Genomic DNA, 144,179 nt, shown 5'->3' with positions numbered 1-144,179 from the left:
CAGATATTTTACAGTGTGCTCAGCTGGTTTGTCCATTCACGCACACTTTTATCATCACATGATCTCTTATAACAAAAATCACAATTTTAATGCGCATACTGAAATTTGTTTGGTAAAAGTGTTTCCGTTGTAGTTTTTGCACATCTTTTATCATCAAATAAAAAGTTTCCTACTCAGTTATGCGCATATGTTTTTTTTATGTGCATTTTCAATAGATGCACATCTTGGCATTTCCATCAGCCAGTTTTTTTTGCGCATATCCAAAATGCACATAAAAATAGGTGGATCGAAACATGGGTACTGATTTGCAAATACCTCTTGAAACTATAATAATAATAATAATAATAATAATAATAATAATAATAAAGTTAGGAAAAGATTTGAGCCATCTGCTGTTAAACTCCAAGCTCAGAAATGATGAATTAAAAATCGCGATGCTCTAGGAAAAAACAAAAAATCTGTATTAGTCCAGAATCATTTCTTTATCCAATTTATCCTAGTAATCAGGGGCAGCACGGTGGCTCAGTGGTTAGCATTGTGGCCCCACAGCAAGGTTTGAGTCCCGGCTGGGTCAGATGGCATTTGCATGTTCTCCTCGTGTTGGCGTGGGTTTCCTCCGGGTGCTCCTGTTTCCCCCACAGTCCAAACCTATGTGCTATAAATGAATTGAACAAACTAAATTGGCCGTAGTGTACTAGTGTGTGTGAATGAGTGTGTATGGGTGTTTCCCAGTACTGGGGTGCGGCTGGAAGGGCATTTGCTGCGTAAAACATATGCTGGAATAGTTAGTGAATCATTCCACTGCAGTGACCCTTGATCGATAAGGGACTAAGCCTGAGAATCACTGCCGGATGTCTATGAAAAGCATTGGCTATGATGGATATAGAAGGTAACAGTGGCGCAGTGGGTAGTGCTGTCGCATCACAGCAAGAAGGTCGATGGTTCGAGTCCTGGATAGCATTTCTGTGTGGAGTTTGCATGTTTTCCCACAAGCCCAAACACATGCGCTATAGGTGAATTGGGTAAGCTACATTGTCCATAGTGTATGCGCGTATGTCCTGGTCCTCCAGGTTGGGGGTTGAGCATTGCGCTAACGACCCACCGGGTAGAAATATGATGTTATGAAACACCAATATGGTGCAGTTAAATATCAACTTCGATATGAACCACCCTGGGAGTAAGAAATCAAGTTATTGTTGCTGAATTATTAAAACAACAGATGAGATCGGTTCACTGGTTCCAATCACATCTTCGGTTGAGGCTTTTTAGACGGCCATGCTAAAATTTACCCTGTAAATGTGTTTTAATGATGGTTTATGCACATTTTTTAATCTTACTCCAATGTGTATTTTCTGAAATATATCTAGTGTTTTATAGCAGCACACCAAACAGGTGGATGGAGACACAGCTAATGGCGATGAAGCGCATAAGTCACTGATTGACTGTTACATGCACAATGTCAAGGACCAAATTTCTGCCACTGTTTGCGACAGGCACATCAAAATGGTTGTGTGCGTGTTTTCTTGTGCTTTTTGTACGGTTTAGTTGTCTGAATAGCAGAAATGATGACACACACACACACACAGGTTGCTACTCACAATGTGAATGAAATCCATGGGTGTTGCCATGTACAGCTCCCAGTGCAGCTTGTGTAAGATGACTCGCTCCATGCGCAGGATCTCAGCGGTAGAGAATTTGCATCTGCTTTGCTCCAGCAAGTCTTTAACCGATGCGATCACCTGTTACACCAACAAAACAGAACAATAAACATGCTGGAATGGTTCAAAGTAGGTGTGCGTTTGTGTATGTGTGTGTGTCAATTTTTTTTAAAAATGCAGCGCTACATCATATATTTTTATTTAATACCATGTCAGCAACAACAGCAATTTTCCTGGCAAAAAAACATGTCACTAATAAATATACAATAAAAAAAATAATAATAATAAAACAAAACAAATGCATAAATTAGATACAACTTTTAATCTTAATACACTTTATTGAACATACACATAGACATCACCTATACACTATATAACTGCAGGATAACTATGTTTATATATAATAACTTTAACTGTTAAAAGCTATTATTTAGTTAGTTAATAAGTGAAAGTTATTAGGAAGTTATATAATTAGTAAGACATCATTCCAGCCCAAGCGATTCCTGTGAACCGTTGCGTCGTTACAAAATCACCACGTTTAATGTCTGATTTCTTTAAAAATCAGCTATCTTCACTACCTGATAGTTATACGATATGAAGTGAGTCTCAGACCAGACAAGAAGCACTGCATTAAATTTCATTTTTCCACACCATCTTTAAAATATGAACATTAATTTCACCCCAGTATTTTCAATGGAATTTCCGCGCTCACCTGCTGCTACTGATGGTGCTTTCAACAACTCCATGAATGCTTGCGTTTATTTAACTGAATGGATTTTAATTACATTACAATGTGGATGCTGTAAAAGCAACCTTATAAAATTAAAAATAGTCACATTAACCTTTCACCAGAAGCTTATCATTGGCTGAAAAACACTAGCTATGCATATAGTCAATTGGAAGCTGAAGAAAATAAATAAATAAAAAATAAATAAATAAAACTTGCCTCATCCTCCTCGTTGATTTTTGCAGCAAGGATCAGAGAAGTGATGGCCATGCATTTGAGGTATTTCAACTGAGTCTGGTAAAAAAATAAAAAATAAATTGATATAAATTAAGCACTTTTAGTTAGAGCATGTACAAAATACTGTATTAACATTGAATAGCAATGCATCTTGAAATGACAAATTGGAATTAAAAGTGACCAGGAAGTCTAATCTATTAGCAACTCTAACCTAGTAAACTGAATACATACAATACTGTCAGACAACAAATAAATAAAAATATACAAACATAAATAAAAAGTAAATATAAATAGATGTATTGTTTATTATATAAATATATTTGTTAATTTATTTGGATGCATTAAGGCCAATGACTAAGATTTCATTAAAACCATTTAAGCACAAGAAATGATCAAGTTTGCTGCTTAATTGCGTTTATTTATACATTGAAGACTATATAGTGTTATTTCACATTTGATTATTGAATTTCTATACCTCAGTATGGTTATCAAATCAAATCACTTTTATTGTCACATACTTCACCAAAAACCTTAAAACACAGATGATTTAATTTTTATATTATTTCTATGGTTTACATCTGTGCTTTAATTTATTTTATTTAGTATAATTTTATCCAGATGCACTCCCTTATGAAGTCCATCACAATTAATGTGAAATTGTGAATTCTTTCAAAGGCCTCCAAAAGATATTTCTCTGTTCAGGGGGTTTTAAACAAACAAACAAATTAAAATAAATAAATTAATATATATATATAAAAATAAAAATAATAAATAATAATAATAATAATAATAATAATAATAAATAAAAAATATATAAAATAAACAAAAATAAAAAATAATAAATGAAATTGTACAAAAAAATGAATTCATTTATCATAAACAAATAAATAATCTTAAATAAATACAAACAACTAAAATAAAAATAGATATTAAATATATAAGATAATAAATAAACATACATAAAAAAAGAGATAATAAATAATAATTTATAAAAAAAGAAACCACAAAAATACATATAAATAAATAATTTTAAATAAAAATAAATAGATAGCTAAAATAAAAATAATGAAAGATAATAAATATAACAAATATTAAATAAAAATAATAAATAAAATTATTTTTTAAAAAAAAGTATATAATAAATAAATTTAAACAAAATAGATAACTAAAGTGTATTTATTTCACCTACTTTGACTGTTGCGAGCAGGCTGTTAAGAACACAGACTCCCAATGCAAACGTCTCTGTGGAAAACTGGAAAATGACGTTCATTTCACGCAACCACAGGATCATCTCATGATACTGAGAGGGGCTGATGTCCGAACCCTGAAAACACAAAAAAAGACATCAAATGCGGAGCTCAATGACAGATGCACTGAACAATTGGGATGCAACTGAAATCCCAAAAATACTTCTTTCACACTTGTTTTGCTTGTGCTGCACAATAATGGAAAAACTGACATGGTGATATTTTGTTTGTCTGCGATATACATTGCGATATGAACAGAATTTATTTCCCAATATCATGCACAGCCCTAGTATGCAGTTTCAGATACAGCTCCTGGTTAATTTGGCTAACCACACAAGTCCTGTGTCTATTTAAAGTAGTTCAGCAAATTAACAAGAAGCTTCTACCTGAATGCAACCGTTCTTGAGCACCGGAGCTCTCCAAAGCCGCATTTCTCGGTCCAGGGTGTTGAGCAACAGAGCTCCCAGACGCTGATTTTCCTTGTCACCTGGCAGTTTCATGGCTGTTTTGAAAGCTAGCCTTTTCCAATGAAAGTAATGCCTGAGAAAGAAAGCACACACGTGATAGGATTTATAGGAAACACTGTAGTGTTTTTGAACCATACTATAGTTTGTTTATTTTGCCACATCTGCTACATAGGGAAAGATAAACCATGCTGTGGTAATTTAATTAATCCTACAGTTGCTATGGTTCACAACTATAGTAAATAGGCCGCAGATGTAAGAGTAGGCCGGTCACGACATCTATATTTTGTTCGATATATTGCACCAAAATACATTGCAAAAAACGATATTATTGTGATTTTAAGACCATTTTATGACACTCATTATATAATCTCAGATTGACAATATAATATTATCATAATGCAAGTACACTCTTCCAAAGACACATAATATTTCATTCAAATATAGTCAGTTTAACAATTTAATAAGGTTAAATTTGGCTGTAATATCTGCTACCAGATCTATTTTCAATCGTCAGACACTCGCATGAAACTATACTATAGTAATTTACATGACATACTCTAGTGTTTTTCTAGCCATACTGACACCTCCAGTAAGACATCGAGATGTTGCACAATAAGCTAAAATTTAGCTTGAATTTGTGATGTCTGAGCGATATATTCCACAAATGATTGAGGTCATGCCTAAGTGTTGTGCGATAAGTACATATAATGATTGTCACAGGCCTATGTAAGAGTCCATTGTTGATTTAGTTTTTTCCTTAAGTAACCGTGTGAAAATATAAATTAATTTAAGTTTTAATATTAATCAGCAATATTATAAAATTATTGTGCAAATGTTTATATGATTTATTCACAATACAGTTTGTAAAAGGACTATATTTTTCTGACTTTTGGTAGAAATATTATATATGAGAGACTTGCTTTGTTGACCAAACAAGTGGATTTTAATTAGATTTGCATTGTAAACTTCAAATAATTTTTTTTTTTATTACAGAATATTTTTTTGTTGTTGCTATACTCAGTGTACAAATTATACATTGACGATCGAGGGGGTCAACTTTTTCTGTAGTAGTTTGGCAATACATGCTTAAGTGAATCAAATTTATGAATGTACTTAAATCTAATTATTAATAATATATATACAAATAACAAATAAATAATTTAAAATAAAAACAAACAACTAAAATAAAAATAGAGATAATAAATATATAAGATAATAAATAAACATTTATAAAAAAGAGATAAAAAATAATAATTTATAAAAAAAAGAAACAAAAAAATACATAAAAATAAATAATTTTAAATAAAAATAAATAGATAGCTAAAATAAAAATAATGAAAGATAATAAATATAACAAATATTAAATAAAATAATAAATAAAATTAAAAATAAAAAAAAAGTAGTAATAATATATATACATTTTCAGTGATATTGAGGGATATTTAGGCACTATTTTAGAGGGTCAAACTATTCAAATTATGCATCTAATTTTTTCTTTTTTTTTTGGCTACATGCAGATATAAACCAATATTTTACAAGAAATGTGTTTTGTGAATACTTAAGATGTCTATCGGTGCTCTAAACTGCCAGTATCAAACTGTTGAATGATATTTTTTCAAGCATTGATTGGCGCAACTGCATTCACAATTGTATAAACCGTTATAGTGTGTGGGGAATGGGAGGTAGGCATGGGACGATAACCGTTTTCAAGGTATACCACAGTTTGGAAAGGTCAAGGTTTTAAACCGCCAACATTTTCTGCAAAACCGTTCCTAAGGTATGTGTAAGATTTTTTTATTTCGTTTTTTTTTTGTTTGTGTTTAGGACAACAGTATCTCCTGCAGAAAAGATCTCCAAAGATGGCATTTTAAATTGTAAAGAAATCCATGTTTTTAAAACTAATGAAGACAGCAAAAGTCAATAATTCATTTGAATTATTTAGCCCGGCATGTTTACTATTCCAAAATATTATAAATCTTTGAAAAAATAAAATATATTGTGGGAAAAAAGTTTTAGTTTTTTTATCCAGACATTTAAAAAGATTATATTTTAGAGCAGCAATCACAATATTACGATACTGTGAAATTGTGATATTTTTATCCAAGGTTATCATACCATCAGAATCTTATTGCCGATGGGGGTATTATATTTATATTAAACATTTACATTATATACCCCCTCCACACATCTTGTTTGGATGTCCATCAGAGGAGATCAAGCGTTATTAATTAGGGGCTCAATACCCCCCATATTTTTTGCACCCTGAATATACTCCCAAAAAATTGAGCATATATCCGCAGAGATATATATATATATATATATATATATATATATATATATATATATATATATATATATATATATATATATATATATATATATATATATATATATATATATATATATATATATATATATTTATTTATTTATTTATTTTATTTTTTTTTTTTTAAGTGCAGAAATATCTAAAAATTCCATTTATATTAATATAGGGTATATTAATATAGGGTATATTAATATTATACTACACTACCTGACAGTTTACTGTAGTAAAAACGAAAGAAGGCCTAAATTACACTATTGTCAATACTTCAGTATGCTGTAGCATTCATTAACAAGAAGTTGTAAATACTGTAATATACATTACAATAGTATGGTTTTAAAACACACCAAACTTTTGTATTTTTTTTCTGTGGGCAGTGATTTTGCAGATACTATTACCCCAAGTGGTTTATTAAAAAAAGAAATAGTCATTCTAGCCATGTAATTGTAATTAAGGTCAAGTTGGTTTTCATATTCGCTCATTCATTCAATGACAACTTGTGACGCGGTCCTTAAATTGTTTACCATGGTACTTTCAATATTCGGTATGAAACCATATGCAAGTATGATCTGAAAACAACAACACTATTTAACTGACTGTGAACGATGTTGTACTTTGATAGTCATTGATATTGCTAATATGGTTTATGATGATAGAACACTTTTCTGAAATTACATTATTAAGGTGAAAGTCAGAATATGTGAATATAAAACCAACTTTACCTTAACATCATTGTTTCACTGAGGTAAAGTTAGTTTTATATTCACATTCAGACTTTAACGATCAATAAAACACTATAGCAGAATTTTACAAAGTCTAATAGAGACTGATTGTAATGATGTACTGATAGGAGCACAACTTGTGACACGATATCTATGTTGTTTACCACGATACATCAAATATTGATAGAGGTCAAGTTGGTTGTAGATTCGGATATTCAGACATTCTGCTTCATAATATAATTTCAGAAAAGTATTCTTTGGAAATTCTAAATTGGGAAATCATATTAGCAGCCACTGACTACCAAAATACAACCATGTTTACAGTCAATTAGATAGTGTTGAGGTTGTTTTGAAGTCATAATTGCATGCTAATTCTGATTGATTATTCAAATTAGCGTGGTAGGCAATAGAGACAGTCAAATGAACGAATGTGCGAATATAAAACCAACTTTACCTCAATAAATATTGTGTGTAAAATCGCAAATAAGAAGACTTAAAAACAACATTAGCACTATTTAATTGACCTGTCAACAATGTTGTACTTTGACAGTCATTGACTAATAATATGATTTCACTATTTAGAATACTTTAATGAAATTATATTAAGGTGAAAGTCTGAATGTGTGAAAATAAAACAAACTTTACCTCAATCATTGTTTCGATCTCCAAATCCATTTAAAAAAAACATACACATTTTCGCTTTGTCTGAAATCTTGATTTTGGGGTCCCAACAAATCCCCCAAATGGTGGACCCAACAACAGGCCTACAGCATAGTGTTTGTCAATAATGTCCACATCTGATGAATTTGTTTAGAATTTTGCTAATAAAGTAAAAGTGCACATTTAAACTGGAATCAAGCACTTCAGAAAAAAACAATCTTAAAACAGAAAGTGAGCGCGCGCACAAACGGTTTACCAATGGGCGGGACGAGCTGCATCAACTTGTAAACAAAGACATGGAAAGTTTTGACAGAAATTACCTTGGAGAACAGAAACCCAGCCAGTGTCATTGAAGTCTGCTGAATATATGTGCAAAAAAACGTTCATCCATGTCTGCAAAACAAGCGAAATCCTTATAACGACAACAAAAAGCACTTTTAGGAAATGTTTCAGCAACGAAAACTGAACAATGCGATAAAACACTGTTGTACACGTTCCTTAGCACCACTGTTGTACTGAATGTCGAGATATAATCACCTTTGAATGATGTAGGGAAAAACAATTCGACAAATTGACTCGCTCTGTTCTTGATACAGTTTCTCCGCTCGCATATTTGAGTCTACGCTGACTGGGAGCACCGCCCATTTATGTGACATTACTGGCTGCTAGCCCCGCCCACCCCCTCGTCACCCAAGTACTGATCTGTGTCAGTGGGTCGAACATACGGGTTCTGTTCTGTAAAATGGATGAATTTTATGGGTTGATTTGAGGCGGTTGTTTTACGTTAAGATATTTATTACTAATCTTAAAAAATCTTAGAGACATGGAATCTCCATGCTCATTTTGTGAATTAGAGGAGAAATCGATAAAACACTTGTTTTTGGAATGCACATATACCCAAATGTTTTGGTATATTGTTGAATATATTATATTTCAGCTTACAAAATTTGAAAAATCAGTTTTCCTGTAAAGATATATTTTTAATTCTTATTAATTAAATTAAGTAAAGATATATTTTTAAATTCTTATTAATTTATTGATTATAAATGGGAAATACACAAACATATATTGTCCAGTGATAAAACCTTACATTTATTTACCTAAAATTTATGTTAAACAGTATATTGACAACATAAAAAATCATAAAAATAAAAAAACTATAAGGATTTCTTGGAATTTATACCTGTATCCCCTGTAATTAATTAATGTATTTATTTATTTATTTATTTATTTATTTATTTATTTATTTATTTCTCTTGTGACTGGTTCCTTTAATACTAATGTAAGAACTGTAAGTACTGTATTTCTCTATTTTTGTTTGTTATTGTTATGCAATAAAAATACAAATAATAAAAATAAAACAATATGTGGGTTGTATCATAAGGCACAAAACAGAAATTCAGTATTTTACTAGCAATCCATAGGCAATGGTGTCCAATTACCCTCTTATTCAACCTGTTATTCTAGCTGTTGAAATAATTACTATTTTGATTAAAAAGAATACTAGTTTAATAAACTTTGGATTCTCGATAGAGTCGATACACAAAATTTCCATTATTCAACTGACCGATGATTTGACAATTCTTTTACGGACAATATTTGGGTTATTTAAGAAACCTGACTTGAACTTGGAATTGGAATTAATATGCACTTGATTAACAATAATATTACATTATTCGACAAATATATATATATATATATATATATATATATATATATATATATATATATATATATATATATATATATATATATATATATATATATATATATATATATACATATACATATATATAGGTAGTAACAATTTATTTTTAAGAATTATTTTTTAAATATATTTATGTAGTTTGGGTCACTATAGTAACTTGATCAATTCTTGATAAACGTTTGCAAATTTTATTTAATTGGCTTTGGATTTGCTTCTTTGTCTGATTGTCCTTGTCTTTGTTGTTTGTACTATTTGAAAATCCTTAATAAATGTATAAAAATATATATAGTATAAAATACCTACTGTGACGTAAATTAACAAAAAACACCTCTTAATAATATACAAATAGCGTAAGAGCAATTTATCTTCACTAATCTTTACATACTGCTATTTATTTAATATGAAATTATGGTATATATTGGTTTTCTCCAAGACATTTAATTAATAGGAGTGTCACACCAAAACTTAACAATTTTCTAGTGGTTCCAAAAAAAGCTACATAAGCGATAAAGTCTGAGACAATCACGGCGAGCTTAAGTCAAATTAGCATATTTAGCCTAAATGTATCATTTGCATATAGTACCACACCAGAGGACATTGTTTTCAGTGATAAAGTATATCAGGTTTCCAGCTAGGTCAATTGTCCTTTTTCAACAATTCTCTAAATGACAATATTTTGGGGGTTTTAAATGAGAAATCAATGTTATTAAACACTTTTTTAGAATAAAACAAATATTAACTGTTCACAACTGTATTTCAAACTGAAATAATTTAGCTTACTTTGTCTGGGGAGTCCATTTATTTAGGTATTTGCAGTGAAAGCACGCTTCACATGATTAATCATGTGTCTGCTGACATCTACTGGACATTTACACTTATTTGAGTTCATCTCTTGAGTTTGTAAATAATCGTAAATGTCTTCTGAATATTAAAACAAGACATTAAATGATAAACAAAACAGCGCATGCGCATATCAATCCTTTAAAAACTATTAACATTTATTAAAGTTTTTGGCAGCGAATAATTAAGCATTTAGGCTCAAGTCAAATAAATAAAGTAACCTACTAAGTATAGTTCATCTTTGATTAAACTAAAGGTTTGTATGGAGTTCAACAGAAGAAAGAAACTCGTAAAAGTTTAGAACCACTCGAGTGTAAATGTTCATTTTGGAGTGCGCTGTCCCTTTAACTGGTACGAATGAATCCTCGTCTTCTATTGGCTGATGGACACAGAGCTGCAGTTTGACATCCTTCATTTGACAGGAGAGGATAAACCTGACACAAACTCATACCATGGCATCAGAAAAACGTAAGTAGACTTTAAATATTTATATATATGTGTTTGTTTGCTTTGTCTGAGGATTTAGTGTCGCACTAGCGATGTCAAATATCTCTAATACTTTATATTTAAAAAGATATTAAGACTTAACACATTCAAACGGTCGTCTGTGTCTTAATAAACACCGAATAACATGTCTGACTTTCCATTTAACAATAAAACCCTGATTAACTTAATCACACAGTGACGACTAATGCAATATATATGCAAATAAAGCCTGTGACAAGTTCATCTTTGTATTCATTAACTTATAGAATATAATGTCATATATACATTACCACCAGTCAAAAGTTTGAAAACATTTGTTGTTGACGTTTTAAAAGAAGCTTGATGTAGTTTAAATTAAATTAAATTAAATATATGTGATTCAGAGCTGAATTTTCACCGTCATCAATGATAATAAATCATCATTACTCCATCATTACTCCAGTCTTACTCCAATTAATTGCTTACTCCAACACTCCATCATTACTCTCCAATCATTATATTATGAAGATTTGCTGTTTTATGATCAGTTGTTGTTGGTATATAATCACTAATATCGAGTTTTACAATGATCAGTGCTAAAAAAAGATGCTTTCATGCTTTATACGATCGTGGAAACTGTGGTAGATTTGACTTTTAGAATTTTTTTATTTAAAAAATGGAAATGACAAATAATAGCTTTTATTTTATATTTTTTGCATTATAAATGTATTTGTTTCGTTAATGTATTTACTTAAAGTGGTTCTCTAATGATTACTATTTAAAAATAACAATAAATTAATAAATAAAAAATACATAGTAGCTACACAAAATATTTTTGTTGTTTATTCGAACTACTTATGTAAAATGAGCTGAATATATATATATATGTATATTATAGAGTTTTTATTTTTTTATTTTTTTAGTGTATGATTAATGACACATACGTAATTTCAATAGGTATTTTATACATGCAACTAATCTGTAACTTATAAATAAATATAATATAAATAAAATAAAGTTTTATTTAAAAAAATTTAAGTAAAATTAAAAATAAATAAAAAAACAAAATAAAGTAAAAAAATATTAATTAAATAAAATTTAATTAATTGAAAATAAAATTAATACAAATTAAAAAACACAAAATAAAAATAAAAATATAATTAAATAAAAATAAAACATTTATTAGTTAATTAAATAAAATTAAATTACAAAATTTAAATAAAATTAAAAATGTAATTAAAAATAAATAATTAAAAACACAAAATTAAAATGTTATTAAATAAAAGAATAAACATTTTATTAAAATTTAAAATTAAAATTCATTCATTAATTTTCCTTCGGCTTAGTCCCTTTATTAATCAGGGGTCACCACAGCAGAATGAACCACAAACTTATCCAAGATATGTTTTACGAAGCGGATGCCCTTCCAGCTGCACCCATCACTGGGAAACACCCATACACACTCATTTACACACAATTTAGCTCACCTAATTCAACTATAACACATCTTTGGACTGTGGGGGAAACCAGAGCACCCGGATGAAACCCACGCCAACACAAGGAGAACATGCAAACTCCACACAGAAATGCCAACTGACCCAGCCGGGGCTTGAACCAGCAACCTTGCTTGTGAGGCGATTGTGCTCTACCCCCACTGCACCACCGTGATGCCCCTAAAAATTTTAATTGAATAAAAAATATTTTATTAAAAAATATATATATAAATATATATATATTTAAAAACACAAAATTAAAAAAATTATTAAATAAAAAATAATTAAATAAAAAAATTGTAATTAATAAAAAATCTTTAAATAAATTTAAAAAGTTAAATTGTAAAACTGTAAATCTATTTGTGCTTTGTAACAACGGTCCACTTTCAACGTATATGTGACAGTGTAGATTGTGAGATCTGTGTGCTGGTTTTGCAGTTTGTGTGTTCACGAGGGCGACATGAGCGTGAGCGACAGAAGAAAACACTTCAAAACACCTGAAAACACACGAAAGGACAGTTTGTTCTCTCTTCGGGTCATCTTTCTGGACGACAGCGAGCATGTTTTTCAGATGGAGGTGAGACAATTCTCCCTTTATAAATATACTCTTTCACAGTCAACATGTTTTAAAATAGCACGCACGATATAGCTTCTTATTTTAAGCCATTTATGCTGAGGGGCATTTATTGCATTTTTTAAGAGGTACACGGGACAATGAGTCTGTTGAGTGGTCCGGATAGTCTGGCTTAAGGGTTTGTGAAAGAAAATGCATGTCAGCATCCCAATTTTTCTGTGCACGCTTGAGTGTCTGACCAAAAGGCCCTGCATATTGTGCTGTATTATAAACATAAAAGAGGAAATCTTCTAAGCAGAACTCTGCAAGATGGTTGTTAACACTTTTATTTTACTACACTGTAAATACTGGGTTCTACACAATCGATTTGTATTGGGACAACATGAAGAAAGTACATTAGCTTATTAGCTTTTATAAATTTAAGGTGATTGAACATGAAACAATTAAGGTGTCCCCCAAAAAACTCAAGAATTGTGTTGTTTCAGCTCATTTTAAATAAGTAGTTTGAACAAACAGCAAAGATTATTATTTTTTGGTGCAAATTAAAGGGATAGTTCACCCAAAAATGTAAATTCTAGCAAACCTTTATGGATTTTCTTTCTTTATTTGAACACTAAAATTACATTTTAAAGTAGGGCTGTGTCTATGTATAGAATATACATTCTATACATAGACACACATATGTCAGGGTCTGGGATAGAACCCGGGTCGCCGGCGTGATAGTTGAGTGACGCATCCTCTGAGCTACTTGGAGTTTATGCATACATACATAAACACACACTCACTATACATACAGTTGATGATACACAGACACACTATGCATATGTATATAGTGTGTCTATGTATAGAGCGTATATGTATAGAATGTATCATGTGTGCATATGTATAGAGTGTGTCTATGTATAGAGTGTATCATGTGCATACGTATAGACTGTGTCATGTGTGCATATGTATAGAGTGTGTCAGCGTATCATGTGTGCATATGTTTATAGAGTGTGTGTATATGTATAGAGTGCATCGTGTGTATATGTATAGAGTGTCTATATATAGAGTGTATCATTAACTATATGTATGGTGAGTGTGTGTATATGTATGGAAGCAAGTTGTATGTGTTTATCACCTCCAAGTAGCTCAGAGGATGTATCACTCAACTACCACGCCGAAGACCCGGGTTCTATCCCAGACCTTGACATATGTGTGTCTATGTATTGTGTGTCATCAAATGTATGTGTAGAGTGTATCATGTGTGCATATGTATATAGTATGTCTATATATAGATTGTATCATGTGTGCATATGTATATAGTGTGTCTATGTAAAGAATGTATCATGTGTGCATATGTTTATAATGTGTGTATGTATAGTGTGTCTATATATACAGTGTATCATGTGTGCACTATGTATAGATTGTATCATGTATGCACTATGAGTTTATCATCAACTGTGTATGTATAGAATGTATCATGTGTGCATATGTTTATAGTGTGTATATGTATAGAGTGTATAGTGTGTCTATATATAGAGTGTATGTGTGTCTATGTATAGAATGTATCATGTGTGCATATGTATAGAGTATGTATATAGAATGTATCGTGTCCATATGTATAGAGTGTAATACAGTTGATGATACACTCTATACATATGCAGACATCATACATCTTATATATAGACAGACATACACACACAGTTGATGATACACTCTATGCATATGCACACATGATACACTCTATACATACACAGTTGATGATACACTCTATACATATGCATACATGATTCACTCTATCATGACATCACTCTATATGCACACTATACATATACACACATGATACATAGACACACTATATACATAAAGTTGATGATACACTCTATACATATACACACACATGATACATTCTATACATAGACACACTATATATATATATATGTATATACACACACACGATACACTAAACATACACAGTTGATGATACACTCTATACATAGACACACTATATATGCACACATGATACACTCTATATATAGACACACACGATACACTCTATATATAGACACACACGATACACTCTATATATAGACACACACGATACACTCTATATATAGACACACATGATACACTCTATACATATGCATACATGATTCACTCTATATGCACACATGATACATAGACACACTATATACATACAGTTGATGATACACTCTATACATATACACACATGATACATTCTATACATAGACACACTATATACAGTTGATGATACACTCTATACATAGACACACTATATATACACACATGATACATTAAACATACACAGATGATACACTCTATACATATACACACATGATACAATCTATACATAGACACACTATATACATTCTATACATAGACACTATATACATAGTGCACACATGATACAATCTATACATAGACACGCTATACATATGCACACATGATACAATCTATACATAGACACACTATATATATGCACACATGATACAATCTATACATAGACACACTATATACATAGTGCACACATGATACAATCTATACATAGACACACTATATACATACTCTATACATATGATACATTGATGATAACCTCTATACATAGACACACTATACACTCTATACATATACACACATGATACACTCTACATAGACACATATGTCAAGGTCTGGGATAGAACCCGGGTCTCTGGCGTGGTAGTTGAGTTACGCATCCTCTGAGCTACTTGGAGGTGATGAACACATACAACTTGCTTCCATACATATGTATGTCTGTGTATCATGTGTGCATATGTATAGAGTGTGTCAGCGTATCATGTGTGCATATGTTTATAGAGTGTGTATATGTATAGAGTGCATCGTGTGTATATGTATAGAGTGTCTATATATAGAGTGTATCATTAACTATATGTATGGTGAGTGTGTGTATATGTATGGAAGCAAGTTGTATGTGTTTATCACCTCCAAGTAGCTCAGAGGATGTATCACTCAACTACCACGCCGAAGACCCGGGTTCTATCCCAGACCTTGACATATGTGTGTCTATGTATTGTGTGTCATCAAATGTATGTGTAGAGTGTATCATGTGTGCATATGTATATAGTGTGTCTATATATAGATTGTATCATGTGTGCATATGTATATAGTGTGTCTATGTAAAGAATGTATCATGTGTGCATATGTTTATAATGTGTCTATGTATGTATAGTGTGTCTATATATACAGTGTATCATGTGTGCACTATGTATAGATTGTATCATGTATGCACTATGAGTTTATCATCAACTGTGTATGTATAGAATGTATCATGTGTGCATATGTTTATAGTGTGTATATGTATAGAGTGTATAGTGTGTCTATATATAGAGTGTATGTGTGTCTATGTATAGAATGTATCATGTGTGCATATGTATAGAGTATGTATATAGAATGTATCGTGTCCATATGTATAGAGTGTAATACAGTTGATGATACACTCTATACATATGCAGACATCTTATATATAGACAGACATACACACACAGTTGATGATACACTCTATGCATATGCACACATGATACACTCTATGCATATGCACACATGATACACTCTATACATACACAGTTGATGATACACTCTATACATATGCATACATGATTCACTCTATCATGACATCACTCTATATGCACACTATACATATACACACATGATACATAGACACACTATATACATAAAGTTGATGATACACTCTATACATATACACACACATGATACATTCTATACATAGACACACTATATATATATATGTATATACACACACACGATACACTAAACATACACAGTTGATGATACACTCTATACATAGACACACTATATATGCACACATGATACACTCTATATATAGACACACACGATACACTCTATATAGACACACATGATACACTCTATATAGACACACATGATACACTCTATACATATGCATACATGATTCACTCTATATATAGACACACACGATACACTCTATACATATGCATACATGATTCACTCTATATGCACACATGATACACTCTATATATAGACACACACGATACACTCTATATATAGACACACACGATACACTCTATATATAGACACACACGATACACTCTATATATAGACACACATGATACACGATTCACTCTATATGCACACATGATACATAGACACTCTATATACATACAGTTGATGATACACTCTATACATATACACACATGATACATTCTATACATAGACACACTATATATATATATATATATATATATATATATACACACATGATACATTAAACATACACAGATGATACACTCTATACATATGCACACATGATACAATCTATACATAGACACACTATATACATAGTGCACACATGATACAATCTATACATAGACACACTATATATATGCACACATGATACAATCTATACATAGACACACTATATACATACGATACATTGATGATACACTCTATACATAGACACACTATACACTCTATACATATACACACATGATACACTCTACATAGACACATATGTCAAGGTCTGGGATAGAACCCGGGTCTCTGGCGTGGTAGTTGAGTTACGCATCCTCTGAGCTACTTGGAGGTGATGAACACATACAACTTGCTTCCATACATATGTATGTCTGTGTATCATGTGTGCATATGTATAGAGTGTGTCAGTGTATCATGTGTGCATATGTTTATAGAGTGTGTATATATGTATAGAGTGCATCGTGTGTATATGTATAGAGTGTCTATATATAGAGTGTATCATTAACTGTATGTATAGTGAGTGTGTGTATATGTATGGAAGCAAGTTGATTGTGTTTATCACCTCCAAGTAGCTCAGAGGATGTGTCACTCAACTACCACGCCGAAGACCCGGGTTCTATCCCAGACCTTGACATATGTGTGTCTATGTATTGTGTGTCATCAAATGTATGTGTAGAGTGTATCATGTGTGCATATGTATATAGTATGTCTATATATAGATTGTATCATGTGTGCATATGTATATAGTGTGTCTATGTAAAGAATGTATCATGTGTGCATATGTTTATAATGTGTCTATGTATGTATAGTGTGTCTATATATACAGTGTATCATGTGTGCACTATGTATAGATTGTATCATGTATGCACTATGAGTTTATCATCAACTGTGTATGTATAGAATGTATCATGTGTGCATATGTTTATAGTGTGTATATGTATAGAGTGTATAGTGTGTCTATATATAGAGTGTATGTGTGTCTATGTATAGAATGTATCATGTGTGCATATGTATAGAGTATGTATATAGAATGTATCGTGTCCAACAGCGTGCACGATTGTCCGGCGAATATCAAACCTAGAACCAACTTTACTGAGGTGATTGGGTTTCTAAAGTATTTCCCAGTTCACGCTCGAGGGCGTGTGCAGCAGCTGAGGAACAGACTTCACCATGTTTATGCTGCCAAATGTCCCAGCCTTGCAGCCTTGATGACATAATGTAATACCTGTCTTGCAGCATGTGGGCGTGGCCAGGCCAGAATGCATTTTCAATTTCACATCTGCTTTCATTCGTGGCAATGTATGAAATGAAAATGGATTCTCTTTTTTCATTTTCATTCTGCACCAAACATTGCACATATGTCTTGGAAAGTGCTAACTGAAATACATAATTGCTATTAACATATTGCATTGCCATTTTGCATATTACATTTCCAAATGAATTATGCTACTCAAATGCTTCCATATGAGATTAAAGTTGATCAGAAACCCAATTCCCTGCAGAGTTTAACGAGTGAAAGTTTATCATCTGTATTTTTAAGCCTTTTGACTGTGTGAGAAGGACAGACACACAAAAAAGTAACGTTTGTAAAATGATTTTTCAATGATGATTTATACATTGAATAACATGCAATTTTACAGAATATTTTTACTTTCTGTTACTGAACACTGTTAGAACCATAATGCAGTTTATAATTACTCTGTTCAATTTTGTTTTGGGGTTTTTAGAACATCCCAATCAATCTAAATAAATGAATTTACTTAAGTCATCTAGTAATATTCACAATAGCAATATATATATCTCAGAAAAACATAATCTCACAATGTCAGAATTTTCTCATATCATGCAGCCCTATTTTGAAGAATGCTGGAAAAAAGCGGCCGTTGATGTTATTATGGTAGTAATAAAATATATATACAGTTGAAGTCAGGATTATAATACACTTTTGTTTTTAAGCCAAATGTGTTAAGCCAACGCCTACTTAAACAAAGCTACGTTTTTAATGTTTGTTGGAAAGGTGGGAAGAAATGTAAATAGCAAAAATAAAGAAAATAGCACTGAAAAATAGCCCAAACATAACAACAGGCAAAACGCATGAAAAAAATATGGGACGATTTAATGAATAAGTGAAATTTAAAATGACAAAAATAATTCAAGGAATATTAGCCCTTGTGTCCTGTTGGGGATGTTTTCATCCACTCCAAGATGATTTTGAGTCTTAATTTGGCAACAACTTTCTCTGTGTTTCAGCAAATTGAATGATTTTTAGTGAATAATCTTATTTTGACACATATTTTGCGAAAATATTTGGCCATTTTTCAACAATACACTCAACAGTACACTCTACGAAAAAAATGGACTTTCCAGCCTGATCTCACGAGAAAACGTAAGTATTTTACGTTTTGACAGTTTAGTGGCTAATTCGTACGAATTCATACGAGTTCAGTTGTACGAAATTGTACGATTTTAAAAAGGAGGCGTGGCACCTAACCCCACCCCTAAACCCAACCGTCATTGGCGGATGAGCAAATCATACTAAATTGTACGAATTAGATCGTACGAATTCATACGAATTAGCCACTAAATCAAAAAGTTACGAATTGCCGTGAGATTGTGTTGGACTTTCGTTATGTTGGGGGCTGTTTTTGCCCCATTGACTCCCATTATAATCCATTTTTGATTGCAAAGCCATGACAGCATATAATCACAGGTTCTTGATCGTTGCTGTTTTTTTCTGTTGAGAAGAGTAAATGTTTCATTTTTACTGCTGATCATCAGTTGCAGTACAAAAAAAGCTTAGTTTCTTAGTTTTATATAGAGTATAGTGTGTGTGTGTGTGTGTGTGTGTGAGAGAGAGAGAGACCTTTGCACACTTATCGTGATGTGTCTGTCAAAATCAAAATAAGCAGCTCAGCTCTCAGAACATAGTAAACATGGTAAGTGTATTTTTTGCACACACACTATAATCTGTTTTACTCCACAGAACTCCATTTAAAGCCAGAGACTCTTTTGCATTGGAGTATCTAAAGGGTTAATGCAGCCAACTGATGATCAACAGTACAAATGACACATTTGACCTCTTCCCAACAGGAAAACCACCAACAATAAAGAATCCATGATTATTTTGCTGTCATGGCTTTGCAATCAAAAAATGTGATTATAATGGAAGTCAATAGGGTCAAAACAGCCCCCAACATAACGAATGGGTAGCAAATTTGTAGTACACAAGGGTTAAAAACTCACTGACTTTCGGTGTCTGGAAAAAAGCTCGTAAAATTCCAGATATTCTGGTTTTTTTTGCATAATATGAAACCATTGCTGATCTTAATGACTTGATTTATTTTAAGCAAAGGGTGCTGGGAAAGGATTTCTTCAACTCAGTTTGTGGACACCTTAAACTGGTGGAAAAGGAATACTTCGGCCTTGAGTTTCGACATCACTGTGGGAGTTATGTGAGTGCTCGCTTTCATTAAGGATGCGTTTGCTTTGTTATTATCGTCTGACCTGATGATGTCATTTGTGTTCCTCATTTTCATAGGTTTGGCTGGAACTGCTTAAGCCTCTTGCCAAACAAATCAAACGTAAGTCTGCAATCATGAAAGTTCAATTCAATTCCCCTTTATTTGTATAGCGCTTATACAATGTAGATTGTGTCAAAGCAGCTTCACATAGAAGGTCACAGTAAATAGGAACAGCGTAGTTCAGTTTGTAGTGTTTAAGTTCAGTTCAGTTTAGCTTCAGAAAACTTCACTAATGGCGGAAGTGAAGAAAAAAAACCTTGAGAGAAACCAGGCTCAGTTGGGCACGATCATTTTAATTTCTCCACTGGCCAAACGTCTTGTGCAGAGCTGCAGTCTCAGCGGTGGAGGCTGGAAGCTGGCCTCAGCGAAGATTCGTCTGTCTCTGGAGCGTCACAGGAATCAGTCTCATGTTCTCCACTCCTCCATGACCATCGCAGTAGTTGTTCAGGATTCGGCCAGGTCCAGGATATGGAAACCTTGGGATCATCTCGTCGTTGGTCTTGGATCGAATCAGTGACTCTGCATAGTCTGAGGGCCTCGGGAAGAGTATCCCCAGGTGGAAATGGAGAATAAAGAAAATAATTAGCGTAGCTGATGTTCACAGTGTATATAAACAAGATGCAGATCCTGTGTGGAAGCCCCCTAAGTGGTGCACTAAGTGTATGCTTTACTGAACAGATAGGTCTTTAATCTAGTTTTGAATTGGGAGAGTGTGTCTGAGCCTCGGACGTTATCAGGAAGGCTATTCCAGAGTTTAGGAGCTATAAATGAGAAGGCTCGACCTCCTTTACTCGACTTTGCTATTCTAGGTACTACCAGAAGCCCTGAGTTTTGAGATCTTAAAGAGCGTGTCACAGATACAAGTCTTATTCCTTTTAGTTTGGCTGGTATTAAGAATAAATAACATTTAGTGTTCAGCGTAAACAAGTTTACCCCTCGCAGATCTCTTTTAAAAATGGATTTTTTCTCTAGGATGCTTTATGATAATATATTTGTGCATTTACAGTGGTGTGAAAAAGTGTTTGCCCCCCTCACTGACTACTTTTTTTTTCATGTTTGTCAAGCTTCAATGATTCAAATTATCAAACAAATTCAAATTTTAGTCAAAGATAAACACAAACGAACACATCACGCAAGGTTTTTATTATTAAAGGGCTTATATTTGACCCCATTTTACAAGATGTAAGATCAGTTTTGGTGTCTCCAGAATGTGTCTAATGTTTCAGCTCAAAATACCAACCCAGGCTCATTCTGAGATCGTAGTCCCGGGGACGTTTCTGGAGGCCGCGAAATACGTAGCCGGGGGTACGTATTTTTGCAGTTTTTGTTTTCGCGAGTCCGCGAGAGGCCGCTGTGCGCGCTTTTTCCCGCGTCGTTCTCGCGTGAACCCACTAGAGGCCGCTGTCGAACGACCTTCCGCCTGTCTGCCTGGATGACAGGATGATTGACCGTGCGACCGGCCAATCGACGGGCTGACCCACCCTCCTCCGTCCCTAAACCCAACCAACGACGATTCACAAAAGCCGTCCAGAAAAAGAAAAGCCCTCGTCTGATTTTTACCACGTTTTCAGACTTTGACCACATTCTCACCCTGTGACGAACTTGTTCGCTTCATTTTTTGGATTTTGTTTTCTTACCTGATTTCTGGAACCGCTCTTCCCCGGACTCGAACCCGGTCGTCGTCGTAGTCAGCCCCTCTCTGCGCCTCAAGTCCGCCAGAGTACACGAAGAGCTAACTGGACAAACTGGTTGTAATGGGAAACACAGCTGGCCGGCAAACACCAAAGGGGACGGCGTCACACCGCCCCGCAGTGTTCGCTTAAAAAAGGGAAATGCAGCCGTACGTACCCCCGGCTACGTATTTCGCTGTCTCCAGAAACGTCCCCGGGACTACGTTCTCAGAGTGAGCCTGGGTTGGTCTTTTGAGCTGAAACATTAGACACATTCTGGAGACACCAAAACTGATTTTACATCTTGTAAAAGGGGTCAAATATGAGATCATTTATTTATTTACAATGCAGAATATGCCCATTTTGGAGTCAGAGGACAGTGTTTTTGTAGCCTGTGCCTTTACATGCAAATGAGCTGGTTTTGGAGCTGGTATTTGATGTATTTGTGGTGGAGTTTATTCAAGCCTTTCTGAAAGGATGAGTCACACACATGCTGTTACAAAGTTTGCAGCACACACACACACGATTACTGACACCCTGTGGCTGTGGTGATTCTAGCTATGAATTTCCATAGCAATTTAACATTCTTTATTACAGACATGCTCTGTTTTTAAAAACGTTTGAAGCTTGTAAAGCTCATTCTCGAGGTGCAGCTGATCACAGAGAGTTGGAACAGATCTTTTAATCCCAGTTTCTTTGCAAATCCTGTTCTGTGGACATGTTTCTTTGCTTTATTACGGAGACATGTTAATACGTGCCTGTCAATCAATTTGATTTCCTACATTCACAATGCGGTGGGCCTCAAAATAACTGGGATTTAGATCCTATTTTAACGTCAGGAAACTTTAATAAAGAGACTTATTGTGTTTCTATCACTCCAATATGACTGTGAACACACTATACCTGCACACAAATCTGTCCAAACAGCGCACAGATGTTGATTTTGCATCATAGGTGCCCTTTAAGGGAAAACATTGTTTAATTTAGCTTGTAGGGTCAGTAAAATCAAATATTGTGAAAGCGATGGCTTCAAGCTTTCTTTTTGGCACTGCTTTTATTGGGCAAGATTATAAAAGATGCTTGTGAACGACAAATCTGATCTTCTCTCCTCAAAAACAGGAAGAAATGATCTGACCTTCCGCTTCATAGTGAAGTTTTTTCCTCCAGATCCAGGAGAACTGCAGAGAGAAGTGACCAGGTGCACACACAAACTGCAGCAGCACACATGTTGAAATGGAATCTTGAGTAGGGGGCGGGGCGTCCTTTTTGTGCATAATTCCCTTATAGCAAACTAAAAGTAAATGGGGCGTGGCTATGAATATTGTGGTCTCCAATATCCAATATACACTCACGTCACAGGCCACTTTATTAGGTACACCTTACTAGTACCTGGTTGGACCCCCTTCTGCCTTCAAAACTGCCTTAATCCTCCGTGGTGCAGGTAGGCTGTGGTGTTGACACGATGCTCAATGGGTACTAAGAAAGCCAAGAAATTATCCCCCACACCATTACACCACCACCACCAGCCTGAACCGCTGATAAAAGGCAGGATGAATCCATGCTTTCATGTTGTTGATGTCAATTTCTGACCCGACCATCTGAATGTGGCAGCAGAAATGGAGGCTCATCAGACCAGGCAACATTTCTCCAATCTTCTATTGTCCAGTTTTGGTGAGCCTGTGTGAATTGTAGCCTCAGTTTCCTGTTCTTAGCTGACAGGAGTGGCACCCGGTGTGGTCTTCTGCTGCTGTAGCCCATCTGCCTCAAGGTTGGACGTGTTGTGTGTTCAGAGATGCTCTTCTGCAGACCTCGGTTGTAACGAGTGTTTATTTGAGTTACTGTTGCCTTTTCTATCAGCTGGAACCAGTCTGGCCATTCTCCTCTGACATCAACAATGCATTTGCGCCCACAGAACTGCCGCTCACTGGATATTTCCTCTTTTTCAGACCATTCTCTGTAAACCCTAGAGATGGTTGTGCGTGAATATCCCAGTAGATCAGCAGTTTCTGAAATACTCAGAGCAGCCCGTCTGGCACCAACAACCATGCCACATTCAAAGTCACTTAAATCCCCTTTCTTCCCCATTCTGATGCTCGGTTTGAACTGCAGCAGATCGTCTTGACCAGGTCTGTTTCTCAATATATATTCTTCAGCGGTCTTGCATCCTCATGTTCTCATGTAACGTCACCATCAACTGCCAAAGTTCAGTTCCAATACTCAAGAACGGAGGATGCGTGAAAGTTCCCGGATGTGTTCTTGATATCGAGGATGCGCCGATGCAGACTTGAGCACCGATCTCGCTCTAGAAGTCCCAGAAATCATTGCGACTGAAGTTGGGAAGTGCAGCATCATATATAGAATTATTATCAAAGTTCAGAGAGATAACTTATTTATCTCAGGAGTTTCCCTAAATGAAACAGTGAATATAGACATTACCATGAAAGTCTTAATAAAGGCATAAACACATTAAGGGTGTTTATTTGCTGAAATTCGTATTAAAATCTGTTTTATTTATATTGTGCAATGTATATTTGTTAAGTCTTTATGCAGGGTATATATATTGAAAAGGTGAAAGACAATAAATTGTTGTATCAATGCTGTAATGTTTAAATCATTTTCCATTAAAACGCGTGAAGGTCACGTGACCATCAGGAAGAATGCAGCATCTCATTTCTCACAGGACGCGTTCTGTGTTCTCACGACCTGCCGAGTTCGTTCTTCCGTGTTCCGAGGACATCTGGCAAGACCGGTCTTCACAAGAACACAAATCCGTTCTCTGCATTCTTGGAATTGAGAAACAGCCCATGTCTACATGCCTAAAAGCAATGAGTTGCTGCCATGTGATTGGCTGATTAGAAATTTGCGTTAATGAACAGTTGGATAAGTGTACCTAATAAAGTGGCCGGTGAGTGTATTTTATAATATATTTTTAATTGGGTGTTCTGTAGTGCCATCACTCATATAATGTATAATCATCAGTATACATTGTCATTATATATATATATATATATATATATATATATATATATATATATATATATATATATATAAATAAATAAATGTATATATATATATTAGGAAGAAATGTTTAGAAATGTGTAGAGAAATCTGCTCACAAATCTGCTAACAAAAATTAGGTGATGTGAAAAAGTCTTCCTGACTCATTTCTTATTTTATTGCTTGTTTGTCACACTTTCACAGATTTTAAAGACAGAATTATTCATTATATAAGATCTCAGTGTTGGTCTGTGTTCTCCGTCTCCCGCAGGTATCTGTTTGCACTGCAGATTAAACAGGATCTGTCCATCGGCAGTCTGACCTGTAATGATAACAGTGCTGCTCTTCTGGTTTCCTATCTTCTTCAGGGTATGTGCAGTTTCTCCAGTCTCTGTGTGTGTTTGTGTGTGATTATGCAGCACAGAAAGTGTAACCATGGAACGTCCGCACAATTCACAAAAACAACCGTGTGTGTGTGTGTGTTTCTGCAGCAGAGATTGGGGACTTTATAGAAGAGCTGGACAAGCAGCATTTGGAGAACAAGCGGTACATCCCAAACCAGGATGTCCTCCACAAAAAGATCCTCCGTTTCCATAAGAGGCACAGGTAAGGATAGTTGTGCAGTTATCAGCTGGTTTAAGATTATACACACACATAGAGGATCGCTCTAGCAGTCTAGATAAAAATCATCTTCATGTTCATCATGTAAATTTCTCCTCAGGTGTGTTTTTATTTTATTTTTATAGCTTGTACTGACAATAAGAGAACATCATAAAGTCCAAGCGATCACAGACAGATCTTTAAAAGGTCAATAATGTACGTAGTCATAAGAAGAACAATATAAAATCACACATAAATACAAATAATACCATTCGACAGAAACGGGGGGAAAATAATAATAGAATTATAGTGATAATAATAATAAAAATACTCAAAATATTAAACAAAAATTAATCAAATGAATGAAATTACAATGACACTTAATCAAATAACCATAGGGAAAGCAACTAAAATCAAGAATCTTTAAATACATCGGCATAATATTTCAGAAATCTTAGATTTTTTTTATTCTTAATAAGATGAACTGATTTTAGGATCACTTCATCTTGTTCAATTCTATTCTAAAGTGAGCAAGAGACTGGTTATTATTTGCAAATTTCTGTTTGTGAATGAAAAATTTGCCATATAAGATAAAAAAAATGTACGAAGTGTTCCAGGGATTTAGCTTTTGGGTTATTCTTATAAAAAATGATGTCTTTTAGATGTCCTCAGGTGTGTGACCCGCTTTACACGCGTCATATGACATCACAACACACACATTCAGCCTAAGTGAACAAGGCTGCGTTCGTTGTATCGATTGCTAAAATGTGAAATTTTAAATATAATTATTTTTTAAGGGGTTTCACCTTTATTGACATGACAGTGGAGATTTTTTAAAGACAGGAAAGTGTGAGGAGCAAAGATAGGGGAAGGATTGGCAAAGGACCTCTAGCTGGGAATCGAACTCAGGTCGCCGCGAGCACCTGCGTGCTATATGTCAACGCACTAACCACTAGGCTATTGGCGCTGACTGACAAAATGTGAAAATTTAACGTGATTTTTCTAGTGTTATTATGATTTGTTGACTTTTGATGTTGAAAATTTAACTCAGTTTAATAAAGTGACTTTTGTTTACATTTTATCATCATAATAATATAATGTATAAGGAATAGAAGAAAGTATATAGAGAAATAAGTCTGTAAAATAAGAGAAACTGTACTGGCAGTCTATTACAAGGATTTTGTAGTGTAAAATAAAACACCGACCCAGACAATATAACACTTTAAACTATTAAAAATGTAAACAAAAGTAATGTTTTCGAACTTTTCAAGGTTAAAAGAAAGATTAAGGTCCCATAATGCAAGTCAAAAGCATTAATAAATGGGGGAAATGTATTATATTTTGGGGCAGCATGGTGGCGCAGTGGGTAGCACGATTGCCTCACAAGAAGGTTGCTAGTTTGAGCCTCGGCTGGGTCAGTTGGCATTTCTGTGTGGAGTTTGCATGTTCTCCTCGTGTTGGTGTGGGTTTCCTCCGGGTGCTCCGGTTTCCCCCACAGTCCAAACCCTTGCGCTATAGGGGAATTGGGTAGGCTAAATTGTTCATAGTGTGTGTGTGTGTGTGTGGATGTTTCCCAGTGTTAGGTTGTAGCTGGAAGATCATCCGTTGTGTAAAACATATGCTGGATAAGTTGGTGGTTCATGCCGCTGTGGTGACCCCAGATTAATAAAGTGACTAAGCAGAAAAGAAAATGAATGAATATGTATATTTTTTACAGTGTGTGTTTTGTTTTGTCCATGTTTCAGAGGTCAGTCTCCAGCTGAAGCGGATCATCAGCTTCTGGAGGTGTCCCGTAAGCTAGACATGTACGGGATCCGGCCTCACGCCGCCACTGATGGAGAAAACATGAGGATCAATCTTGCAGTCACTCACTGTGGCGTGCTGGTTTTTCAGGTGCGGACATTTTGTTAAGCATTACCACTATTAATGTTACATTTTAACCATTGTTACACGGGTGTCTGGAATACTCGATTCTGATTGGTCGGTCGCGACATTGCAGGGTATTTTAATTCCTATGTGTTTTTGCCTGTTTGGCGCCCTCTTGTGTCTGAATAATGCGCAGGTTAGTGTATACTCCATCAGCTGTTTCCGTTTCTGTCAGCTTTGTGTTTTTGTCTGTTTGGCGCCATCCTGTGTCTGAATAATGCGCAGGTTAGTGTATACTCCATCAGCTGTTTTGGTATCTGTCAGCTTTGTGTTTTTGTCTGTTTGGCGCCATCTTGTTTCTGAATAATGCGCAGGTTAGTGTATACTCCATCAGCTGTTTTCGTTTCTGTCAGCTTTGTGTTTTTGACTCTTTGGCGCCATCTTGTGTCTGAATAATGCACAGGTTAGTGTATACTCCATCAGCTGTTTTGGTTTCTGTCAGCTTTGTGTTTTTGACTCTTTGGCGCCATCTTGTGTCTGAATAATGCGCTGGTTAGTGTATACTCCATCAGCTGTTTTGGTTTCTGTCAGCTTTGTGTTTTTGTCTGTTTGGCGCCATCTTGTTTCTGAATAATGCGCAGGTTAGTGTATACTCCATCAGCGGTTTTCGTTTCTGTCAGCTTTGTGTTTTTGACTCTTTGGCGCCATCTTGTGTCTGAATAATGCACAGGTTAGTGTATACTCCATCAGCTGTTTTGGTTTCTGTCAGCTTTGTGTTTTTGACTGTTTGGCGCCATCTTGTGTCTGAATAATGCGCAGGTTAGTGTATACTCCATCAGCTGTTTTTCTTTCTGTCAGCTTTGTGTTTTTGACTGTTTGGCGCCATCTTGTGTCTGAATAATGCGCAGGTTAGTGTATACTCCATCAGCTGTTTTACTTTCTGTCAGCTTTGTGTTATTGACTGTTTGGCGCCATCTTGTGTCTGAATAATGCACAGGTTAGTGTATACTCCATCAGCTGTTTTCGTTTCTGTCAGCTTTGTGTTTTTGACTGTTTGGCGCCATCTTGTGTCTGAATAATGCGCAGGTTAGTGTATACTCCATCAGCTGTTTTACTTTCTGTCAGCTTTGCATTTTGGACTATTTGTCCTGTGACTGAATAACACGCAGGTTAATGTATACTCCATCTGGTTCTGGTGATGCGTGAAATTCAGATGGAGGGCAAGAAGTAAAAACACTGAAATGGAGACAAAAGAATTCAGAGTGTCCTGGTCACCTACATTGGAGTAGATTTAAAAATTTAGTCTTATTTTACAGAAAAATGTACTCCCAATTTTACGATGCTTATAGGATATTGCATATATTTAGTTTGTTACGTTTTAAGGTTTTATTTGTGTTATTTACAATATGTTTAGTCTATGTTCCTTCTGAAGGATTCATTTTATTCCACTAGGTGGCAGTAAAGTATTACTTTATCTTTTTTTGAACAAAATAAAAAGTTTTATAGTAAATCTGTAAGTCTTATAAAAACGACAACGTCATATTATCATTATTGTTATTAGGTACATAATTAAATGTTAATTTAATATTACTCAAAAAAAAAAAGTCAGTTTTAGCAACTAACATAAATAAAGTTTGTTTTTCCCACATTATAGTACTTTTTAATTCCCAGAATAAAAACATGAGATGAGAAAATCACTAAATATTGAGTCATCTGAACTCGATTCATACATTTCTCATCATTCTTCATAACCTAATTCAGACCAGCAATTGTGACTGTACAATATAAATTTCAGTGCTACACGTCATTCTGCATTAACATCCTCCTGTATGTACTTTATCCCTATAACCTAACAACTATCTGTTGTATTTTTATTTTAGGGAAACACCAAAATTAATACGTTCAGCTGGGCCAATGTACGCAAACTCAGCTTCAAGAGAAAGCACTTTTTGATAAAGCTTCACGCAACTATTGTGGTAAATATTTCCCACTCATTCAAAAAGCACTGCTAACAATGTCCTGTTGAATTTACAGTATCTTACAGTCAGTCAGCAGTTTACTGTAAATCAAACTTGCTGTAACTACATTACTATATCTTTCCTGAAAAATATATGTAATATATTATTGTACTGTATACACATTGTTAACAGTGTGTCTATAAAATATCCACGCATGCTGTTGGAGTGGCACTGGAAACCCAATGAAAGCTGATTTTGTGTCGTCGTGTCTGCTCAGGCGTCCTGTAAGGACACTGTAGAGTTCACCATGGCCAGTCGGGATGTTTGTAAGGCCTTCTGGAAGATGTGTGTGGAGTATCATGCCTTCTTCCGGCTTTCTGAAGAACCGAAGCGCAAGCAAAAATCACTCCTTTACAGCAGGGGATCTTGCTTTAGATACAGGTACATGCTGTTAAACACATTACAAGGCTAAGGAGCATCGCTGTTTAATGTAACGGTGTGTTACTCTTAACATATAATGGAAATGGAAAGGTCAGTGTGGAAAACTTATGCCAACTCAACAAAATAATGTGTAAATTCAGATTATATACACGAGTTATTTCTGAATTGCAGGTACATTTCAAGCACTTTCACAGTCATTTTCCTTAACCTGGATTGGCATACAACAAATGTATCACACAGTAAACTATTAATGTAAAATAAAGCAAACTATTTACATGTGATGGGGAACATGTGGTTACTAAATTGTTGTTGAAGGTTTATCTACAAAAATAGGTGTAGTAGAAGTCTTTAAATTAATATTTTCAGCACAAAATGTCTTTAAATACACACTCTCTATACTACACATAATATTTTAATAAAGTTGTAGTTTTATTTTTTAAATAAAATGAAATGTTTATTTACAAAAACTGATATTTTCAGCACAAAAATATCTCTAAATACACCCAAAATATTATATTTTTCATGATAAGTTGATATAATTTCAATAAAGTTTTAGTTTTTTGAGAAAATAATATTTATCTACAAAAATAGGTATAGTAGAAGTCTATAAATAATATTTTCAGCACAAAATGTCCCTAAATACACACATAATATTTTAATAAAGTTGTAGTTTTTTTGACAAAATGAAATGTTTATTTACATAAACTGATATTTTCAGGACAAAATATCTCTAAATACACACAATATGTATGTATGTATGTATGTATGTATGTATGTATGTATGTATGTATGTATATATATATATATATATATATATATATATATATATATATATATATAGAGAGAGAGAGAGAGAGAGAGAGAGAGAGAGAGAGAGAGAGAGAGAGAGAGAGATAAGTTGATATAATTTTAATAAATTTGTAGTTTTTTTTTAAGAAAATGTTGTTTATTTACAAAAACAGACATTTTCAGCACAAAATCTCCCTAAACACACAATATATATATATATATATATATATATATATATATATATATATATATTTTTTTTTTTTTTTTTTTTTTGAGACAAGTTAATATTTTAATAAAGTTGTAGTTTTTTTGAGAAAATGAAATGTTTATTTACAAAAAAAAAAAGATATTTCAGGACAAAAATATCTCTAAATACACACAAAATATTATATTTTTCAAGATAACTTAATATAATTTCAATAAAGTTTTAGTTGCTACACAAAATATTATATTTTTTAGAGATAAGTTGATATAATTTCAATAAAGTTGTAGTTTTTTGAGAAAATGTTTATCTACAAAAATAGGTATAGTAGAAGTTTTTTAATTAATATTTTCATCACAAAATGTCCCTAAATACACAAAAATATATATTTTTAGAGATAAGTTAATAATATTTTAATAAAGTTGTAGTTTTTTTGAGAAAATGAAATGTTTATTTACAAAAACAGATATTTTCAAGACAAAATATCCCTAAATACACACAAAATATATGTTTTTAGAGATAAGTTGATAATATTATAATAAAGTTGTAGTTGTTTTTGAGAAAATGTTCTGTTTATTTACAAAAACAGATATTTTCAGCACAAAATGTCCCTAAATACACAAAAATATTACATTTTTAGAGATAATTTGATAATATTTTAATAAAGTTGTAGTTTTTTTAAGAAAATAATGTTTATTTACAAAAAAACAGATATTTTCAGTACAAAAATATTATATTTTTAGAGATAAGTTGATAATATTTTAATAAAGTTGTAGTTTTTTTAAGAAAATAATGTTTATTTACAAAAAAACAGATATTTTCAGTACAAAAATATTATATTTTTCAAGATAACTTGATATAATTTCAATAACATTTAAATTTTTTTGAGAAAATAAGGTTTATCTAATAAAATAGGTGTAGTAGAAGTCCTTAAATTAATATTTTCAGCACAAAATGTCTCTAATTACACACAAAATATTATATTTTTCAAGATAACTTGATATAATTTCAATAAAGTTGTAGTTTTTTGAGGAAATAAGGTTTATCTACAAAAGTAGGTATAGTAGAAGTCTTTAAGTCAATATTTTCAGCACAAAATGTCCCTAAATACACACATAATATTATATTTTTAGAGATAAGTTGATAATATTTCAATAAATTTTAGTTTTTTGAGAAAATAATAGCTTTTTCTGCAAAATGTACCCGCAATTCTGGATCAATTCCTTATATATTGTATCGTTCAGATAACAAATGTGATCAGATTATGGAAATGATATCAGGCTTATCAGTGTTTGAATGGCCTTTATGTAGATCTGTCACTACACCATCATTTGGGATTAGAAATAGAAGTATAAAGATATCCCAAATACAAAAACATATTGACATTTTAGTAGTTTGAAATAACATATAGAGATACAAGTCTGTAAAATGTGCTGGCAGATTATTACAAGGTGTTTGTAGAGTAATATACAACACCGACCCAGACGATATAGCACTGCAAACTATTAAACATGATCATAAGGTCACTTTTTCAACATTTTAAAGTCAAAAGCATAAATAAAGCTATAAAAATAACCCATTACCCATCTGTCTCCAACAGTGGAAGAACTCAAAAGCAGCTGCTGGACTTTACAAAGAAATCTGAAGAGAAGATCAACTTACCATTCATGAGGTGTGAGAATCAGTCTCAAAACTTCTCGACTCTTGAAGTGTGATCACAATAATAAGGTGTTCTGTTGCCTTCAGGAAGTACTGTAAAGACTACTACGACACACGGCAGTGCAGATCCTCACCTGACCTGCTGACCGATGTTTCCAAGCAGGTACATGCTGCATATCTTAATACATTTAGGGCGCACTCACAGTAGGTACTTCAACCATGCTGAAGTGTGACTGCCCTCCCTTCTCTCTCCCCCGACGGCCTGCACTCTCACATAAGAGTCGAGTTCTCATTAAAGGATCCTGCTTTGAAGATACTCCAAAATTCTCCAGGTCAATCTCTGCTTCAGTTCACAACACATTTCGCATTGTGTGTGTTGCAGGTGTACGAGAAGTCGTGTGGTTTTCCTCCTCCGAGTGGAAAGCGCAGTCAATCAGCCGTCGAAGTCCTCAACACATCTGAATTTCAGGATCCTCCATATTCCCTTCAGCACTTCCGCTCTGAAGCAAACCAAGCAGGTCCTGATGTACAGCGGGTGCACAGGCACGACCGGAGAGCCGGGTGCAGATGCTGCTGCGCTCCACAACACGGCCGTCTACAAACAAACAAACAAAAGCTGGTGTTTCTTTACCCAAACCACCCTCCCCCCTGTCTGCACCTCCACCCTTTCCTCCCTGTGTGTCCAATAAACGCAGCGTTCGCTCTGGGTCATTCCTGCGCGCCAGTCCTGCTGCCATGCCATTCGTTTTCACCGCCGACATGCTTCCCAGATGATGCCACGCGCTCTTCTAGCTTCTCCGGATCCTCATACGTCTCTCCAAGCATTATCAACTATCAGCGGTACTGTTGGCCCACAGCTCTCGGCCCAATGCCAGGGTTTTACCTAGCGAGCAGTTTTGAGGACCACAGAGAAGATTTGGGCCACTTTAGTGACGACTGCAGCTACCAAACTGGTCTTCCTCGCCGTTCTTATAGCCAGTCTGATTTGAAGACTTTATGCCAGCCGGATGAGTTTCGCCCGCTGGGTCACTATCCACATTTGTCCCGACGGCAGGGTCTTGTGCGGCCTACATATTTACCGCTGCGTTCATCATTTCCGCCTGAAGGGAGTCGGTCAGAACTGAGCCACAGCGACTCGGATTCAGACGCTACGTGTTCGTTTTACTGTCCAGGACTCGGCAGATTGGTGCGGTCTGCACCTCTGGCCCGCATGCGCATCTCCTCCGGAAGCTTACAGCTGGATGAAGAGGAAGAGGATAGTAATGATGATGCTGCGACGGCCAAAAGAGACAAACACAAGCCCTGAGATGTGACTGAGAGATTTGGTCGGAGGTAGGGCTGCACAATATATCACTTCAGCATCCATATCACAATGTGCACATCTGCAATAGACACATCACAGGATGTGCAATGTTGAGTCTGGATTATTGGTAATCAAACACTCAGAACACATCAGGACTTCCAGTTCCTGCTGCTGAAAAACATCCTTGCTGCCACCACCATGCTTCACTGTAGAGATGGTATGAGACTGGTCATGAGCGGTGCCTGGTTTTCTCCAAACGTAACGTCTAGCATTCACTCCAAAGAGTTCAATTTTAGTCTCATCAGAGCAGAAAGTTTAGTTTCTTATATTCTGAGCCTTTTGACAAATTCTAGGCAGGGAGTGGTTTCCGTCTGGCCACTCTACCGTACAGGCCTGATTGGTGGACTTTGCTCTGGAATGGCAAAGAAATCTTTCTTGCAGGACTCCCAGAGTTCATCAGGAGTCTTTGAATTCATCTTTATTGCCTCCTCCTCCATCTTACCCCAGACATGCTCAATAATGTTCATGTCTGGTGACGTGGCTGGCCAATCCTGGAGCACATTGACCTTCTTTGCTTTTAAGAACTTTGATATGGAGGTCCATCTAAAAATCGCGCGTGATGTCACTAAAATGTAGTATTCAAACCTCATAATTAAACACAAAATGAAGGGAGCAATCGCAGAAAGAACCAGCCCATTTCAAAAGTCCTGTATATTGGACTTTTGGAGTGATATTTTAAGCCAGTTTCTTAAGTCTGAACTTCTGTTGTGAAAGAATTCGTCAGTCACACTGAAATGTCATAACTTAAATCTTTATTTGCCACACCAAACAAAACTAACGTGTAACAGTTGAAGTCAAAAATAAAAAGAAGAAGAGGAGAACAGCATCTATATGATACAGCCTACAAAGATTTCCGTCTGGCGTCTCAAATGTACAAAAGCTCTGGTGAAGAAATGTACAAAACCTAGCTCCTGCGCCTACGTTCCTATAAAGAAATATACAAATCTTCTACGAAAAACCCCCTTTTTATTGCTTTAAAATGATCCAGCAGTCTGGCAACATGCATGAGACGTCGTTTTTAAAGCCGTATTGCCACAGATGTCAAATTCAACTCCTGGAGAGCCGCAGCTCTGCACAGTTTTGCTCCAGCCTTGATCAAACACAGCTGATCAGGCTAATCCATTAGTTGGATCAGCTGTGTTTGATTAGGGTTGGAGCAAAACTATGCAGAGCTGCGGCGCTCCAGGAATTGAATTTGACATCTAAGCATTTTGCGAAGACGACATCGTCTTTGCGAAGACACACACAAAAAAACGTCAACTTTAGGCACAATGGGATGCAACGTTGGCACGGTTTCTCCAAGCCAACAGGAGCGAATATGACATCACCACCGCACCAGCAATGGCACCCTTACAAGCTTGGCGGAAATAAAAATCCCTCATCACAGGAGATCATATAAAACGTAAAACCAAAAATAAACGATGTTCGCATTGAGCGCAGGTTTCTGTTCTGCACTTGAATCACTTGCCATCATGTGTGTGTGTGTTAAAATAAAACATCCCCATTAGTTAAAATAACGCATGCGATGCCTTGAGATCTACTCAAAGTAAGAGGAATGTGACGGGAAAATTAATTAAATTAAACAAAATAAAAGTCCCCATAGAAAAATGTGATGGGATGATTAAAAAATAAAACAAAATAACATTCTCACCCCCATAGAAAAAGTGTGCGCAAGTGCATATTTCCTTCAAAACAAAAATACAGTATTCTACTCTAGTATAAAAATATTAGCACACTGTATAAGAGGGCACTACTTATAATAAATGATGGGCAATTCTTCTTAGATAACAGTCCTGCATATATATATATATATATATATATATATATATATATATATATATATATATAAAAGGGTAGGAACTTAAGACAAATTACTAATATTCCCTATATATTCATGGGGGTGGAGGTCGTTTCGCACAGCAAAATCCCTCTCATCTTCCTAGCAGTTTTAAATGATTGCTTATTGAGGTATTTCCATTGGTTCGGACTGATATGATATGCATGTAATCCCATACAGCAGTTCTGCAATGCTACAGTGTGTAATAGAGAGCGATAAAGACATCCCAAACCAAACAAACGGCTAATCTCCCAAATATATATTATTGATCATAGTTTAGGATTTAAAGGAAAAGCAAAGGAGCGGGGACACTGGATACATTATAAATATACATATATATGTGAAGTTAAAGATGCTCTACTTAACCAGTAAGGATGTTTTGTGCCTCTCAAAAGTAAAAACGCTGAATAAAATAACAGTAACACATCATCCTTGGGCACCAGCAAAAAAAAAAAAAGACTAATATAAAAGCTTGTGGCAAAATAGTATAAATATAGTTGAACACACACATATTTATAGATCGTCTATATATATATATATATATATATATATATATATATATATATATATATATATATATATATATATATATATATATATATATATATATTTCCATTCTTTGGGACAAGAGGAGAATATTTTCCTTTTGGTTATGGTCAGATAGTGTGTCCCTGGTTTCTCTGTATGCGTGTGTGAGAGAGTGTGTTAAGGTGCAGTCATCAGGGCTGACAGCAGAACAGTGGCGTTCACACTAACTCATAGAAAACCTGCACACAAAACCCAGAGAAAACGTCACACACACACACACACTTATACTGTAGGAATGTACAATATTGTGATATACAGTGGTCCCTCGCCACGCGGTCATTCTCACAATAAGTTTCTGTTCTCTCGTCCTTCTGACTGAGTTTATTCTTCTGAGGGGAATACTTTCAGTGCTGCGAATAGTTTGTCAAGCCTGGCTCATTGTGGTCAAAGTAGATGATTAAATTAATAAAAGTGAAACTGACGGGCGCAATATGGATTAGGCATGGGGCGATAACTGTTTTCAAGGCATACAAGTTTGGAAAAGTCAAGGTTTTAAAACCGCCAAAACTTGCTGTAATACCGTTCCTACATCACATGTAAGATTTTTTATTGACATTTTTCTGTTTATTTTTTAGGACAACAGTATCTCCAGCAGAAAAGATCCAAAGATGCCGTTTTAAATTTGAATTAAATCAGTGTTTTTGAAACAAATGAAGACAGCAGAAGTCAGTGATTAATTTTCATTATTTCTCCTGACATGTTTACTGCTCCAAAATATTATAAATCTTTCAAAAAATAAAATAATTTCAAAGATGAAATAAGTTTTAGTTTTTTACCCAGACATTTAAAAAGATTATATTGTAGAGCAGTGAGCACAATACTGTGATACTGTGAAACCGTGATATTTTTATCCAAGGTTATCATACTGTCAGAATCTTATACCGGCCCATGCCTAATATAGACTGTCATTAACAGAAAATTATTTAGCTTAATATAGGCTACTTTGAAACCGAATGTTTCACTGTAGTTTTATTTATATTAATATTTTATTTAACACTAACAAACCAGTTTGTGTTTCTGCGCTGAAGCAAACAAGCGGACTTTGCTTTACAGCGAGTTTAGGTGAGAGGAGGTTTATTATGTTATATGTTGCTGGAGACCCTTAAAATACAAAATATGACCGTTTTTAATGTATAATAGGGGCTCTTAAAAAAAAAAGAAAAAGAAAAAAAAAGGCACAGTATCGGGATCGGATCTATATCGGTCGATACTCAGAATTTTGGTATCAGGATCGGATCCAAAATAAATTGGTTTTGGTGCATCCCTGTGCAAAAGCAACTCCGATATTGACTCAGGATTTAGAGAAGTGTTGATTGCCGTGAGCAAGTGTTGACGCACTAACCACTACACCACTGGCGCCGACAAGCGCGCCACATTTTAATTGGTTGAACATTATTTAGTCTTATGCCTCACCCAGAATATATAAACACATTTAGATCATTTGCTTTAATCATTACTACTGGAACGTGAAGAGACTTTCAACCAGCACAACTAAACATGTTTCTGAAGACCATCACCTACTGCACCTTTAATCTTTGGTTTCATTCTATAATACTGAAGTTATTTTTCTATGAAGTTTGACTTTTGAGAGTGTTTAATCAAGAGTGTAGTGAGGGGTTTAACAGCCTTAAAACATCGATAACAACTGTAAAAAATGAAGCGAGTACTTCGCGGATTTCTCCTATTGTGGGTTAGTTTTAGAACGTAACTCCCGGCGAATAACGAGAGACCACTGTACGATGAAAACGTTCATCAACTGCAATAGATAACTGAATACAATCCAGATTTGTTAATGGCATGCAGACTACTAAACTCATCAGTGTAATCATTATAGGGTGTGTGTGTGTCTGACCTCTGCACTCTGTCCAGGATGTGTGTGATCATGTGGTCGGTGACTCCAGGACAGAGATCTTCAGCCGTGTGCAGACTCTCCTCCAGCATCTCGATCACTCCTTTCGTCCTCTCATTGTCTCTGTGCTGCGACTTCAGCTGCAGAAAAAACGTGATTTTTATCATGTCAGAATGGTAAATTATACAGGCATGCAATCATTTTTTTACTTTTGCATTGTTCACAAGCCTCTTCAGCCCCACTGAAGCCTAGTATATTGAAAATGATGGACTCAGTTAAAATGATGGATATGAAGCCTATGCAATGGCATCGTGCTGTTTTACCAAAGCATAACCTTATTAGTTTTGATAGTTTCATTGGTTTTAATGATCTTAAAAAATAAAAACAGCAATGTGTACATAACTAGTATATTATTAGCCCATGGTGTGACCAAGCTGCCTTTGCCTTATAACTTTAGTATGTAAAGAAATATAATTATGTCTGTATATTCGGTAACTAGCTCTCTGCAACTCTTACATGGTCGCCCACTGAAGCCAAGCAATGCTGAGCCTGGATGGGAGACCACATGAAAAAGTAGTATGAGGGAGACCAGCAGGGGGCGCTCAACCTGCGTTCTGTGTGGGTCCTAACACCCCAGTATAGTGAAGGGGACTCTATACTGCTCAGTGAGTGCCATCTTTCGGATGAGACGCTAAACTGAAGTCCTGACTCTCTGTGATCGTTAAAAATCCCAGGATGTCCCTCGAAAAAGAGTAGGGGTTTAATCCGACATTATACTATTTACCCACTGGCCCTCTGTCAACCATGGCCATCACCATATTATAATTTGCTTCATCAGTCTGTCTCGTCTTCAACAATCAGCTGGTGTGTGGTCTGGTGCAATATGGCTGCCGTTGCGTCATCCAGGTGGATGCTGCACACTGGTGGTGGATGAGGAGATTCCCCCCCCCCCAAGTATGTGTACAGAAGAGTGCTATATAAATGTAAGGAATTATTACTATTATTATGTCTATTGCCATTTATTTATTTTTTTGTAATAATTTTGTAACGTATTGTCATTTTAATTCAGGTTTTGTTTTTAAATGTCTTTAAAAAACAAAAAAAAAAAAAACAAGTCAGCCTTGAAAATTAGCAAGTCTGCTACAACACCTCAACAAATGCATATGGTTTGTCCAGTGCAATAGTGATGTCATGTCAAAAAAAACAAACAAATACATAAACACACACACATACATACATAGATACTTATAAACATGGTTTGCAGGGGCACTAATATTGTACTAAATAATGCACTAGTTATCTTCCAAAGCATTGTGCCTTCTTGTCTTATTAGGTTCATGTTGAAATCAAATGAATAAATTACTATTAATAGACACAGTTTGAATTATCAGCCCCCTGAATTCCCCTGCCAATTTCTGTTTAATGGAAAGATTTTTTTCAGCACATTTCTAATCATAATAGTTTTAATAACTCATTTCTAATAACTGATTTATTTTATCTTTGTCATGATGACAGTAAATAATATTAGACTAGATATTCTTCAAGACACATCTTTACAGCTTAAAGGTGACATCTAAAGGCTTAACTAGGTTAAAGTTAGGGTAATTAGGCAACAGTGGTTTGTTCTGTAGACTATCGAAAAACAAATATTGCTTATTGGGGCTAATAATATTGACCTTAAAATGCTTAAAAAAAATTATAACTGCTTTTATTCTAGACGACATAAAACAAATAAGACTTTCTCCAGAGGAAAAAATATTAAAAATATTGGGAAAAATACTGTGAAAAATTCCTTGCTCTCTTAAACATCATTTGGGAATTCCTGCCCTAAATGAACACTCCATCTCCTACCTCAGAGAAAACAGGAGCCATGACGGTGGTTAAACTGGCCGACTTCTTCTGCAGCTCTTTATCCTGAAGGAGGAGACACAGGCATGTTATTAATTCATTCATTTTCCTTCGGCTTAGTACCTTATTTATCAGGGGCCGCCACAGTGGAATGAGCCACCAACAATTCCAGCATATGTTTTACACATACTTTATGCCCTTTCGGCATTCATACAGGCCAGATTTGTTTACCCAAGTCACCTACTGCATGTTTTTGGACTGTACAGACATTATTATTAAGCAGAATTCAGCACACAATATGCACACACACAGACATCTACAACTCACCATGCCATTGGGCTGCTTCTTTTCCGTCTTCTTCTTACGAACGGTGGTGAAGGACCATTCAGGAGAGGAGTCACTGTCCTTACTGCTGGTTTCACTGTTATAAAGACAAATGCATGTGATTCACACTTCACAACCTTTAATATTTCTCAGATTTTAACTATAATACTGTATATGGCTGACGGCCAGATTTGTGATTTTCCTGCTTTTATGTTTTTAGTTTTGCAGCAAAATTCAAAGTTAAACATGAGCTGAAGCTTAAGAGTGATAACCAATCAATCGAATACATTAATATATTAGTAATAACATGTATATTTTCATAACCCGTATACTTTGTATCTGCGCAAAATAAAGCAAATGCATAAGTGGTCAATTTAAAAAATGAATAGTGCACTTGTTATCATGCTACACGTTCTGCAAACGTATATAAAATGGATTATTATGCCGGGAAGAGTATAGGCCTTAGCCATATCAGCTTAGAAAATAGCAACTTTTAATTTTCAAGCTTTAAATAGTAAAATTGCTGAAAGTCTTTTGTCATTTGAGCTAATGGTCTAATCTGATTTAATGATTTATGCTAAGCTAAGCTAAAAGTGCTCCCGCCAGACCCAGAGACAAGCTGAATGGATTGAAAAATGGTCAAACTCAACGGTTTACCCGTTATCTGTCGGCCCTACTTTTTGAACACGCATGATAATGACATGTTTAACCTAAATGGCTGCCAATCTTCAATAATTTGCTGGATAGATTTAAGCTTGGTCTAATTTTTAAGATGACAAATCGTAGCTGAAGTGAAAAGTCAAAAGTGTTAAAAGAACTAAAGTTACATGCCTTTATCTTTGTGAAAATAATTTTTAAACGCATGTTATTATAATACACAAATGTTGTACGTTTCAAAACATGTTTTAGACTAAAATTGACAGAAAATCAAAGCGAAATGTTTGAACAAATTATATTCCAAACTTGAAGGTGATGCTTCAAAAAATAACTTTTTGATTTCGTTTGGCCGCAGTACCAAACATGACCACCACACTGATGACGTTACAAAGGTGCCACCTATGTTTTGAGAAATATGAACTACATTTTTCATAATTTTGATGTTATTTGTAAAGCACAGTACAAGTAAAGTACAATTCTAAAGTGTTACAGGCAGTTTGGTGGTATTTGACTTGAATTTATCAAATTTTTCATGTGGATTGCTGTAGCAAAGTAATGCTTTATGACTCTGACAAGTATCCTTGTTGCAAATTAATAAATAACTGTTGCTCAATAATGTCTATCAAAAATTTGTCATCATATATGGAAACCGGAAATGTTGAGCTTTCAAATTATATAGCAAGTCATCATTGCTTTATGTTTATCGCCGGCAGCTAGCTCTCTGCAACTCTCACACGGTCACCCACTGAAGCCAAGCAGGGCTGCGCCCGGTCAGTACCTGGATGGGAGACCACATGGGAAAGTTAGGTTGCTGCCGGAAGTGGTGTTAAGTGAGACCATTAGGGGGCTCTCAACCTGCGGTCTGTGTGGGTCCTAATGCCCCAGTATAGTGAAAGGGACTCTATACTGCTCAGTGAGCGCAGTCTTTCGGATGAGACAGTAAACCGAGGTTCTGAATCTCTGTGGTCATTCAAAAATGCCAGAACGTCCTTCGAAAAGAGTAGAGGTTTAACCCCGGCATCCTGGCCAAATTTGCCCACTGGCCTCTATCCATCATGGCCTCCTAATTATCCCCATATCATAATTGACTTTATCAGTCTGTCTCCTCTCCACCAATCAGCTGGTGTGTTGTCTGGCGCAACATGGCTGCTGTCACATCATCCAGTGGATGCTGCACACTGGTGGTGGACGAGGAGATTCCCCCCAAATATGTAAAGCACTTTGAGTATCCAGAAAAGCGCTGTATAAATGTAAGGAATTATTATTATTAGACTACAATATTATGGTTTAAAAACGTAACCGTATATTGTCCTACAGGTTGTGCGATGACAATACATGCGTTTTAATCTACTGCTCTTCCTAAGTAACAAAAAAACTAAAACTGTAGAAAAATATGTATTTAGAAGTTTTAGACCTTTCCAACGATATATAGTTTGTCATGATTAGATTAAGATTCAATTAAAAAACAATTACGTAAACTTAAACGTCACGGTGGACGGTGAAATTTAAAGGGTTAACTCTAGGAGAGTTCTAAAATGAGCAAGAACTGGAGTGTTCCCTTAACAAAGATGAAAAATACATCAACATTAACTAACAGAACCTTATTTATAAAGTCTTATAATGTATTTGTATGGTGGCAGCATGCTTACGAGTCGGAGTCGGAGCTTGATTCTCCATCGCTGTGGCCTTCAGCCTTCCAGCGCTTCAGTCGGTCGATGAGCTCGGTGAGGTAGGACGTCTTCTTGGCATATTTAACAATGAACTTGTGTTTCAAGAGCTCCTTTGCTGTTGGCCTCTGACAAACGTAGATAATGAGACTTTAGTACCTTCATCAATTCACAGATACACCAGTATCAGGTTCACTAAAACATGGACAATGAATCACAATCATCAAAAATTATCCACCTTCACTAAAGCTCTAAAATACAGCAGCTACATTTATTTTCAATTCTTGAAACAACATCATCACTCATCACAAACTATGTGAGTATCTAGGTTTTCCTCATCAGTTTGCATTATTTCATCAGTGTTTAATCAGAAGGCAACACTCGTTTTTGACTACAGTACAGTATTTTCTAATGCGTACCTGCATGAGTGTAAACGTATTCATAAAAAGTTAAAGCAGCAGATTCTTATTGTGTTGAAGTGTGTCTGCGAGTAGTTTATGTGATGTAAAAATGTTTTTTATAGCTGGTGGGTCAAACATTGGCAAAATTAACCCCTTAAAATCCCCCCAGAGTGGATGAAAATATCCCAAACTGCACACAAGGGTTAATATTGTGTTGTTAAAAGCCTAACATAAGGACAATACTCCTACACCTGAAAGTAATGCCGTAAATGTGCTTACAAAAGTAGGGTCTTTGTTGAGACAGGAGTCGACGAACTCTTTGAAGATCTTGGTGAAGTCTCCATTCAGGGTGGGTGGTGTGTTTTTGGGGATGTGGAAGAGGACCCTCATTGGGTGCATGTCTGAGTTTGGCGGTTCACCCTTGGCCAGCTCAATGGCCGTGATGCCCAGAGACCAAATATCAGCCTAGCACAAAACAAACAACAAATGTTTCGATTTCTACAACCTGAATCTTCTCATCTCTGGTGAGCTGGGGTCCGTTCTTTGTACGTGGATTACTCAGTTAGCTGGATTTGGTTATTGATGATTTGACACGATCCAGGATTGTTTCGTTCTTCAAAACTCATACAAAAGTTGTTGTCATAGCAACAATTCTGGTAGCTCAAACCTGCTCAAGAGCAGGTTAATTTCATATAAACAGGATTAGATCGGGTCAGTTCAAGCAAAGATATCACTGAAAGTATGTACCGAATTCTGATATTTTCTTACAGTAGTAGTTATATACACTATATACATTTTTTTAACTATATAAGTTTAAAATATATATTATTAAAACCTTTGCAGTCTGCACTCAGAAATAAAGACTGTCACCTGGGGGTTCAAAGAGAAAATTTATTGAACTAAACTAAATTTTAGATACAAATGCGTACAATCGCTTTAGTACAGTTCGTGTACGATAATAGACATGCACAATATGTGACTTTTTTATTTTTATTTTTACAGGAATACATTTATGCAGTCATGAACATGTTTAGACAGCTAATATGCAGGTGATTTGATGCTTCACAAAAGTTGCAGACAGATTTACCAATATGAAAATGTTTTTGTGATGCAAAATTCATTTAAACATCAAGTTATTCTTCACCACGATTAAGAAACCAGCTACTATAATACTACTATGGCTACTATAATAAAGGAAATCCACTCTATAACTGTAAAACTAAACAATTATTGCTAAATACTCCTGACACATGAAAGTGTAAAACCACAACACACAACAAATTAGAAAAGTTATTGCGTATCATATTTAACAAACAGCTTCCAATGAATTTGATGTAATTTTGCTCACAATGATAAATGAATATTAATCAGATGATGTCATTACGCTGCTCTGCCATCAGCCAATCGTTGCATTGCTGATCATGATTTTGAGGATCGATAGATGTGTTCTTCACAACGCACGCATCGTTCTCAGATCAGTTCATCCAGACATTTTAATCTGATTCACAAACTTGTTTGAAGAACCAAATTAGCCAGAGATCAGTAATCAAGATTAAAAGATCCAGGATCTGCAAATCATCTTAGATCATTTAAGCGAGGTACGAAGAACGGACCCCTGTATTGCAGACTGCACCTCTACCTTGTTTTCATTGCGTTTCATTTTTTAATTCTACACCAGGTGTGCAAAATCCTGTTCATGAAGATCTATCTTCCAGCATAGATCAGTTGCAACCTTAATCAAAGACACCTGTCATTAATTACCAAGAGCTCCTTCAGATCCTACTTATTTGGTTTAGTTGTGTTTGATCAGGGCTGGAGCTGAACTCTGCAGGAACATAGATCTCCAGAAACAGGACTGGGCCCCCCCTGTTCTAGACCATTTCTGTTAGTTCTTTGGTCTTGATTGCTATGTTATTTGTAAGACGGCATGGACCAAGTACACCACGATGGGTGGGTCAGAAAGTGAATTTACTTTTTGTTCTATTGTTAATGACATCTGGAGGATTTTGTATGACCCCTCATGTGAAAAACCAATAAAACATGCATACCTAAAAAACAACAGCAAATGTGTATATTTTAGATTGACTGCTTGTCTTTATGATTTCAAAATCAAAATTTTTTTTCGTTTATTATTATTATTATTATTATTATTATTATTATTATTATTAAGCAGAATCTTAAACAACAGCATATACATATATCCAAACATATAGTTATACAAACAACCCTTCTTAAAGGGACAGTTAATCCAAAAATGAAATGCTCATGTCATCGTTTACTCTCACTTCTTCAAAACCTATTTGAGTTTCTTCTGTTGAACACAAAAGAAGATAACTTGAAGAATGCTGGTTGCTAGCACACATTGACTCCCATAATCATGTTTATTTTCGTGCTTTTATTTCCAGCTTTTGTCAAAATACCTTCTTTAAAATAAAGGTTTAAAACCATAAGAGGGAAAGTAAATGATGAAGTAGTTTTCATTTCTGGTTGAACTATCCCTTTTAGCACAAATAATAAGAGCACAACAAATGCTAGGAAGACATTTATATTGATTATCATTGTTTTAAATGTATAAATGTAATACATCCACATCTCATGCACTTTGAAGCTGAGATGAAGCAAGAAATACTCACAAATCAAGCAAGTTTAAAACGCAGTATTTTATCAAGACTTCAATGCTAAAACAGGGCCATGTTGTTTATTTAAGTTTAAATCATAAATATTCAACTCTTACCTGGACATTTGACATGAAAACTAAAAAAAGAGAAGTTCAAGGTCTCTTAGAAACTCTTAATTCTATATTTTAGAATAATAAAAAGGGTGGATATAGTTTTTTTATTTATAAACAAAGCCAGATTCAATCTGTGGACTTTATTTAGCTATTTCTGCGCAGAATTTTGTAATAAAAATCTGATTTCTGTGGAATAATTTGGAGAGTTTGAGCTGAAAACTTAAAAATATGTCTAAAAATAAAGACAGGCAACTTTTATGTAAGGTTTAAAATGCATATTCAATCAGCTTGAACCATTTGTTTGGTAAACAAAGCTTCAGCAGTAAAGAAAAAATACTTTACTAATTGCATTGCACACAATTAAATATTCAATAATGCCATAATTCTAATATATAAATAAGCTATATACATTTATATATATAAATAAGCAAAGTATAATATAACCAAAACAAATGTTGAAATTAATAAATATATATATTTTACACATTCAAGTTAAGTAAATGGATGGAATGCCATGCTCAAGTTATTATTAAAACTATTATCTTTAAAAATGTGTTTAAAAACACTTCTCTTTCTTAAACAGCACGCTGAGAATATTGTTAAATTGAAACTTCATCAGAGGGCTAATCATTTTGACTGAATATATTCAGCATTGACGTATGTGCAATAGTCACAGCACAGGATGAGCAGGATTAGGATTGAACCACAGTTCAGGATGCATGTCATTTAAGGATCTGCAAAGTTCAACCAATGTAGACTTCGTTCATCATTTGCATGTGTTTTTAAAGGCTTGTGCTGTGTAAACATATCAAGTGAGTTTAAGGCCTTCAGGCGTTAGACTCCATAGCATTTGCAGCTTTAGGAAATGTTTAATTGCATGTCATTTATATAGAGAGGACTGCTAAGTAGTTCACCCCAGACCTTGAAAATGAAATAAAGAACTCTAGAACCGTGTCTCAGTGCAAGCCAACACATATCAGTGATTCAGCGTCTACATTTAATAATGTTAAAGAGGTTTATTATGTATTAATTAGACTATAAACCGTACCATTTCATTGGAGTGCAGTGAGTGCATATTCTGTGCTTCTGAATGGCTGTATTTACATTCCTGTCGTGTTTCGTCTGGTGCAAACAACCAAATTGCTTATCACTGTAAATCTCGTCATGTAATGTGTTGTTAGGACACAGGGTCACAATGTAACCTGCTCATCTAATGTTTACGTTTCGCTAATTAATAATCACCTCATGTGGAACTCTGAATCTGTGTTACTGTCCACCAGAGGTCGGATTTCGGTCACGGACTATGAGGTGTCAGAGTGGACAAAAGTCAAGTGAACGCAGTACGTGCGAGAGAGACTGAATGTGCGCGCGAGTAAGATCAAGTGGACGCAAGAGAAGCCGAGTGCTGGGTCAAGAAAGGCCAAATATTGGGGTGTGAGAGAGACCGAGAGACTATTAAGGTTACTATTATTAATTACTATTACTAATATTACCCTGTTTACTAATGCGTTTCCATGGGTTCCATTTAATGTAAAGATGGCACGTTTTGTTAATACAACTGTAACATTTGTGAAGTTATAATTTGCACTTTATTTAAGATATTTGAGGAGTTTTGCCCACTTTAAAAGCTATTTATTACTCGGGTGTGTCCTAAAAAATACTGGAAGTGATCATATAAATTAAAAAAATAAATACAAATTGAATTTTTTTTTTTTTAAATTCTTTTCTAGTTCTATTCTAATATTATTAATTATTATATATTGATTAATATCTTAAAAATGCATTTATACTTAAACAACTTAGAGCAGATATGTTGAGCACCATTAAATATAGGCCACTATTATAGTTTACCATGTAATAATTCATTAGGCCTGTAATATAATAAACTGATATATTATCTTTTCTTTATATGGGTTCAATCTAAGGCTTTAGGATACTATAAAAGGGACTTTGGTTTTATTCAGAGTTTTTATTCATCCAATTACTAAATTACAACAGGAGAGGAAATTCTCTGAACTCACTGATGTGTTGACAGCTCCAATCATTTTTACTGCAGCGCTTTTGCAGTAGAGGCTACTGCAGTGCAACAAAATAACGAAACTTAATATTAGACGTCCTCTAAACATGTTGGAAAATTAAAGCTTAAACAAATGCTCTGTATGTTAAATCTCCTTCTCTCAATTCAAATTTGTATCACCAAAACATTTGTAATTGGGTCATTTCTACTATTCGGTGCCATTTGTGTCCCCAAGGCATTATATGGTACAGGATATTTATGGTGGCTTGAAAAGCCAGCATATTGTTATCTATCTTAAACTTATTATTATTCTTCTTCTTCTTCTTCTTCTTCTTCTTCTTCTTCTGAGACTAATTTCTAAGTGTATCTCCTCCTAGGCCTTTCAAGCTACATACTTCAAACTTTCGTCAAACCTTCAAACTGGTCTGACTCGGGTTGCTATATCTTTTCTAACTGATCCGACCTTGGGTTTTCCGAAAAACGACCCAGAAAAAACCCAAAAGTCCCATTGACTTAACATTGGGTCAAACTTTGTGAGCTCATAACTCTGCATCAGACTGTCCTACAGACTTCTAACTGGACTCATTTAACTCAGTCTAGCCAGCAGCCAATAACTGATGACTTTTTAACTTACTAGCCACTCCCTAGCAACCACTTACAGCACCCTAGCAACTGTCCCATAGACTTCCATTGTAAAAGACTCCCATTGACTTAACATTTGATCAACCTTTGTGAGCTCAGAACTCTGCATCAGACTGTCCTACAGACTAGAGTCTGGCCTCATTCAACTCAGTCTAGCCAGCAGCCAATCACTGATTACCTTTAAACTTACTAGCCACTCCCTAGCAACCAATTTCAGCACCCTAGCCACTGTCCCAGAGACTGTGACTAGCTTTTCTAACACATGCTAACAGTTTAAACTTCCTACTGACATGCTAATCTTGCTAGAAAGGTGCTAGCAACACAATAGCGACATGCTAGTCATGCTAGTAACATGCTAATTCATGCTAGAATCATGCTAACAACATGCTAATTCATGCTAGAAACAAGCTGACTCATGCTAGAATCATGCTAGTAACATGCTAGTTACATGCTAATTAATGCTAGAATCATGCTAGTAACATGCTAATTCATGCTAGAAACATGCTAGTAACATGCTAATTCCTGCTAGAAACATGCTAGTAACATGCTAATCCATGCTAGAATCATGCTAGTAACATGCTAATTCATGCTAGAATCATGCTAGTAAAATGCTAATTCATGCTAGAATCATGCTAGTAACATGCTAATTCATGCTAGAAACATGCTAGTAACATGCTAATTCATGCTAGAAACATGCTAGTAACATGCTAATTCATGCTAGAATCATGCTAGTAACATGCTAATTCATGCTAGAAACATGCTAGTAACATACTAATTCATGCTAGAAACATGCTAGTAACATGCTAATTCATGCTAGAAACATGCTAGTAACATGCTAATTCATGCTAGAATCATGCTAGTAACATGCTAATTCATGCTAGAATCATGCTAGTAACATGCTAATTCATGCTAGAATCATGCTAATAACATGCTAATTCATGCTAGAAACATGCTAGTAACATGCTAATTCATGCTAGAATCATGCTAGTTACATGCTAATCCATGCTAGAATCATGCTAGTAACATGCTAATTCATGCTAGAATCATGCTAGTAACATGCTAATTCATGCTAGAATCATGCTAATAACATGCTAATTCATGCTAGAATCATGCTAGTAACATGCTAATTCATGCTAGAATCATGCTAGTAACATGCTAATTCATGCTAGAAACATGCTAATTCATGCTAGAATCATGCTAGTAACATGCTAATTCATACTAGAATCATGCTAATAACATGCTAATTCATGTTAGAAACATGCTAATTCATGCTAGAATCATGCTAATAACATGCTAAATCATGCTAGAAACATGCTAGTAACATGCCAATTCGTGCTAGAAACATGCTAGTAACATGCTAATTCATGCTAGAAACATGCTAGTAACATGCTAATTAATGCTAGAATCATGCTAGTAACATGCTAATTCATGCTAGTAACATGCTAATTCAAGCTAGAAACATGCTAGTAACATGCTAATTCATGCTAGAATCATGCTAGTAACATGCTAATTCATGCTAGAAACATGCTAGTAACATGCTAACTCATGCTAGAAACATGCTAGTAACATGCTAATTCCTGCTAGAATCATGCTAATTCATGCTAGAAACATGCTAGTAACATGCTAATTCATGCTAGAATCATGCTAGTTACATGCTAATTTATGTTAAAATCATGCTAGTTACTTGCTAATTCATGCTAGTAACATGCTAATTCAGACTCGGCTTTTCAAGCCACCATAAAGTTTGTCCTCAAACTTTAATATCTAGTTCAAATTGCAATTAAAAAATCCTTAAACATGTCTGATAGCATTATCCCTTTCCACAACGATAAGTGCTCAAAATTAAATAAAATTTAAAATAATTACTTTATATTCAGCGCAAGAATCTGAATTGCCATGTCCTTAATAATTATTAATAGTAACTTTAGTAGTCTCTCTGTCTCTCTCGCGTGCACTCGGTCTCTCTTGTGTGTACTCAGTCTCTCTGTGTTCGCTTGATTTTTTGTCCACACTGGCGCCTCATATCGGACACACACTTTGAGAGCTTTCCTGAATGAATGAATGAAATGCTCTGTTTTACACCAAGGCGACCCGGGATGCTGAAATATGATTGGCTAAACTAGCAGTGGGCGGGTTAAATGACCAAAACAAAGACAGACGTTCGGGCATGCAAAACACATTATATATATCTGACTTTGTTTTTCAGATAAACAAGAATGTTCACTGAGCATGTTTCTAAATATCTGCAAACATATTATGGTGTTTTTATGCTTTAGAAGAGTCAAAAACTTACATACCGCAGCTTTAAGTTGTGTTGAGTCCGGTAGTTTAATAATTTATCGAGTAACTTTTCAGATAGAGTAATTAAAAATCTAATTCAAATTAAATTTTAATGATGTAATTAGTAATTAATTACTTTTTTGAAGTAACTTACCCAACACTGGTGCTGGTTAAAGTGAGCACCGAGGACTGACCTTTGAGTCGTAGGCGGACTGTTGTATGACCTCCGGCGCCATCCAGAACGGCGTGCCCACAAACGTCTCCCTTTTGATCTGTGTGTCCGTCAGCTGTCCCGCAACCCCGAAATCTGCCAACTTCACCTCGCCAGACTCAGACAACAACACGTTAGCGGCTGCAACCATGTGAAGAGAAGACACAACAGAGAGAAACCATTGAAAAACTACTCGACTGAACAAAAAACAACAAAGACATATTGTGTGTCCTGAAGACAGGGGTATTAGTTCAATATCACACTCATCTGTGGTCGCCATCATCTGTGGTCTAGACATGCAATTTTATATATCTAGTGTGTTATATACCATTTATATACACTTTTAGCTTGGCATAAATCACTGAATCAGATTAGACCATTAGCATCTCACTCAAAAATCTAAAAAATTGAATTAAAAAATGTAAATTGTTTATGAATTTTCTTATTTTAAAATAGCAACTTTGCATTAGCATACACTACAGTCAAGCATTAAACAGGAAAGAATTCAGCTTTTTTTTTTTAGCAAGATGCTAACGGTCTAATCCGATTCAATGATTTATGCTAAGCTACGCTAAAACGCTATCACACTGCGGTTTTTGAGTCACGGATCGAACCATTTTTTGGATCAGCAAAAAAAGGGAGGCGACAAAGGTCATTTGCTTTCCATTTATACATAAATATTACTGCAAAAAACATTAGTGTGCACAAACAGAACTTACAAATAACAAATAAAATTTACAAATAAAAATCAAGAAAGAACCAGGTGAAAAAAGGTATTCAATATGAAATATGATCTTTGCTACTGTTGCTGATAATGCTAAATATAAAAATCTAACATCTTGTACAACATATCGTATTAATTTTCAATTAATAATTCAACAATTCACACATTAAGCTTCATGTTTCATCATGCTATAGGTGTATCATTTCTGAAAACCTATTCAGTGGCATAATTTTGATGGTGGTTTGTCGCCCCCTGTTGGTTACACAGTGTAATTGCAATTACATCAGATTACATCAGACTTTATATCTGATCTATAAACTGTTCTCCCAGTTCTTCTGTATTGTTTAATTGTTTGTAACTCACTGAAAAAGCTCACTGAATCTCTTGGTCAAAAGCAGATTTGACTGCAGTGCATTGAAGGATTAATAAACATGTGTAAATAATCATTATCATTTATTGTTCATGTTATGCAGGTTTGAATTGAGCTCACAATCTTTTAATGTTTATTCGTGCAGCTTTACACTGAATGCGTTAATGCAGGATAAACAAACAGTGACAGAAAACACCTTTAATCAATAGCCTAAGAAAGCGTTTAGCTAGGTCCCACCACAACTACTTGTCATCATTGTATTTTACAGGGAAGCCAAAATGCTTTCATACACGTGATTTGAATGAAGTGGGAGGTGATCTCTCTGCAATTGTTATAAATGTTGGATTACCCTACGAGTTAAAAAAAGTTATTAATCCGCGGGTCACGTGCGTTCCGAACCATGAATTGTGATCCATACAGATCAACCGTGATCCATTTCAACCTTATTAAACGTGCTCCTGTCAGACTTGGAGATTGAGGAAATTGATAGACATGTCGTTTTATATGCAGCATCTCGCAAAAAAACAAACAATAATTGAATAAATGTTCTCATTTTAAAACAGCAATTTTTGATTAGTGCACACCACAGAAGAGTCAAGCTTTAAATAGGAAAATTCTCAAAGCTATTTTTGGATTGAGCGAGATGCTAATGGTCTAATCTGATTCAATGATTTATGCTAAGCTAAGCTAAGCTAAAAGCGCCCCTGACAGACCTGACAGAGATTGGCTGAATGGATTCAGAAATGGTAAGTCAACGGTTTAACTGTATGCTTTTCCTCTACATGATCACGAGCAGAAGAACCGATAGACTGTGCCATAAAAAAGCTCCGCTGTCAATTGGTGTGACCACACTTTTTGTCCTGCTTTTGTCCTCTGAACACTTCCGCATAGTTTTTGTGGATTCAGTTTTTTGTGTTTGTTCTGTTTCTTTGTGGTGATTGTTGAAGATTGCTTGCCTATGCAAAAATCTCACTGGATTATTACAATTGATGCCAAAGTTATAGTTTGGAAATGTAAGCTGATATCTTGCACTTATATAATAATAATAAAAATAAATGTCCTTTTGGTAAAACTCTTTTACTTCTAATAACATTGTTTGGAAAAAATGACATACTTAAAGCCAAAAAAACATGCAAGCAAACAATATTCTCTAAAATTAAACTGCATGAAGATCAAACACTAATCAGTGCAGATATTTGGAGACGGAGCAGCCGGAATCACCTCACCCTGGAGAACTCAAACAAGTGGAAAAACAAACAGCAGTGGAAAAACAAAGAGGTCACACCCACTCACTCATCCACGCAGACACAAATATTCCTCACGTGGAGACAAACGCTCTGCGCACACACGCACGCACACACACACACCTTTAATGTCCCTGTGGATTTTCTTCTCCGAGTGCAGGTAGTCCAAACCCTTCAAGATCTCTTTCAGCATGGTAGCGATCTGGGATTCATCAAAGGGCCCAGCTCGCAGCTGCAAACACACACACAAACACAGTCAGACAGACAGGTTGAGAGCACATGACAGGCAGGATGTTCAGGAGCTATAAAAGCTCAAACATAAAGTGGGATTTCTCACCAGGTCCAGTGCTGAGCCTCCTCCCAGATACTCCATAATGATCCATAGTTTACTACCCTGAAGAAACCAAAACAACAGAATTACACATCAACTCTTCCAGTCTTATTAATGCCATTGCTAACCAATTTAATCCCACTACTCGCAACTGTGACCATGTCTCTTTTTTCTTATCTTAAGAAACTACCAACGTGTTGTTGTTAGCTGTGCATAAGAACTTTTAAATGAAAAAAAAAGATGCATTAATGTCACATCTTCAGGTCAGATTATGTAACTCAGTGCATTTAGGCATTTAGACATGGTCAAGACGATCTGCTGCAGTTCAAACTGAGCATCAGAATGGGAAAGAAAGAGGATTTAAGTGACATTGAATGTGGCATGGTTGTTGGTGCCAGACGGGCTGGTCTGAGTATTTCAGAAACTGCTGCTCTACTGGGATTTTCACGCACAACCATCTCTAGGGTTTACAGAGAATGGTCTGAAAAAGAGGAAATATCCAGTGAGCGGCAGTTCTGTGGGTGAAAATACCTTGTTGATGCCAAAGGAGAATGGCCAGACTGGTTCCAGCATATAGTAAGACAACAGTAACTCAAATAAGCACTCGTTACAACCGAGGTCTGCAGAAGAGCATCTCTGAGCGCACAACACGACCAACCTTGAGGCGGATGGGCTACAGCAGCAGAAGACCACACTGGGTGCCACTCCTGTCAGCTAAGAACAGGAAACTGAGGCTACAAATTCACACAGGCTCACCAAAACTGGGACAATAGAAGATTGGAGAAACGTTGCCTGGTCTGATGAGTCTCCATTTCTGCTGCCACATTCGGATGGTCGGGTCAGAATTTGGCATTAACAACATGAAAGCATGGATCCATCCTGCCTTTTACCAATGGTTCAGGCTGGTGGTGGTGGTGTAATAATGCGGGGGGATATTTTCTTGGCACACTTTGGGCCCATTAGTACCAATTGAGCATCGTGTCAACGCCACAGCCTACCTGAGTATTGTTGCTGACCATGTCCATCCCTTAATGACCACAGTGTACCCATCTTCTGATGGCTACTTCCAGCAGGATAACGCGCCATGTCATAAATCATAAATCAGCGTGAATCATCTCAGACTGGTTTCTTGAACATGACAATGAGTTCACTGTACTCAAATGGCCTCAACAGTCGCCAGTTCTCAGCAATTCTGAAGGCAAAAGGTGTCCAACCCATTACTGGAAAGATGTACCAAACAAAATGGCCGTTGAGTGTACAAAATATATATATGTATCATTATCGATAAAAGTATGTGCCAAGCATTTGAGTGGGGCACAAACAGGTTTTTTATCCAGATTTGACCAATCAGTTAGGGACTTTATCTTCATCTCCACCTCTCCAGCAACCCTAACCTTAACCAAAGGCAGAAAATAAACACTAATGCCAAGACAAAAGAGGACAATAACAGCAGCCAACGAGAATCAGAATCTACGGTGAAGTTCAGTCATTTGTGGTGTTTTAAAGTCTAAATATTAATTAATAAGATGAATAAAATCTATTACCTGTTTATTTTAGTATGATAATTACATCAGTTTTTTAAAAATTTTTATGATATAGCACTAAAAATGCTATTTTATCAGTAAATATCATTAATCGCAACACTCAACAAGATCACATGTGTTCCCAGTATCATTGAGCCCTAAAATGAACACTCAATGTGCCATCAATGTACAGACACACACACTTACTCACTCACTCACAAAGAGGCCAGACAAAATCTATGAGCATACGTTCTGGCTGGCAGGCTTCCAGAAATACAGGTATTGTGACATAGCACAAAGGGTTTGGTCATGAATCATCGGTGGCATCAAATCTTTGCAGGCAAACAACTTTAAAACTCGCCATTAAAATAATCCTCAGACATCTTTTATGTTCATTTCCATCCAGAGTCAGCCATGCGTACTGCGCATGCGCTAGAGTCGCACACAGTGATGACGATATGACAATACTGCAGTACTTCATCCTCAAATTACAGCTGAAGCCAAGCGTTTTACAAACACAAGCACTGCAACTCAGAGCGGTACATATTGCAGGGCTGCGAGTTAGAGCTGCACAATATATCGGTATATCGCACGACTGACAGTATCGTGACTGTTAAATGAAAAATGAAATAACGTTAGAACATCTTGTGCTTAAAATGTGTAGATGTGGCAGACGCTGTTACCTGAAAACGCCACTCCACCGGCTTTACGGTGAATGGCTTTAGTCATTTTCATAGCGGACTTTAACCCACTGGAAGTCTTTTATCCACTCTTCGTAAAGTGTAAATGGTGGATTAACAATCACCACATGATCAATAATAAGATGTGCCATTATTTGTAACTTTAAGTGGTTTCTAAAACAAAATCTGTCAGTGTTATTTTCATTCTCTCATATCAAGACCTTTACATTTTTGTGGCTGTAGCTCGGTCTCATCTGAACTGAGTGATTGACAGCTGATATTAACCAATCCATTTGCGTTCTGTTCCAGAGCAGTGGGCCAATCAGAAGAGCTTGAAGGCGGGGAAAGCAATGCAGGATTTGTTTACTGCAGCAAGTTGACATGACAACTGCTTTAAACCTTTCCTGAGCGCAGCGTTTGGGGTTTTTTGGTGCAAAGATGCATTCTACGTGAAATTTTTCGCACAACAACAATTTATGCACTCGCACAAATGCTCCCAAATATATTTTGAGGTCGCATAGATAAAATTTCGGGCGCAAATGCAACCAAAACGGTCACAATTTCGAGCCCTGCACCTTAAATTTCAACTGTAAATGTGTTTTTTTTGTTGTCAATATTTAGATTTTTTTTTAATCAAACCCTCAAGATTGCAGATTTTCAGGTTATATCTTGGGCCAAAAAGGGCAACGCAGTGGCGCAGTAGGTAGTGGACGGCTCATTATTCCGCGTTAAGTCGATGTATAAATCTTATTATTAAAAAATAAACACTTATGATAAGTTTTCTGATAAAGGGTAAAGATTACAGCACATAAAAATTTCGTCCAAGGTTTTAAAATATTAATTAAACATATTAAAAAAATAAATATGACCTCACATTTTGTCAATCACATTTACTAAATGCCTGATAAACCTATCATAAAAACTGAACTGTCACATAAACAAAAATCAGATTTGGTTAGATTTATTTTTAAGTTTTTCACATCCGAAAAAAAGCATTTTACAGGGTTTTTTGACAGCACAGGGCCGCCGCACAATTGAAAGCCAAATTCCAGAGTGCTGTCACACACAAAGAAGAACATTATATGACATATAAAGACAAAATGTGGTGAATAATTGACAACCACTCCTCTAGCTGACTAGTTTCAGTGCCTGGTGCACCCGTGTGTCTCCATATATTTCTGCCAGATTCTGTTCAGGATTTGTTTTCAGAAAGTTGTGATCTGTTGCTGCAGTATCACAAGCAAAGTACGAAAACGTCACAAATACCCTGAAATAAACTGAATTTCTGGATCTGCACAGCTCTTTGATAAAGAGGTGAACTCTCCTTTTTCTCCATGCAGTTAATTGAATGATCTCAATATGTATTCCTCTTTTTTTTTTGTAAGAGAACAAAGCATCTCTGCTTGAATTGACTCTGAATTGTTTAGCGATTTTTTTTCCCCCAACATAGTAATTAATACATGAAGAATTTCTGGAATACAAATAAAACCCATTATGCCCCTTTTTACAATTAAAATATGTCTCTAGAGTGTGTACGTGAAGTTTCAGCTCAAAATACCACACAATGTTTTATAACTCTCTGAAACTGACACTTTTACGCTGATAAAAATAGTGCCGTTTTGGTGACTATTGCTTTAAATTCAAATGAGATTGTGCTCTATTCAGAAGAGGGCGGAGCAACGGATGCCTGTGTGTCAGCATAGTGGCAGATTCAAGAACAAGATTAACGTCCTATGCTAATGAGGGACAGATGGTCACTAGTGTTGCCGGGCTTTCCCCCTCTGATGACATGTACAAAGAGAGAATGTCAAAGTGTTTCTGCAGACTGCTTTTATCAAGTCTGATTATAAATAAACATTTTTGCATAATAGGTGCCCTTTAACATATGTGAATAACAAGTCAATCCATACCTTTAGGTAAGAGCCGTAGTATTTGGTGACGTGAGGACTATCACACTGGCTGAGGACGGTGATCTCCTGCTGGATGTCTTCGATTTCATCTTCTGCTTCCTCCAGATCGATGGTCTTGATGGCCACTACGTTCTGAGTCTGCCGGTCGATACCTTTAAACACCTCACCGAACGATCCCTTGCCGATACGGTCCAGTTTCGTGAACAGCTCCTCAGGATCTGTTCGACTGTTCTGGAACATAAAGGTCACAAAAAGAATAATAGGAATGTTGCTGGCGCTGCGGTTCCAATGGCACGTTCTACTGAGTGTCGCCTCTTGGTGACTTTAAAGGGCACATAGTTTACCCCTTTTTATGATTTAATATTAATATTATGGTTCTTCTGAGTGAGCCAGTTTAGATTCAGTTTAAAACACAATTCAGATTGTTTTATTATAATGTGTTAAAAAGTGTCATGTTGGTGGCGTGTCCACAGTTCGCCGATTTATGGGTGTGTTGCTTCACACGTAAATTAGTTTCGGCTTCCCACCAACGTAACAAGGGGGCAGGGCCAACAGAGTCTGACAAGCAGACAGAGAAGGAGCTGGAGTGAAAGGTTCAGCAATCAGTCGTACATATACGACTCGGACACAGACCAAGCAGAGAGTACAAAATCATTTGTGTCTTTGTACAGTTTTACAGCCAACTGTGTGCTAGTTTCAAGTGTTGAGCTTGTACACAGAAACTAATAACCACGCACACTGAATTAACTTTGACTGAGGCACCGGATGCGCCGCTCGAAGCCGCGACAAGGTACACCAGACACTCTCTGTGGCGCGGCAGAAACATGAAGTGTCCCGAATCGTCGCGCCACGCATTTTTGAATTCTAAACATAGGTTTCTGCAGCAGTCCGCGGCGCCCAGCCATCGACTTGAGTGTACCCTGATAGAAACCGATGTTTAGAATTCTAAAACGCATGCTAGTTAAGATCACAGGGAGCTTCTGGGATCACGAGAAATGCAAACGGCTAAAGTATAAGGTAGACTCAATGAGAAGTACACATGTTTGCAAACCTATCTAAAGACACAACCAATAATTCCGATTAGAGCGATAATGTGGAGAATATTGCTCTTGTGTTGAGCCCAATGAGCCTTGCATCTAAAAATAGAGCTAGCGTGTTCCTTTAGTGATATCGCTTCGACTCACGCTGAAAATGGCGGACGTGAATCAACAAACTGAGGATATGATGAAGCGCCTGTCAATCAATATTGGTGGGCGGGGGGACCGCTCTCCTACGTAAAGTTGCGGTCGGTTTGAAAACCGATCCAATTGGTCCACCGTTTTTATGTTGTTAAATTGAAAAAAAAGCACTGGGTGTGTTTATATCACCCCAATATGACGCTCTATACACCATACATGCACATAAGTCTGTCCAAACAGCTTGAAAAGTAGATTTTTTTACCATAGGTGCCCTTTAAGCTCTTTGTTTGTGTCTTGGAACACGTTGACAAAACGCAATGTGCACTGAAGCAAAATCACATATACTGTTTTGATGCACATGCTGGAATTTAATGGGTGTTTTCATGGTAGTTTATGCGCATTTTTTATTATTGGATAAAACGTTTTTCCTGCTCACATTTAAGTGGACTGAACATAAAACTATTAAGTTGTGCCAAAAAAAACTAAATAACAAACAATCAAGAATTGTGTTGTTTCTGCTTATTTTATACAAGTAGTTTAAACAAACATCATTTTTTGAGTGTACAAATGCTAAGTTTGTGTCAAAGACCCCTTTCAATCTAAACACATTTCTCTCTTACAGTACGCTCTCATGATTAAGCATCCGTCAAGGGAAATCAACATAAGCTGCTGTGAATAATTAAGCGAGACATGCCGTCTTCTTACAAGATAAGCACAAAGTCATGAGTAATAATGAGACAACGATGATACCCTATAGATGGAATAAACCTTACATCCCATAACACTGAAAGAGATTTTACAAACGAAAATAAGGCTTGAAAATGAACAGAATTGTCTACTTTGGCATGATGCAACATTCGAGAGGAGCAATAAATCAAAATTCAATTAATTTTGGCCTCCAACAATTACAAAAAACAATAAGCCACAGCTTTTAACTGAAAGAATGTCCACACCACACCATGTCAGTCAATAATGTTCCAAGAAACCTTAGAAATCAATTAAAACAGATGTTTAACTGGTATCGGTTAACTATTGCAGCTACAGATATTTATTATGTCCACAAGGAAGTTTAGCCAGCTCTAAAAGAGGCAAAAGATTGCATGTTACATTGACTATCTTGAATTATTTAAAGCGTTTGTTTCTTTTATTCAGATCATTAGTTTTATAGTCTGCATGGAATAAAAACAGACTTAAAAAAATGAATCTGTGAAGGTTTCACTCTGAAATGTATCACAATATGAAAGTAATGCAGGTTGTAACTTCCAGTTCACTCTGAGGTTTATTATTACACTTTATTAGGTATACCTGTATGCAAATTTGTAATCAGCCAATCACATGGCAGCAACTCAATGCGTTTAGGCATGTAAACATGGTCAAGACGATCTGCTGCAGTTCAAAGCGAGCATCAGAATGGGAAAGAAAGGGGATTTAAGGGACTTTGAACATGGCATGGATGTTGGTGCCAAACGGGCTGGTCTGAGTATTTCAGAAACTGCTGATCTACTGGGATTTTCACGCACAACCATCTCTAGGGTTTACAGAGAATGGTCTGAAAAAGAGGAAATATCCAGTGAGCGGCAGTTCTGTGGGCGCAAATGCCTTGTTGATGTCAGAGGTCAGAGGAGAATGGTCAGATAGAGTTTTAAGAATGTACGATCATGGACACAATGAGTACATTTACACGGACACTAATACGCTGGTTGTAATACGATAATGACCATGAATATCATAAATGTAATTTAATCGCCATGTCTGCGATAGGTTTATTGCACACACACATCATGATAATTTTGTGATATATTGTGCAGCCCTACTAATATTGTCCACAGTGGAAAGTAAGCCAGCAAGCTGTCCCCATGCAGAGGAAATGTGCCATATGTGGCTTATATGCATTTTATAATATACAGTCCTGGAATAGAAACACTCTCTCTCCACAAATTATAAATACCACAAGCCTCCAACTATATCCGTGTCTGAAGTTGTTCATTCATCCACTGTTCACAGACTTGAGTTGAACTCAAGTTCATACATATATATTCATACATATATAAGGGACTTCACTGCTGCTGCACACACACAGTTGATTTAAAGATTGCCTGGCAACACAAAAAGTGCAGCGCACAGCTCTTTTCAGAAGTCAACCAACAAGGCAGAAGAGTTAGCTTCAGGTTTACAAAACTCAAAAGCAGATTCTGCGTGATCGCCCCCAAAATGCATCCTGCTTCACTGCCTGTGTCCTTCAGATAAACCCCTGTGCACAGACCGCGACGTTAATGACAGGGCTATCTGTATGCCAACAAGCTCACAAGGGGGTGTGTTTGTACCCCCACACGATTTATCAGCTGGACGCATTTCCTCCACTGAGGGCTTTATAAATGCATGAAACGGCAGAAAGGCAGATCCCCTCAGGGACTGCAGAAAAGCTTTCGGGATAATGCACGAGGGTACAAACTACATGACACGACAAGCTTTCATCCGAGTGTGCTGTTCCTGTCTGGCTGACTCAGGTGCAAACCACGGTAAACCAGAGACGGAAACACCCCGACTCTACGCCCAAGACTATGACACGCCTTCATGGTGCTATTAAAACATCGCTTGAATGAATGGACAACTGTGTAGGACAAGACTGCGGGGAAAACTCAGTAAATAAACACTCCAAAGGCACGTCACAAGTGCTACATTAATGAGCAAACCTCTGCGTAATGATTAACAATACAACCAGGAATGTACTTTTCTGCTTAGGTGTCACAGCGGAGTAGTCACTGAGTGTGTGTGTGTGTGTGTACAGACATACATTCAGTGCTATGCATGTTAGGGCTCAGTTGTTCTCGCTTGTATAGAGAAATTTCAAAATGACCCATTATTGAGGACATTTCACTTGTCCTCACTGATTAATAAGGCTTACAAATCGGGACAGGTTATTATTTGCATGTTGTCTGTGAGAGTTAGGGAAGGGTTAGGCCATAGACAATGTCATTAACCTGAAATAAAACCAATGAAAGTCTACACAAGTCCTCACTAATATAGGAAAGAAAATGCATGTGTGTGTGTGTTTATGTGATATAAGACACAGATTTGTATAATGACATGGGTTAAAGAAGAAGGTGACTTACGAGGACACTGCTCATGTCTGCATTTTTCAAAAGGCTTATAAATCCTACAAAATTAGTATTTTTTTACCCATTTTGTTATACCTTTACACAAATAAACAGGAAAATACAAACATTTATTCTCACGCAGTTAGTCACGATTGATCATTAAACAGCACTAGTTTGTACAGTATAAAAACCATAACGCCTATGGAATGTCCCCACAATCCCCCAAAACCAACTTTGTGTGTGTGTGAGAGAGAGTGTGTGTGTTTCTCTACATGAAGCATATGCCTAGCCATGGTGTTCTGCATCAGCGACCTGTCTGTTAAAAAAGGAATAGAGGTGCAGCCATGATCTTCAACCTTAAATAATACTATTACTATATGTATATATTCTGACTTCAAACCTGAAGTACACACTCAACTATCATTAGATTATCTTTACAGACTTTGTAGGAACTGTGCTGTGTATGTCTAGCTACTCTAATATTTGCGTTCACAGCAAAAACAACGATATTCAAAGGTTTTAAAAATAAACATTTGAATTCCATATTAAAGTTCAAATGTTCAGTAGTGTATACTGCTTGTAATATACACTACCTGACAAAAGTCCTGTCGCCTATCCAAGGTGTAGGAACAACTAGTAATAACTTGACTTCTAGTTGATCGTTTGGTATCAGAAGTAGCTTACATGAAAGGCAAAGATCTCTAAATTACACTTATTTGAGCACAATAAAATATGATCATGCGTTGATTTTTAATTATTTAATTAGGACTGTAAGGTCTGACATTGCTTAGACAACAGTCTTGTCACAGAACAGAAATAATGTCCAGTATAGAATATAAAGTCATGCTGCAGTGGAGGAAAATTAATATTGTGTGTATGACTCCCATGAGCTTGGAGCGCAGAAACAAATGTCCTGATACCTCAGGCTGTTGATGTTGCCATCCACTTTGCAGACCTCTCGCACGCCCCCATACCGAATGTAACCCAAACCATCATTTTTCCTTCACCAAACTTGACTGATTTCTGTAAAAATCTTGGCTCCATGCGGGTTCCAGTAGGTCTTCTGCAGTATTTGTGATGATTGGGATGCAGTTCAACAGATGATTGATCGACCTTCTGCCACTTCTCCAAATAATCAACTAGAAGTCAAGTTATTATTTGTTGCTCTTACAACTGAGATCTACGACAAGACTTTTGTGATCTATTTTTGTTGTTGTTGTTTATTCAGAGGAAAATAACTCAAACCATAGGAGATTCTAATGATTTCCATTTACAAATACCATTAAAACTATGACAATTTTCATAACCAGTACTAATGGTTTATAACCAGTAATAATGGTTTAGTGTGTTTTGGGCCATATTCCATCAAGATTTACTGGTTTTAACACCACCACAAATAGAATGCAAATAATTAAAAGGAAAGACACACAAAGACTATTAAAGTTCCCATTAAAACCATTTTCGTTCGATTACATTCATTAAAACCATTATAAATTCTATAAAGTATCTGTTATTGTTGTCGTTTTTCAGAAAAAAATCAACTCAAACTAGGGGTGGGCGATATGACCTAAAATTAATATCACAGTATTTTTCATCTTTTGAACGGTGACGGTATAATATCATGGTATTACTTTAAATAGCAAAATAATATACATCTCAAGAAAGAACGGACAAAAGAAAGTCTCACTTCTATCACTCCTTAAAAGTTTTGGTTTGGGTCATTGTAAATGCTCAGTCTCGTTATGAGCTGATCTTCATTTCTCTGTGTTGGTGGAATAAAGCAGGCGAGTCAGCCGCACCAATTTATGAGCAGACAGAGCAGGATTCTCGCGATGACCACCGGCGCAATTCCGCTCTTTGTTATGAGCTGTAGTTTCAGTGTAAACTTAGTAAAGGTGAGATTCTTTGGCGATGATGTCTACAGTATTAGATTTTATATTTAGCGGACATTTGCGCTGAACACGCGGTGAATGCAACGCATCGAGATTCGGGCACCTTCTCCGAAAACCCTCGATTGATCTCAGCTGGCGGATCAACATTTACCTCATGTCATGATCGCTGTCATCTGCGCCATTATTATTATTATAACTTTAGGTGAGGTTTGCAAACCTGTGCACTTTTCACTCTTCAGCCGTTTGCATTTCCTGCAGTAACAAAAGCTCCCTGTTATCTGACAGCGGGAAGCGTTGAGTGACTGACAGCTAATATGAACCAATACAGCAGCAGGGTAGAGCGATTCAGCAAGTTTTTAGAGAAAATCAAATCAGATTGCACTACAACCATTATATTCAGACACATAAATGCTCCCAAATATATTATGAGGGCGCATAGATTACATTTCGGGCGCTCATGCGACCAAAATGGTTGCAATTTCGAGCCCTGTAGTATAAGGACATGTATTCAGACCACAACTGAACGTCTGAAGAAAATTGAATGCCGTATTATTTAGAATTAGCTATTATTGATGTAAATGCAGCCGTTCAAGGCGCATAATTGATTTATTACGGTATTGATGGTATTAGAAAATCCATGTCGTGGCGCAATGTCACACCGGTGATGACTATGACACCTGTGTACCGCCCACCCCTAACTCAAACCATAGAAGATTCTCCATTCACAAACACCATTAAAATCATTAGAAAACATTGAAACCAGCAAAGTGTGTTTCGGGACATATAAAACACAACTTAAAGAATGCAAATAATTACCAGCAGTAGAGTCCCACAAAACCATTAGCTAACATTGATTAAAACCAATTCATTTGTCTAAAACTATTACTATACCTGCTCTTTTATTCCAGCATGCACACGTATATTTAGCAATCAGAAATGATTTTGTGTATAAAACTATATACTGAAAAGCAAGCAAATGTAAAAGTGGGACAGAAATAGTTCATAATTATATTGAGGTAATGTTGGTTTTATATTCACACATTCATTCAATGACAACTTGTGACATGCTCCCTATATTGTTTACCATGGTGCTTTGAATTTTAAATCTGAAATCACATCCAAGTATGACTTGAAAACAACATTAGCACTAATGCAATTGACTGTGAACATTCTGTTGTACTTTGATAATAATTGACAGCTAATATGAATTATGATGCTAGTATGATACTTTAATTATATTATTATGAGGAAAAAGTCCAAATGTGTGAATGTAAAAGCAACATTACCTCAATATCCTCACCATCATCATCAAACAATTCATGATAGAGAATGACCTCATCTATGGACAGTAATGAACATTAAGAAAGATGCTTTTCTTATCAACAACATCCTTATGCAGCACTGTAAAATAATGATTTAAAATGTACAGTATTACTGGCTTTAGTTTTACGGCTGTAATTGTTAATTTACAGCGCGATTGTAAATTTTACAGTATTATTGGCAATTTTTACAGTATCACTGGCAACGAAAGTTTTACAGTTTGGGGGAAAAAAAAAATCAACATACACAAATCTAAATATCACAAGGTAAAACCAGTTTTGAGGCTTTTATAATAAGATTCATTCTTGAATAAAAGTCCTGAAGATGAAAACAAAAAGTGCAATTAATCTTCTGTCTTTGATAGAAAAGGTGTAAAGTACAGGAAAACACCTGGTCCATTTCGTTTATTTTATTATATTTAGTTATTTTTTATTTTACTTAAACTTCATGTAATGCATCATGCGTGTAATTTGCTCTTATTTTGACTTTTTTTGTAAGGCGAACATTACTATATGTTCCAAAAAACAAAACATGATTGAGGTAAAGTTTTATATTCACACTTTCAGACTTTCTCTTTAATAATATAATTTCAGCACATTCACAATTAGTGAAATCATATTAGCAGCCAATGATTATCAAAGTACAACACGCTTCACAGTGAATTAAATAATTGGGCTAAAGTTGGTTTTATATTTGCACATTCGTTCATTTTACACCAGTGACAACTTATGACAGGCTACTTTAAATATTGGGTCTGAAATCGCATGAGAGTATGACTTCAAAACAACATTAGCACATTTAATTGACTGTGAACGCACTGTTGATAGGCATTTGCTGATAATTTCCCTATTAAGAATTTCCAAACATACTATCTGAAATTATATTTGGAAGGCGAAAGTCCCAAATGTGCGAATATAAAACCAACTTTACCTCAATAAATATATAGTGCTAATGTTGATTCAAGTCATACTTGAATTTGATTTCAGACCTAATATTTCAAAGCAACATGGTAAGCAATATATTGAGCATGTCACAAGATGCAACTGAAGCAATTTGTGCATATAAAGCCAACTTTACCTCAATCATAAATTATTTGATGATGATGCTGAGGTAAAGTTGGCTTTATATTCACGCATTCAGACTTTCTCAATAATATAATTTCAGAAAAGTATGCAAATTCTAACAGGGTATATACAGGAATCGGAGATTGATATTCAATACATTTTAGGACCTTTTTTAAGACTCATCGCATACATTTACCACTTCAGGTTTCAACCAGCAACACTGCCGACATTTTAACTTGCAGTATATTTACTAAATACTGATTGCAAGAAACGAATACTAAACTAAAACTGTATTTACATACTAAATAAAAATGTTAATCCAGCAGGTGGCGCCTTTACAGCAGCAGGAATAACAGTGTTTCCCTGGTTACTGCAGTAAACAAAGCAGCATAATGTCAAATCTAGCATGGTTTTTTATTTATTTCATAAACTACACGGCATGACAATATTCAAAGATTAAATTCAGGTAAACTTTAGCGTACTGATATCGAAATTAATACCTTGTAAAATAGCATTTAAGCTTTTTTAAATATGTTTTTGGGCCTTAAATTTTCTCTAAATTGATATATCAATTTGTAATACTTTTTAAGACCTCGCGGACCCTCTGTCTAAACAGCGAAAATATATTAGCAGCCAATGACTACTAAAGGACAGCATTGTTCTCAGTCAATTAAATAATTGGGCTAAAGTTTTATATATGCAGATTAATCCATTTTAGACCAGTGGCAAGTTGTGACAGGATGCTTTAAATACTGGGTCTGAAATCGCATGCAAATATGACTTCAAAACAACATTACATATTTAATTGACTATGAATGACACTGTACATTAATAGTGATCGGCTGATAATATAATTTCCCTATTAAGTATTTCCAAAGAATTCTTTTCTGAAGTAATATTTAGAAGGTGAAAGTCCCAAATGTGCGAATATAAAACCAACTTTACCCTGAACAAATAGTGCTAATGTTGATTCAAGTCATACCCATGTGATTTCAGACCCAATATTTCAAAGTAACATGGTAAACAATATATTAAGCATGTCACAAGTTCACTTAACTAATCTGTGAATATAAAACCAACTTTACCTCAATCATAAACTGTTTGATGATGATGATGATGATGATGATGATATTGAGGTACAGTTGGTTTTATATGCACAAATTCCGACTTTCTCCTTAATATAATGTCAGAAAAGTAAGCAAATTCTAAATAGTAACATCATATTAGCAGCCGATGACTATAAAAGTAAAACATTCAGTCAAATAAATAGTGCTAATGTTGTTTAAGTCATACTTACATGTGATTATAGACCCAATATTTCAAAGTAACATGGTAAACAATATATTGAGCATGTCACCTGTTTGAAGATGAAGATAATATTGAGGTAAAGTTGGTTTTATATTTACACACAAACTTTTTAGTTTCAGAAAAGCAAGCAAAATTCTGAACAGTGAAATCATATTAGCAGCCAATGACTATTAAAGTACAACATTGTTTACAGTCAATTAAATAGTGCTATTAAGTCATAGTTACATCTGATTTCAGACTTAATATTTCAAAGTAACATGGTAAACAATTTATTAAGCGTGTCACACGTTCTCACTGATCAATTGCGCGAATATAAAACCAGCTTTACTTCAATAATGAAGAAGATGAAGATGATGATGATGGCCTGGCGTTACCTTTCCACACCAACTCACCTGCATTCCAGGAACTTGAACGGCTACCGGCGACTGAGCCATTTCCACCGGTCCACAGTCAAACTATAAGCTCTCGGACAAACACGGACAAAAGTTCACCTCGTCTCCCCTTAAACAGTCCCGTATTTACACTATATTTACACTGTTCGTCAAACTCCCCGCGACGCCAAACTCTTGAGCTAGCAGCGCTCGGTTAGCCTTAAAGTCGACACTCGGTGACCATGATTCCTTGGTAAAGACGGCTTTTAGTTGTTATTTTGAGAGACAGGCGGATTTGGACAGCTTGTTACAGGCTGTTTGGAGAGTTTGTGCGGAGTTTGTTCGTCAGGAGATCCTTTTGGACGCCATGAGTCTCTGAGAAAGTTGTTTTGTGCTTGAGTTTAGCCGTTGGGTGGAGCCGCGAACAGACGCTGCGTCACTGGAGCTGCTGCCGCCCGCTGGAGCTCGGGTTTGTTTGTATTGGTTTGATGTCGAGTATCTTGTATTTAAACTTACTAAATTATAAAAATCAGTTTCCTCTATAATGATATTTGATAAACAACAACAATAATAATAATTATTATAAAACTTTGAAGCAAAATTTGATTATTAATGATTACATAAAGTCTGAATTATTAGCCCCCCTGTTAATTTTACCCCTAATTTCTGTTTAATGTAAAGATTTTTTTTAAACTAATTTCTAAACATAATAGTTTTAATAACTCATTTCTAATAACTGATTTCTTTTATCTTTGTCATCATGACAGCACATAATATTTGACTAGATATTTTTCTAGATAATAGTATTCAGCTTAAAGTGACATTTTAAGGCTTAACTAGGTTAATTAGGGTAAAGTTTGGGTAATTAGGCAAGTCATTGTATAACAGTGGTTTGTTCTGTAGACAATCGAAACAAGTATTGCTTAAGAGGGCTAATAATATTAACATTAAAATGATTTTAAAAATTAAAAACTGCTTTTCTAGCCGAAATAAAACAAATAAGACTTTCTCCAGTGCATATTTATATATATATGTTTATTCTTAATTTTCTTATGTTATTAACTCAATTTTATATACATAGATGTACATTTACAAACCAGAAATATTTACTAAAATATATATATATATATATATATATATATATATATATATATATATATATATATATATATATATATATATATATTAAATGCAGCATTAATAAATAAAATATTAACTATATTTTTTCTTTTTTTTTGACATTTTACACAATTTTCTTTTTGAAATGCAGCATTACTTTTTAAAAACTACATATTTTTTACTGCAATGCATTACTTTTTGAAAAACTTTTTTAAAACTATATTTTTTGTTACTTAAATGCAGATTTTTAAACATTTATTTATTTAATATTTATTATTATTATTTTATTATTTAAAAAGTATTTAAAAATATACTTTTAACTTACTTTTTTAAAGCATTACTCTTGTTAGACCTTTTAAAACTATATTTTTCCTACTGAATGCACCATTACTTTTTCTTTTACCTTTAAAAAAAAATACCTTACTGAAATGCGCCAAACAGCTGAAATTTCTAAATTGTGTAATCTCTTCGAGCGATGTTTTATTTATGTACCCGTTGGTATAGTTTTTGTATATTTTGTTTTTAAACCAGAGATAATAATGAAATGAGTCTAATCTTCAAAAAGAGCCCACCGTTACCTCTCCTGTCTTTTTTTGTCTGACTTGAGATCGCTTTGCTTCTGTCTCCCACTATCCTGATCCATTCACTTGGTTTTGAGATATCTTTTCATCAGGCACATTATCAGATTTACTCGTTGTTTACAAAAAAATATGCTTGACTGCCTCTTTGCTCTTCGTTGTTGCATTTTGCATTTCAAAATGCATCACACATTCTCTATTGGAGACAGGTCGGGACTGCAGGCAGGCCACTCAAGTACCTGTATCCTCTTCCTCCTCAGCAGGACTCTGTAATGTGTGCAGAATGTGGTTTTGCATTGTCTTGTTGAAATGTGCATGGGTGTCCCTGGAAAAGAAGGCAGCATATTGTGCTCCAAAATCTCCTAATCAGCATTAATGGTGCATCACAGAAGTGCAAGTTACCTTTGCCAAGAGCACTGACACAACCCCATACCATAACAGACCCTGGCTTATGGACTTGTTGCTGGTAACAGTGGATGATCCTTCTTTGGTTTGGAGCACACGGCGTCCATTTTACCCCAAAAATAGCTGAAATACTGATTCATCTGACTACAGTACTTGTTTCCACTGTGTGATGGTATATCCCAGATGCCTCAGAGCAAAAAAATAAGTTGTGATTTGGTATAAAAGCAGCATCCAAGAAAAGTCTAGTCCTTTAGGAGCAAAGATGGGCAGAGGATCGCCAGTTTGCCAACAAATACCTGAGAAAATGATTGAAAAAGATAGATAGGAAAGAAAGATAGGACGACATTTGGATATTTCACCTTCAACAGTGCAGAATAACATTGAAAGATTCAATGAATCTGGAGGAGAATCAGTGCGTAAAGGACAAGGGCGCGAGCCTAAGCTGAACAACCGTGATCTCCGACCCCTCAGGCAGCACTGCATCAAGAATCCTCATTCAACTATAAGCCATATCACCACATGGGCTCAGGACTGCTGCGGCAAACCTTTGTCAAGTACCACAATACGTAGTTAAACCTACAAATGGCAATTAAAACGCTGTCAAAAGGAAGCCCTATGTTAACAGTGTCCAGAAGCACCGTTGACTTTTCTGGCCTTGGAGGCATCTGGGAGGGACCATCACAGTGGAAACGTGTACTGTGGTCAGCTGGATCAGTATTTCAGGTATTTTTTGGGAGAAATGGTTGTAAAATAATGCATAATTCTGAAGAGAAACAGATGTAAAACAAATAAACACTCAGACAGCATTACAACAGTAAGAGTTTAATTATTGTGAGGCACTGTCAAGAGCTACGGTTTATCTTGCCTTAATGAAGGAATGGACACAAGGAAAGAACAACAAGAGCCGTAAAAGTATACAGAGAGGGAAAAAAAGGGTCATAAAAACCGTCATATTGGTCCACGTCTACAAAAGACAAACCCCTATACATTACTGTTGACTCAGACCAGCTGAGCGAGCGACTGAAGGAAACCCTCTGCTGTTTTTTTTTGTTTTTTCAATCACAGTATGAGAAGATGAGAGGAAAAAAATACAGCTTGTTTAATCTGGAAACATACTGCAACCGGTCAACACTTAAAACAGCAGTTAAACATCATTAGAAGGTCACTGAGAGGGAATATACAGTAAACAGTTCTGTTAGCCAGTGATTATTTCATCAATAAAGATTCCCAAGTGTACGGGCTATTAGAGAGACAGTTCATCCAAAAATGTACAAAATCACACATGAGTTTCTTTCGTCTGTTGAACACAAAGGAAGATATTTTGAAGAATGATGAAAAAAGCAGTCATTGATATCCATAGCAGGAACTAAATAATACTATTGAAGTCAATGGCTGTTTTTCTTCTTCAGTATATCTTTGTGTTCAAACAGAAGAAATAAAACAAGAAAGGTGTGAGTAAACGGTGACAAAATGTCCATTTTTGGGTGAACTGTTGCTTTAAATGAACAGGTTATAAAGTACACTTGTAATCTGTGTCATTACAAAAGTCCAATTAATGTTATATATTTTTTTAGAAACAACAGATGTATTGAACACATCCGAGGCCAAGTGTTCTCTTATCATTTTCACTGGTTTACCGCATTTAAATAAGGTTAAAGAAATGAATCTGTTCACTTCTGATTGAGTAATTGAATGTTTTTATACTGATGTTTACTGTAAAAAAAAAACATACAAACCGTTAAATAACAGTTTCTGTATTTTGTGGTTCACTGCTTTATTATTATACTGTTTATTTACACATGTAGATTGCATTATGGGACCTTTATCTCTGCTGTGTTGATATTGAATATGATATTGAAAATTTAACTCTGCAGTTCAGCAAAGTGACTTTTAATGACAATTTAGCAGTTTGAAACAATATTTAGTTTCAATTATATATACATATATATAAAAATAAATAATTAGGTCTGTATAATAACAGAAATTTTAGCAGGTTTTTGCACCATACACTAATACGGACTAGTGCATAGGTGTCAAACTCAATTCCTGGAAGGCCACAGCTCTGCGCAGTTTAGTTCCAACCCTAATTAAACACACCTGGTCAAACTAATTGAGTCCTGCAGGCTCGTTTGAAACCTACAGGTAAGCATGTTGGAGCAGGGTTGAAACTAAACCCCCAGGAACAATCTTTGACATCCCTGGACTAGTGTCAGGATACTGAAATTTTCGGTACAAATCTATACTTAAATTTTAAAAACGTTAATTTCCGCTAACATTTGAGCGCTGTTGAGCAAGTTCTTAAACAACGCTGATTTGCCATTGTGTTCACATGCTCAACAGAAATGGCTGTAAAGGTCATCAGATTACCTAACTCACCGCTGTTTACTGAGTGTAACCACAGATACAGGGACACAGGAGTGTTTTAAAGCAGTGAAGTTTATTCATAAGCGGGGTCGCTCATATGTCAGCTCATAGACAGAACAGCTGATCTTTGCGGCTTTAATACGCTCAACTGTCCCTGTATCTGTGTTTACATTTATAACTTGAAAACTTCGAAGACCTCAGCTTCTTTTTTGAAACTTAAAGGATATACATTGAGATCCAGCGCAACTCTCCACAACACATTCAGGAAACAGCGGTGAGTTCGGTGAACTAATGGCCTTCACAGCCAATCACAGCCATTTCTGTTGAGCATGTGAACACAATGGCAAATCAGCGCGGTTTAAGAACGAGCTCAACAGCACTCAAATATTAGCGAGAAATGGATGTTTTGAAAATTTCAGTATTAATTGGTACTGAATTCTAGTATCGTGACAACACTAATACGGACTATACCAAACTAATTAAAATCTCAATAAAAGTCACTATTTCAACATCATAAATCTTTGCAGGTAAGATCAATAATAAAGCAATTCAAAAGCATAAATAAACATGACTCACAAAATATGGTAAACTCTTTTGGCTATTTTTCACACTGTTGTTGTTGTTGTTCAACCACCAACGCTGTGATCCCAGTGGAAATGAGGAACGGTCATGAAATCTCTAAATCCATTCAGTACAGCGCTAGCGAAGCTAGAAAACCTAAGAGCGATGAACATTTTGTTTAAAATACAGAAAATATCTGACACCTTGTAAAAAACACACTTATTTACAGACGGTATCTCTCTGGGAGTCCTTCGAGAGAGTGGTCAGGAAAGTTCGACCGATGCGCTCCTGAATTCAACAGGTCCGTTTGCGCAGCTATTTTTTTTTTTTAAGGAAACAAGAGCCGAGTTTAACGGGATTGTTGTTTCCGTCTTCAACAGTACGTAACGAAGCGAATCCCAGTGCATAGTGCTATACTGTATACGAGAGCTATAATGTTAGTCTGGCATGTCGATGCACAGTTTTGGTGGGGGCACAAAGTATTTCCCAGGGCTTTGGGTGATCACCACACCCGTCTTCTTGCGAAACATGGTAGGAATTTTGGGCACCTCGTGAATGGGCAGCTCCTCAGACATCTCTGAGTCCTCGTGGTGCAGGTCATAGGAGATGTTGCCATATTCCCTGAGGAACGGGAAGAGCTCCAGGAGAAACTGACAGAAGTCTTTACGGATGCCAAACCACCCTGAGAGAGAGAGAGAGAGAGAGAGAGAGAGAGAGAGAGAGAGAGAGAGAGAGAGAGAGAGAGAGAGGGGAAGTGTTAATCATGGCAACTGCACTAAGAACTATTCTTTCTATGCATGGCTACTTCCTTTAAAAGGGCTTTAATGTAAATATACAGTTGAAGTCTGAATTAAGAGTTGTTGAGACTCTCCATGTTTGATTTTCTTTTTTATATACACGATTATGCCGTCGAACTCTTGTATAAACACTATATCACACAAGTAGCAGTGGGATATGGCTATATATCGTCGGCCTGTGGCCACGAGCCAACGTATGCCTCCCACCAGTGTGGATTTACATCTATATCACACTGCTACTTGTGTGATATTTCTCATATATATATATATATATATATATATAAAATATTCTCAAATATAACCCATTAGACTATAAATAGTAGAAAACACACATACACACACAATAATAAGAAACGTCACGTACAGTGATTGCCTCCTTTCTGGCCAAATGTGGTCACCATTAGAGTCACTAAAGAAACCCACAGAGGAACAAACACCGGGACGTAGTTGGAGCTATAATGACCATCTAGCTTGTGGACGAGGAGAATCTGAAAGCAACACAAACACTGATGATGAGTCTCCACACTTTAATGAACATTCTCACAATCATGCCATTCAAACCCGTTTACCAGCCATCCTTCTGTGATTCTGCCATAGGTGTGAGCATTTTAAAATCACTAATTATATGGATCGTTAATCTATTCTAATTAAAATATGTTGCTTTTTAGTATTATTGTCTATTTTGGTCCACCAACTGAAATAATTGCAAATAACAATTCTATTACATCAAATAACTCTGCATCATAAAAATGCATCAGTTTCCAACAAAATACACTGATAATTATATGAAATGTTTATTGAACTGCAAGTCATTATGACAGACTGATTTCTTAAAGAATGTTATTGCCAGGATTATTAGAATTTTAAAATATAATTAAACGATAGCATTATTAAAATGATAATACGACAACATTACTGACTTTTTTATATATTTTCGTTTTATACTAATATATATATATATATATATATATATATATATATATATATATATATATATATATATATATATATATATATATATATATATATATATATATATATATACACACAACATATACGAGTACACCTCTCACAAATCTCTCATTTAAATTAAATGTGCATATACATTAGATTATTCAGCGCTGAAGCCAAATCTGCAGCTAATCTGACAAAATAAGGTATGATAACGCTCCAAAAATCAACACATGCAAATTTATGTGTTAGAGAAAAAATATTGAATTTAAATATACTCTCTTTCTATTTCTAAAGATGTTCAGTGACTAAAATATTATTTTAATTAAGATAGCCATTTAACAAATCTGTTTAGCTCAAATGCACCAAAATATATGACCTATATTCACTGAGAAATGGGAAAAAAATATTAATTTACAAAATGGGGTGTACTAATTTATGTTGAGCACTGTATATTCTATAGTTCAATCTACAAGTACTGTATGCAAATAGCATTAATAAAACTTTTTTTTACATATTGTTCTTTATATATAAACACTTAAACATAAAATACGTTGCATCTGGGTCAACAATGAACTTTGATTTCAGCTAATAAACAAAAGATTTTATTATATTTTATTTTAATTAATTTTATTACCAGTTGGTGAAATTGAATTCAAATTATAATAAGTACAATTGGCTTGACTGGAAGTTCCATATGAAAACATTTTAAATATACACGTACTGTACATTTTATTAGATCAAAATGAATTAATTTCAAGCTGGGAAATGGGTAAAACCGACTGGTTTGAAGGATTGTGACAAAAAAAAAAAAAAAAACACATTTTGAGTGATAAATCATGGTAAAAATGTATTACTTTATTACATTTTAGTATTACTGAATTTTTGCTAAAAATAGATTTATTTATTACATATTTATTGCCACATCAGCAACTTATGGCTATTTCGTGGCCAAATGGATATACATTAAAATATTACATGATAAAAACAAATTCGTATTATATAAAAAAATATATATATAAATAAATAAAAAAAAATACTTATACAAATATATAAAATATAAATACATAAAATTCACAAAAAAAATTATTCAAAGTTAAATATGATTTTTCAGTTTTATTTTTGATAAAAAAAATGTAAAACTCTTCCCGGTGGAACCTTTTTAAAAATGTCCTTCAAAGTGCTCTCCTTATAAAAGTGTTGTCTAATGGAATTTAAACTTCTACATTCCAACAAAAGATGTTTGATGGTGAGAGCAGTCTGGCAGTTATCACATTTAGGTGATTCTTCGTTATTTAATAAATATGTCAACCTAGAATGCCCAATTCGACATCAGGTATAGACCGTCTGATCATGCCTGGTGTCGAAATTATAATTTGCTAAATGTCTTTCATTTATTTTCGGGTTAATTTCATATAACTTGAAATCATATAAATTGATGCAGTTGTCCCATTCTCTTTGCCATGTTTCGTTTATGTACAAATCGATGGTGGGTTTCAAGTCATCAGGAGGAATTAAACATTCGGTCACATTTAAGGAGACAGCCTTTTTCGCAGTTTCATCTGCCAGTTCATTTCCACGTAGTCCCATATGACCTGGAATCCAACAGAAGATAATGTTGAACTTCTGATTTTCTAGTGTTGTCATTTTCTTAAAAATCATGGACATTATGGGGTGTGCTAAAAATAGAAAGAAATTTAATATAAAAATGAAATGGAACATGCTAATGTGTAGTTGTAAAGCTGTATTACACTATTGTTTTAATGCTTGAACCTCTTATTGTCTTTGACCCATTTATATTATCATATTTTAAATATTAAAGTTATTAGTAACTAATAAAGTTATGGTAACTCATAACCTTAACTGTTCTGATTTTGATAGTAATGCAGTAATGTACACTTTTTATTATTATTAATATTAATTATGAAAAGCGCTATACAAATAAACTACAAAAACCAATCCTCAATCTCTACTGAAGCCAATCTGAGCATCTCCACTGTACTGCCTGAATGAAAATGACTGGTGTCATAATCAAACCTCAAAAGTGAGCAGGGGCACGACTATAGTCATCCAGCTGATGGCCATAGTGATGTGGGTGCGCCGCTGCTCCGCGATCACATCCATCGAGCGCAGAAACAGCACAGACCACACGATATAATAGAGGACCACCAGACACAGGAAGGACATGAGGATCCAGAGCGGCACACATACCACCTGGAGAACAATACACACATGTACACACTTAAATATACACTCTCACACACATACACATGCATGCATTCACGCATAAACACGCATACACACACACATACATATACACATACATCTATACGCTCGCACACACATTCACACACGCACGCACACATACACGTGCACACATTCGCATGTGCACACACACATTTGCACACACGAAACACATACATATGACACGCACACATGCATACATAAGCACGCATGCATGCAAGCTCGGACACATACGTACACACATGCATGCACACACGCACACATACATACACACACACACACATGGACACATACGCATACACACATACATTCTCACACATGCATACATACGCACACACGCAATCCCCCCCCCCACACGTACGCACGCACGCACGCACGCACACGCACGCACACGCACGCACACGCACGCACACACACGCACACACACACACGCACACACACACACACACACACACACACACACACACACACACACACACATCAGATCTCTGTGCTAAAGATGAACTCTGTCAGAAGTCAATTAGTGAAGCTGCTGCTCTTACCAGCCACGGCCAGTTGATGATCCTATCCAGTTTCAGAGCGATGAAGATAAACTGAAGAATATTTACAGAGCACAGAATCTCCAGCTGATGGGAAAACACAGAGAGAGACAGAGGGAAAGTATACAATCATGTGTAAAGCATCTCTCTAAAGAGCTCTACAGCGAGGAAAATAAGTATTGAACACGTCACCATTTTGTTTAGAAAACATATTTCTAAAGGTGACGTTGACTTGAAGCTTTTCCCAGATGTTGACAACAACCAAAGAATACCATACATGCAAGGAAAACTAAACTAATTAGTTTACAAATGAAGTTCTGTGTAATAAATGAAATGACACAAGGAAAAATTATTGAACACATGAAGAAAGAAAGGTGAAAAGCCCAGACAGCAGCTGAAATCTCTCAGTAGTTCTCCAGCAACCCTCTGCTCTTCCTCAGTGTAAATGAATATCAGCTGCTTCAGTCCAACATCTGCATTAGCAGATGATGAAGATGAACCAAGGCTGGACATTTCAGCAAGACAATGATCCAAAACACAGCCAAGGAGACTCTCAAATGCTTTCAGAGAAAGAAAAATCAAGCTGTAGAATGGCCCAACCAATCACCTGACCCGAATCCAATAGAAAATACAAAATAAAGCTCAGATTTGACAGATGAGATTCACTGAGCCATCAAGATTTTGACACTCTGTTGAAGTCTAAACTCACAGCTCAGCAATGCATGTGACTTCATTCTCCATATGAGAGGCGTCTTTAAGCTGCCCTCATTTGAAAAGCCTTTTATATAAAGTATTAAACACTTTTCAGTAGTTCAGCACTTTCTCCTTCTGTTGTACCATTGTTATTACACACAACTCATTTCTCAGATTTGTGTCGTTTTATTTTTATGTCTGTATAGTTTGGGTTTTCACCAAAATCTGGTTCAATTCCACGTCAACAGCTCCTTTAGAAATATTATTCCCAGAAAAAAAACATGACGTGTTCAATATTTCCCCCGCTGAATGTGTGTATATATAGGAGACAAACTTGAGATCATGCGGGTCATATGCAGAGCCAAAAGAGACTACCTTATGTTTTTTTTTGTACATTTCTGTTCATAATTTTGTACAACCCGAATTCCAGAAAAGTTGGGATGTTTTATTAAAATGCAGCCTCATGCTGCGTCCCAATTCGCATACTTAATTACATATTTAATTTCCCACCACATTGGAAATGCAGCAGCAGGTTAATCCGCCATCCGTGAGTGTTTCATGCAGAGAAATCTCCTCAGGTCTTTGGATAATTATGCAATATAAAGTCGTCTTTATAGACCTTTTTCTTAGAACGTAAAATTACCCATCATGCTTTGCATGTATGCGCAAGGAGAATGCTATGAACTTCCGGTCGGCAGCTGATGCGTATAAACGGTCACATTTTGACAGTTTAGAAACGTTTTAATCTATTTTACCTGCTTTTATCATCTTTGAACTAATACTGTTGTCGATCAGCGCCACCTCCTGGACTGATTATTAAAAAAATGCGATCTAATGGGATGGAAAATAACTGCCGTGAGGCATTTTCCCCTCGTTGTCAGACGGCATCTTGCGCGGTGTAAATGAAGCCTCGTCATCGCTAATAGTCAACATTTTCCCTTTCTTTCAAATATATAAACAACCCAAACAAATGTAGCCTGTACTGTCCATCTGACACACGGATTGAATAAGTGTCACAAAGTGAAAATAAAGTGAAATGACAGAAAAACACAAACCGTGGTAAATGCTACACAATACACTAAATGAAACATAAACAGCTCACGATTAGAGTCATCAGCCAGCGGAGTATCAGTTGCATTTCTGTTAAGTTTCATGCCAGTAATCTGGATTATATACTATAATGCAGTAACGTATTGCGTGCGTGCGTGCGTGTGTGTATTGAAGAGCCGCTGAACTAACAGCTGACAGGCCGGGAAAACACACACACACACTGTATATCTGACTGGAGACACGTGAAGGAGAAAGTTTTTCTCTCGCGCTTGAACCACATCTGACAGATTATAAAGGCTTTAACACACACCTTTCAAATTTGTGTGTCACAAAAACACTCCGTAATCCACTCAAAACGCTATTGAAACCCATTTTCGGAGCGCAAATTACCATTTGTAAACGCTGCAAGCGGAAGTTCTAAACATTCTACCGGAAGACGCTGGTCGATATGCCGCCCTCCATGCAGCTGCCAAGAAAAAGGACTATAGAAGCTCACATTGTGGTTGCGAAAGAAATACAACACAAAAAAAAAACATGACTTAAATATTTACCAGTAGGCGAGATAAATTAATAGTCATTCAAACACCTTTGCCAAAACCTCTCTTCTTGACGGTTGGTCTTGCGTGTCAGCCATGTTTGTAGTTTGTTTACACTTTTTACACTTAAGAGTTTGTAGTTCTAATCAAATTCATGTCCAATACACAATTTCTCATGGGCAATATTAGCGGTTAGAGTATGGATGGGTCTACACTTTCAATTTCCAATGGAAACAGTCGGCCATCTTGAAACATTTTGCATGCTCTTTTCAGCATACTGCAGTTTGGGACATACTAACTCTATTTTCGACTACTATTTAGGATGGATAGTGTACGAATTGGGACACAGTATTAATCTGTCACAGACCGGTCTTTGTCTATGGCTGTGAATACCTCCAGCGAGCGGTCGTGTCTGAATCCCCACACACACGCTGCCACTGACACAGGAGAGACGAAGAAGAGCGGCATGAACACCAGGAGCCAGTAGGGGATCGAAGCCCGTTCCACACGCTCGCAGACCAGCACCTCGAAGGTGAGCAGGAGCAGGTGGATCCCCACTGCGATCAGCATGGCCTTAAACTCCACACACGTCTCCCCTTCAGCCCTGGACAACACAGCACACTGCATTACTCACATGGACAAACACACAACTCAAGTCTTTAAGTAGACATATTAGGCTCTAATGTCAGTGTGTGTGTGTGTGTGTGTGTGTGTGTGTGTGTGTGTGTGTGTGTGTGTGTGTGTGTGTGTGTGTGTGTGTGTGAAGTTTCAGCTCAAAATACCACCCAGATAATGTTTTAACTCTTTGAAACTGACTCTTGTAGGCTTTGATCCTAATTGAGCTGTTTTGGCGACTGTCGCTTTAAATTCAAATGAGATTGTGCACTTTTCAAAAGAGGGCGGAGCTACAAATGCCTGTGTGTCAGCATAGTGGCAGATGCAAATTTAACATTATCCGTGTGAAAAACTGAAAATGTCAAAAGAAGCGTCACAGAAGAAGGCAGTCTAAGGAGACTCCAGTGTTCATTTGTGCATCCTAAAACTCAATTATAATGCCTTTTAGGCCCTGTTTACACGAATACGTTGTAGTTTTAAAATGACGTTTAGAACGAAAACGATCCACGTCCACACTGGCACCCAGTGTTTCCGAACAACTCTGCGTCTACATTAAAATGGTGAAAACGCACATCACGTGACCACACAAACACACTCTGGCAAGCACCGCAGCGTGCTTTGAGCACATACCCAAATGAGAGCTGTGCGCGTCGGACTGTTCATCAAGGATTTACCGCAGGATCTAATCTCAGTATATTTGTTAAACGAGAGATTTAATTCATCTTGTTTATCTAGCGACATATTCCACTACTTTGGTCTTTTGAATCTATTACTTGTTCTCAGGTAACGTGTTTGACTGAGCGCAAAGATACGTTAGGTTAATATAGTAATTAATGTAACCGCGGACACTGATTCTGCACATTTGACTGATTGCTTGCCTTTATTTCCTATATTGTGTAAGTTTATTGTACGTTATACTTTTATAAATGGCCATTATTGATTATTAAAACTGATATTCAATGAAAAAGAGGGTGTGTTTCATATTTTCAATGAAAACTAAAGGAGGCAGTGATGTTATCGGCTCCGTTTTGTTATAAATATGCCTACAGTGAAGATGACGCTCAAATAAATAGGCAGCTACACGTTTTCATTGTATTGTTAAGATAGTGAAACAGCATAGCCAGGGTGATGTGAATGAGGTTATAAAGTACACTGCTCCCTTTGGAGATTTACCCGACGTGTCCTCGGGAGTTTGTTTTCCATATCAAACTTGCGAAGTCTGAACTTACAAGGAGAAAATGCAGACTGAACTATGTGTAGGCTACTTAATATTGAGGAAAAAGCCCCAATCAGATAGACGAATGTCTGCAGCCCCGCCTCTGTTTTCCCCCCATCCACACTAACATGGAGCAGCAGCGTTTCCAAAATGCTCCGTTTTCAGGGCTCGAAAACTCCAGCGTAGTGAATGTGGACGGATGGCATAGCCGTAGCAAAACTTATGCGTTTTAAACCTAAAACGTAGTAGTGTAAACGGGGGCTTAGTCATTCAACAACTTGTGGTTATGCTGATGATTGGAGGCCTTGGAAATTAATTCAATTAAACAAGTAGCCTTTATCATATTAAAGGCAAATTTCACCTAAAAATAAAAAGGCTGTAAATAATAACCAGAGCCATACAAAACCTGTGGACATTTTTTGCTATTTCAGCACAGAATTTTGTTAAAAATCTGCAGATTTATGCGGAATTATTTTGGGAGTATCGTTACGAAAAACTTGCCTTTTAACTTTTATAATATTTACAATGCAAAACCAATTAGATTCACTTTATTTGGTAAACAAAGCAAGTCTCTCATATAACATCTCTACTAAAAGACAGAAAATATTACTTCACAAGCTGTATTGTAAATAAATCATATGAATTTTTCATATTAGTCAATATTATTACTAAAATTAATTTAAAAACTGAATAAATATAAATTTACACACATTTACACAAGTAAATAAACAAAACGAATGATGGGCTAAAAATCTGCGGAACTCTACACGTGCAGATTCTGTGTGGGCCTAATAATAACTTAATAATAATAATAATCCCCTGAAATCTTCGAAACTAATCAAATTAAGATAATTTGACTGAGATCCGAGAGCTCCCTCACCTCCACACCAAGGGTCGCGACTCATTCCAGCCCACATCCCTACTTTGATGGGTCAATCAAAATATTATCAAGCAACGAGAATACTTATGCACATAAAATAAAAATAACAACTTTATTTTAGATGCCCGGATGAGACTTAGATCTAAAAAATATCTTTTACCTGTTTATTTTGATTTCATTACATAAATATTTTAAAAACAAAGCTAATAAAAACAGCATTTTTCTAGGGACATGTTATATCGTAAGAAATATCGTTAATCGCAATAATCGATAACAATAATGCATATTTTTTCAGTTTCATGCTACCTTAAACTGGAATGAATTTCTTCTGTTGAGCACATAATAAGACTTTCTGAAGAACAATGGAATAAAATCAGACATAGTATGAACAACAAATATACTATGGACGCCAATGGCTGCTTTCCCCCAGCATTACTTCAGAATATCTTCCTTTGTGTTTTAACAGAAGAAAGAAACCCAAGCAGGTTTGGAACAAGTGGAGGATGACTATTTTTTGGGTCAACAAAACCCAAAATAATATGGAGTAAAAATAATATAAAATAAAAAGTGACTATAATTTACTTGAAGCCTTCTTTTTGCAAAACCTACAAGCTTTTGTGTTCATCATCAGCAGATAAAGGCAGAGTCTGACCTGTACTGCGGGTTGTGAGCCCACACTCCGGTGCCCACAGACGCCCCGATGATGACCATGAGCTTCCAGAGCCAGATGGGCGCAAACACGGCCCAGTAGCTCCACTGGATGATGCCATCCAGCCTCAGTGACAGCAGCACAGAGAAGAGCAGCAGACACGCGTAGATCAGGAACTTACTGCAGGAGCACACAACACACACAACAGTCAGAGTCTTCCTCTTTTTCTGGTTGAATGGTGAGTTACAGACCAGCGTGAAAGGTGTTTACCACTCTGATAAAAAAAATAATAACCATTGATACAAAGCAGAATGGATTGATGCTTTCATGTTGTTGACGTCAAATTCTGACCCGACCATTTGAATGTGGCAGCAGAAATGGAGACTCATCAGACCAGGCAACGTTTCTCCAATCTTCTATTGTCCAGTTTTGGTGAGCCTGTGTGAATTGTAGCCTCAGTTTCCTGTTCTTAGCTGACAGGAGGGGCACCCGGTGTGGTCTTCTGCTGCTGTAGCCCATCCGCTTCAAGGTTGGATGTGTTGTGCGTTCAGAGATGCTCTTCTGCAGACATTGGCTGTAACGAGTGTTTATTTGAGTTACTGTTGCCTTTCTATCAGCTAGAACCAGTCTGGCCATTCTCCTCTGACATCAACATGGCATTTGCGCCCACAGAACTGCCGCTCACTGGATATTTTGTCTTTTTTGGACCATTCTCTGTAAACCCTAGAGATGGTTGTGCGTGAAAATCCCAGTAGATCAGCAGTTTCTGAAATACTCAGACCAGCCCGTCTGACACCAACAACCATGCCACATTCAAAGTCACTTAAATCCCCTTTCTTCTCCATTCTGATGCTCGGTTTAAACTGTAGCAGATCGTCTTGACCATGTCTACATGGCTAAATGCATTGAGTTGTTGCCATGTGATTGGCTGATTAGAAATTTGCGTTAACGAGCAGTTGGACAGGTGTACCTAATAAAGTGGCCGGTGAGTGTAGATAATAGCCTTATATGTCGTAGTTTTATAAATGTGACTGCTATTCTGTTTTTACAACTAACTGTTTTAGAGCATCTGTCAAACTTACACACTTCTGTCAGATCGCGACACAGGCCTGACTGAGAGGAAAAAACATAAACAAAACACAAACAGCCTCAATTATAACACAGACTGCCGTGTCACGGTTCCTGAGCAGAGTTTAAAGCCACTGTGTGAACAATAAAGTGTCAAAGGAGAGTCCGTTTAAATGTTAAAACTAATCTTTATCTGATGAACTGGCTGCTAAAGTACGCCAAGTCAAATCCGCCAGGCCTTCACGGTGAACATTAGCAGCTAGGCTAACAAAGTGAAAGGAGGCGTTTAGATAAAAAGCAAAACAAAACGCTGCGTTTCGGAGTTTGCGTAACTCCCACAGATTTTTTTTTTACCTGGGGTTGAAATCTTGGAAAACGCCTCGGAGATTCATGGTTTCCTCTTCAGACCATAGTTACATGAAGTGAAAAGGAGAGGCTGGCTAGCTGACTGGCACTCACATCAGAGCAGACAGTTGGCAAACGCCACCACAAACATTGTGACGTCACTCAGGGCCTGCCGAGCCCTGGCCACCGGGAGGCGCTGTTTATGTCACACTGGCCCGTTCCCGCCACTGGATGGAAAACTGATTTAAAGTTGGTTTAGACCTCCATCATCTAATAATATAACTTGAGAAAAGTATTATATGCAAATTCTAAATAGGGAAATCATATTAGCAGTCAATGCCTATCACAGTACAGCATACAGTTAGACCGAATAATCAAAGTAGCGTGGCAAACAATATACCGTGTCACAAGTTGTGCTTATTATACTTTATCTGCAGTTTTAGTCTTTTAAATTCTACTTTAGTTTTTCACTGAACGCCAAAGTCCATATGATGTGAAACATTAATAAAGGTAAACGTTACTTTAATCATTATAATCAAGCGGTATTAGTCTTTTTTCAAATACTGCTGTAGTAACGGTAAACCTATTTTACTGAACGCCAAGTCCAAACGTGCCAAACCAACTTTACTTTAATCGCTATGATTAAACGGTATTAGTCCTTTTTATAATGTTGCTTTAGTAATGGTAAACCTATTTCATTGAACGCCAAACGTACGAAAACAACTTTACCTTATATATAATAATTAAACGGTTTTAGTCCTTTTTAAAATACTGCTTTCCCTACTAAAAAAACAGCTTAAACCAGCCTAAACTGGTTGGCTGGTTTTAGCTGGTTGACCAGCCTGGTTTTAGAGGGGTTTTGGCCATTTCCAGGCTAGTTTCCAGCCATTTCCAGCCTGGTCTTAGCTGGTCAGGCTGGAAAATGACCAGCTAAAACCAGCTTGACCAGCCTAGCCTGGTTGGAAGCCCAGCCAAAACCAGCTATGTCCAGCTTAAACCAGGCTGTTCAAGCTGGTTTTAGCTAGTCATTTTCCAGCCTGACCAGCTAAGACCAGGCTGGAAATGGCTGGAAACCAGCCTGGAAGTGGTCAAAACCCCTCGAAAACCAGCCTGGTCAACCAGCTAAAACCAGCCAACCAGCCCAGGCTGTTTTTTGCAGTAGGGTTAGTAACGGTAAACCTATTTTATTGAACACCAAGTCCAAATGTACGAAAACAACTTTACCTTAATCATCATAATTAAACGGTATTAGTCCTTTTTAAATACTGCTTTATTAACATTAGGCCTATTTTATAGAACGCCAAAGTCCAATTATGCAAAACCAACTTTACCTTAATTATTATAATTAAACGGTATTAGTCTTTTTTTAAAAATACTGATTTATTAACGTTAGGCCTATTTTATTGATCGCCAAAGTCTAAATGTTTGATTATAAAATGGAATATAAAAAATTAGAAAATTTTTAATCTCAGAATTTCATGATACAAACTTGCAATTTTGACTTTATTTTGAGAATTTTAAAGTCAGAATTGCGACAAATAAACCCACAATTCTGGAAAAAAGTTAAAATTCAGAGAAATAGTCAAAATTCTGAGTTATAAAGTCAGAATTTTTAAAAATAAAGTCGTAATTGTGTGATATTAAGTCAAAATTCTGAGATAAAAAGTCGCTATTTAGAGTTATGAAGTCAGAAATCTATGCCAACACGGGGAGAACATGCAAACTCCACACTCCTAAGCACTGAGCCACTATGTCACCCTGAGACGGTTATACAGTACAGTATCTCTTACAAATATAACAACAAAGGCAGATATAAATGTTCTCCCTATGTTGGCTCCGGTTTCCAATCCAAACACTTGAATTGAATTGAATAAATTGCCCGTAGCGTATGAGTGTGAGAATGAGAGTGTATGGGTGTTTCCCAATACTGGGTTGCAGCTGGAAGGGCCTCCGCTGCATAAAACATATTCTGGAATAGTTGGCGGTTCATTCCGCTGTGGTGACCCCTGATGAATAAAGGGACTGAGCCAAAAGAAACAGAATGAAGGAAATTGATGAATCCATTATAGTATTTTATATCTGTTTTTGTTGTTATATTTTCAGAAGATAAAACCGGCGATTATTAAATTATACAGAAAATATACATAAATAAATGAAACATATACTAATACATCAAAATAAATGAAACAATAATACAAGAAAAAAATTATTGTAAATATACAGAAAATAACATATAAAGGAAGAAAGTTATCTATTAGTATTTTTTTATCAGGACAAAAAAAATTGTATTTGTATACATTTCTTCAAGTTGTTTTTCAATCAATCAATCAATCAATCAATCAATCAATCAATCAATCAATCAATCAATCAATCCTGCACGGCTGGTTCCATAATTACAGATTCTCTCTCTCTCTCTCTCTCTCTCTCTCTCTCTCTCTCTCTCTATATATATATATATATATATATATATATATATATATATATATATATATATATATATATATATATATATGTATATATGTATATATATATATATATATATATATATATATATATATATATATATATATATATATATATATATATATATACTTAAATATTAAAATTATATATTAAAGATAACAAACAGGATTCTTTTCACAAGTATTTAATTTATTTCAAGGTCACTGTAATGAAATGTTACATATATAAACTGAAGGTTCTTAAAAATTATGCCTACATTTCTATGAACACATGCGTTGTAGCATGTATTAACTGTTTATTTATGAAAGTCAATGCATTAAAAGGTGCAACGATCAATTTTACATAAACCATTGTTAAAATGTCATCACACTTTTTTTGCTAACACAAATATATAATGTGTATATCCAATAATTTAAATTAAATTACAAGTTAATTAAGGAGGCAAAGTGTGGACGGTTACACGAACAACACCAGGGATGTGCAGATACACAATAAAAAAGGCAAGAGGAAAATAGAAATGACAATTAGTTTAGCGCATGAAATGTCTATTTACATTAATATACAAAACCCTTTAATATTCAAATCACAGAATGTTTGGTTACAATATAAAGCATGTTTATGCACAATCAATAGGTGGAGGAAATATTAAAGAGACAGTACACTTAAAAATGACCATCTCCTCACTCCTGTTGACCACAAAGCAAGATATTCTGGAGAATGTTTTGAAAAAATAGCCATTGATTTTCAGAGTAGGAATAAAATACACTTTGTTAATCAATGACTGTTTTTTCCAGCATTCTTCAGTATATTTTCCTTTGCATTCAACAGAAGAAAGAAACTCAGGATGAGTAAATAATGACAGAGTGAGTAAAATGACTTGTTTTTAACCCTTGTGTGCTGTTGGGGGTGTTTTCATCCACTCTGAGGTGATTTTGAGGCTTCATTTGGCCACAATTTCCCTGTGTTTCAATAAATGAAGTGATTTTTGGTGACAAATCTGATTTTAAGAAAATTTTCAAAAACTCAATACACTCTGGGCAAATTTACAACACTTTGGTTATGTTGGGGGCTGTTTTTGCCCCAACATCTTTCATTATAATCACATTTTTTGATTGCAAAGCCATGACACCATATAATCATGCATTCTTGACTGTTGCTGGTTTTATGCTGGTCTCACACTCATCTTAATATGTCTGAGAAAATCAAAATAAACAGTTCGGCTTTCAGAACATAGTAAGTGTACAGGGGCGTAGCAGACATTTTAAAAGTGGGGGGGGGGGGGGGGGGGCTGTATGAGATCATACGTTCATATAATTATTAATCACCTGTTTCTAAATGGTCTGTTTCTAAAAGTGAGGGGGACGGATCCCCCTGCCCCCCGGTTGCTACGCCCCTGTAAGTGTATTTCTGCACACACACTATAATCTGCTGTTTTTCTCCACAGAACTCCATGTAAAAGCCAGTAACCTTTTTTGCATAGGCCTATCTAAAGGGTTAATGCAGCCAACTGATGATCAACAGTACAAATGACACATTTGACCTCTTCCCAACAGGAAAACCACCAACAATTAAGAGCGCATGATTACATGCTATCATAGATTTGCAATCAAATAATGTGATTATAATGGAAGTCAATGGGGTCAAAAACAGCCCCCAGCATAACGAATGGGGAGTCAATTTGAACATTACACAAGGGTTAATGATCTCTGATGTGCCGGTGGTTTAATGTACAAGTTCCAGCTGATTGGATGCGAAAGGTAAGACTCCGCTGACGTAATAAGCGATGCCGAGTGAGAGCAGAGCGATGACGAGGAGCAGCAGGAGCACTCGCCAGAAACCAAGATCCTCCACAAACTCCTGCCAGGTGGTTTTGAAGCTGGACAACACGCCGTCGCTGTGGTGCAGGTGCGGGTTCAGGAGAGAGTGGCTCTCCATGGCACTGCGAACACACAACAGCAGTAATCAGCATTTCTGGACAATGAGCAATTCCAGCGTTATGGATGTGACATTGGCAGTAAAAACTGAAAACATAAGTTCACAGAGAAAAGTATATAGGGCTCTATTTTACTGATCTAAGCACAAAATCTAAAGCGCATGGCGCAAAAGCATTAATCGCGTGTCTGAATACACTTTTGCTATTTTAAGGATGGAAAAATATGCTTTGTGCCCGGTGCATGGTCAAACAGGGTTGAGCTTATCCTCTTAATAAGTTATGGGTGTGTTTTGAGCATTAGAGACTAATCTCTCATTCCCTTTAAGAGTCAGTTGCATCACGCATTTGCTATTTACATGCCGGACTTTGTAAGTGTAAAAACTGAACGCTTTACTAGTGAGAAAACAGTTAAACAGAGCATCTACAGCACGAGGATAAAGAACGAGCCTCCTTCATTCAGCCTCTTTACTTTCTCTTTACTTTACTCCTTTACTTTGGTGGAGTAAGGAAAAGGTGAAAACTCACTCCACTGCAGACATCCGTTAGCCTACATATTTAAATTTTGCTTCTTAAGCGCAAAGATTTGCTTCAAAACTATTTCTAAATTCAGTTCTAATTTCTAGCAATAAATGAACAACAATAATGAAAAACAGAGTTATATAAAACACACGTAGGGCTGTGACGGTAACGGATTTTCTGTTACCGCGGTGATGAAGCAAGAAATCATGCGGTATGTCAGTTAACCGTGCATATATATATATATATATATATATATAAATAAAATTGCTTCACAGAAAATAGGCATTTTAACGCACCGCTGTAATATATTCCAATCCCTTTATCAACATTTTTAATACAAGTGATTATTTTAAAGATTATGACTTTAGCATGGAAGATTATTATTTAGAATATAATTTTACCTCAGCGCTGCACTTTTCTCCTTTTCCCTCGCGCTGAGTTCAGGTGACGGAGTGTTGTGAAGTAGTTAAACTCTCCTCAGTTTAATTTACAGTGTCAAACTTGCACAGGAATATCAGTATATTAATATAGGCTTTGCTAAAAGGGTGGTCAAATGTAGGTCTTTTTTTACAGAAGCTATAAACAGACGCGCATGCTGCGACCACGGTGAACAACCGCATATTTTTGACATTATGACGGTAAGGCGGTGACGCGGTTATCGTCACACCCCTAAACACACATCCTGTTCTTATGCCCCATATGGTGATGCAGACGTCTCCAAACTCGACAGGTGGACAAATCTAAACTTGTGTTTATTAAAGCAAATATAAATCTGCAGATAATCAATAATACTGCTAATAATAATAACATTATACTAATGCAGATTTTCATGAATAAACTGAAAAAGCCCCCCGAGGTGAAGACAGCATGGAGGCAGTGGTTTTTATATTTATGTAGAAAATAATAATTTTTGTAATATTTTAATCCTTTAATTGTTTTCATCTGTAAAGATATTTGTGTATTGCTGAACATCCTGTGTGTATTAAGCAATGTGTAAGCGTTTGGACCTGCATAGGTGTCTAACTAACACCCTCTGCGCTGGACTTTAGAGCAGCTTTTAGTTGGTCAATGGTGCGGTCTATTTCAGTTCCTCAAAATAGCAACGCATGAACAATGCGCCTTAACACACCTCCTTTATAGACCAGCACACCCATGAGTCCACAAAGTGCCGCAAATGTATTTGCTACTCAAACAACATGGCGCAAATCGCGAAAATTACTGTTGCGCTGATCTGAAAATAGCAACAAATCACGCCAAACATGTCTTGAGCATTATTGTGCCGGGTGTATAATAGGGCCCTATATGTTAAAGTTATATTGAATCATCTGTATATATTTTACAAAACGACTAAACACAGAGTTCTGGAATCAGAAACATATTAATCCATAAACATATTTTATATTTTAAATGAGGAAAATAAACATGCGTTATGGTTGTGACCAAAAAAGTTTGCAAGTTCCCAGTAATCCAAAATACTTTGTGGAAATACTGTGAATTAAACTGCACAACCCAAAAGAAACAATGCTAATAAACAGGATAAGAGTTGCTCATTATAAAACAACGATTGATTTTATTTTATTTAGCATTTATGAGGGAAAAGCTTTATGCTTGGTTATGGATGTGACCGATGTGAAAGAGAATTGTGACGGTTTGGGTGAGTAAAAAGTGAGTAATTTTCCTTTTCGTGTGAACTGTCCCTTAAAGTCAATGATCCCACACTGGTTCCTGGAGGGCCGCAGCTCTGCAGATTTCAGCTCCAACCACCTCTAACTCACACCAGCTTAATAGTCTCTAGTAGTCTTGAACACTTTGATTAGTCTGATCAGCTGTGTTTGATTAAGGTTGGAGCAAAACTGTGCAGAGCTGCGGCCCTCCAGGAATCCAGTTTGAGACCCATGCTTTAAGTAATGTCTTAGAGTGTACAGACAGCAGTGATGAAAATAAAAGCAGGTGATGTTTGTGATCTGACCTTTCATTCTCAGCCATGTGCATCTTCTCCAGACTGGAGTGTGAGCTGCGGTTGAAGCCCTTTACCTCCTGTTCCTCCAGACCCTCCAACAGATGAAGAGCATCTTTATTAACGCCGCGTCTCTTGGCCAGAACCAGAGGAGTGGCTCCGTTGTGATTACTGTTTAAATCAAAAATACACATGTCATGCGGTCAATAAGCCTGTCACAATCAATCAGTTGTTGCTGTGCAAATGCAAACACAAATTATTGCGGTGAGTGATGTTATTAATTAGTGATTATCATTCACTAACCGGAAGGTGCTTCTATTTCAGTGTGTTGATGGACTTTCAACTAAGACTGAATATTGAGTAGGGGGCGGGGCTTTCTTCTTGTGCATCACACAGGAAGAGGGGCGTGGTAAAAAATATTGAGGCTGAAGCGTCAAACTGACATTACAAAAGCATGCAGATGCACAATCCAAATGCAGAAACATGCTCAGACTGGAAGATTACCAAAACTAACTTTTTTTTTTGTTCGATTAACTTAGCACGGATTAATTGTTCACCTAAAGAATAACAATGTGAGCTAGCAAAATAAATGTAGTAAACTTTGATCTCACACAGACTTTAAGACTATTTTACACCACTGATTATATAATGATTATACAACAGCACACTATTATAAATAGCCATAAACATATTCAAGCGACTCTTAAAGATTATTTAGATTCCTTAATAATGTGATATTAAAAAAAGTAAATGTCCTAATATACACCTGACAGCGGGGATGTAGAATGTTGTCCTTGTAAAATGTTATTAGTGATTGTCGACGCCAATAGCTCTAGTGGTTAGTGCGTCGACACATAGCACTGAGGTGCTCGTGGGGACCAGAGTTCGATTCCCAGCTCGAGGTCTTTTGCCAATCCTTCCCCCATCTCTGCTCCTCACACTTTCCTGTCTCTCATCTCTACTGTCCTATCAATAAAGGTGAAAACCCCTAAAAAATAATTATATATAAATAAAAAGACGTTATTAGTGATTGTATGTCATTTTGTTTTGTCACTTTTCTAGAAGTGGGTACAGCTTTAAGACAGAGCTTAGTTTTCAGGGAAATGTGACTAAGGCCCAATCCCAATTCTATTTTTGATACAGAGTGTGAAGGGGCTTCAAAATTTACCCCTAAGAAATGGGACACCACTACAGCACCTGCACACGTCATCATATGTCATTGTGAGCTCTTGCTTCATATGAGATCAGACGATTGCGACTGCTGTAGTGATTCCAGTTGTGCTATTTTTTGGTATTTATCTTCACTGAAGGTATGTATCATGTTATCATAATGATCTAATGTGGCAATAAGATCGTAACTATACTGTGTATTTACACAGTGGTCATATTAACACAAGAAAACAACATTAACATTATAGCAGACACTGTAAAAAGCCCATTCTCAGCCACTAGACTTTTCTGACAGGGTATTCCAGTGTCATCGAGTGGGACTGATGTATAGGAGTTATGCTGCCGTTGTAGCTGGTATATTCTGGGAAATTTTCCTACCCCTTGGTTTCGAGCGTGGTCCTGAAAAATCTCTCTATCTAGCCCTTCCCCTTAGCCCTACAAAACGAGGAGTAAGGGAAAGGGCTAAGCGGTTTTGGGATTGGGCCTAAATCGCAATTTCTTTAGCTGTCAGTAACATGTCATACTGACCAGATGTCAATCTTGAGGCCGTTGGACACTAGGAACTGGATGGTGTCCACATGTCCGCACATGTGCAGAGCCGTATTTCCCTGTGAGTCGGTGGCCAGCAGATCAGCACCAAACTTATGCAGCAGAGAGCAGATCTCCACATTCCCCCGAGCAGCAGCCAGATGCAGGCCGGTGCGTCCACGGCAGTCCCGCATGTTGGGGTCGAACCCAGACTCCAGGAGGCGTTTAGTGTGAACCAGATCCCCGTCGATGCAGGCCTGCAGCAGCGGCACTGTGGCCTGCAGGGAGTCGTTGATGAACACGTACGACATCTGTGGAAAGATCACACTGTCTTCAGTATTCACAAGCTTCTACAAACTCTGGTACATTTCGCCTTTTTTAGATACTGTTATAGTTTCAAAACATTAGGAAACACAGTCTTAATTGATTTTAGTAGCTTTTAACATGTACTACAGAAATCAAAACCAAACATACACAAGGAAAAATACGAAATAAAAAAATAATTAGAAAATAAAAATATATATATAGTAGGGATGCTCCGATCAGGATTTTTGCAGCAGACACAGAGCACCGATTTCTTGTCATGATGATTGGCTGATACCGAGTACCGATTCTGATGCTTCAAGCTTTATAATGCATTAATCACCTTTTTAAGTATCATACTTAAGTGGGGATCTCGCCTTACCTTAGAGAATAAATGAAGGATGCTGCATTTAATCCTTTAAACGTGTCTCTTACACCATTTAGAAATAATAAAATAATAATAGAGATTTGCAGAGATTACAGCTCTATTCATTTAACCTAACAAATGTAATGCTTAGAGAATCATTGTGCCTCTTTCGATCTGTAATCTTGCCTTTTTCAATCTCGTCATCATCATTTCTGTTTTGTTTTTTTTTTACTAAATTGCGCAGAGCCGCTATGAATATGTGGGAGACTTGCAGAGCTTCCGGCAGAGATCATTCGGTTGGACACTAGATTGGGACAATTGCTCAGCTCGCGTCACAACCCTACTGAAAAAAAACATCTTAAACCAGCCTAGGCTGTTTGGCTGGTTTTAGCTGGTTGACCAGCCTGGTTTTAGAGGGGTTTTGGCCATTTCCAGGCTGGTTTCCAGCCATTTCCAGCCTGGTCTTAGCTGGTCAGGCTGGGAGATAACCAGCTAAAACCAGCTTGACCAGCCTAGCCAAAACCAGCTATGTCCAGCTTAAACCAGGCTGGTCAGGCAGGTTTTATTTGGTCATTTTCCAGCCTGACTAGCTAAGACCAGGCTGGAAATGGCCAAAACCCCTCTAAAACCAGGCTGGTTTAACTAAATGCATATACTTACAAATACAATAAAAAGGTAAATCATAGAACAACAACAGTATATCAATAGCAGGTGATACAAGTTATACAGATAAAAGATTTGTATCAGCTTCCTTCAGAAATAACACAAAGGGATGCCAAATTTAAAAACTTTTCAGATTTTCTCTTGATTATATAAGTAAATTTTTCTAAAGCCAAACAATAAGACAATTCCCGAAACATTACACTTGACATAACATTTCAGAAACTAGTATTAGTGAGAAGTAGTAGTAATTGTTTTTAATGAGGTAAAGTTGGTTTTATATTCACACATTTGTTCAGTGACAACTTGTGACATGCTCCCTTTATTGTCTACCATGGTGCTTTTAATACTAGGACTAATTATATGTATAATTACTAATTATTAGGATAATTACATGCAAGTATGACTTGAAAACAACATTAGCACTATTTATTTGACTGTGTGACTATAAAACCAACTTTACTTAATTTTTTTTACCCTATTCACTTGCAGTGTTGTTGTGGAAATGTGTATTTTTAATAGCAGTATCATTTGCCTCACCAAGGAATCACTGAAATAGTTAAATTTGTGAAAAAGATGCCTGAAAACAACACCTAAAGTACACAACTTATCCTGAAATCTCTCCATGACAAAGTACGTATAATGTTTATTGTATGATTCAAAGTTTATTTCACAATAACAGACATAATTTAGATTACATGGCAGTGATTTAATAACCAAACTAAACTTCACGAATGAATAATAGCTAACGGACGGACTAGCATTGTCCAGCTAACAACAGAACAAAATAAACAAAACACACGAGCGTAACAAAAACAGCATCTAAAGCATTGTTTTAAATATGTAAATGATGTTAGTTAATACCTCAGAGTGCTCCTACGACGGTATCTTATAAAATCCGCTGTTTTTTCCCAGCCTCTGTTGTGGAAAATAGGAATTAAATGACGTAAACAGATGTAGGGCCAATCATAACAGACTACAAGCCCCAGGGTATGTTATTGAAACACTTCCGTATCTTGTATCTGGGGAATGTAGTTTTTATGCCACCAGCAACTAATGGAATGATTCAGACGTGGACTGGGTTTCCCACAGTGCACCGCGATGTATTTGTATCCGATGACGGTCGAGGATGGAGGCAGGTAGGGAATTTATGGTCAAAAATACTAAATTAATCTGTAATGGATCGATTTGGTCAGTCGACCGCGTTGTTGTGACGACCCAAGTAAAGAAAGCGTCGACGAAAGTGTATTAAAACACGCCAAGGAAGCTTCCAGAATAAATTTCGTAACTGAGTTTCAAGTTTTCTCATTGTTCTTTAGTGGCCTGTGTATCTCACACTTTCAATTTCAGATCAGAGTTAGTATTTTCCACGAGTTGTTGCTGTTCAGTATTTCAGTATGTTGATTATGACATTAAGAAATTACCGTGATAATACCATGTTAGTTGGCATGTACCCTGTTTTGTTGACATGTACCACAGTGTCTAAATTAGATGCTACATGAAATTGAGGTAAAGTTGGTGTTATATCCTCAAATTCTTTCAGTGACAACTTATGACATGCTCCTTGTATTGTTTACCGTGGTACTTTGAATATTTGGTCCAAAATCACATACAAGTATGACTTGAAAACAACATTAGCACTATTTATTTGACTAAACAATGTACTTTAATAGTCATTGGCTGCTAATATGATTTCACTAATTAGAATTAGCAAAGTTCTGAAATTATATTATTAAGGAGGAAGTCTGAATATAACTTGGTGTGAATATAAAACCAACTTTACCTCATTAATTGTTTTTACCATCTGTTTTTACCACTGCCTGTTCACTTTATGCTTTTTAATTGTTGTGTTGCTTCATCAGGACTGCAGATTGAAGGAAAGTTGACTAATGTGTGTTATATATTATCATTATTATTTCAGTTTTAGCCAAGTATGAGAATCAAATCAACGTGTTCCTGGAAGACCTGCCGGATACAGACGAGCCAGTATGGATCCTGGGAGCCTGTTACAATGTGAAAACAAGTGAGATATGATCATAATGCATTGAAATTGTAATGAGTTTACTTTAACACAGCATTAGCTACAAAAAGTTGGTTTTAAATTCACACATCTGGACTTTCTGCTTAATAATATCATTTCAGAAAAGTATGCTTTGCAAATTCTAAATAGTGAAATCATATTTGCTGCCAATGACTATCAATGCACAACATTGTTCATAGTCAATTAAATAGTGCTAATGTTGTTTTCAAGTCATACTTGTATGTGATTTCAGACCCAAATTTTCAGGTAAACAATATAGAGACCTTGCATAGAGATAAGTGTGTTTGTCTGCTTCTTTGGTTAAAAGCAGAGTTACAGTTATAATGTAACACAAATATAATGTACATTGTGCTCATAACAGTATGGCATGATATTTAATCTCTATTTCTTTTTAATTCTATATTACTATTTTATAGAATGTGCAAACTTTAAAATTGGGGTAAAGTTGGTTTTATACTCGCACATTCAGACTTTTACCTTTCTAATATAATTTCAGAAAAGTGTTCTTTACGAATTTTAAATTCAGCAGACAGCTAATTTAAATAATACTTTTTGTATTTAAGATTATTTAAGTTCTGCATATTGTGCACACTATCACTGAGGTAAAGATGTTTTTATATTCACACACTATTTTCGTGTTCAATAAAATAGTAAATCAGAATTTTTAAAAAAGCTATTTGAGGTTGTGACATCATAGTTTATGTGAAGAACAACAAATAAATATATATATATACATACACTCACCAGCCACTTTATTATGTACACCTGTCCAACTGCCCGTTAACGCAAATTTCTAATAAGCCAATCAGATGGCAGCAACTCAATGCATTTAGACATGATCAAGACGATCTGCTGCAGTTCAAACGGAGCATCAGAATGGGGAAGAAAGGGGATTTAAGTGACTTTGAACGTGGCATGGTTGTTGGTGCCAGACGGGCTGGTCTGAGTATTTCAGAAACTGCTGATCTACTGGGATTTTCATGCACAACCATCTCTAGGGTTTACAGGGAATGGTCTGAAAAAGAGAAAATATCCATTGAGCGGCAGTTCTGTAAGCACAAATGCCTTGTTGATGTCAGAGGTCAGAAGAGAATGGCCAGACTGGTTCCAGCTGATGGAAAGGCAACAGTAACTCAAATAAACACTCGTTACAACCGAGGTCTGCAGAAGAGCATCTCTGAATACACAACACGTCCAACCTTGAGGCAGATGGGCTACAGCAGCAGAAGACCACACCGGGTGCCACTCCTGTCAGCTAAGAACAGGAAACTGAGGCTACAATTCACACAGGCTCACCAAAACTGGACAATAAAAGATTGGAGAAACGTTACCTGGTCTGATGAGTCTCCATTTCTGCTGCCACATTCAGGTGGTTGGGAATTTGGCATCAACAACTTGAAAGCATGGATCCATCCTGCCTTGTATCAACGGTTCAGGCTGGTGGTGGTGTAATGGTGTGGGGGATATTTTCTTGGCACACTTTGGGCCCATTAATATTAATTTAACATCGTGTCAACACCACAGCCTACCTGAGTATTGCTGCTGACCATGTCCATCCCTTTATGACCACAGTGTACCCATCTTCATTGGGTTATCCTTCCAGCTTTTCCAGCAGGATAATACACCATGTCAAGTGTGAATCATCTCAGACTGGTTTCTTGAACATGACAATGAGTTCACTGTGCTCAAATGGCCTCCACAGTCACCAGAGCTCAATTCAATAGAGCACCTTTGGGATGTGGTGGAATGGGAGTTTTGCATAATGGATGTGCAGCTGACAAATTTGCAGCAACTGCGTGATGCTGTCTTGTCAATATGGAGCAAAATCTCTGAGGAATATTTCAAGTACCTTGTTGAATCTATACCACAAAGGATTAAGGCAGTTCTGAAGGCAAAAGGGGGTCCAACCCGGTAGTGGTAAGGTGTACCTAATAAAGTGGCCTGTGAGTATAGATAGATGTTTAATGTTGTTCATGGTATTATTCTTACTTCTATTAGATGGTTGAGGAGAATAATGACACCTCACTAAACACTTAACAAGCTCACTGTAACATATGACTGCCTAAATTTGTGCTCAAAATAAATTCTATCAGTAATTGTTATTTAACTTCTTCAGAGAAATCCGAGCTGCTGTCGGATGTGCGATCGCGGCTGTGGTTCACTTATAGAAAAAAGTTTTCCCCCATAGGTAAGTGGCATGGAAACTCTGACTAAATCTTAGGTCTGAGACACAGCAAGCCGACTGTCGGCAGCAGTGCAGAATGCACTCTTTCGTTTCAGTCGGCTGTTGTCTGTTTGGTGTGTTTATGCACAGTATTTTGGTCCAGATGCGAGCCGACAACACAGTCGGTTTTTGTCATCACTAATTGTTTGATGTCGGCTTGGTGTGTCCCAGTCCTTTGAGCGCCTGCTAGACTCTGTGGTTGGAGTGTGTTTAACGTATCTGTATATGTATGTGTATGGGCAGGAGGAACAGGTCCTTCATCAGATGCCGGCTGGGGCTGCATGCTCCGCTGTGGGCAGATGATCCTTGCACAGGCTCTGATCTGCAGTCATCTCGGCCGAGGTAAGCAGATCACTTCCAGAAAAACTGTTGATGCACCAATATAAAAGTTCTGAGGCGAACCGGGACATTCTTTGCAATAATTATTCATTTTATTAAGTAATAAAAAAAATAAAAGCGCACACACACATTTTTAATATCAGGAATATTTCAGCAAAATGTCCATCATGTAAATACCCACTGGCCATTAAATCTATTATATTTGTGAGGAACAGTGTGTAAAAAAGTTTTTAATTTAGTTATTTCAGTTTCTTTTCTATTTTGAATACTAGAATTATTAAAAAAATTAAATTAGTATGCAGGATGTGTGTGTGTTTCAAGCATGGACAAGTTGTGTGCTACCCCAAATCAGACAAAGTTGGCACAGTATGGAAAACGCAAATTAAAAAGATAAAGTCGTGATTTCTGAATTTACTTTGACTTGTATTTCATTGCAGACAATATGGACACTAATTATTTCATGTTTTGTCTGGTCAACGTCATTTCATTTGTAAATATACATCATCTCCTGTCATTCAGAGCAGGTTAGGGCTAGTAATCAGGTAAATTGGTTAAATAATGAGGTGATGTCAACAGGTGATTGTAATTATGATTTGGTAGAAAAAGCAACATCCAAAAAAGATCTAGTCCTTTAGGAGTAAAGATGGGCTGAGGATCGCCAGTTTGTCAACAAATACAGGAGAAATTTTTGTAAACAAGTAATGTTGAAAACAATGTTTCTCAAAGAAAGATAGGAAGATATTTGGATATTTCACCTTAAACAGTGCAGAACATCATTAAAATGGACAAGGAATCTGGAGGAATTTCAGTGTGTAAAGGGCGCAAGCCTAAGCTGAACAACCGTGATCTCCGACCCCTCAGGCAGCACTGCATCAAGAATCCTCAATCGTCTATAAGTGATATCACCACATGGGCTCAGGACAAATGCAGCAAACCTTTGTAAAGGACCACAATACATAGTTACATCCACAAATGGCAGTTAAAACTGTACTGTGCCGAAAGGAAGCCCTATGTTAACAGTGTCCAGAAGTGCTGTCGACTTCTCAGGGCTTGGAGCCATCTGGGATGGACATTCACACAGTGGAAATATGTACCGTGGGCAGATGAATCAGTATTTCAGGTATTTTTTGGAGGAAATGGACGCCATGTGCTCTGGACCAAAGAAGAAAAGGGTCATCCAGACTGTTTCCTGCAACAAGTCCAAAAGTCCTTAAGACCTGTTTGCTAAGAATGAGACAAAAATACAGCTGAAACACTTCATCACTTGGTGTGTTCAGTCCCTAAATGTCTTTTAAGTGTGGTGAAAAGCGATGGCAACATTACAAAGTGATAAATGTTTATAATATTGTTCCAACTGCTTAATGTATTGCAAAAAACAATATTGAAATGCATGTTTATTTCGAATAAATAAATAAAAATCAGATTTGGGGTTGTATTTGCCGAGGTGTTTAAGTGATGAAATGCTGCTCTTCTTGTTGACTGTGTGTTTTAGACTGGAGGTGGGATCCAGAGAAGCATCAGCCCAAAGAGTATCAGCGTATCTTGCACTGCTTTCTGGATAAGAAGGACAGCTGCTACTCTATACATCAGATGGGTATGACACTGTGTGTGTATGCGTGTGTGTATGTTTGCGTATAAAGCTCTTTTTCAAATACTTTGAGCAGGTGCACATGATAGTGTTGTATATGTGAGTCTTTCAGTGTTTTTTGAGTGGTAACCCCCCAGTGGAACTGAAGTCTGCTGTTGTGTGTCCTGTTTGTGCAGCTCAGATGGGTGTTGGAGAAGGCAAGTCTGTTGGAGAATGGTATGGACCCAACACAGTGGCGCAAGTACTCAAGCAAGTGTCATTTCCATACATTGAAAGCAATATTTTCACTGCAAAACAAATGCTTTTCTTACTTAGAGTCCAAATATTTAAATATTCTTAAATCAAGAAGCATTATCTAGACAAGCAAAACATTGTCTTGTTTTTAGAAATAATATATGAAAATTAGGAGAGTTTTTCCTTAAAACAGGCTAAATAATCTACGAATGGGGTAAAGAATATAATCTTGTTTTCATACATTCATTCATTTTCCTATGGCTTAGCCCCTTTATTCATGAGAGGCCACCACAGCGTAATGAACCGCCAACTTATCCGGCATCTGTTTTACACAGCAGATGCTCTTCCAGCTGCAACCCAGTACTGGGAAGCACCCATACACACTCATTCACAGTTTAGTTTATCCAATTCACCTAAAGCGCATGTGTTTGGACTGTGGGGGAAACCAGCGCCACCCTGCCACCCTCAATGGCTTCTAGTTTCTTACTTTTTTAAAAAATTCTTTGTTTAACAGAAATAAACCACTTGAGGATGAGAAAATGATGAGAGGATTTTCATTTTAGTGTGAACTATCCCTTTAAAATACTTTTATTTCAGTATGTTGCTGTACTTCCAACTAAAACTAAATATTGAGTAGGGGGTGGGGCTTTCTTTTGTTCATCGTTCCCTTCAAGCAGACTAACGATAAGAGGGGCGTGGCTAAGAATAGGGGCGTGGCTGAAGCGTCAAACTGACCTCATCAGAGAAGGAGCCAATCTAAACGCAGAAGCAGATGCTCAGACTTTGATTGAAGATTACCATTCATTCTCTTTTCAGGCTTAGTCCCTTTATTAGTCTGGGGTCGCCACAGCGGAATGAACCGCCAGTTTATCCTTGCAACCCATCTCTGGGAAACATCCATACACGTTCATACTATGGACAATTTAGCTAAATTTGTCTTTGGACTGTGGGGGAAACTGGAGGAAACTCCCAAACGCAGGGTGAACATGCAAACTCCACAGAAACACTTACTGACCCAGTCGAGGCTCGAACCAGCGACCTTCTTGCTGTGAGGCGACAGCACTACCTACTGCGCCACTGCGATACCCTGAAGATTACCAGAACAAACTATATTTAAAAGTGGATAAACTTGCGCAGATTAATTGTTCACCTAATAAATAATAATGTGTGCTAGCAAAATAAACACAGACTTTAAGGAACATTGATGAACGGGATGTAAAAGTGATGTAAATTTTAAAAAACTAACCGCGACGGTTCAGAAAGCTTAATTTAAAGTCCGCATGAACTGGAAGCTGTGATCGTTTTTTTCCATATTGTGATGCAGTTCCTAGAGAAACAGAATATTGAATGAAAAAGCAGTGGGCGTGGCTTGTTTTTTTTACTGCGATCTGATTGGATGTAGTAAAGTAAGCATTTTATACAGAAAGATCTGGAAAAGGGTTTGGGGAGAGTTATTACAACCTAACAGACTCCTCCTGCTCACCAATAATGTTAGTTGTCTAAACTGACAGCTGGAGGGGGCGTGGTGAAGTATGTTAGCCCTGCCCAATACCTCAGACAGACCTAATCAGAGAATTGATCTGAAAACAAACAGGAAGTTCATTTTCAGATTTTAATTGAAGATTAGTGAAGAAATTTAATTGAAGAAAAGTGCAAACGATTGGTTTCTTTTCTTATAAATGACATGCACAGATGATTCGTTCACCACAAAACTAGCAATGCGAGCTAACTGAATCATATGGTTAGTTTTGATTTCATCTGTACTTTAAAAGCAGGCCTTGTCACCTGAATGTGAAATAAACTAATAACCGAATGTTTGCTTGATTGCAGAAAACTGGCCCTGTTTGATGACTGGAATTCTCTGTCTGTGTACGTGTCAATGGACAACACCGTGGTTATCGAAGACATCAGTAAGTTGCTTTTCTCTCATGTCAGGTCCAAGTTTACATTTAGTCATTTAGCAGATGCTTTTGTCCAATTGAGGAGGCATTCAGTGATTCAATAAGAAGAGACAAATCACACAACATGTGATTGGCTGATTATAAATTTGCACAGGTGTACCTAATAAAGTGGTGAGTGTAAAAGCCTCGCACAGGTGAGTGGCCTTGACGACAAACCACCACCTGGTATCACCAGGGCAAATTTTAATATAATTTTAAAATAAATAAAAAGTTATTTGTCAAATATTGAATTGAAAAATTATATTTATTAACTTTTAATATGCAGTTTTTGTGAATTTGATTTATTTATTTATATTTATATATTTGTTTGTGTATCATCTCTTATTGAAATATGAAGTTGTTCTTATCGTGTGTTTTACGCAGTGGATGTCTTTCCAGCTGCAACCCATCACTGGGAAACATCCACACACACTCATTCACACTCATTCATTAGCTTACTCAATTCCCCTTTAGCACATGTTTTTGGACATGTGGGGGAAACCTGAGCACCCAGAGGAAACCCACGCAAACACTGGGAGAACATGCAAACTCCACACAGAAATGCCAACTAACCCAGCCGGGGCTCGAACCAGCATCCTTCTTGCTGTGATGCAATCGTGCTACCCACTGCACCACTGTGTTGCCCGCAATAAATACATAAATTTAATAAATTGCTGTTATTGCGGTGAGATACAATTAAGGTCAAGGACTAAGGTTGTGAGTAGGGTTAAAGGGTCAGTTCACCCCAAAACAAAAAAATTCTCAATATTTAATCTCAACTTTTCTGAGTTTCTTTCTTCTGTTGAACACAAAATGAGATATTCGGAAGAATGTTGGACATTTGACATCCATAGTATGAACAAAATACTATGGAAGTCAGTGACTGATTATTTCCAGTATTCAGTATATGTTCATTTGTGTTCAACAGAAGAAAGAAACTGAAATAGGTTATAAACAAGTGGAGGATGAGGAAATAATGGCAGTTTTGGGTGAACTGTCTCTTTAAGGGTGGATTAAGGGGTAAGATGTAAGTCAACAGCTGGCTCTGTTAACACACAAGCATTACACACATCCATTAATAATCGGAGGCTCAAATACACTGAAAAACCATCATGTAAACACCTTAATCAATCCGACTGAGCTCCTTCTGATTTCAATTGTGATCAGATTGGAAGACATGGTGAAGAGTTTGTCCAATCCAATAAAGAGGCATGTTATCACCTAATATGATTATTATAAACCAATGACAACACAGATATGGTGTAATGAAGTATGACACATGGACTGAGCTGCTGCTGTTGTTGTTTTATTGAATTAAAGGGGATAGTTCAACCAAAAATGAAAATGTACCCACTATTTACTCACCCTCAAGTGGTTGCATATCTTTATAAGTTTCTTTCGTCTGATAAAAAAGCATGTAACCATTGACTTCCATAGTATAAAACTTCAAGCATTCCTAAAAAGACCTTTCCTCTCTCTTGTGCACCAGAGAAGCTGTGTGCCCGAGCAGACGGAGCAGATCTCCAGCTTCAGTCCCAGCGGCCCCTGGACTGGAGGCCCCTGCTGCTGGTCATCCCTCTGCGGATGGGGATTAACAGCATCAACCCTGTATACATACAGGCCTTAAAGGTAAAACACACATCTGATAGTCAGTCCTGCTGTCTGATGCATTAGCCTGATAGTAGGGCTGCACGATTTTGGAACAATCTAACATCGCGATTATTTTGCTATGCTGCAATGTGAATACAATTTCACCAAATGACTTGAATAGCTCTGTTTGGAAAGAATTGATCATTTCAGGTTGATTATGCAGTCAAAGTGCACTGGATATAATCTAATAAATGTAATAAAGAAAAGGATACGATTGAAATAAACAGTGTTTTATCATTTCCGAGTCCAACAGTATTCAGTAATTGAATAATGCAAATAAAAGTGATTCAATAAAATGAAACGCCACCAAACGTTATTATACGTAAACTTATTATGCCTGGAAATTAATATACAGTCACTGGGCTTTAAAATCACATGCGAATTATAAATTATAATACAAACTCAACATTGCATATCCTGCGACGTGACAGTTGCGAGTAATCACATTACGAAGTCAATGATGAAACTATATATATTGCAGCACTACCTCAGAATCAGAAATCAGAAAGAGCTTTATTGCCAGGTATGTTCACACATACGAGGAATTTGTTTTGGTGACAGAGCTTCTACAGTGCAACAGCATTACAGAGACAGGACAAAAAACAGATAATAAATATATATTTTTTAAAAATAGAAGTAGTGAGTGCAAATATACAGATTGACAAGTGTATGTACGTGTTTATTACTATATACAACGTTATATGTGCAGCTGTTATGTGCAAATTGGCATGTAAAGTGTGTTGTTAAATAAGTGTATATGTGTATAAAAGTGTATAGCAGTAGTGATGTTGGTTCCACAATTATTATCATCAAGTGTTCATGAGATGGATTGAGAGGGAAGAAACTGTTTCTGTGTCGGGCTGTTCTGGTGCGCAGTGCTCTGTAGCGTCGACCAGAAGGTAAAAGTTCAAAGAAGCAGTGTGCTGGGTGTGAGGGGTCCAGAGTGATTTTGGCAGCCCTTCTGCTCGTTCTGGATAAGTACAGTTCTTGGGGAGTGGGAAGAGTTGTACCAGTGATTCGCTCAGCAGTCCGAACTATTCGACGTAGTCTTTGGAGGTCATATTTAGTAGCTGAGCTAAACCAGACAGTTATTGATGTGCAGGTGACTGATTAGATACCTGATAGAATAGATACTTTATTGTCACTATACCAGTATTTTTCCCTTCAGTTGAATTACATATTATGCAACAACATCCGGCAGCTAGCTCTCTGCAACTTTCACACGGTCGCCCACTGAAGCTAAGCAGGGCTGAGCCCGGTCAGTACCTGGATGGGAGACCACATGAAAAAGCTAGGTTGCTGCCAGAAGTGGTGTTATTGAGATCAGCAGGGGGCGCTCAACCTGCGTTCTGTTCAACGCCCCAGTTTATTGATGGAGACTTTATACTGTCTTTCGGATGAGACGTGAAGTCCTGACTCTCTGTGGTTGTTAAACCTCCCAGGATGTCCTTCGAAAAAGAGCTGGGGTTTAACTCCGGCCAAATTTACCCACCGGCCTCCTAATCATCCCCATATCATAACTGGTTTCATCACTCTGTCACCTCTCCACCAATCAGTCGGTGTATGTGGTCTGGCGCAATATGGCTGCCATCGTGTCATCCAGGTGCATGCTGCACACTGGAGGTGAATGATGAGATCACCCCCCATGCCCCAATTAAAATAAAAATGGATAAGGCGCTGGGAGTCTGGGAGTTTCCAGAAAAGCGCTATATGAAAAATATAAGGAATTATTGAAGTGGAGATGGCAATAAAGTGCATCGGGACACAAATAACCTATAATCAGTACAAACAAGGCGGTAAAGTCTAGATCGGATACGCGGCCGGCGGGAAGTGCATTATGCACATTATTATAGCAGCATTTTTTATGACACTGTATAACAATAATTAATATTTTTACAGTACTGTGATGGTTGGGTTTAGGGTTGGGGTGGGTGTAGATGTTAAAAAAATACAATTTATTGGGTAATTTAATAGATAACATAAATAGTACTCTGTATAACTACTGTTTTTACATTACTGTGACGCTTGGGTTTAGGATTGGGCTGGCGGTAAATGTTAATAAAATACGATAAATGGGAAATTTCGTTAACTTCCGGCTGCATCCATATGCATCCATCATCTAGCAACAACCAAACCTGCCAACATTCAGATATTGAAATCCGGAATTCCAGGAGTTTTCCGGGACACAGAACAATACGGGAGATGAGCGGGAGATGGGTCTAATATACGGGAGACTCCCGGGAAAAACTGAAGTGTTGGCAGGTATGGCAACAACCAAACAAGGCCTTTAGAGGTACAGAACTGCAGTAGCGCACAATACTGATAATAGACAATATACATCTTGACTCTATAAGGTGAGTGGTGTGAAAACATTAGTGCATTCCTCTGATTTTGGGTTTGTGTGTGTTTGTGTGTGTGTGCCAGCTGGATGCTGCACACTGGAGGTGAATAAGGAATCCCCCCCCTCCTAAAAAATTGTATAAAGTGCAGTGAGTCTCCAGAAAAGCGCTATATAAAGAATATAAGGAATTATTGAAGTGGGGATGGCAATAAAGTGCATCAAGACAAAAAAAAGATAGCAATAATCGGTACAAACAAGGCCTTCAGAGGTACAGAACTGCACTAGTGCACAACATAACTTCCGGGAGTTTTCCGGGAGACAGATCAAAACGGGAGATGACTCTGAAATACAGGAGACTTGCGGTAAAAACGGGAGTGTTGGCAGGTATGGTGCACAATACTGGTAATAGACAATATACGTCTTGACTCTATAAGGTGAGTGGTGTGAAAACATTAGTGCAGTCCTCTGATTTTGAGTTTGTGTGTGTGTGTGTGTGTGTGTGTGTGTGTGTGTGTGTGTGTGTGTTAAATTCACGTATGCTACTTGAATAAAATCTGTTCTTAAATCTATTCGTCCTTGCCTTGATGGACCTAAAACGTTTACCAGAAGGCAACGGTTCAAACAGATCATGTCCGGGATGAGAAGGATTCTTTAAGACGTTTCCAGCCTCTCCAAGACAGCGTGAGGTGTAAAGTTCATCCAAGGGAGGCAGATGTTCCTTCATCTGTAGGGCGACCATATGTGCCATTTTTATCAGACATGGCTGGACCTTTCTTTTTTGTTTTTGCTGTTTTCACACATGCTGAAGGTAATGATTAAAAAGTAGCTTGCAAGGTGTTAAAAGGAACGCTCACGATTTTTATAAATAGGCTAATTTTTAACTCCCCAGAGTCATTTTTGAATCCATTCAGCCTATTTTTGGATCTGGCTGGAGCGCTTTTAGCGTAGCATAGATCATTTAATTGGATTAGACTATTAGCATCTCACTTTAAAATACTAAAAGTGTTTTAATAATTTTCCTATTTAATGTTAACTCTTGTTACATCGTGTACTAAGACCAACACAAAATCAAAAGTTGCTATTTTCTACCCTGATATGGCTAGAAACTATACTCTTATTCTGGCGTAATAATCAAGGAACTTTGCTGCCGTACCCTGACAATATCAGACGCAATGATGTTTTGCCTGAAAATCAGCTGCTTGCACAAGAAGCGTACCTTGCAGCTGTGGAGGCATAAGAATGTAATGTATTCATCTAATAAACCAACCTTTCCCGTTTGGAGAATTACAGTTAGAAATAGAGCAGCGTAATGGCTTTGCATGGGAGTTTGCATGTTCTCCCCGTGTTGGCGTGGGTTTCCTCCGGGTGCTCCCGTTTCCCCTACAGTCCAAACACATGCACTATAGGGGAATTGGATGAACTAAATTGGCCGTAGTGTATGAGTGTAGATCCCCTGTGTAAAACATATGCTGGAATAGTTGGTGGTTCATTCTGCTGTGGCGGCCTCTGATAAATAAAGGGACTAAGCTGAAGAAAAATGAATAAATGAATGAGTTGCTTTCTAGATGGAATGATGACTTTATAATTTTTTTAATAATAAAGGATTGGATAATAATCTATAGATTAAATTATTATGATTATGAATGGTGAAAAGATACAAATGCAGTGCAAACAAGGACAAAACTCCTTTATTTTTCCTCAAAATAATGCCCTGGTGATACCAGGTGGTGGTTTGTATTTTTCCTATATTTTTATTTATCTCTCTCCTACTCTTTCACCAATCTTTCAATATCGATCTGCGTCTTCTGATTGTATTCTAATAGAGAGTGAGATAAATTAAACATCACTAAAGCACTCATTTTGATTCATATTGTCTTTCACTAGGAGTGTTTTAAGATGCCTCAATCATGCGGTGTTCTGGGAGGAAAGCCAAACCTGGCCTATTATTTCATTGGATTTATTGGTGAGTTTTCTCGGTTTTATTTGCTTAAGATAATAAAATAACACACTCAATATGTCTGCATGATTCGGCATGCACTGAATGACATTTCCTGTTCTTCTTTTATATTCAAGGAATGATTTCTACAGAAATTAATCAAACTATTGAAAAAATAATCACTGTGATTTCATCTACAGTGTAAAAATGAAATTTTGAGGGGTTTTTTTTGTCTTATTTCCAGTCCAAATATCAAAAAAGTTAAATCAAGAAGCATTTTCTAGACATGTAAACAATATTGTCTTATTTTCTGAAATAATATGTAAGTTTTTCCTCAAAACAAGCAACATAATATGCCAATGGGATAAGAAAATAACAATATTTTAAAGCGAAACGAGATTATTTTGCTTGTTTTAATGAAAAAACTCACTTCATTTTGACTCATTATTTCTGAAAATAGGACTATGGGCCTATCATACACCCGGCACAATAATGCTCAAGACATGTTTGGCGTGATTTGTTGCTATTTTCAGATCAGTGCAACAGTAATTTTCATGTTTTGCGCCAGGTTGTTTGAATAATAAATACATTTGCAGCACTTTGTGGACTCATGTGTGTGCTGGTCTATAAGGGAAGGTGTGTTAAGGCGCATTGTTCATGCGTTGCTATTTTGAGGAACTGAAATAGACCGCGCCATTGACCAACTAAAAGCTGCTCTAAAGTCCAGCGCAGAGTGTGTTAGTGATGCGCCTATGTGGGTCCAAACGCTTACACATTGCTTAACACACACAGGATGAACAGCAAAACACACATATCTTTACAGATGAAAACAATTAAAGGATTAAAATATTACAAAAATTATTATTTTCTACATAAATATAAAAACCACTGCCTCCATGCCTTCTTCACCTCGGGGGCCTTTTTCAGTTTATTCATGACAATCTGCATCTGTATAATGTTGTTATTATTAGCAGTATTATTGATTATCTGCATATTTATGTCTGTTTTAATAAACACAAGTTTAGATTTGTCCAGCTGTGGGGTTTTGGAGACGTCTGCATCACCATATGGGGCATAAGAACAGGACGTGTGTTTGGATATAACTCAGTTGTTTGACCACACTTCATTATTATTGTTCATTTATTCCTTTGCTGGAGATTAGAACTGAATTTAGAAATAGTTTTGATCAAATCTTTGTGATTAACAAACGAAATTGAATATGTAGGCTAATGGAGTCTTCAGTGGAGTGAGTTTCCACCGTTTCCTTACTCCACCAAAGTAAAGGAGTAAAGTGAAGAGTAAAAGTAAAGTAAAGAGAAAGTAAAGAGGCTGAATGGAGGAGGCTTGTTCTTTATCCTCGTGCTGCAGATGCTCTGTTTAACTGTTTTTCTTGCTAGTGAAGTGTTCAGTTTTAACACTTACAACGTCCGCCATGTAAATATCAAATGCACCATGGCGCGACGCAACTGACTCTTAATGTGAGATGAGACTCTGATTGGTTTAATGCACGTTATGCTCAAAATACACCCAGAACTCATTAAGAGAATAAGCACAACCCTGTTAGACCATGCGCTGCGGCGCAGAGAATATTTTTCCGTTCTTAAAATAGCAAACGCGGATTCTGTCACTCTCTAAATGCTTTTGTGCCATGCGCTTTAGACTTTGCACTTAGATCATTAAAATATCTTGTTTTGTCTAGAAAATGCTTCTTAATTTAAGAATTTTGGGATATTTGGACTAGAAACAAGACAAAAAGTCCAAGAGAAGCATTTGTTTTGCATTGGATGAATGTGTTATTGACGGATTATGACTGTTTGCTTCTTTAGATGACGAGTTGATTTATCTGGATCCTCACACGACGCAGCAGGCTGTGGACACTGAATCAGGCAGTGCAGTGGACGATCAGAGTTTTCACTGTCAGAGGACCCCTCACCGCATGAAGATCACCAGTCTGGACCCTTCTGTCGCACTGGTGAGTCTGGGTTTTATCTAGTCTTTCAGCACCAAAAAGTGTATATGCTGGTCAAAAATCTGGAATCTGAATCAATATTTACAATCATTTGGAGCAAAAAAACAAGACATATTCTATAAAATCTGGCAACCTTTCATAGATTATTTTAATGAGATCAATTCAATTCTACAGGAAATGGTTTAGGTGAAGAGATCAGATTATCCTTAATATCAGCTTCTCCTTAATAATAAAATAATAACAAAGAAGACATATTCTATAATATCTGCCAACCTTTCATAGATTATTTTAACGAGATCAATTCTGTTGGAAATATTTAAGGTGAAGAGATCAGATTCTATGGAGAGAGATTAGACTCAATAATAATTCACGCAAAAGACACGATGTACACATGCGTAGCCAAATTCACGTACGTAAAATATTTATTTATACTTACAAAAACAATTCACATGCACAAAATAAAAATACATTTTCATAAAATACGTTTCACAAATGCAAAACACCATTTGCAAATATATAAGAGTGTACAAAAAGTTTTGAATGTTTAAAATTCACGAGTTCATCCTGAATGAGAATGTGCAAATCCTCTCTCACGTACGACTCACCCTGAATACGAGTGTGTGCATTTTTGAGACTTTCCTGTCGCACACACCTCCCATGTGAGTCACTCGTGCCCTGTAGCCAATAAGATGCGAGCTTACTGTTCAACCAATCACAACTCCCTGAGAACTCCCGGGAATGACCGAAGCGCTTCACTGTGCGCACCATTTGCGCAGTCTGACTGAATTAACGGAGATGATCCTCTAAGAAGAATACTCTATTTAGCATGGCAGGTGAAGAGCGGGATGCGCTCTAACACAAGCACTTTTCTATTGAGTTACTGAAAATACACTCAGATTCTACTATAAAAAGCGTATACACAAACTAGTAGGAAACAGTATTGACTTACAGGAGTATCCGCCATGTTGGTTAGAGGAACAGACTGCGCAAAAGGAGCGCAGAGTGGTTGACATCGAGTACAGCTCTCATCTGATTGGCTGAGAGGTACGAGTTGCCTGTTTCTGGCTTTCTGGCAGGAAAGTCTCCAAATGCACACACTCGTATTCAGGGTGAGTCGTACGTGAGAGAGGATTTGCACATTCTCATTCAGGATGAACTCGTGAATTTTAAACATTCAAAACTTTTTGTACACTCTTATATATTTGCAAATGGTGTTTTGCATTTGTGAAACGTATTTTATGAAAATGTATTTTTATTTTGTGCATGTGAATTGTTTTTGTAAGTATAAATAAATATTTTACGTACGTGAATTTGGCTACGCATGTGTACATCGTGTCTTTTGCGTGAATTATTATTGAGTCTAATCTCTCTCCATAAGATTCCCCCTAATACCAGATTCTCCATAAAAAAGGAGACATTTGTAAAATAAAATCTGGCAACCTTCATAGAATATTTTAATCAGATCACATCTATAGGACATAGTTAAGTTGAAGACATCAGATTCTCCCTAAAAGAAAAAAAAAGACATTGTGTAAAATCTGGCAACCCATTCATAGATTATTTTAATGCGATCAATTCCATAGGGAATAGTTAATAGATAAGATCAGATTCTCCCTAATATCAGATCCTGCTTAAAAAAATAAGACTTATTCTATAAACTCTGGCAACCTTTCATAGATTATTTTAATCAGATGAATTCTACAGGAAATAGTTAAGGTGAAGAGATCATATTCTCCCTAATATCAGAGTTTCAAAAAAAGAAGACGACATATACTATAATATCTGGCAACCGTTCATAGATTATTTTAACGAGATCAATTCTATAGGAAATAGTTCAATTTTATAGGAAATAGTTAAGGTGAAGAGATCAGATTCTCTATACAAAAAGAAGACATTTTTTAAAATAAAATCTGGCAACCTTAATAGATTATTTTAATCAGATCACATCTATAGGACATTGTTAAGTTGAAGAGATCAGATTCTCCGTAATATTAGATTCTCCCTAAAAATAAAAGACATATTGTATAAAATCTGGCAACCCATTTATAGATTATTTTAATGCAATCAATTCCATAGGGAATAGTTAAATTGAAGAGATCAGATTCTCCCTAATATCAGATCCTGCTTAAAAAAAAGAAGACTTATTCTATAAACTCTGGCAACCTTTCATAGATTATTTTAATCAGATGAATTCTACAGGAAATAGTTAAATTGAAGAGATCAGATTCTTCCTAATATCAGAGTTTCAAAAAAAGAAGACTACATATACTATAATATCTGGCAACCTTTCGTAGATTATTTTAATGAGATCAATTCTATAGGAAATAGTTAAGATGAAGAGTTAACAGTTAAAGTCATTATATATAAACATAGTTAACCTGCAGTTATATAATATATAAGTGATGTCTAGGTGTACATTTTAATTATTCATGCAGATCCAACAGTGTTTGTTTTGAGGCTGGCCTTTCTGTGAGCATTTGTTTGTCTACAGTAGCTCTAATCTTGTGTTTGATTTGAACATTAAATACACGTAAAACGCATACATACCGAATGGCTATCTGTTAAAAAAATAAAAGTTTGCAACACACTATTAAATCACTTTTATTTTCTTCTCGTGAATTTGTTTGATGCATTTAATTTGTTCATGGAGTGAATAAGAGTCGAACATTATGATTGTAGGTGTCAGAATGTGTTGAATTGGTTTATCAAATGATTTATTGGTCCCCTAGGGTTTTTTCTGCAAGAGCGAGGAGGACTTTGACAGCTGGTGTGATCTGGTTCAGCAGGTAAGACTGGCACGTGATCGCGTTCACATCAGGAACAGCTCGTTTCTTTACATTTTTAACATGCTCTCATTGTTTCATTCTGGGTTTTAAGGAGCTCCTTAAGAAGAGAAACTTGCGGATGTTCGAGCTGGTAGAGAAACATCCCTCCCATTGGCCTCCGTTTGTTCCTCCGACCAAACCAGAAGTGCAGACCACTGGAGCAGGTAACAGGCCTGATCACTACAAGAAGAACAATTATGAGTACTACACTGCAAAACACGCTTGACTGACTTCGATTTTTTTTGTCTTGTTCCTAGTCCAATTATCTAAAAAGTCTTAAATCAAGAAGCATTTTCTAGACAAGTTCTTCCAAAAATATTCAAGAATAGTGAGTAAACTAGTGAGTCGCAAAAATACAAATCAGAAAAAGTTGGCACAGTATGGAAAACGCAAATAAACAATTAAATATTGCATGTTTTGTCCATTCACCTTCATTTGTATACATCCTTTCCTGTCATTCAGACCCGCGACACACTCCAAAGAAAGTTGTGACAGCAGCAGTTTAGGGAAAGTAAATTGGTTATATAATGAGGTGATGTGAACAGGTGATTGTAATTAATATTTTGGGACAAAGCAGCATCCAAGAAAGGTCTAGTCCTTTAGGAGCAAAGATGGGCAGAGGATCGCCAACAAATATCTGAGAAAATGATTGAAACGTTTAAAAATAATGACGAAACTGAGGGAAACATTTGGATATTTCACCTTCAACAGTGCTGAACAACATTAAAACATTCAATGAATCTGGAGGAGTTTCAGTGCGTAAAGGACAAGGGCTCGAGCCTAAGCTGAACATTCATAATCTCCGATCCCTCAGCAGCACTGCATCAAGAATCCGTATTCATTCATCTATAAGCGATATCACCACATGGGAACAAGACTACTGCGGCAAACCTTTGTCAAGTGTTACAATACGTAGTTTAACCCACAAATGGCAGTTAAAACTGTGCCAAAAGGAAGCCCTATGTTAACAGTGTCCAGAAGCGCCGCTGACTTCTCTGGGCTTGGTGGCATCTGGGAGGGACCATCACATAGTGGAAACATGAACTGTGGTCAGATGGATCAGTATTTCAGGTATTTTTTGGGAGAAATGGACGCTGTGTGCTCTGGACCAAAGAAGAAAAGGGTCATCCAGACTGTTACCAGCAACAAGTCCAAAAGCCAGGGTCTGTCATGGTATGGTGTTGTGTCAGTGCTCTTGGCAAATGTAACTTGCCCTTCTGTGATGCACCATTAATGCTGAATAATACATAGAGATTTTGGAGTACAATATGCTGCCTTCTTTTCCAGGGACCCCCATGCATATTTCAACAAGACAATGCAAAACCACATTCTGCACACATTACAGAGTCCTGCTGAGGAGGAAGAGGATACAGGTACTTGAGTGGCCTGCCTGCAGTCCCGACCTGTCTCCAATAGAGAATGTGTGATGCATTTTGAAATGCAAAATGCAACAACGAGGACCCCATACTGTTGCCCACATTAAGACTTGTTTGCAGGAAGAATGAGACAAAATGACACCTGAAACACTTCATCACTTGAGGTCTTCAGTCCTTAAACGTCTTTAAGTGTTGTGACAAGCGATGGCAACATTACAAAGTGGTAAATGCTTTATTGCTCCAACTTTTTTTGAAATGTGTTGCAAGAACTGAAATTGGGGTACGTGTTTATTTAGAAAAAAGTCACGAGGAACACACTAAATAATGTTTATTGTATCGTCAGCAATGAAATACAAGTCAAAGCAAATGTAGAAATCACTACTTTCTTTTCTTAATTGGTTTTACACACTGTCCCAACTTTCTGATTTGAGGTTGTACTAAAATAAACGGTGATTTTAGCAATCTAACAGTAGTTTATTTACATAAACTGAACAATTTAATCAAATGTAACACTGCCTATAGTATATAATCTTCATTATATAAATTAAATAAAGGTTAAACATGGAGCTATAACAATTTTGTCGATACATTGTGCAGCCCTACACTATGGTTTTGGACACAATAAATGGTCTCTAACTCAAATAGTGCACTATTTAAAGGTCTAGGGGACGATTTCAGATTCATCCCAGATATATTTGTGAGAGCTTTGAACATGCTAGATAACATCACAAATTGAATTTATGTTTCACAACGCAAGTTTCATTCCTCTTGTGTGTTTTCTTCTAGAGTTCATCGAGTCCCCAGACAAGCTGTCTGAATCCGAAGAGGAGTTTGAGATACTGAACGCATGATGAAAAGGTTTCTTTAGCAAAAACACGAACAGTAGCGACACAACAAACATACGCTGTGGGAAAAAAAAACAAGCCAAGGATCCTGTAGCAACTTTTGCGTGACGTTTAGCCTCGTTCCGGGGTCATTTAAAAGACTTGTGTTTTTAATTATGGAAACAGAGCGAACTTCTCGAGTTGCATGAACTTTATCGTACTGTATCATGGAGTGGCGGAGGATTTATGAAGATGAAATCTGTACAGCCTCGACACACTCTACCTCCTGACCGCAGGAGACCGCCGCTAATATGCACATAATATCGTTTTTGTCTCTTTTCTAAGTCCAAATATATAAAAAGTTCTTACCTGAACACACTAATTATGCGTTCCTTTTCAAAGGATGTTCATGCATATTTCAACAAAACAATGCATTCTGCACACATTACAAAGTCCTGGCTGCAGAGGAAGAAGATACAGGTAATTGACTGGCCTGCCTGCAGTCCCGACCTGTCTCCAATAGTCCAGATAGCTAGTCCAAATATCTAAATTGAACACTCAGAAAATGATTTGTGCTGCTATGTCAAACTACTTATTTAAAATCAGCTGAATCAACACAATTCTTAAGGGATTATTAGTCATCTTAAATGTTTTATGGTCAATCTTTCTACAAATTTAAATTAACGTCCATGCATATTTCAACAAGACAATGCAAAACCATATTCTGCGCACATTACAAAGTCCTGGCTGCGGAGGATGAGGATACAGGTACTTGACTGGCCTGCTTGCAGTCCTGACCTGTCTCCAATCGAGAATGTGGGGCGCATTTTGAAGCGTTTATTACAGTGATAAAACCTTTTCTAGATGAGTAAAATATGTTTATTTGATTTCAGAAATACTAAATCCAAATAAAGTGAGTTTTTCCTGAAGCAAGCAAAATAATCTGCCAATGGGGTAAGAAAAAAAGTCGCATTTTAAAGCGAAAACAAAATTATTTAGCTTATTTCATTAGTAAAACTTCATTTTCGGCATATTATTTCTAAAAGGAAACTATATTTTTTACATTTCTAGAAAATGCTTCTTGATTTAAGGAATTTTAGATATTTGGACTAAAAACGAGACAAAAACTTCAAGTAAAAAAGCTTTTTTTGGCAGTGCAGACCGCTTATATTCAGTGTTAATCAAACACACACACACACACACACACACACACACACACAACCGTACTGGTTAAAGAAAGTGCCTCTTTTTCACATATTTATGTTTCTGACTGATAAAGATGATGTTTCCTCTTCTTAATAATGGGTTATTTATTCGACCCAGCCCTGCACATCTGTAAATAAGCCTTCAGATTAAGATATTTAAATGTTTAGCGTATTTTGGATTGGTCCTATCACTTTTCTTGTTTTTTTTTTTTAAGAAATAAACTATTAAGCTATCTAATTATGATTTCCTATTGCTTATTGGTGAATATTGTCAATTTCTACAGCGAGGAAAATAAGTATTCAACTCCATTTTCTCTCATTTATCTCAGAAAACATATTTCTAAAGGTGCCGTTGACTTGAAGTGTTCACCAGATGTTAGTAACAACCAAAGAAATCCATACATGCAAAGAAACCAAATCTAAATAGTTTAAACATTAAGATATGCCTATTACAATGAAATGACACAGGGAAAAAGTATTGAACACATGAAGAAAGGAAGGTGAAAAGCCCAGACAGCAGCTGAAATCTCTCAGTAGTTCTTTAGCAACCCTCTGCCCTTCCTCAGTGTAAATGAATATCAGCTACTTCAGTCCCTCTACATTAGCAGGAGGATGAAGATGAAAACAGAGTGGACATTTCAGCAAGACAATGATCCAAAACACAGCCAAGGAGACTCTCAAATGCTTTCAGAGAAAGAAAATCAAGCTGTAGAATGGCCCAACCAATCACCTGACCTGAATCCAATAGAAATTACAAAATAAAGCTCAGATTTGACGAACGAGATTCACAGAACCATCAAGGTTTTGACACTCTGTTGAAGTCTAAACTCACAGCTGAGCAATACATGTGACTTCATTCTCCATATGAGAGGCGTCTTTAAGCTGCCAACATTTGAAAAGCCTTTAATATAAAGTGTTAAACACATTTCAGCAGTTCAGCACTTTCTCCTTCTGTTGTACCAGTGTTATTACACACAACTCATTTCTCAGATTTGTGTCGTTTTATTTTTATGTTTGTATTGGTTGGGTTTTACCAAAATCTGCTTCAATTCCACGTCAACAGCTCCTTTAGAAATATAATTCCCAGGAAAAAACATGGTGTTTAATACTTATTTCCCCTGCTGTATCTTTACAATAGATGACAAAACTGAACACATTGGTCGATGTATGATCTTATGTATTATGTAATTTCAATATCTGTCACTTTTTCTTAAGGAATATTGTGAGGTTTGTTTTTATGACGGTGTACAAACATGTTGGATTTATACCAAAGAATTGTGTTAATATTGACAATTAAGGGTTTCTAGATTGCCTAAATTCAGCATATTATAATGAGGTCTTTAGGATCACGTGATGCTGAAGACTGGAGTAATGATGCCTCATAGGAATATATATATATTCACAAAGAAGATGAGGTTGTTATGAACTGTAATAATGTTTCAATGTAGTTTTGTTTGAATAAATGCGGCTTTTGTGCAGAGATTTCTTTCAAAGACACACAGAAAAATCTTTAAAATTAAATTTTTTTATGCAGTTGTGACAAATCTGTTGTATAAAATTAATATTAATAATAATAACATGGGTGACACAGTAGCTCAGTGGTTAGCACTGTCGCATCTCAGCAGGAAGGAGTCCCAGCTGGTCTATTTGGAGTTTGCTTGTTCTCCCTGGGTTAGCATGGGTTTCCCCCACAGTTCAAACACATGCGCTATAGGGGAGTTGGGTAAGCTAACATGGCTGTAGTGTATGAGTGTGTGTTTCCCAGTACTGGGTTGCAGCTCGAAAGGCATCCGCTGTTTAAAACATATGCTGGAATAGTTGGCGGTTCCTTCGGCTGTAGCGACCCCTGATGAATAAAGGGATTAAGCCGGTGGGACCAGTTTTTTTTTGCCAGCACCGCACAAAAAAGCTAAAATAACATTCTATTCGGCCGTTTTCGCGCCCCGCCGCTGCAGTTTCGACTCTCGAGGCGTGTCCAGCTGAGCTCAATCAGCAAAGCGCTTAGGGGTGTATATAAGCAGCTAGTCTCACCGCGGCAGCCTCAAGTGAAAACAGACGAGTGTAAAGACCATCGACTCTACCTGCACGACTCCACCGGGCTGTTCTGTGGTGGCTTCTTTGCCCTGCCTGCCGTTTTGTCGTCAAATTGCCTAAAATAGCGTGCTTTTGTTTTGAAGGCCCTACCTAGTCCTGCTCCAGTAAATGTGTGAGGAGCCCCGCAAGCCGAATGACGAGTTACTCAGAAATCAATGCGCATTGGCCTTGCCTTGGAAAATGAAGGAAAAATTAATGAATAAAAACATGTTAGCTACAAATAAAAACTAAATTAAAAAGGGGAAATAATAATGAGGATTTAGTTTTTTATACCCTAATAAAGCAACACATCCTGGGAGATTCAACTCACAAAATCCTACATAAAACAGATAATTTAAAACTTCCTTTGGATGTTTTACAACTTTATTTTCATGAACTGATGTTAATTAACATGAATAAACACTAATGAATGCATTGTCCATTCATTGTGTTAGTAAACACATTGCTTAACCAAAGAACTCTTAAAAGAGGAAAAAGAGGAAAACAATAAGAAAGAAAATCATTTGATGTCTTTTTTTGTCATCTGGACTCAGTTTTTTCAAAACATTGGTCCAGGTTAGGAAATCCCATGTTCTGCTCTCCAGGATTAACTGATCTATCTTTCTTTTATGACAGTTTTTAAAGGAACATTGGGTTTACTCATCAGATCCAAATACCAAATTGCAGAATTATCAAATCCTGTTTACCAGAACCTTAAATGGAACCAACAGTGTAGGCAAAATACCAGCGGCCACAAACAGCCATTGTTTGTTTGGTTCAAAAAACATTTTTTACGGCCCCCAAATCACTATATATATAGTGTACATACACACACACACACACACACACATATATATATATATATATATATATATATATATATATATATATATATATACCAGGCTGGTGGTGCTGGTGTAATGGTGTGGGGGATATTTTCTTGGCACATTTTGGTTCCATTAGTACCAACTGTCCATTGTGTCAATGCCACCACCTACCTGAGTATTGTTGCTGACCATGACCACAGTGTACCGATCTTCTGATGGCTACTTCCAGGAGGATAGCGCACCCTGTCATAAAGCGTGAATCATCTCAGACTGGTTTCTTGAACATGACAATGAGTTCACTGTACTCAAATGGCCTCCACAATCACCAGATCTCAATCCAATAGAGCACCTTTGGGATGTGGTAGAACGGGAGATTCACATCATGGATGTGCAGCTGACAAATCTGCAGCGACTGCAAAATCTCTGAGGAATATTTCCAGTACCTTGTTGAATCTATGACATAAAGGATTAAGGCAGTCCTGAAAGCAAAAGTGGGTCCAATTCGGTACTAGTAAGGTGTACCTAATAAAGTGGCCAGTGAGTATGTATTTGTATATATATATATGTGTGGTCAGTGGGCATCTCTGTGTGGAGTTTGCATGTTCTCCCTGTGTTGGTGTGGGCTCCGGTTTCCCTCACAGTCCAAACACATTCAGTATAGGTGAATTGAACATATTCAAAGTGAAGTGAAGTTTTCTAAACTAATTTCGAGAGAAGCATGTGACATGATTTATCGCGGCTGGTCTCATGTGTAATCAGTAATAATCTAATCAGACTGATTCAAGCCAACAATAGACTGATTTCGCCATTACTGCCTTAACTGGAAGAATCCCCCCTTCGACCCCATCTCCTCCTTTTACCAGGGGTAGCTCTCGAGAACTACCTGATCTCGGACCCCCTTATATCTGACCAGGCGGTCAATTATCTCTGAGCTCAGGCTTCTCTCCTGGGACAGCATGCCAAACTGCTAATAGCGTCACGCAATACAAATAAGTATGAACTCTTGAAATTGGAAGGGCAACCACTGCATAAAACATATGCTGGAATAGTTGGCGGTTCATTCCGTTGTGGTGCTGTATATATATATATATATATATATATATATATATATATATATATATATATATAATAAACATTTCATTTAATTCCTTTAAACCCTTTAATTTAATTTTGTTTAATTAAATTTAATTTTCATTTCACACCAAATTTTTTAGGTCTTGAAAAATGTGAATTTAAATACAGAAATACACTGCCATTTTATATCTCTAAATTATCTGAGCTTCTTTTTGTGCTTCCACATTCACATTTTGCCAGTCTGGTTTTTGGACAGGTGGGATGTGGACTCAAACATGACTTTTACAGATTGTTCAAACTATTTATTTAATATGAGTTAAACAACACAATTCTTAAGGTGTTGTTGAGGGGGACGACCTAATTGTTTTATGTTCAATCTACTTAAAATTGTAAAAATGATTAAGCTAACTTAATGGATTTGTGTTGAGACAAGTGTGTGGACCCCAGCATTTTGTACAGTGTCTAATCCAGCAGTTACTCTAATCTAACGTGTGTCCAGCAGAGAGCAGCAGCTGTCAAACTAAAGCACAGGAGGAGAATCTGGGGGTCTTAACACGTCCACAGCGATGTTGCATCAGACCACGCATGATAAATGACTCAGGCAGGGTTACCTTGGCACTTTTTTTATTGCAATAGCTCTATTACAAGCAAAACCCAATCTAATAAATATACACGAGAAACAAAATATAAAAATGTTGAAGTGACCAAATGAACCAAAAAATAATCGTAATAATCTCAAACAGCCTCATCCGTGAACCCAAACGAGGAGCCGTGTAGCATGTCGACGAAAGAAGGGATATCAAAAATTACAATATTTACAAAAGGAAGACGGCGCTGATAATGGTCTGCTTCAGTCATTATTATCAACCCAATCACAAGCTTTCAGCATCACTGACCAAATGAACAGCAAACTCTGCACATCTCGTTTTCATTTTCTTGTTGTTGTGTTTTTTTTTCGTCCATCTCTTCCTTTCAGTCATTGTAAAAGGCAAACAACTCGACACAAGTCCAAACAATATCAGTATCCCCAAAATATAACTTCAGTAGAGCCCCCCTAGTATATATATATATATATATATATATATATATATATATATATATATATATATATATATATATAAACACAAGTCTGATTATTTCCCCAGGCTGTCACGGTAGTTATTGTGTATAAAAAATCCCCAAGAAACGGTATACTACTGTTTTTTTTTCCATTTCACATTTTACTTACATTAAAGCAACGCAATATCATGACACAATAGCATGACACAAAAGCTAGTCAAATAACGAGAGCGGCCGCTCGATGCGCCGCTACCCAAACCAATGGAGAAAGTCACCGACGTATGGTTTCGTTCGGACTACTACTGTAAAGCTTACACATCTTTACTACACAGCTTTCAACCACAACCACAACCTCAAACCCAAAAATCTCTTCATATAAAGCTTCCAGGTAACAAGCCAAAAAGGGACGAGGAACTCTTCGTTTTTAACCAAAAAAAATAAAGGCCCGAGGGGGGATAACGTTTTCGGACGTTAGAATCGTAGAAATCTGATTTATGGAAATTTATGCAAATTACATATATAATATATATGTCATATATTGCAATAATGGCTTATATACATTTTACATCCATTGGAAATACAAATTTATATATATATATAATATACATATATACATATATATATATATATATATATATATATATATATATATATACATATATACATATATATATATATATATATATATATATATATATATATATATATATATATATATATATATATATATATATATATGTATATATATATGTATATATATATATATATATATATATATATATATATATATATATATATATGTATATATATATATATATATATATATATATATATATATATATATATATATATATATATATATATGTATATATATATATATATATATATATATGTATATATGTATGTATATATATATATATATATATGTATATATGTATATATGTATATATATATATATATATGTATATATATATATATATATATATATATATATATATATACACAATTAAGCGTGAAATTATATATTATGAACTTGACTGTATATATATATATATATATATATATATATATATATATATATATATATATATATATATATACACACACACTTATATATATATATATATATACATATACACAAATATATATTCACACACACACACACACTCTATGTGACTATATATATGACTATATATATATATATATATATATATATATATATATATATGACTTTATAAGAGTATAGCTAATATATTTGAACATATAACTGAATAATATATTAGCTATACCATTTATATGCCCACATATATGAACATATATGTATATATATAAATGTAACGAAGCATATATACTCGTATATGACCATAATATATAATTTTGCGCTTAACTATATATATATATATATATATATATATATATATATATATATATATATATATATATATACACATACATACATACATATATACTCACACACACTCACACACACACACATACATATACATACACATATATATATATATATATATATATATATATATATATATATATATATATATATATATATATATATATATATATATATATATATATATACACTATGTTAGATATAAATGTTCATATATATGGCCATATAAGAGTATAGCTAATATATTTGAACATACATATATATGTAAATTTTTGCAATAAGCCATTTTTGCAATATTTTTAAATATGTAGCATATATGACACTTTATATACGTAAAATTCAAAAATGAACTTCGTCTCACATATGTAATCAGCAAATATTTCCATAATATTTCCTAAATAAAATTGACACTGAACTCCCCCTCATCGCGAATATTATATAGGTACAAATAGCAAACGGTGAGCGTCACCACACTGGATTCAATAAATAAAGACCATCAATAAATAAATACGGTAATCAATAAATTAACAAAAATAGAACGTACCACGTAGGGAATGCAAAAGTAGCACTACGTTATCCTGCTATAATCTGGCAGTTTGTAAGACTAGTAGTGAAATGGAAGTAAATAAATAAATAAATAACCACAAGAAAGTAGTAAACATCAGTGTTTTGGCTACATCAAGGCCTAAAAAACACTCTGAATTGATGTAAACAATGCGGCGTTGCATTTTTCCGACAGAGAAGGTTGTGGAAATAATAGTATTTTGCATCTCAATACTTGATTTTACACGAATACAGGCAAGGCTGAGAGGATTTCGTGAGTGTTTTTCCCAATGGCGTGAACAGGAGGTAGCATCCAGTTAACTCCAAAACACTGTCTCCACTACAAAGTGCTCTCTTTTTTTTTTTTGTAAGGTCTTTGTAATTGTTTTGAAGCATCCTACTTTTAAATATTTCCCAATATTTCCTCAATTGCACAAACACTCATAAGGGGGCGCTACACATAAAATGGTTTTCTTAGCTAAGAGTGTTTGGCTCGTTTTTAGTACAAATCAAGATGAGTTTCCTAAACCAGTATTTCCCAACCCTGTTCCTGAAGGCACACCAACAGTACACGTTTTCAATCTCTCTAATCAAACACACCTGAATCAACTTATCATAACATCAGAAGAGACTCCAACACCTGAAGTTAACGGGGCAGGTAAGGGAGACATCCAAAATATGTTCTGCTGGTGTGCCTCCAGGAACAGGGTTGGGAAACACTGTCCTAGACTAGTAAAAAATATTGTTTTGTTTTCAGAATTATTAACTAGAAATGCAGTAAGTTTTCCCTTAAAACAGGCTAAATAATCTGCCAATGAGGTAAGACAATAATCTCATCTCAAAACTGAATACAGGATTATTTTCTTTCCTCATTGGCTGATTATTTAGCTTGTTTTAAGGGAAAACTCACTTCATTTTGACATATTATTTCTGAAAACAAGACAATATGTTTTGCTTTTCCAGAAAATGCTTCGTAATTGAACAATTTTTAGATATTTGGACTAAAACAAGTCAAAAACCCCTAGTAAAAACGCATTTTTTTTAGCAGCAGGGACGTTTCCATGCGGCGAAAACACCATGTGAGATTAATCCGTGACTGTACACTACAAAATAAACCCTGACAAACATGAACTCTTTTACAGTGTGTTCAGTGTGTCTAGACAACCCCTGATACAAAAACCAAAAAGTCAAGTTAAACGCTATACAAAATAATCATGGCGAACATCTCGAGGAGTGATGCATGATGGGAAGGTACCGCAAAGCACCTGGCTCGTTATACAAAAAACCCCCAATATTCAATATACAAGCTTCTCCTATTTACACGGATCTCTCCGATGTTGCATGGAGAAACACAAACCTGTAACCTAAGAGCTATGATGCGTTTAATATCACACACACACACACGCGCACACACACACACACACACACGCACACAAACGAGAAGTGCTAGATATCTGAAGCTCACAGTTCTAATTTAGCGGACCCGCTCTAGTAAACAAGACCCAAGACAAACATCATCATCATCATCATCATCATCATTCGGACAGAAACCAAATCAAATAAAAACACGGACAGATGAAACCGGTTGTTGAGGCAGTTATGTGGGAAATACGGAGGTTGTGCAGTTTCTCAGTCTTGTTGTCGGAGGTCTGAGGATGGGTTTTGTCCTCTTGGGTGGTCCAGAGTTCAGTGGATTCTCCGTGTCCTGATTCCCCTTCGGGCACCAGCATCTGACTCACTCAATCTGCAAGGGCGAACACACACACACACAGAGATCGCACGTTACTAGATGCTTAATGCATTATAATGTTAGCATTCTGTTAGCATTCGCGCAGCTCAAGACAGTAGAGGTCATGGGGTTTGACTTCCATGCAATGACAAAGCATGTTGACTTCATACAACAGATATCAATCTATCTGCGTCAATTAGGGCTGCATGATATTGGAAAAATGGAGAGGGGTCTGGCTGCAGACTCGGTGCAGTGCAATCTGAGCTGCATCTAATGCTTTTTAATGCGCTTACCTAACCCCACCCCTAACCCTACCCCTCACAGTGACGTCACTAGCTCTATAAAGTGCATGGTGTCTGAGATTGCATTTCTGAGCGATGCAATCTCAGCTTGCATCATAAAGGCTGCATCCAGATACTATTGGAAAAATCTGACACTACGATATTATTTCGTGTAATGATATATATATATTGCAATATGAATACAATATGAGTCACCAGATGACTCTAGATATCTCTATTTGGAAAAAATTAGTAATGTTAGCTCGATTGGGATGACTCTGCAGTAGGAGTGCACCTCTATAAAATCTAATAAACAATCTATAAGCTTTTTGGGGTCCCCCGACACATTTTCATCGTGGTCTGTGCTATCTGCGGTGCATTTCTGTATTTGCATGTGTTGTGAGTATTTTCATGCATTACAATCTATACATACATTCATTTTCTTTTCGGCTTAGTCCCTTTATTAATCAAGGGTCGCCACAGCGGAATGAACCGCCGAATCTATGAATACAATTAAGAAAAATATACAACTGAAATAATGGGCTTTATGTTTATGATCTAAGCGCAGAGTCTAAAGCGCAAAAGCAGGATGGAAAAATACGCTTTGTGCTGCGGTGCATGGTCTAACAGGGTTGAGCTTATCCTCTTAATGAGTTCTGTTTTATCATTCCTGAGTCTAACAGTAAACAAGTACGGTAATTAAATGATAATAATAAAAAAATTTCAATAAAATTAATCATAGTTAAGCTCATAAGTGGTACAATTTCTTATCCCTGAATGTTTTTTAAATCATTATACAGTCACAAGCATCAAACACACAGGCAAATGATCAATTATAATACCATCTCAACACTGCATATCCTGTGGTGTAACTATTGTGAATGATCACATTGATGAAATGTTATATTGTGCAGCTCTTTTCAAGTTATACACTGCAAGAAAAGCAGGGTTCCACACAACTCCTTGATCAAATTGATTGTTATCTTACATATTTACAGATATAAGTGGATTGAACAAAAAACATTGAAGTTGCCCCCTAAAAAACCCCTAAGAATTGTTTTGGTTCAACTCATATTACATTAGTTCTTTTTTTAATAATTATATTTTGGGGTGGGGGGGGGTTCACCTTACAGTAGAGAGTATTGACAGGCGAGCGTGGGGTGCAGAGAGGAGGGAAGGATTGGCACCTTGAGGCTGGAATTGATCTCAGGTCGCCGTGAGTACCGGAGTACATGTGTTGATGCACTAACCACTACGCCATTAGCGCCGACTTAAAGAAGTAGTTTGAACAAGCAGCAAAATTTATTTTTTGAGTGCACCTACGCTGTTAAATAAGTTCTTGCTGCCTTAAAAATTTTTAGTTGAATCAAATGAACCATTCTAGTCATCTCAATATGCATCATTGATTCATTTTCTTTTTCGGCTTAGTCCCTTTATTATTCAGGGGTCGCCACAGCGGAATGAACCGCCAACTTATCCAGCATATGTTTTACACAGCGGATGACCTTCCAGCCACAACCAAGTTCTGGGAAACACCCATACACACTCATTCACTACAGCCAATTTATCTAACACGGGGAGAACATGCAAACTCCACACAGAAATACCAACTGGCCCAGCCGGGACTTGAACCAGCGACCTTCTTGCTGTGAGGTGACAGTGCTAACCACTGAGCCACCATGCCACCCTTGCATCAATCATACTGACTCAAAAATATTAAGTTAAGCTTTGTTTAACTTAGAACATTTAGTTGAAACCTGCACTCAAAAAAAGTTGTCTTCCGGTTGTTCGAAGTATTTATTTAAAATGAGCTGCAACAACAATTCTCGAGGGCTTTTTGGGGAAAACGTAACTGTTTTATATTCAATCCACTTAAATTCAGAACAACTAATAAGTTAACTTAATTCCTACATGTTGTCCTAACACATATTGATTGTGAGGAACCCAGCATTTTTAAAGTGCTCAACTTCATATCAATTAAACTGACTCAAAAACTTAAGTTAGAACTTGTACAACTTAAAACATTTAGTTGAAACCTGATTAGTTTATTAAATTAAGTTAAAGCAACATAAAAATATTTGTTGTCTTGACTTTTTTATCTTTACATTTTTTACAGTGTAGCTTGTTCAGTTTACTATGGTGATATTAAAGAAACACCTCAGCATTATTTTAGGAAATAGGCTCATTTTACAACTCTCCTAGAGTTAAACTGTTTAGTTTTATCATTTTTGAATTCCTTCAGATGAACTCTGGGTCTGGCGGGAGCACTTTTAGCTTAGCTTAGCTTAGCATAATCAATTGAAACGGATTAGACCATTAGCATCTTGCTTATAATGTAAAATAGTTTTGATAATTTTTCTATTTAAAGCCTGACCTTTTTAAGATACATCAAGTACTAAGACTGACAAAAACTGAAAAGTAGCTATGTTCTAGAAACTATACTCTCATTCTGGCATAATAATCAAGGTAATTTGCTGTACCAATTTATCATTGATCGATTATTGATTATTACGCCAGAATGAGAGTATAGTCCTAGTCATATCGGCCTAGAAAATAGCAACTTTTAATTTTCCGTAACTTAGTACATGATGTGACTACAGAAAAGTTTTAAGTCACATAGGAAAATTATCAAAATTCTTTGGACATTTTTGAGCGAGATGCTAATGGTCTAATCTGAATCAATGATCGATGCTAAGCTAAGCTAAAAGTGCTTCCACCAGAGCAAACAGTGGAGTGTTCCTTTAAAAATCCCAAAGTTTATTATGAAGAAAAAAATCAGTAAAACACTTAAGTTGAAACCTGATCAACGTACCGAAATAAGTTAAAGCAACATATTTTTCAGTGTAGCTTGTCATTTTTACTATAGTAATATTAAAGAAACACCCCACCCTTTTTTTTGGAAATAGGCTTATATTGAGTTAAACGGTTTAGTTTTATCATTTTTGAATCAGTTCAGATGATCTCCTGGTCTGCCAGGAGCACTTTTAGCTTAGCTTAGCATAGATCATTGAATCGGATTAGACCATTAGCATCTCGCTCAAAAATGAACAAAGAATTTTGATCATTTTCCTATTTAAACCTTGACTCTTCTGTAGTTACATCTTACAAACTCACTACTTTATAATGAGTGAGTTTTGGTATTATTTCTATTTAAAGCTTGACATTTTTTGGATACAAAGTGTACTAAGACTGACAGAAAATTACAAATCTTATAATATGGTGTAATAATCAAGGAACTTTGCTGCCGTACCAATTTATTATAATTGATTATTACGCCAGAATGGTAATATAGTTTCTAGCCACATCGGCCTAGAAAAATAGCAATTTTTCAATTTCTGTCTGTCTTAGTAACATGATGTGACTACAGAAGAGTCGAGCTTTCAATAGGAAAATTATCCAAATTATTCTGACATTTTTGAGTGAGATGCTAATGGTCTAATCTCATTCAATGATCAGCTAAATCAGAACTAAGAATGTCAAACAGGTTGAGGGTGAGTAAATGATGACAGAATTTTTCATTCATATGTAAATGATGACAGAATTTTTTGGGTGAACGATCCCTGTGATGATTTTTCTTTGCAGTAAGACTTAAAATAAAGTTTCATTTGAATTAACATGCGTTAACTACCTTAGTTAATGATAAAATAAACAATGACCGCAATATTACAGCATTTATTGATCTTAATATTAACGTCTCTATTTATTATAAATGGCAAAAATCTAAAGTTGTATTTAAACTCAAGTTATTGCACTGTGAATTGATTTGTAGTGTTGATAATGATAAAATTATATAAGCAAATGAAGGTTAAACATTGTTTTCTCTATAAGGCTCATCTTCAAGAGGCGATACATCATATGAGGGTTAAAAAACATTTACCTGTTGAAATAATTCAGCTTCTGCATATAAAACTCGCCCGCTTTAAAAGAAGTTCACCAAAAACTGAAAAATCTGTCAGCATTCACTGAAATCTCCACTTATTCCAGACATATTTGAGTTTCTATTGACCACAAATAAATATTGAAAAGTCTTGGTAGCCATTGACTTCCATAGTAGTAAAAGAAAACACTATGGAAGTTAATGGCTTTTTTAGCATTCTTCACAATATTTTTTAGCTTACACGGTGGCTCAGTGGTTAGCACTGTTGCTTCACAGCAAGAAGGTCGCTGGTTCGAGTCCCGACTGGGCCAGTTGGCATTTCTGTGTAGAATTTGCATGTTCTCCTCATGTTGGCGTGGGTTTTCTCCGGGTGCTCCGGTTTCCCCCACAATTCCCAAGACATGCGCTATAGGTGAATTGGGTAAGCTAAACTGTCTGTAGTGTATGTGTGTGAAGGTTGCAGCTGCAAGGGCACCCGCTGTTTAAAACATCTGCTGGATAAGTTGGTGGTTCATTCCGCTGTGGTGACTCCTGAATAACAAAGGGACTAAGCTGAAGGAAATTAATGAAAATGTATTTTGTGTTCAACAGAAAAAATCTCAAAGTTTTTACTGCTAAAAATGTGATTCTTATGTAGTTTTTGCCTTGTTTTAAGTGCAAAAATAAAAAATCAACATTTCAAAGCCAAAACAAGATTATTTTGCTTGATTTAAGGCTAAAATCATTTATTTTTGACTCATTATTTCTGGAAACAAGACAATATTTTTTTTGCTTGTCTAGAAAATGCTTCTTGATTTAAGAATATTCAGAAATTTGGACTAGAAACAAGACAAAAACTCTGAGTAAGAAAAGCATTTGTTGCAGTGTCGTAACCATTAGAGTATAAAGCGAGAACTGTCCTTTCAAAAATGTAGAAACACACAAACAGAAGCATCTGATCATCTGTTTCTTTGTGATGCAAATATTTTCCAGTCGCTTCGTATTGTACTATTTTTATAAACTGAAGAGAGGGAAAATTATATAAGCGTTATGATTATGCCAATTTAAAAGGCCAATATAATAGAACCAGTATCATCTGGTGTAAAATATATCTGGGTCCCACTCTGCCATAAAGTGATTCACTGAAATTCCTCTATGTATACATTTTAGGATTTCTAAAAAACAATCCTCTTGTTTGACTCATTTTACATCTCTCCTGGTGTTAAAAAGTTGAGCTTTACCATTTTTTAATCCATTCAGCTGATCTCTGGGTCTAGCTTTTTACAAGGCTGTCCGCGAGGTCTTAGAAAAAATCTTAATATGTCTTAAATTTCAAAAACCTTAAAGGCCTTAAAAAAATTTCACTAAAATAAAATATTTATATAATATTATATAATATAAATATATATATATATACACACAGCTGAAGTCAGAATTATTAGCCTCCTGTTTAACAATTTCTGTTTAACGGAGAGAAGAGTTTCTTTAACACATTTCTAATCATAATAGTTTTAATAACTCATCTCTAATAACTGATTTATTTTCTCTTTGTCATGATGACAGTAAATAAAATTTGACTAGATATTCTTCAAGACACATCTATACAGCTTACAGTGACATTTAAAGGCTTAACTAGGTTAATTAGGTTAACTAGGCAGGATAGGGTAATTAGGCAAGTTATTGTATAATGATGGTTCGTTCTGTAGACTATCGGAAAAAAAATATAGCTTAAAGGGGCTAATAATATTGACCTTAAAATGGTGTTTAAAAAATTAAAAACTGCTTTTATTTTAGCCGAAATAAAACCAATAAGACTTTCTCCAGAAGAAAAAATATTATCAGACATACTGTGAAAATTTCCTAGCTCTGTTAAACATCATTTGGGAAATATTTAAAAAGAAGAAAAAAAAAATTAAAGGGGGGCTAATAATTCTGACTTCAACTATATATATTTAGATGTGTGTGTGTGTGTGTGTGTGTGTGTGTGTGTGTGTGTTTATTCCAAAAAAAAAATCACAACAGCTGTTAACATGTTTACAGCAAATTTCCCTAATTAAATTCCCTAAGTAGTGAAAAAAACTAAAGCATCCCTTTACATGATCTTCCGTTAATACAAAAACTATTTACTGAAGTAACTGGGCCACTGGAAAAAATCCTTAGTGTTTAGCCCTGTACAAGTCTATATTTAATTCATAATGCTCTTAAATGGTCTTTAAAAGTCTTTAATTTGACTTAAAGAAACCTGCAGAAACCCTGTTTTAGCTTAGCTTAGCATAAGTCATTGAATGAGATTAGACCATTAGCATCTCACTCAAAAATGTCAGAATAATTTGGATAATTTTCCTATTGAAAGCTCGACTCTTCTGTAGTCACATCATGTTACTAAGACAGACAGAAATTGAAAAATTGCTATTTTTCTAGACCGATGTGGCTAGGAACTATATTCTCATTCTGGCGTAATAATTAATGATAAATTGGTACGGCAGCAAAGTTCCTTGATTCCATTCCAAACTTCCATAGTGTTTTCTTGGAAGTCAATGGCTACCAAGACTTTTCAATATACATTTGTAGTCAATAGAAACTCAAATATGTCTGGAATAAGTGGAGATTTCAGTGAATGCTGACAGATTTTTCAGTTTTTGGTGAACTTCTTTTAAAGCGGGCGAGTTTTATATGCAGAAGCTGAATTATTTCAACAAGTAAATGTTTTTTAACCCTCATATGATGTATCGCCTCTTGAAGATGAGCCTTATAGAGAAAACAATGTTTAACCTTCATTTGCTTATATAATTTATCATTATCAACACTACAAATCCATTCACAGTGCAATAACTTGAGTTTAAATACAACTTTAGATTTTTGCCATTTATAATAAATAGAGACGTTAATATTAAGATCGATAAATGCTGTAATATTGCGGTCATTGTTTATTTTATCATAAACTATGATAAGTAGTTAACGCATATTAATTCAAATGAAACCTTATTTTAAGTCTTACTGCAAAGAAAAATCATTACAGGGATCGTTCACCCAAAAAATTCTGTCATCATTTACTCACCCTCAACCTATTTGGGATTCTTTGTTCGGTTCAACACAAAAGACAGTAATTTGAAGAATGTTGTAAACAGGTAACCATTAGTAGGAAAAACTATTGAAGTCGATGGTTACAGGTTTCCAGCATTCTTCAGTAGATCTTTATTTGTGTTCAACAGAACAAAACAAAAACTAGTTTGGAACAGGTGAAATGATGACAAAATGTTCATTTTTGAGTGAACTACCCCTTTAACTTCAGAGTGAGGAAGTTAAACTACCCCTTTAACTTCAGAGAGAGGAAGTTAAACTACCCCTTTAACTTCATGTGAGTGTTATTGTTTATATTAATGTAGATGCAAGAGAAGCTTTTGTCAGAAGCAAGGGTGCATGTTTGATAGATCAGGAACTCAAATCAACATTCAGAGAAAAAAAAGGTCATCTCAAGCTTTTACTTGACTGTCAAAACTGTGAAAGTGAGTACTTTATGCAAGTGGATTTCTTTAATATCATACTTGCGCATCCAAAATCTGTGCACGTTAAGTGCTCTAAACCAAGTGCTATCCAAAGTGCAAAACCAAGTTCAAGAAAATCAGTAAGAAAAAAAGAAAGGGAATGTCTTTGAAGGTAAACAGCAATAATATTCATACTTCTCACTATAAGAACAGCATGCCATGTCAAGCTGAAAGACAATTGAGCATAGTCTCTCAGGAATGTACGGAGTTATACGATATTTATAAATAAAGTGCACAATTCACGTTGCTTCACATCACATAAGCAAATGGTTTGCAGGACATGCAGAGAAATGAATCTTGACGCTTTAACAGGGCTACTTGCTGCCACTTATCTTGTAGCATAAGGGGAGACAGAGATGCAACCAACCTTTTGAGGCATTGGCACGTCCTCCCGAAATGGAGAAGTCTATACCAGCGTAAGCGTCGCTCTCTTGGAGGTTGCTATGGGCTGGGCGTGGAGCGTCGTGTGTGACCCGGGCCACTTCTCTCAGGTCCAGAGCGATGTAGTTGAGGTAGCTGGATGAGGTGTTCTGAGGCGTCCCACCCATGACGGAGTTTGGGGAGGCGTCCGGGTGCGACCACATGCTATCGAAGGAGCTGGAGTTCTGCCATCTGCTAGCTTCGGGGAGATTCTGATTGGCTGAGGGCCTGATTCCGCAACCACTAGCAAAAGTAGCCGGCGAGGGGATGAAAGTCTCCGAACTGTGCCGCCTCCGCCCCTGCGGGTCCGCTCTGATGACTTTGGGCTCCGTGTGAGTGAACGGCAGTCGCTCGGAGATGCAAAGATGCTGCATGGTTCTTAAGGGAACATCACCGCATTCACCGTGCACCTTTTCGGGATCTAAATTAGCGGAGGTCTGTCCGTATGAGCACCCTAAGGGGCGAGCATAATTGGGGGGATTCCATGGAGCAACAAGGGAGTGTCGCGGAGGCCGGTCCTTTAGGAGATTATCCATGTTTAGACCCAAATAATCATGGTCTGGAGAGGAGCAACACATCCGGTAGCAGGGTTGAGAGGGTGGAGGTGTCGAGGGCGAGTCTGCGGAGGGTGGAGACACAGCGGGGTGAGCGAGACGAGGACCAAAGTCCATGTGAATATACTCCCCGGGACTAGGAGGACTCATGGGATCAGCTGGAGACATGGGAACGTATTCAGCCTTTTCGTGCTTTTCTCGTGACGGGGCTTTGTAGGAGCGCGGAAGCGAGAAATATGAGGCCTTGATGGATTCGGGTGAGGCTTGAGAAAAGCCTTCAGCTATTGTAAGCTGTGACATATCCATGTAGTCGTCGTACTCCGCCTGCTCCCTACTTGAGGGGCTGTCACTAGGAAGCATCATCATGTATCCGTACCGGTCCGACTGCTGCGAGGAACAGGGGTGGATGTCCAGAGACGCAGGGTGGTTTGCTCGGGGTTGCATAGGGGTGTAATCTGCATTAGGAGAAGAAGCCATGCTGTAGATCATAGGCATGTAGCCGTCATCTTTTGGCAGTTTCTTCTGACACTCAGAGCTGAGCAAGGGAGGCTTGTTTGGGTGATGTAACTCAGAGTAAGACTTATAGGCTGACTTCAGCAGGCACGAGCAAACCTGCTGTCGTTTAGACTCCAGCGGTTCATCAAAAGACGATGAGGTCTGCGTGGCTTTCTGCTGCGTGATGCTCAAGCTGCCGCCTAGCTTTGGCTTGGACGAGTGTGCCAGCTTCAGGAAAGTCCTCTCCATGTAACTGCTCTCCTCCTCGAACGTCCTCGCACCATCTCTGTGCCAATCCATAGTCATGTACTCAGTCAGCCTGTAGTCGTCCCTAATCGGCGGGGTGCTGCCGTGGGATTCGGGTGTGGTACAACTTGCGTGAAAGTACCTGAAGTCGCAGGGGCTGGGACAGAACTCGTCAGAGGAGTTGAATCCTCCGTCGCTGGGGGAGCCACAGATGGAGGAGCTCGAGGGACGAGTGTGTGTGTCTGAAGCCGAGCCGTGCCCACTACTGCTGGACACACTGATCGGGCTGGTGGCAGACAGGAAGTGAGATACGGGGAGTGATGCGGAGCGTGTGTGGTGTGTCTGATTGGGTGATGCATGAGCGCAGCAGCTGCCGCTTTCCTCCCGGCCCACACTGAGAATGGGGGTATTGATGTGCACTAGGCTGCCTGTCCCAGAGCTGAGGGGGCGGTCCTGAGTGCCTTCGCCCTCGCTGGAGGTGCGGTAGCGCTGACCCCGCCCTCTGCTTTTCCCTGTGGGCGGCGTGCCAGTCATTGAATCCGTTCTGGAGGCGCGCTGGAGCCCAGTTTGGCTTGGGGGGAGATTTCCGAGATGCCGGCGAGTCGTAATAAACGGCAGCGGATTTGCGCCAGATGACTGGCTTTTGCTCCTTGGCCTAAAGTCAGGAAAGGCCTTCAGAGCCTTCATAGTGTCTAGAATGGTCTCGTGCATGTTCTGCGCCACAACAGAGTCCTCGACTTGCACCCATATCTCACCAGGGCCGATGGAAGAAGAGCGGCCCACCTCGATAAAGAAGAAGCTCTCGGAGTGACCGCAGCGTCGAATGTTCATTAGCGGCAGGTTGACGGCAGGCGTCTCCGAGTTCAGCTTCACCAGGTGAATAGTCTTGGCGGAAAGGCACAGACGGTACACCCCCATTAAGTTTCGAGTCTGACCTAAGCCTTTAGGCTTGACGTTCACCTGCCACACCTCCTTGAAAATAGTTCCTGGTGAAATCGTCCCATAACCATCATCAAGTTCGTCGTTGTCCAGCTGCCCCTTTTTCCCCTCCGTCATAAGTTCCGTTATGGACAAGTACCACTCTTCTTGCTCCTGTTCGCTCTCGGCTACAACAGCAAAGTATTCGTCTTTAGTATAAAGGGCAATGAGGTATTTGTTCTTAGCATCAGCCCTCTTATTAACCGTAAAACACTGCGACAGATAAATCACCCTTTTGGCAGGGCACGTGACACCAGAGGCAGCAGCTTTGAGGGCATTTCGAAATTTCTTCTCGCTGTCGTAATACTCCAAGCGGCTGGGCCCGAGGTTGCTGGGGCCCCGCAAAACGAAGAACCTCTTGTGGCCGTGCTTCTGCTTTCGCAGATAGCCACACTTCCAGATGTCCCGGTCCAGGCCACCGGAGCAGGCGGCGGCAGCGGCCAGGGCGGCAGCAGTGGTGTCAGCGCTGAGCACGCGGCAGAAGGCAGAGTCGTGCACCTTATACTGTAGGGCTGGCAGGTTCTTCCTCAGCACAGCATCCTGAGGGCTCTCATCCGGGAACAGATGGTGCACTTTAAAGTGGTAAGGCGGATGGTACCTCCTCTGTGGCTGGCAATGAGAGGAGGCTGATAAGTGCATGGGCAAACGGCAGCCGCTGTTATTGATTGAGGTGGAGGTGGAGGAGGAGGAGGAGGAGGAGGATGGAGGCTCCCCGGCAGCAGCACAAGAGATGCTGCTCGCGGATGTTTTCGTGACAGCGCGACGCGGTTGAGCCTCCAGTGTCAACATGACGCCGTGATTCGGTAAACGCGGCCGGTCTTCCATGGGACAATGCAATGAAAGGTCACTTTACCTCCGCTTTACGCCGATGCACGGCCCATTTTGTTGGCTAGCTCGGATACAATTAGACGTTGCAGTAATCCGTGCTGCTGCTTCCCGATGTATCGCCCCGGTGAATGTTCAGCACGACGAAACGCTGCATCTTCGCGAAGCCTCCATCATCGCTCGCTGCCATTATAAATCTTTATTTGCCCGCTTCACTCATGGTGTCTACACATCACTACAGCCCAGCGAAAACATCACGTGACGCGCACGTCAGCGCACTGCGCGGGGTGAACGGGGTCAGCGGGCGCTCCTCATTGGTCCGTTCGCTAAAAGACGCGGTGATTGACGTGCTTTCAAACGAATCAGAGCCGTGAATCCAGCAAGCGCGCCTCGCCGATTGGACAGGAGCTCTGCCGTCTGCTTCTGTGTGCAGAGTCTGTGCTGAAATAAATATCTTTGTAAAGAGAATAAGGATGAGGGCGAGATGGCTTATTTACACGAGATACAACGGCGCATCTTATTAATATCCAGGAGGGTTTCAGCGGCGGACAGAAGCCTAGTGCTTTATCAGTGTACAGTTTAGACAATCCAACTGATTCTTTCTCGTTTTTAATATTCAAACCATTTCAGAACAATATCAGAGAATATAAAGCCGTGGTGGCTAGACAACGCTAATGTTAAACAAAAGCCTTTTAAAAGCTTATATGCATTTATACATATGCTTTCAGATCAAAAATAGATTGATCTCCTCCTAATTTATAAAAACTATACACAATTGCACGTATTTGATTAATCAATATATGATTACACCCCTCACAATCTCCTTTAAATCAATTAAATGAAGAGTTTAGATGCAAAAACTTCTACATGTCAAAAAGGATCATTTTTATCAACCTCCTCTGTTTATGTTTAATTATTTCACTTTACAGACGATGAAAATACCCTATTCATCAACATAAAAGTGAATTTACTGAACCAACACACAAGTGCCTGACAAATGGTCATTTTAGAAGAAACGTTTAGATGGCATTTAGAGGTTTTTGCATCTGAACTCTTCAAATATTTCCTAAAGGATGCTTTACAATATCAGGCTTTATTAGTATTTTTCATTTCATTTTCTTTTCGGCTTAGTCCCTTTATTAATCCAGGGTTGCCACTGTGGAATGAACCACCAACTTATCCAGCAAGTTTTTACGCAGCGGATGCCCTTCCAGCCGCAACCCATCTTTGGGAAACATCCACACACACTACAGACAATTCAGCCTACCCAATTCACCTGTACTGCATGTGTTTGCACTGTGGGGGAAACCGGAGCACCCGGAGGAAACCCATGCAAACGCAGGGAGAACATGCAAACTCCACATAGAAACGCCAACTGAGCCTCGAACCAGCGACCCTCTTGCTGTGAGGCAACAGCACTACCTACTGCGTCACTGCTTCGCCCGGCTTTATTATTATTATTATTATTATTATTATTATTATTATTATTATTATTATTTATTTGCTCATTTATTTAACAGGGACAATACACTTGACATTATACAAAGACAACTGATGTTGCGTACATAGAGCTTATAGCATAAAGCTAATTTGCAGCCCTCGTCCCTTGTTAGGCTTTACATAAAAAATAAACAAAAACAAGACAAAAAAACAATACAACAAACATGTACAGTATATACAGAGCCACAAACATAAAATGTAAGTCACTCTGCATGCTAAGAGAAATAGCCTATCAACCTGGCCAACCTGAAAGAATAATAAGTAATATTCACATTGCTGAAAAGATTTCAACCCTTCTTTTAGCTTTACAGAAAAAAACTGGGAGTTCTGATTGTAGTTTTAAATCAACAGGCATGGCATTCTATAGATGTGAACCTTTCACTGAAAAGGATGACTGACCCATAGTGGTTCTGCATCTGCGGATTAAACAATTCCCCCTTACTGCCTCTCTAGTCTTTACCCCATCACTGCTGAATTTATGTATCAAGTCACCACTTTAGGGGCAAGACCAGGTATACACTTAAACGAATGTGAATACATGAAATGGAAACTTAATAAATCATCAAAATTTAACAAGTTATATATTTTTAAGAATTTGACAATAATGCCATATTATTGGTTTCTGATCAATTACTTTTAAAGTTTGTTAGTAAAGTGACATTACAGGCTGTGCATATACATTAGATTAGTCTGTACTGAAGCCATATCTGGAGCTAATCTAACAACATAGCTTCCAATAACAGTCCAAAAATTTAAAGCCCAAATTTATATATCAAATATAATATATTTGAAGAGTTCAGATGCAAAAACCTCTAAGTGCTGTCTGAAATTTCCATTAAAAACGGAAAAAAAAATTCAGCCTCCTTTGTTTATGTTGATGCAGTTGAAGTCAGAATTATTAGGCCCCCGGATTATTAGCCCCCCTGTTTATTTTATCTCCAATTTCTGTTTAATGGTGAGACGTTATTTATGACACATTACTTCTAAACATAATAGTTTTAATAACTCATCTCTAATAACTGATTTATTTTATCTTTGTCATGATGACAGTAAATAATATTAGACTAGATATTCTTCAAGACACTTCTATACAGCTTAAAGTGACATTTAAAGGCTTAACTAGGTTAATTAGGTTAACTAGGCAGGTTAGGGTAATTAGGCAAGTTATTATATAACGATGGTTTGTTCTGTAGACTATCAGAAAAAATATATAGCTTAAAGGGGCTAATAATATTGACCTTAAAATGGTGTTCAAAAATTAAAAACTGCTTTTATCCTAGCCGAAATAAAACAAATAAGACTTTCTCCAGAAGAAAAAATATTATCAGTGAAAATGTGAAAATTTCCTTGCTCTGTTAAACATCATTTGGAAAATATTTTTAAAAAATATTAAAAGGGGGGCTAATAATTCTGACTTCAACTGTATTTTTCAACGGAAAAGGACTTATTCTTTGCCATAAAAGTGATACACAAGAGCCTGATAAAAATGCTCCTTTTAGAGGACAATTTCAGATGGCCTTTAGAGGTTTTTGCATCTAGACTCTTCATATATTTATATATTAAATAAGATAATTAAATACCTCATTACTTTATCTTAAATTGAGAAAGTTCACAGTACTCATATAGATTTAGTTTTTAACTCAAATGCAATCAGTTTCCTCAAACGCTTTGAGTTGCCTTAACTTATTGTGTTTTACAGTACTCAGTTGGTTTGAGTTCTCTTCATTTATTAGGTTTTACTGTGCTCAAATTGCTTGATTTACTCAAATGGATTAAGTTCACACAACTCAATATGATTAGTTTTTGAACTTAAATGGTTTGTTGCAATCGGTTTCCTCAAATGGTTTGAGTTGCCTTATTGTGTTTGAGTTCTCTTCATTTATTGGGTTTTACTGTGCTCAAACTGCTTGATTTACTTGAATGGATTAAGTTCACAGTACTCAATATGATTAGTTTTTGAACTTAAATGGTTTGTTGCAATCGCTTTCCTCAAATGGTTTAAGTTACCTTAACTTATTGGGTTTTACAGTGTGTGTATATATATATTTACAGTTGAAGTAAGAATTATTAGCCCCCCTTTGATTTTTTTTCTTTGTTAAATATTTCTCAAATGATGTTTAACAGAGCAAGGAAATTTCCACAGTATGTCTGATAATATTTTTTCTTCTGGAGAAAGTCTTATTTGTTTTATTTCGGCTAGAATAAATGCAGTTTTTAATTTTTTTAAAACCATTTTAAGGTCAAAATGATTAGCCCCTTTAAGCTATATCTAGTCAAATATTATTTGCTGTCATCATGGCATAAATGAAATAAATCAGTTATTAGAAATGAGTTATTAAAACTATTATGATTAGAAATGTGTTGAAAAACTCTTCTCTCCGTTAAACAGAAATAGGGGGAAAAATAAACAGGTGGGCTAATAATTCTGACTTCAACTGTATAAATGTTATTTTTATATATAGAGTGTTAAGTAAATATATAAACAGACAAAATCACAGCTGTATTTGTATAGCTGCACATCATTTGTGCAGTTAAATAATATAGATATATTTCTGTTACTTTATTTTATAGTTTCTAATTTTTAGCTATCCCTACACATTTTTATTAGTCTTTTACACAATGAATACTTTCAATCTCCATCCACATTCTATTGCAGTTCTGATATTGCTTAATTTATTAACTGAATTAAACCTACATTACATATATTTTACTAATCAATAATCAATTATATTATTATTAACCATTATTGACCATTACCATTATAAATGTACTTAAAGCACAATGCTTCATGGGCTTATCAGTTTTATTGCAGTCGTGACACACCAAGTCTGGCTTCCAGACAATGGCCAAGCATGGGCCATATCTGGCCCAGTTCAGGCCCAGTTATGAGTTATTAACTTGGATGAGACATGGCAGCGCAGATATGGTCCATGTTTGGCTCTTGTCTGGATGCCAGCCTTGGTCCAGTCATGTACCATAATTTACTGCAGCATGTGGGCCAAGCAAAAGCTGATTGTGTGGGCCAGAGCTGGGCTAGAGAAATTTTGCTATGTGGTTTCTAATAATGAATACCAAAAATAGCATATTGGTACCTGTCTGTAGTATTAATAGCCTAATATTATCATTAATTAAAGCTCATGCAGTAATATGGGTAACACAGTTAGTGCTACTACAATATAACCATTTTAAATCTTTATAAGTACTTTTTTTTATAAGTACTAATTTGAAGACTTGAGAATTGGTTGAACCCAGAGTAGAGTATAAACAGGGGTCAGCATTTTTCAACTCGTCACTATCAGAGCTTGTCAACATGAGTATGAACTGTTGAACATTAGAAGAGGCCACTATTGCCACCTTGTGGACATATTCATTGTTACAAAAAAAGGTGAACATCTTACCTGTGGTTGGAACACACCTTAAATAAATAAACAAACAAATAAATAAATAAATAAAAAACAAGTTGAAATTTTATGACCATCAAGTTCTTTTACTGTGAGTAAATTAAGGAAAATTAATAGCTTCAGGACAGAGCTAGGCCAAATTCATTCATTCATCCATTATTCATTTTCTTTTCAGCTTAATCCCTTTATTAATCTGGGGTTGCTACAGCGGAATGAACCGCCAATTTATCCAGCATATGTTTTACCAAAGACTATAGAATACACAAGACGTGTCACTCGTATCTGTTTGAATGGGGAAAGGTGTAACGGTCAATCCGCTGAAAAGCCCCGCCTACTAGTTCAGGAGCCAATCATCAAGTTGTAAACTTGTTATTGGAGTGCATTGTGGGATTGATTCAGTGGCATTCAGAATATCCACTATTGTTTCGGACCCCACTAAAAGCGGCTGTTCCCTCAAATAATGCACTGTTTGGGCTTTAATGATCTAGGCACAAAGTTTAAAGCGCATGGCGCAAAAGCATTAAGGGCGTGTCTGAATCCACTTTTGCTATTTTGTGGATGAAAAAATGTGCTTTGTGCCCCGGCTTAACATGGTTTAACAGGGTTGTGCTTATCCTCATAATGAGTTCTGGGTGTGTTTTGAGCACAACGTGTATTAAACCAATCAGAGTCTCATCTCCTATTCCCTTTAAGAGTCAGTTGTGTCGCACCATGGCGCATTTGCTATTTACATGGCAGACTTAGTATAGTGGAAAAACTGAATGCTTCACTAGCGAGAAAACAGTTAAACAGAGCATCTGCAGCACGAGGATAAAGAACGAGCCTCCTCCATTCAGCCTCTTTACTTTCTCTTTACTTTGACACCTTACTTTACTCCTTTACTTTGGTGGAGTGAGAAAACGGTGGAAACTCACTCCACTGAACACATCCATTAAAATTTAATTTAATTTGTTAAGCACAAAGATTTGCTTCAAAACTATTTCTAAATTCAGTTCTAATCTCCAGCAAACAAATAAATGAACAATAATAATGAAGTGTGGTCAAAAAACTGAGTTATATCCAAACTCACGTCCTGTTCTTATGTCCATATGGTGATGCAGACGTGTCCAAAACCCCACAGGTGGACAAATCTAAACTTGTTTTTATTAAAACAGATATAAATACGCAGATAAAAAATAATACTGCTAATAATAATAACATTATACAGATGCAGATCGTCATGAATAAACTGAAAAAGCCCCCCGAGGTGAAGAAGGCATGGAGGCAGTGGTTTTTATATTCATGTAGAAAATAATACATTTTTTAGCATTTTAATCCTTTAATTCTTTTTCATTTGTAAAAATATTTGTGTACTGCTGTACATCCTGTGTGTATTCAGCAATGTGCACAACTAACGCGCTCTGTGCTGGATTTTAGAGCAGCTTTCAGCTGGTCAATTGCACAGTCTATTTTAGTTCCTCACAATATCAGTGCGCAGACAATGTGCCTAAACACACCTCATTTCTAGACCAGCACACCCATGAGTCCACAAAGTGCCGCAAATGGATTTGCGTTTTAAACAACGTGGCGCAAAACGGAAAAAATTAGGGTTGCGCCGGTCTGAAAATAGCAACAAATCACGCCAAACACGTCTTGCACCTTATTGCGCCGGGTGTATGATAGGGCCCTTTAAGTGTATAGGGGCAATTTCGGATACAACTGTTGATCCATTTAGGCAGAATGTTTTATTGGGTTTTTATTTTCTAAATGCAAATATCGTTACTGTTTTATCTATAAGCTTATACTAGATTCTAGCTTACATTCTTAAAACTAACGACCTAA

At 36.5% G+C, this 144,179-nt stretch overlaps 7 protein-coding genes across 7 annotated transcripts in view; 2 read left to right on the top strand and 5 right to left on the bottom strand.

Moving 5' to 3' along the window:
- ccni2 (cyclin I family, member 2) overlaps positions 1 to 8,669 on the bottom strand; it is a 17,458-nt gene extending 8,789 nt beyond the window's left edge. Inside the window, exons 1-6 of the mRNA XM_056445704.1 lie at positions 8,579 to 8,669; positions 8,362 to 8,434; positions 4,256 to 4,409; positions 3,812 to 3,946; positions 2,605 to 2,679; positions 1,599 to 1,739 (exon numbers count right to left, since the gene is read on the bottom strand). Of these exons, the coding sequence (XP_056301679.1) occupies positions 1,599 to 1,739; positions 2,605 to 2,679; positions 3,812 to 3,946; positions 4,256 to 4,369 (465 nt within the window). The 5' untranslated portion in view covers positions 4,370 to 4,409; positions 8,362 to 8,434; positions 8,579 to 8,669. The remainder of the gene's footprint in view (positions 1 to 1,598; positions 1,740 to 2,604; positions 2,680 to 3,811; positions 3,947 to 4,255; positions 4,410 to 8,361; positions 8,435 to 8,578) is intronic.
- A 4,338-nt stretch (positions 8,670 to 13,007) lies between these two features.
- On the top strand, positions 13,008 to 28,110 carry frmd7 (FERM domain containing 7). The gene is made up of 7 exons (XM_056447090.1): positions 13,008 to 13,124; positions 20,759 to 20,863; positions 20,950 to 20,992; positions 23,722 to 23,800; positions 25,871 to 25,968; positions 26,091 to 26,205; positions 27,945 to 28,110. Exons 1-7 carry the CDS (start codon positions 13,008 to 13,010, stop codon positions 28,108 to 28,110), a joined length of 723 nt encoding a protein of 240 aa, XP_056303065.1.
- An 8,818-nt stretch (positions 28,111 to 36,928) lies between these two features.
- Positions 36,929 to 68,969, bottom strand: stk26 (serine/threonine protein kinase 26). The gene is made up of 11 exons (XM_056446668.1): positions 68,564 to 68,969; positions 58,312 to 58,542; positions 54,205 to 54,261; positions 53,991 to 54,099; positions 51,513 to 51,670; positions 43,928 to 44,113; positions 43,230 to 43,375; positions 40,927 to 41,020; positions 40,603 to 40,665; positions 38,755 to 38,891; positions 36,929 to 37,081 (listed from the first exon to the last, which is right to left on the bottom strand). The coding sequence occupies exons 1-11, from the start codon at positions 68,603 to 68,605 to the stop codon at positions 37,066 to 37,068; spliced, it is 1,239 nt and encodes a 412-aa protein (XP_056302643.1). The 5' UTR covers positions 68,606 to 68,969; the 3' UTR covers positions 36,929 to 37,065.
- Positions 68,970 to 73,004: 4,035 nt separating this feature from the next.
- On the bottom strand, positions 73,005 to 85,283 carry tmem185 (transmembrane protein 185). Its single transcript, XM_056446681.1, has 7 exons — positions 85,162 to 85,283; positions 83,743 to 83,919; positions 80,773 to 80,983; positions 78,104 to 78,187; positions 77,355 to 77,531; positions 74,731 to 74,854; positions 73,005 to 74,251 (listed from the first exon to the last, which is right to left on the bottom strand). The coding sequence occupies exons 1-7, from the start codon at positions 85,197 to 85,199 to the stop codon at positions 74,007 to 74,009; spliced, it is 1,056 nt and encodes a 351-aa protein (XP_056302656.1). The 5' UTR covers positions 85,200 to 85,283; the 3' UTR covers positions 73,005 to 74,006.
- Positions 85,284 to 88,900: 3,617 nt separating this feature from the next.
- ankrd46a (ankyrin repeat domain 46a) lies at positions 88,901 to 96,003 on the bottom strand. The gene is made up of 4 exons (XM_056446962.1): positions 95,917 to 96,003; positions 93,723 to 94,033; positions 92,037 to 92,195; positions 88,901 to 89,554 (listed from the first exon to the last, which is right to left on the bottom strand). Exons 2-4 carry the CDS (start codon positions 94,031 to 94,033, stop codon positions 89,338 to 89,340), a joined length of 687 nt encoding a protein of 228 aa, XP_056302937.1. The 5' UTR covers positions 95,917 to 96,003; the 3' UTR covers positions 88,901 to 89,337.
- A 147-nt stretch (positions 96,004 to 96,150) lies between these two features.
- atg4a (autophagy related 4A, cysteine peptidase) lies at positions 96,151 to 116,896 on the top strand. The gene is made up of 13 exons (XM_056446364.1): positions 96,151 to 96,191; positions 96,974 to 97,075; positions 99,210 to 99,281; positions 99,561 to 99,659; positions 101,149 to 101,250; positions 101,421 to 101,493; positions 103,309 to 103,388; positions 104,908 to 105,047; positions 109,294 to 109,372; positions 111,172 to 111,317; positions 114,044 to 114,100; positions 114,192 to 114,303; positions 116,302 to 116,896. Exons 1-13 carry the CDS (start codon positions 96,182 to 96,184, stop codon positions 116,364 to 116,366), a joined length of 1,137 nt encoding a protein of 378 aa, XP_056302339.1. The 5' UTR covers positions 96,151 to 96,181; the 3' UTR covers positions 116,367 to 116,896.
- An 8,459-nt stretch (positions 116,897 to 125,355) lies between these two features.
- Positions 125,356 to 137,690, bottom strand: irs4a (insulin receptor substrate 4a). The gene is made up of 2 exons (XM_056446673.1): positions 134,307 to 137,690; positions 125,356 to 126,272 (listed from the first exon to the last, which is right to left on the bottom strand). The coding sequence occupies exons 1-2, from the start codon at positions 137,455 to 137,457 to the stop codon at positions 126,268 to 126,270; spliced, it is 3,156 nt and encodes a 1,051-aa protein (XP_056302648.1). The 5' UTR covers positions 137,458 to 137,690; the 3' UTR covers positions 125,356 to 126,267.
- Positions 137,691 to 144,179: the final 6,489 nt, after the last annotated feature.

This window comes from Danio aesculapii, chromosome 21, assembly GCF_903798145.1.
Source record: "Danio aesculapii chromosome 21, fDanAes4.1, whole genome shotgun sequence".
Taxonomy (NCBI): domain Eukaryota; kingdom Metazoa; phylum Chordata; class Actinopteri; order Cypriniformes; family Danionidae; genus Danio; species Danio aesculapii.
This window is presented reverse-complemented; position numbering and strand designations above follow the sequence as displayed.

Excerpts from the sequence above, each read along its gene's own strand:
- frmd7 (XM_056447090.1), top strand. The coding sequence starts at position 13,008 with ATGAGCGTGAGCGACAGAAGAAAACACTTCAAAACACCTGAAAACACA. Across the intron at positions 20,993-23,721 it reads TCTTGCCAAACAAATCAAAC|GAAGAAATGATCTGACCTTC; the intron begins GTAAGTCTGCAA and ends CCTCAAAAACAG. Across the intron at positions 26,206-27,944 it reads CGTTTCCATAAGAGGCACAG|AGGTCAGTCTCCAGCTGAAG; the intron begins GTAAGGATAGTT and ends TCCATGTTTCAG.
- stk26 (XM_056446668.1), bottom strand. The coding sequence starts at position 68,605 with ATGGCTCAGTCGCCGGTAGCCGTTCAAGTTCCTGGAATGCAG. Across the intron at positions 54,100-54,204 it reads GAGGCTCAGCACTGGACCTG|CTGCGAGCTGGGCCCTTTGA; the intron begins GTGAGAAATCCC and ends GTGTGTTTGCAG. Across the intron at positions 44,114-51,512 it reads AGTCCGCCTACGACTCAAAG|GCTGATATTTGGTCTCTGGG; the intron begins GTCAGTCCTCGG and ends GTTTTGTGCTAG.
- tmem185 (XM_056446681.1), bottom strand. The coding sequence starts at position 85,199 with ATGAATCTCCGAGGCGTTTTCCAAGATTTCAACCCCAG. Across the intron at positions 83,920-85,161 it reads TTCCAAGATTTCAACCCCAG|TAAGTTCCTGATCTACGCGT; the intron begins GTAAAAAAAAAA and ends GTGCTCCTGCAG. Across the intron at positions 78,188-80,772 it reads GACACGACCGCTCGCTGGAG|CTGGAGATTCTGTGCTCTGT; the intron begins GTATTCACAGCC and ends TTTTCCCATCAG.
- ankrd46a (XM_056446962.1), bottom strand. The coding sequence starts at position 94,033 with ATGTCGTACGTGTTCATCAACGACTCCCTGCAGGCCACAGTGCCGCTG. Across the intron at positions 92,196-93,722 it reads GGCCTCAAGATTGACATCTG|TAATCACAACGGAGCCACTC; the intron begins GTCAGTATGACA and ends TGATTTAAACAG. Across the intron at positions 89,555-92,036 it reads CACATGGCTGAGAATGAAAG|TGCCATGGAGAGCCACTCTC; the intron begins GTCAGATCACAA and ends GTGTGTTCGCAG.
- atg4a (XM_056446364.1), top strand. Across the intron at positions 99,282-99,560 it reads AAAAAAGTTTTCCCCCATAG|GAGGAACAGGTCCTTCATCA; the intron begins GTAAGTGGCATG and ends GTGTATGGGCAG. Across the intron at positions 109,373-111,171 it reads TTATTTCATTGGATTTATTG|ATGACGAGTTGATTTATCTG; the intron begins GTGAGTTTTCTC and ends TTGCTTCTTTAG.
- irs4a (XM_056446673.1), bottom strand. The coding sequence starts at position 137,457 with ATGGAAGACCGGCCGCGTTTACCGAATCACGGCGTCATGTTGACACTG.